The sequence below is a fragment of the Microtus pennsylvanicus genome, chromosome 3, assembly GCF_037038515.1.
Source record: "Microtus pennsylvanicus isolate mMicPen1 chromosome 3, mMicPen1.hap1, whole genome shotgun sequence".
NCBI lineage: Eukaryota > Metazoa > Chordata > Mammalia > Rodentia > Cricetidae > Microtus > Microtus pennsylvanicus.
In genome coordinates, this window is record NC_134581.1 from 42,148,631 (window position 1) to 42,292,809 (window position 144,179).

General features: G+C 42.8%; 1 protein-coding gene across 1 annotated transcript; it reads right to left on the reverse strand.

The window, feature by feature from the left end:
* Window positions 1-7,634: 7,634 nt before the first annotated feature.
* On the reverse strand, window positions 7,635-120,176 carry Cd109 (CD109 molecule). Its single transcript, XM_075965138.1, has 33 exons — window positions 119,729-120,176; window positions 118,548-118,720; window positions 93,640-93,668; window positions 91,652-91,882; window positions 86,675-86,800; window positions 70,339-70,378; window positions 67,449-67,533; window positions 65,508-65,604; window positions 64,847-64,988; window positions 64,227-64,336; window positions 63,116-63,340; window positions 61,612-61,713; window positions 61,461-61,523; window positions 59,786-59,962; window positions 57,181-57,333; window positions 53,288-53,362; window positions 52,547-52,607; window positions 48,233-48,374; window positions 47,450-47,567; window positions 43,811-43,924; window positions 39,965-40,183; window positions 38,938-39,082; window positions 37,622-37,798; window positions 29,252-29,333; window positions 26,769-26,997; window positions 25,738-25,903; window positions 20,256-20,443; window positions 19,720-19,875; window positions 18,733-18,798; window positions 14,492-14,634; window positions 11,804-11,951; window positions 9,594-9,696; window positions 7,635-8,138 (listed from the first exon to the last, which is right to left on the reverse strand). Exons 1-33 carry the CDS (start codon window positions 119,797-119,799, stop codon window positions 7,972-7,974), a joined length of 4,323 nt encoding a protein of 1,440 aa, XP_075821253.1. The 5' UTR covers window positions 119,800-120,176; the 3' UTR covers window positions 7,635-7,971.
* Between the last annotated feature and the right edge of the window lie 24,003 nt (window positions 120,177-144,179).

Genomic DNA, 144,179 nt, shown 5'->3' on the forward strand with positions numbered 1-144,179 from the left:
GACCCTCACATTCAAATTCCTGCCACCCCACCTGACAAATGCCCTGATTCCACACGGTGCCACACGGATGGACGAATGGCTCGCTCCTGATGCCTTCAGCTGTTCTTTATATCCATCCCATGACTGAGAGAGGCCTAAACCTGGGAAATCACTAACAGGGAAAGGCATGGGTAGTTAGATCACAGATTTGGATCTTCAGCTCCCCAGGGCTTTTCTCTATGACTCAGAGGTCATCTTAACACACCTACAACACACACAAGAGCACACACACAAACACACACACACTGGCAGCACAGATATATTCCCAGAGAACGGCAAGCAGCTCTCTCATCTCCTGACTTCTGCTGTCCTAAGGACCCACAACTTCTTGACACAAGAGTGAATTTCCCTCCACCCTAGTGCCTTCTGTCTCACACCAGGAAAATCATATCCCAAAAATTTGTCTGAAGGAAGTAGGGAGGGCTGTGGAGAAGAGAACCCTTTCACAGAGTGTTGGACCCAAAAATGCTCTTTCCTCTCAGAGATCTTAGACAATCCTCCTGAATGACAGGAGGAGTGTCCTCTCATGTCTACACACATAAATTAGTTCCAAATGAAGATGAGCATCGTGGGGCCAAAGCTATACGAGGAAGACAGACCTTGGGAGGGCTGACAGCCATCAAACCGCCACCAACAGACTCTATTTTCTGAGTTTATTCTTCCTCTAGCTGTGGTTATGAACGTGTGGAGGGGGTTGTTAAGGCTCAAAGCAAAAGTAGGTAGGAGAAGACAGCAATAAATATTTGTCAAATGATTAATCCGGACTCTTTGATTCCATGAGAGGATTAAAATTCCGCAAATTCTGGGTCAAGCTTTTCTTGCCGTAACTTATTCCCTAATCAAAACAGGCTAGAAGAATGATAGCGGAGTTTGGCAGTCATAACCCTTTCTAAACTGTCCAAAGGTTAACGATCATCAGGGCTTTAAACACCGGCATTTGTTTTTATAAAAATCAAAACGCACCCCCTACTCTGGCAGGATTTTTCCTCTAAGAATAACAAATTAATATACATGAGTTACATGCCAAAGATAAGAATGCATCCTAAAGTGTGTGGTAACCTGAGCAAGCAGGCTTCTAATAACCAGGATATCTGTTTGCACAGAAATGGCGGGGAGGGGGGCTTCAGATCTCATTTTATTTTTAGTTCACGAGAGGAATTTGGCTTTGGAATTTGAATTGGGGATGAACTTTCTTTCCTTATCCCTCCTCTGCCCTCTAGTGGCAGCATATTTTCATGCAATCGGATGATTCCAGTCGTTCTATTGTATTTTATACACATTTTAAACTTCTAAATCAGCTTAGTAAACACATTTCACTGTGTTATAAAGTTCCATGCCACTAGGTTAAAGCTCCATACTTTAAGGTTGTATATTATCTTAAAGTAACATTATCAATGTCATTGGAAAACTTCCAGAGAGAAATATTCTGAAGAAAATGCAATGTGTGTGTCAACCAAAAGGTGTGGGAGGATGAGAATATCATTTCCATCATTCCCATTGCTTAACTCTGAGATCTACATTATCATCTCCACGCAGAGTTCCACATCGGTGACAGTATCTGCAGCTGGTCAGTAACGGGGCAGACTCGGATCTCTCTGAGCACACCTGTAGATATCCCCTAAAGGATGTCTTGGAGAGTGTGATAGAGACCTTGTTCTCAGGCCCCTGTGGCTGGGAGGTTCCTTCTTTGAGAGCCCTCGTACCCTGTTCTATCTGTTATAGTCTGTTGTCTCTTCTTGTAATTACCGCATCTGGGGTCGGGATCAGCAGTAGCCGTAACATAATGTAAAATACATTCAGTTCAACTAGAAAAGACCCATACATAGTCTATCACAGTCTCTGTTTTAAAGCCCAAAGTTCAAATTCTCTTCTGAGATTCACACAATCTCGTAACTGGAATTCCATATAAAATCAAAATCAAAAAGCAGATCACTTACTTTCAACATATAGGCACAGGATACGCATTACCATTCCAAAACACAGGGAAGGGAGCAGTGAGGAAGTGCTGGACCAAAGCAAGACTGAAAACCCACTGGACAAACTCCAAATTCAGCATCTCCATGTCTGATGTGAAAACCCTCTTCAGATCTCCGTCTCCATTCAGCTTGGTTGACGGCAACACACTTCTTTCTCTTGGGCTGGTTCCATCCATTAACATCTCTGTTCCACAGGTATCCAACATTTTGTGGTCTTTGTTATGGTCGCATCCCAAGACTCCCAAACAAGCCCACCACAGAGCCAGTATCCAATGCAAACACATTGAGGTTTATTGATAACAAGTTAGCTAACTCGAACTGAAATCCAACACACCACCTCATCAGGTGATGGTGGGGGTGGAATGGTCCCAAGCTTTCAGGGGAATGAGTTTTTGAAGGGAAAAACTGCAAGCAGGGTGGTTCACAATCCTTGGCGTTTCAGGGGTGGGAGAAAGTGTGCAACTTTTGAATGCTTTGGCTGTGGGATACAAGAATTTCAAAACAGTCAAAACAGTGGTTAATTGAGTACCTACAAGGACGTTTGAAGCAAGCAAATGTTGTTTGAACACCCTGGTAGGTCACTTTGACCAGGTCAAGCACAGTTTCTTGGGAATGTTTATGACTTTGCTGGGTTTCCATTCACACACACACACACACACACACACACACACACACACACACACACACACTCACTCTGTCCCCACCAGTTAGGTCCTGTCTAAAATGAAGTTCTTTCTCGAAATGGAGTTTGTTCTTCTCCTTCAGTCTCCAAGGCAATCTAGGCTTCATCTTCCCAGCTTCATGAAAGAGCCTCTCTAGGTCTCTAGTCAGGGACACCCCTAACAAATGCCTGCCCTCAGAAGCTTTCCTTAGTCGAGGAGGGAGATTCCATAACCCATTTCTTGTATCCTTGACTCTAAAGTCAGAACCAAGTGGCCTAACCTGTTTTCTGTGGCTAGAGCATGCTCCCCATCACTCAACTACATCTTCACCAGCGTTCTGGTTTTGATGGTTTCCGTCATTGCCTAAACTTAGCTGACCTAAAATTTATTCTGTAGACTGGGCTGGCATCGAACTCAGAGATCCTGCTATCTCTTCCTCCAGAGTGCTGGGATTAAAAGTGTGCACCAGCACACGAGGTTCTAAGTTTTTCTTTTCTCTTCTTTTTTTTTATAAATTTTATTTAATGAGGAATAGATTTTTATGTAAAACTGCTTTGCCTCAGTGTTTGCACAGCAAGAGAGAGAGGGAATTCTGAAACAACACCGTACAGCGATAAGCTTTATAAGGAACGGAAGAGCACGTTTTCCCACATTGTCTTCAGTCCAGTAGAGCCCAGGTTCTGGTGCTCTTGCTCACAGTCCTCAGTGGAGACACTTCAGGCTTTGCTCAGCACATTCTCCAGGGCTCTGGTTCCCTCATCAGCACTCAGGTTGTTCAGAGACACATTCTTCTCTTGGCCAAAAGCTTAGCGGGCCCGGAGCTTGGGTTGCACCTCCAAACAGTCGCGGATTAGAATAGGCAGGCTGGAGTGCGCCTTCTTCAGCTCCACGTAGTACCGTTGCTGGATAAAATCCCTCACACCCTGGCTACCCGGAGAAAGCTGTCGTAAGTGGATGCGAATCTCACGCAGCCCCAGCTTGCTCCCGCCGTGGCGGCCACCATCTTTGCTAACCTTCTTTTCTTTTTTTATGTGTGTTAGTGTTTTGCCTACGTGTAAGTCTGTGTGAGGATGCCAGATCCCCTGGAACTGGAGTTACAGACGGTTGTGAGCTGATTTTTGGGTGCTGGGAATTGAACTGGGATCCTCTAGAAGAATAGTCAGTGCTCTCAAGCATTAAGCCATCTCTCCAGATCCTCTAAGCTTTTATTCAATTCCTTTTCACAATTTGGAAGATTATCTGGGAGGGATCTTGCCCTGGGGTCGCCACTCGCTTTATTACATTTAACATTAGGATTTTCTTTAATCTGTTTCTCTCCTCGAGCACAGGATTTAGGTCCATTCCACTTCCTGGTGCCTCTTTTTTCTTCACTGTACATTTCGTAACTTTCCTTACTTAGCCTGCTCCTTTTCATTATAGATCTGCAAAACTGTGGCTACTAATCACCATACAACACAGTCTACACGAGGCTGTTTTAAAATCTCTGCAAATACAATTAATCCAAAACTCTTCAATTTATCTGCAGGCAAATTTTTTGGACAAGGGCAGAAAGCAGTCACATTCTTCACAAAAATATCTTCGGAACAGTCTCTAGGCCACATACTTATATTCTTCTCCTCTGAAACCTCTTGAGCCAGGCGCCCACAGTTCCCATCACCCTCAGCACCACTGCCTTCTCTGTTCCTACCAGGATGGCCTGTTAAGTCCCACGTAAAGCATTCAACTGTTTTCTAATCCGAAGTCCACATTACTTGAAACAAAAGCACAGTCAGGTCTATCACAGCAATACCCTAGTCCCTGGGACCAACTTCTGTCTTAGTTAGGGTTTCTTTTTTTTTTCCGGTATTTATTCATTTATTTATTTATTTATTTATTAAAGATTTCTGTCTCTTCCCCGCCACCGCCTCCCATTTTCCTCCCCCTCCCCCAACCAAGTCCCCCTCCCTCATCAGTCCAAAGAGCAATCAGGGTTCCCTGCCCTGTGGGTTAGTTAGGGTTTCTATTGCTATGAAGAGAAACCATGGCCATGGCAACTCTTACAAAGGAAAATATTTAATTGGGGTGGTTTACAGCTCAGAGATGTAGTCCATTATCATCATGGCAGAAAGCATGGTGGCATGCAGACAGACACAGTACTAGAGAAGGAGCTAACAGTTCTATATTCAGATAGGCAGACAGCAGGAAGAGAATGTCAGACTGGGCCTGGCTTGAGCATCTAAGACCTCAAAGCCTGCCCCTGGTGACATACTTCCTCCAACAATACCACACCTACTCCAACATGGCCATACCTCCTAATAATGCCACTCCCTGTAAGCCGATGGGGGCCATTTTCTTTCAAGCCAATGCATCTGTGAAGTACATAATTGAATAAAATTAACAATAACATATTCCTTTGTAACAATTGTGTAGCTTGGACTACATGTGGGACTCCTAACAATGGGAGCAGGGCTATCCCTAACACTTTGACTGGCTCTTGGGAACCTATTCCTCATACTGGGTTGCCTTGCCTAGCCTTCACACAAGGGGAGATGCTTAGTCTTACCACAACTTGATAGGCCACACTTGTTGATACCCATGGGAGGCCAGCGCCTTTCTGAACAGAAACAGAGGAGCAGATTGAGAGGGGTGGAGGAGAAGCGGAGGGAGGAAAAGGGGAAAATGCAGTCAGGATGTAAAATTATTAATTATGTTGAAATGTGTTGTTTTTAATGAACTCATTAATCATAAGTAATTATTTAATTAAGAAATAACATTTCAACATTTGATATTAAAACTTTCAGTTACTTGGATCAACATATAAAGTGCCAGTTCTTAGGGAAAATGTTATAGGTCAACAATACTCTTCTCATATACAAAGTAAATTCTAAAAGAATTTGCTGAGTGAAATTTTATAATTCTTTCTGCATATAGGTGAGCTCTATTCACCATATCAACTATATCCAACTAAAAATCCAAGACACAAAGGCTCAAAGGACCAAAATCAAGACACAGTCTACTGAAGCAAACTGTATTAGTTCTGGAGGAACAGAACTGATACAATCTATACATGTTATAAAGGAGGTTTATAAGACTGGTTTTCTCAATAGGGGCACAGTCTGTCCAGCAAGCCCAACTCCGACAACCATCTCTCTGTCCACCTCCATCCACGGTGTTCCCAGCCCATGAACAGTCCCCACGGGTCCCCGTCTCCTATCCCACAGCCAGGAGGGACTGTGCCTACCTGTGTCACAGCTAACCTCACTGCAGGTTGATATCAATGAGCAGTCACTCTTGACTGCTTCTGGGCAGAAGATTTTATGTGTTTCCTGTAGTCAGAATTTTCTTTGGGCCGCCAGCTCACAAGTACTAACATGGAGACTTATTATTTATGAAGCTTGGCCTTAGCTTAGACTTTTTCCCAACTAGCTCTTATAACTTAAATTAACCAATTTATATTGATATATGTTCTGCCACATGGTTCATTTACCCTTCCTTTGTACCATATGTCCTTTACTGTCTCGCTGGCATGAGACACTCCCATGCCTAGATTCATCCCGAGTTCCTCTCCTTGCCAGGAAGTCCCACCTCTTCTCTCCTGCCTAGCTATTGGTTATTCAGCTCTTTATTAAACCAATCCCAATGACACATCTTCGCACAATGTAAACAAATATTCCACAAGAGTCTCCCCTCAGCTTCTTTATTTTTCCTTCGGCTCTTTCTGTCATACAAAGAGTCAATTCTTTTTACCCTGACCCTTCTTTACCTCTGTGGTCACACAGAGGCAGCTTCTAATCCACCATCAACAGAAAGTTCTACTAGCTGAAAATACTATAAAGCAAGCTCTTTGAGGTCCATGCGATTATTTTTACAGATCCACCTGAGAGGAAAGTCATAGAGTTAAGGAACAAAACTAAACCACTTCTTAGATTAATTTTTTAATCTTCAGTTGTTTTAACATAGCTAACCTATTTTAGTAGACTCAGATGGGAAAGTTGAAAGAAACAGGAGGGAAAAGGTGAGGAAAGAATTTTTCTTTAAGCACTCACACAGATAAATAAATTTCATTTCTTAGTATAAGTATAAACTCAAAATTCAGGAATCTCCTTTGTTGTGGGATAATCCTTTTGTACACTGTGAAGATGTGTCTCTGTCTAAGGTACCTTATGACTGGTTTAATAAAGAGCTAAGTGGACAATAGCTAGGCAGGAGAGAATAGGAAGGGCTTCCGGGGGGGAAAGGCAGAATATAGATTAATTAATGTAAGTTCATTTAAGTTGTCACAGATTCTGGGGAACAAGCCTAAGCTAAGGCCAAGCATTCATGATTAATAAGTCTCCATGTCATTATCTGGGAAGCAGCAGTGCAAAGAAAGCCCAGCTATACTTTTTACTGGTTCACAGCATCATTGGACACCTGACAGCCCAGAGCGCAGACCTTGTGGCTGGAAGAGACTGAACAGAAGCCAGGACTAGCACTACAGTTCTTCGGGGCAGCAATGATACCCAGACTCTCTGAGACCTTCAACCTCAGCTGCCATCCCAGGGAGATGGGTTGCCTGTGACACGGGCAATACTTCTTGTCTCCTTGGTCCATAGTGGCTCCTGGACTGAGCTCTTCCAGTCCAAGTCACACAGGCACACGTTACAGGGCTCTTCATCTCTCGCCCCTGAAGTAGAGCCAGGGTGAGGCTGCCAACATGACAGAAGAGAGCACCCCAGCACCCCTAAAGGCAGTATTCAGTGTCTTGTCACCTCTGAACAGCACAACGCAGGAAAAGACTCTGTCTTTCTATAAAGAAGTTGGGATGGACCCAAGGTAGCGTCAGGCCAGTTATGGGAAGGAATAGAGAGGAAGCATCTTCTGCTGCTTCTTTAACACCAAACCAAATACTAAAGGATGAGACGCCTGAGAACCTCACACACACACACACACACACACACACACACACACACACCTTTTACAAAACAGGAACAAATAATGGGAAATAACATTTTTATTCTGGGGGACATAAATGCATCTTTGAAAAATCCTTCTGAGGAGGGGAAATAAAGAGACACGAGTGTCATCATTCTAATCGTCTTCCACACAAAGATCAGGTGGGGAAGTTTACACGCCTACACAAGCTAGAGATTTACACACTGACACCAACTCCCGCCTGCGGCAGACATTCCCCCAGAACCCCCCCCCCCCCAGAAAGGGAAACAATTGATTTTCAAAATCATCAGAGGCAATCATCAGCTGTAGAGTGAAAACAGTCACACTTGGGTTTCTGGAAAGGCTAGTTTTAGATGAAGTCTTTGAAAAATAAATCATAATCAATGTTCCACCAAGCACAGAAGGATGAGACAAAAAGTGAAAAGGACTGAAGAGTGTCGAAGGGAGCCCAGGGCTCCGTTCTCACAGTGATGGCAGCTGGTGTCTCCGCAGAGGTCACAAGAGGACAGCTTCACCTTGGAGTTGTAGCTTCTCACTGCCTGTCTCCCTGTTTAAAGAGGCAGACACCCAGGTTACATGTCTCCTTTGTCGGGAAACGGTGGTTTTGCTAAGCATAAATCATGAGAGGACCATGCTTCACAACGTTAACTTTTCTTTCTCAGAAACAAATGAGATGCTCAGGAGGCACAGATGGTAAACAAATGCTGAGAAACAGTGTGTTCAGCCCGTTCTATCTACAATCAGTGGGCCAGCTTTAGAAGACAGCAAATTGGCTGCAGCCCTCCGCTGCAAACACGACCTTAACTGGAAAGGAAAGACTTTAAATTTTGAGTCATTTAATCTTCTCAAGAGTTTATTTGGGGACGATATTTTCTATGCCAGTAGACCTCCTGAGAAGTGTCTGACCTAGACTTTACTAAGCGAATCAAAGGATGATGGAAATATATCTGTATCTGTTGTTAGACAGGGGCATACTGTCAAACTCTATTCATTCCAGGTACAATTCATAGCACAAATGGATAGTGTTTAGCTGCATAAACAACCAATCACAAAATAATAAACTCACCAAAACAAAAACAACTACACTTCAGTGTTTTAAAACAGAGCGCATACTAACTAATAACTACTCAGTTGGGGGTACAAGTTATAGTACAGATAATACTTTAAAAACTATGTAAAGTACATATCACCCTATAAAAATCTCAGTGCAAAACAAAACATTTCATTTTATAATTTTAATTAAATTCTATTTTTAATTTTTCATGATTTTTTGAAGATTTTTTCCAACATCACAAATGTATCTCCAGCTACTTAAAAAAAATAGTAGGTTTAATTTTTCTTATCTTTTCCCCAATCTCACCAAAAAAAATGATAGCAAGGGACTGTCATTAGATCCCCACAATACAGTCTATCACTTCACCTCAGGAAAAAGGTCCTATGCCTATGTTCTTAAATATCCCATAAGACCCTGGGTGTATCCGCATCATCGACAGAGGCTGAAAGCAAGGAACAAGAGGGGCTGGCTTTTGTCCTTGGAGACAGAACTACCTGGAACCATACTTTGTCTTGAATGATCTAACAAGCATTACCAAAACTGCGAGCTGGTTCACTTTATCTCAATGAAATTCTCTCAGCCCGTCTCATGCACTCCAACGTCTCTGAACACCATGGGTGCTCATTCAGAAAGGACTGCACACTCAGAAAGCTTCACTCTAAGGGTCATTTTTTATAAAGAATTTGGGAGTCCGCCAGGACGGCTGGCTGCTTTCATGTTTTACATCATTCCTAGTTTATAAAATGTTACCAGTCATATCAAAGAAGTTCAAATTATCATTCCAAGAACTCAGTTTTTCTTGATACCAAAAATAATGCATCTCCTCCATCCACACTTTTCCCTTCCAACCAACTGTCCTACAAAACCAAACAGTGAGATGGTCACTTCTCAATGAGCAGAGGACCTGGCTTGACTTCTAAAGTCTTAGGAAACCCAGACCCCACTTACTTGGTTCATAGTAATCCACTATAGATACTGAAGCCTCTTGAGTATTTGAAACTTTGAAGTTTCTCTCAGCAGGAATATCAACACAAAACTGGGTTCCATTTACCTTGAAAAATACAAAAGATTAGAAGGGGTTGTCACACTATAGTTCATGGGAAAAGTCAGAGACTTTTTCTTTCATTTTAGGCTTTCTGCCTGTCAGGTACTATAGTTAAACTAATCTTATTTAAATCCAAAACAATCCTTATAAGATAGGAATGCCTCTTAGTCTTATTTAGTCCCTAAAGGGATTGTCGAGATTTAGAATTATTTAGTAAACATCCAGCCTGTTTCCAGGGCAACCCAAATCCCTCTCAGGCAGAGCATCTCAATTCTAGCTGCTGCTAATGACTGGAAGAGGCCCAGCTCTGCAGACAGTGGTCCGCCTATAGGAGCATTACAGATAGACCTCAGGTAAAGGGGCGCATACCACAATTAATAAGGGACTGATATTTATATGTGTAAATGACCATGATTTACTCCTGGTGAAACATAAACTGGTCCAGCTATCATGGAAAATCAGTGTAGATGTTTCTATATGCATGTACAAAACACGTATATACATACACATATCCATTATATGTATACATACACACACATGACCCCATGACAAAGATATACCACTATCGCGTATGTACTGAAGGGACTCTAAGTAGACAATACAGAGATACCTGCCTATCTGTGTTTCTTCCTGCACTTTTCATAAGTCAGGAAATGGAACCAGCCTAGAAGGCCATCAACAAGTGAACAAATAAAGAAAATGTGTATTATATATATGCAATGGAAGGCCAATTTAGCCATAAAGAAAATTAAAATAAAGGCATTTGCAGAAAAAGAGATGGAGTTGGAAACTATTGTATTAAGCAAAGCCAGGCCCAGAGTGATCAATGTGTTTTCTGTCATCTGCAGACACTAATGTTTCCGCACCAGAGGAGGAGGTGTGAGACATCAAACTAGAAAGGGGGCCACCAGGGAAAAGAGGACAAGGAGCCTGATGTGAGGAAAGGGCAATGGAATTTCTGTGAACTGAAAGCAGAAACTGGGTACTGGGAGAGGTAAGAGGCACTAGTTAGAGTGAGCAGAGTAGAGAAAAAAAATCACAAAACCGTGGACATATGTAGGTGCCATGATGAAGCTCATTGCTTTGTGTGTCCATTTATGAAAATAATTTTTAAAAATGATTTTTAAAAGCTGCTTATTGGGGGAGGGGAGATGGCTCAGTCAGTAAAGTGTCTGTTGTGTAAGCACAATTCACGTCCTGAATTCACACCCAAAAAGCCAAGCACGACAGCATGAGCCTGGAATCCAGCACTCAGGAGGTGAAGATAGGCAAATCCCTGGAGCTTGTTGGCTGGCCAGCCTACGTGAATCAGAAGCCCCAAGGTCAACGAGAGAGCCTGACTCAAAACAATAAGGTAGAGAGTAACTGGGAAGACAGCCAATGTCAATCAACTTCTGGTCCCCACATACACATATATACCAAACATACAAACGAAAAAAATAATCTTCCAAATGATTGTATAATATTATACATATATATGTGTGTATGCAAAATGCAAATGCATGATAGTTCAATAAACAATTACTAAGCTTTTTAAAAAGACCTTCCTTGGCTCATCACTAATAGTAACTTTCATTAATTTCATAGCAAACTTTTTTAAGTTTGTAAGTGTATGTGGTTTGTGTATGTCTGTGTGGTGTGTGTGCATTTGTGTGGAGGGGATACATTCGCCTATCCATATGGAAGCCATAAGGATAAGGAAATGGGCATCAAGCATCCTACTCTACCAATTTTCAATTTATTCTTATGACCCAGAGTCTCTCACTGAACCTGGAGCTAGAGTGACAGCCAGTAAGCCCCAGCAATACTCCTGTTTCTGCCCTCCAAAGTGCTGGGGTTGCAAGCTTGCGTGGTCACACCCAGCTTTTTACATGGATCCTGAGGATTGGGACTCAGGTCATCACCTGTGTACAGACAATTCTCTTACCCACTGAGCCATCTCCCCCGCCCCAATGATGATTTTTTTTTCATAGAAGAAAACATATAGTTAACATATCAAAATCATTCAAAGACAAAAAGCTTACAGAAAGCATACTTAATGGGTGGCAGGCTTCTAAACACAACACATCAGACATTTACCAAAATTAGCTTGATGAAACCTCTTCCTACTTACAGAATCTAAATAAAGGTTGAGTTTTCCGTGATCATATTCTACTTTCTTCACCATCTCACTCAGAGGAATTGCATCTGAAGGGACAGTGAAGCCACTGAGCAGGTTAACCTCCATAAGGGCCATGCCACTCCTCTTCGAGCCCAAAAACCTACACCAAAGTGATGAAGAAGAAAGAAAAACAAGTGTTCTTTATGCAAAAGTTAAAACTACCAAATATTATTCTAAATACCGTTCAAGCACAAGTAAAATTCACTGTAGGAAATTTTTAAACAACGTGTTCTGTTCTTACAGCTGTGGCAGTCTTCCAGCTCTCAGTGACAAGTAGAAGGACAGCTGACTTGGTCCCTTAAATAGGACAGAGTGCCTGCAGTGAAGCAGATGTGTGCTTGCGGGTTGGAGCGGGTACAACGCACAACCATCCAATAGATTCTAGTGGTGTTTTATACTGCTCCTAAAGTAAATATACCTCAAAACATTGGCATTCTCTCAGAAGTTGACAGCACCTACCTTTCCAGCTTAAATCAACAAATGAAAAAAAAAGGGGTATCCCTTGGCCACTCGGTGCAAATCCCAGTCTGAGACACAGAGGATTCTCAACCACCATTTTCTGAATGAATGAATGAATCAACCAATCAATCAATCAGAGAGAAAAGTGGGCATATTACTGACTGGAAAGAACTACTCTAGTAAGACCTAAATGAGATGTATGTAAAGATTTTGTTCAATATCTGGCATATAGGTTTGGGATACATATAAATTCCTCCTGTTGATAGTAAATAGTAATTGCATGATGTTTTTATTATTTAATAGAGACCTGGTTAAGAAAGAACAAAGGAAGTCCTATTTCCTTCCCCGCTGAGAAGGAAGGCGCTATAGAAATGGTACTAGTGCCGGCTGCTGGTCAAAATGCACTAGGGGAGGAATGGGGCGAACACATGGAGATGACGCTCATGAAGCATCAGGGGTTTCCAGCCAAACAACATATTGAGTTCAACCACAGTGCCTTGGGATATTTGAAAAGAGCAGACACCAGGTCCTCACAGCCAGGGCCTTCTAACAGCCTCTCACTGAATACCAACCAATGCTGCGGTGAGAAGACAGACCGATAGAACTGAAATTGTAAATTCTCTTGATTCAACAACTTTCTCATAGTTGTTCTCAAAATCATGGGCACAAGATAACTGAGAAGCTGGGGAGGACAATTTCGCATCTCTACTGCAAAGCCAGCATGTCTGGGGAAAGGAGATCCTCGGGTGCTTTGGATGCAGGCCAATTTTAGAACCACTCTGGGAACTTAAGTTACCAGGACACAATTACCCAAGACCAGAATCTTCTAAACTGAAGTGCTGTCACTACCTAAAACAACTATTCCTCTTGCTAGATTTGCATCCTGTTATAAATTTGGGGCCAAAAGTATAAAAGTTAAAGATAAATCTTAACCCTAAATGAAACTATTTCAACAACCAAAAAATAACATTTGTAGCATTAAATATGATTGAATATTTTACAGTTTTCCTAAACTAGGCTTGAGTTTTATTAGCTTTAATTTGTATCCCCACTCATCCCTGGATTTTTACTAGATTTAAAGCAAGAGGTGTATACCCCCTCACTTGGAGTGGACCTCAAATATAATCATAAAGTGGCTAGTTATCCCCCAAATCCTTGGTCCATTATTGTGCCAATGGGCAAATCTTGCCTGTTGGGTTAGAATTGTAACACACATGACCTACATCAGGGAGAGACCACTGAGGAGTTTTCTCCGCCTACAGCCTACATGGCACCTACATAGCACAACTTAGGAAAAGCACTGAAAACTAGCCAGGAGGGAGAGAGCTTCCAGTTCATCCCACCTGGATCTATATGTCCTGTGACCAGAATGTGTAGTGTAGTGCCTTCATCAACGGGGTCTTTACCATATGGTTCTGATGCACCACCAAGAACAATGGCAAAGCCTGCGTACTTGGGGGTCCTCTGAGACCTCTCCAGGCAACAGTTCCCAGGAAAGTGTCCCACCGCTGGTGCTGAAGTTCTTATTTACAAGTTTATGACAAGATGGCTTGGCTGGTAAAGATGTCTGCCATACAAGCTTGGTAGTTAAGAGTTCGAGTCATAGGTGGAAAACCAGAACCAACTCTATACAGTTGTTCTCCAACTTCTTAAGAATCTCAGTCCTTGTATCACACACAGCACAGGATCATGAGTGAGCTCATCTCAGCAGAAGGTGCAGCCATCTTGGAGGAGGAAGCTGCTGTTGCTCATTTTTGCACACACTGCCAACACATACTAAAAACATAAGGAGACTTTGTCATCCCCCTGAGCCTCACCCCAGGGAAAGAAAGGCTTACCACTTCCATGGGTTGAGACATCAGGCAGCTGACATGGCAGTGCCCATGTCAACAATGTGTTCACTCAGGGCTTTCTCACATTCCCTCAATAAAATTAAGAATTAAATAATTTAATGTTTTTCTACCTAAATTTATTATAAATACAAAGAAAACTTATGACCAATTTTAGCATGACTAAAAAGGGTTTAAACTTTCTTACTGTGCTTCTGGTGTGTAATCTGTGGAGTGGTGGGAGGAATAATGAAGTCTCTTAAAAGTGACTCCTTAATGATCTCATTTGATAACCATACAAATTAAGCCTGCAAATCTATTTTCTTGAAGGCACTGTTAGGCAGGTACCTACCTTGTGCACACATTCAAATTCATGTGATTGACATCATCTTCTTCATCATTCACATCAATCTCTAAATCAAAAGCTTCTTTATTTTCAATAGATCCCCAACTTCTAAAAGAATCTGAACTGTTCACATTATAAACAACATTAAGCTGCAATAAATAAAAAAAAAAAACGGCATAAGTGAAGTCATGGATCTCGGAGGAAAACCAACAACTACCACTTTATTAAAGCACCAAATGTCCTAACTACATTCTAAATATTTGTCCTTATAGCCACAGATTTCCTTCCCCATCAGAAACACTATTTTTGAAAATTAACATCTGGGATAAACTAGCAGTAAGGTGTTTGCTATAGTCTAAGTAGTAGGTAATAATTCTTTCTGTAATGAAGTCAATTAGATTTATAGCCAAACTAAAAATAAACAGCTAAAAAAAGCATCATTATCCAATGCTTTTATAAATGTTTGTCATTTTTATTGAGAAAACTATTAGACAATATTGCAAAGTAAATGGCAGAATACCAGAGATGATGCTTATGGATTATTTTCTCAAGGAATGGAAGACATTTTCTTGAGGATAAAAGGGAAAGCTACAAACAACTTTCTTGAAAGTATTTACTGATATATAATTAATTTCCTAATTTCTAAGTTTTGTTACCCAAATGGAACCTTGGAAACTCCCAGTAAGACAAATCAAACTAAAACACCACCTGTCCAACTGCCGAGGATTCTTTCTCATCATAAAACATTTTTCAAAGATGATAAAGCAAGTGACAGACTTCAGTCCACTGAGTCTTCTTCAGCACCTCTGCTGTGCCTGTCTCTGATGTGAAAGGTGCCATGGGAACACTGGAGCAGTACAAGGACCAGTGTCTGTCTCAAAGCCACGCTAAATCTGAAGCCTGGCAATGCACACACATTTTCCTAGCTTGCCTGAGCCTAAACAAACAGAACTTTTAAATATTTAATGCACCCATTTATTTTGGAACCAAGTTTATAAATTTTAATATTACTATGTTATACTGAATTTCCCTTTAATTCTACTGGAATAGTAGGCATAAAAACACACACACCTCAGAAGCAAACATCTAGAACCCTTCTCAGATGTATACACCTTAAATTATCTCTTGCTAAGCCTTCTCTCCTCAAACCTAAGAGCTCTAACCCTTTTTTTGCCACAACAGTAATTTGCGTCATCTTTCTGATTGAGGTACTCTGGACATTTTCCAACTCTTTTTTAAACTACAGCAATTAATGCTGAGTATAATATAACTGGGACGACTCCTAGAGCAGCTCTCTGACCTCTAATCGCTGTGTGTTACCTGCAGTCTTTACATGGCGCGTGACTGTCCCTTTAGGGACTAGTGTCATGAAGCAAGAGGATTAGGCTTGTCATTACGGCAATGATTAATATCTATCTCTAAGTATTGAAGGTGATAGGCGGCTGGCGGGAAAGCTCAGCTAGCCACTCACAGAACTTCAAAAGAAGCCATTCATCATTGCTTAGAGTTTTAGAACCCAAGTAAGTGAACACCTACTACACGCCTGAGCACTCTCATTTCAGGGCACTGATAAAAATAGTAACAATGACTATCTCAATTCTCATTTCTGCATGATTAATATTTTTATATTTTTCCCTCTTTCATGAGAAAAGGCTATCAGTCCCTCTCTCTTCTGAATTTTGATACAGACACTGGCTAGCGAACATTCTGACCAGAAGGTCTGCATTTGCCACTGCCCTTCAAACCTCAAGCAACAGTCATTTAATTCAATGATTTGTCTACACATCATTGATCAAGAACAGCTTCCAACAACGCTGTAATTCCAACAAATGTGATGATTAAAGAATACTAAGTTCCCAGGACTTCTGGATTGACTTTTTACACTTAACGGCAGTTTGGGGACGAAGAGTTTCCTATGGTCTTCAATAAAGATCCACAAAAATTATCCTGTTTTTCTTTCCTTCTCACGGAAAAACATTCCGCTTCCCTTTAATTATTCTTCCTTGGTGTTTTTAAAAGATGCTTTCTGTGCCTTGAGTATCAGGCAAAATGATCTTAGAGGGCCAGAGAGGTGCTTCAGCCAATCAACATGCTTACTGCACAAGCCTGAGCATCTTAGTTCTTCCTTCAGAACCCACAGTGCAGGGAGAAAGCAGACCCCCACACATGCACAACGGTACATATGCACCAACACACACACATGCATGCATGCCAAAAATAAATAAATAAATTATTCCTTCCAAAAATCTTAGAAATTATTTGGCAGCTTCCAAATTATATGTGTTTGATAAAGTGTGTCTTTTCTATTGGATGGTATATGCAGCTGTGTTAGTTAGCTTTCTTCAGCTTGACACAAATGTAGACATCCAGAAAGAGGAAATTTCAGTGGAGAAATTACCTCCATTCGATTGACCTGCGGCCATGTCTGAGGGACAGGCATATTTTGATTAATGTTTGATCTGAGAGGGCTGAGGAACCCTGGGCAAGTGGCCCTGTGCTGTATAAGAAAACAAGCCGAGCAAGCCAAAGGAGAAAGCCGGTGAGCCGAACTCCTCCATGGCCTCGGCTTCAGTGCCTGCCTCCCGGGCCCTGCCCTGACTTTCCTCGGTCATGGTCTGTAACTGGAATGAGTAAGCAAATGAACCCCTACCTTCCCAGTCACTTTTGACCACTGTTTTTCACAGCAAGAGAAAGCAAAGAAGATGCTGCCCTCTCAACAGAAATAACCGTACCAGTATTTTTAAAGTGACTTTTTGAACTATTTTTAAAAAGAGAGAAAACTGGGAAAGACAATGGACAGGATAAGTGTGTATAACTAAGAACATGAATATGATCAAAATAGGTTATATATATTTATGAAAATGTCATACTAAAACCTATTTAATATAATTAATAGTTTTTAAAAATACCTTTTATCTCTAGTAGACATTTTATTACCTTCTAAGTGGTTGTTTGGTTTGTTTCCCCCAAGTCATAATCACTTTTGGCCTTATCGTTTATTCTCTTGTGTTTCCATTAGTACTATTTTAAAGACTCTATGCTATGTTTTCAGGGTAATCACTCCAGTCAGTACTTTCCATACTATCTCCTTTTTAATTCCAGCACTTATTATGCCTTCAAAAGCAGGTTTGTTGGCATTTTCATCCTATATCATGACTCCAAACATAATAATGCTTGAATTTTTAAATTTGTTATTTTATGAGGTTTTACCATAAGGAAACGCATTGTCATTCAACTTACAAACCATACTGACCTCATATTCTTAGATAAATATTAAGAATTTATAAGCAAAATACATATTTGTTATCAGGTAAACACAACATGAATTCTATCAACTATCAACATTGTAATTTTTTAGATTCATTTTAAATTTTATTGATGTATGTGTGCATGTGTATGTGTTTGCATGTGTGTGTATGCACATGTGTGTGTGAGCCCATACACAGAGGTTAGAGGTGCAGGATCCTTTGAGAGTTGAAGGTATAGGCAGTTGTGAGCACCTCCCACGGGTCCTTTCGAAAAGCAGTATTTGCCCCTAACCACTAAACCATCTCTATAGCCCGTTAACATCATAATTTCTGAACTGTTTTTCAAATACGACAAAAATGTAAAAACCAGGCAAGGTGGCACATGCCTGAAATCCCAGCACGTGGGAGACTGAGGCAGGAGGACCACAGGTTTGAGAGCAGTTTGGATTATAATTTGAGTATATTACTAACTGTGTCTGCATAGCAAGACTGTGCCTCCAAAAAGGAAAAAGGTTTCCCAGCTGTTCACATAAATCACACTGGAGGATTTCAACACTACCTTCAAAAAGCAAGTAATCTCCAAGAGATGTTTTTCAAGCAGATTGTCAACACAAGTAAGTATTGTCTATGCACTAGTTAGTAACATCTCCAATACTTATTAAAGAAAAAAATATATCATGCCGAAGTCACAGAAACAAATTGTTAAAAATTCTATTCTCTTTTTATTATATTTTCACTTATTTATTGTGAGTAAATCAAATGCTTGGCATGTCATCTGTGTATATGTCAAAGGACAACTTGAGGTAGTAGGTTTCCTCCTCCCACCACATGGGTCCCAAGGATCAAAGTCAAGCTTGAGAGCAAGCGCCTTTATTGACTGCGCCATCTTGCCAGCCATCAACAAGAATTCCACACAAGCTATCTAAGTTAAAGTTTTAGCAAAGAATTGTTACCAAAGGTCACATTTAACTGCAAAAATAGGCCATCATATATACATACCTGGCAAATAGCAAATCCCGAACCACGAGCAGAAATATTAACTTCTGTGGGCTCCAGCGCAGCAAGCTAAAGGAGAGAGAGAGAGAGAGAGAGAGAGAGAGAGAGAGAGAGAGAGAGAGAGAGAGAGAGAGAGAGAGAGATATGAAGTTTCCATAGACATCTCCTACCCAGGAGCATGCAAGTTTGGTGCTATGTCCCACGCTAGAAGCAGAGGCACTCCTGGAGAATGCTGGCTCCTCTGCCTGGTCCTAAATATCAAAGGCTCAACCAATTGACCTGGGTGAAGTATACTCTCCAAGCTCTCCAAGCTCTCTCACCTCAAACCTTTGGGAAGGTACATGGATGCCCCTAACTAGACTGCCCTCCTATTGGGGTTGAAGCAGGTCTCCCCTGACCTCCCTTCATCGGGGCTGACCATGAACACAATGATACGTACTCCCTGTGTCCAGCTTTAGCCTTTTGTCCTGTGCCATGGCCCCTCTCCTTCACTTAGCTCTCAGCATAATCTTTATTGCATTTTGAAGTAAGAATTTGAGTCAGGTGTGGTAGCACATGCCTGTACTCCCAGCACCCAGGAGGCAGAAGAATTCTGAGACCAGCTCTACTACTGTCAACACGGTCCCTCGGCCAGCTTTCTCATTGTCAAATGGGGGCACACACGTAGAACAAACGTAGGAGCATGCCAACTCTAAGCTACCACGGGGACTATGCAAAGCTGGGACTCAGTGACTGTCACTCCTCCCCAGTGTAATCGTGCCCATATTATCTTCTTTTCTCCCCATCGTTCTTCCCAAGTTCCCATCCCTTCCGTCCTTCCTGAGTTCAAAAATTGGAACCTGGAACCAAAACAAGACAACCCATCAATCTCCATGTCTCTATGGGGCTCTGAAAACAATTCTTTGCTGAAGTCAGAAGACCAAAATCAAAGTAGTATTCCAGAATAATGAACCATCTACACAGGGTTTTAAATGGCCATCCCATCTACACCTCTGCCGTCTGAAGGAGAAAACGGTTCTGTGTGTCAATCCGAAAGTGTACAGGTCTCGGTGCGCTGGGCCCTGTGACAGTCACTTGGATATCTGTATTTTCCGTGTGCATTAGGGCTGAAAACTCAGAGAGGGCCTTCAGGGCCACAACAGTATCCTGTTGAGAGAAGAAAAATGATTGTACATTTTGAGAAATAGCCAGCAAGCTCTCTAAAGAAAACATTCGGCAGTATTTGGGAAGCTCCAGCCTTGTGAGAAGACTGCTTCCTGGGGCCTCTGTGGCTCTCGTGCTGGAAGCACGTGACCTGAGAGACTGATCTGAGCAATGGGTTCCAGCCGGTCGCCACGGACACAGAACAGCGGATACAGACGTGGCACTGGTGTATTCAATTAACATACCATGAGGCTCAAATGGGATAATCATTAAAATTACCATCTTATGCCTTTCATTTAACTCACTGAACTTGTAATCATACGACTCTATGAAGAAACAGATATGTTCTTCGTTGATATTTTTAAAATACAATCGCCTCTCACCTGAGTGGATACAAAGCCTCCGAGGCTATTCCTCTGCCTGCTGAGCCACCTCATGACGGGGATGCCCTCAGAAACATGGTGCTGCAGGTAGGAGAGCAGCGCATAGGCCGCAACTTCAATATCCAGGGAGAGCGGCTGCCAGGACTCCGAAAGTGCGGGTGCTGATGAGAGCCAGAACTGTGTGTCTCCTGAGAGGAAAAGAGAACCAAAAGCTGACGTCTTCGACAATTAAATATTTCTGTACCAGTCCAGTCTATCTGACTAGCAGAAAAAGCAGGTTTTATAGATACATATAATATATATGCAAGTATATGCATATACAAGCATACATAAACATTCATTATATGTTGCATTTTAAACTATTACAATGTATAAATGTCCATCCTTTCCTTGTTGCCTGCATTGGAGAATGTTTTAAAATATTTTCCCAAGGGAAGTTCCATATGTTTAGTATAAGACTAAACAGTTATAAATAAGAAAGATAGATATGTGGTGTGTGTGTGTGTGTGTGTGTGTGTGTGTGTGTGTGTGTGTAATTTTCCTCCCCCAAATAGTTTAAGGTACTTGGGGAAAAATTCTGTTCCATTATTCATGTTCTGAAAACCTCTCCCTTTTTAATCTCTTCTCAAAGTTTATGGTATAAATTCAAAATTCCAGTCCCAAGAAAAACTGAGCGACCCCAGCCAGGCCAGCAACCTTCTTGCAATAATCCTGTTCTAGCTCGCTAGAGCATCCCGGGCGGTGGCCCTCTGCTTTCTCCCATCTACAAGGACTGAAGTGATCCCATCACGGTGGAATGTGGAAGACGGACTGTGGCCCAAAACAGAACAAATGTCACGTCCCACTTCAGCCTCCGTACAACAGTCAACTCCTCAACCCCGGAGCAAGGAATAAGGACTGAATCTGAATTATTAACATTAATGTTTCTACAACTATTTTTTGAGAATTATCACCATGCATTTGCGTGTGTGTGCATGTGCACACACATGTGTTTGTGTGTTTGTGTATGCTAATGGAGGCCAGAAAAGAACAGTGGTTCCCTTGAGTTGGGGTTATGGGCCTTCGCCAGCTGCCCAGCTCGGGTGCTAAGATGGAAACTTTAGTCCTCATGACAGAGTGGCAAGTGCTCTTAACCGCTCAGCATCTCTCCAGCCCCGTGTTATCCTTTGTGAATAAACACAACTTTGAATTTAAATTTACTTACATACAGCAACTCAACCTAAGACACACTTTGACCTCTGACTACTTTATAGGGACTTTTGGATAAATAACATCAGAAACTCAAAGAGAAATTCAAGGGAGAACCTCTCTAAAATAAGATGCCTGGTGATCAAGTAGGTTTCATCCCAGAGATGCAGAGATGGTTCAACATACGAAAATCTGTCAATGTAATCTACCATATAAACAAACTGAAAAAAAAACACATGGTCATCTCATGAGATGCTGAAAAAGTCTTTGACAAAACCCAATACCCCTTCATGTAAAGGTTCTGGAGAGATCAGGGATACAAGAAACATACTTAGGCATAATAAAAGCAATACAGCCAACATCAAATTAAATCAAGAGAAACTCAAAGCAATCCCACTAAAATCAGTAACAAGACAAGGCTGTCCATTCTCTCCATATCTATTCAATATAGTACTCAAAAAGTTCTAGCTAGAGTGATGGAGGAAGGTCATTGGCTAATAAAGGAACTGCCTTGGCCCATTCTATTGGTTAGGACATAGGTAGATGGAGTAAACAGAACAGAATGCCGGGAGAAAAAGGAAGTGAGGTCAGACTCCACAGCTCTCCGCTCAGGAGCAGACGCCTCAAGAGAGACGCCATGCTCCCGGCTCCTGGGCAGACACACGCGATGAAGCTCTGAGCTAGAATCTTCCCGGTAAGCGCACCTAGCTGTGCTACATAGAATATTAGAAATGGGCTAGTCCAGGTGCGAGAGTTAGCCTAGAAGAGGCTAGATAGAAATGAGCCAAGCAGTGATTAAAAGAATACAGTGTCCGTGTAATTATTTTGGGTAAAGCTAGCCAGGCAGGCGGCTGGGGTGTTGGGGATGCAGCCCTGCCGCCCATATTACTACACTATAGCAATAAGACAACAAGGGGATACAAATTGCGAAGGAAGAAGTCAAACTTTTACGGTTTGCAGATGATATGATAGTATACATAAGTGACCCCAAAAATTCTATGAGGGAACTCCTGTTGGCGGAGACTGCTCGCTCATTTCCTGGCCATCCATACCCAAAATAATCAAACAGAAACATATTAATTGCAATATTGTTTGACCAATAGCTTAAGCATATTTCTAGCTAGCTCTTACATTTTAAAATAACCCATTTCTATTATTTTATATTTTGCCATGGTACAAGTGCATGGGCATCTTTCTCCTCCTGTGACTACATGTCTCCCTGACTCCACCTTCTTTCCCCTCTATCTGCTTAGAATACCTGCCTTACTCAATTCTGCCCTGCTGTAGGCCAAAGCAGCTTTATTCATTCACCAATGGTATTCACAGCATACAGAGGGGGATCCCACATCAAACTACTAAATAAACATCTTTAGTAATATGGTTGGATACAAGATTAACTCAAAAAACATCAGTAGCCCTCCTATACACAAATAACAAATGGGCTGAGAATGAAATCAGAGAAACAAGACCTTTTACAAATAATATATCTTAGGGTAATTCTAACCAAGCAAGTAAAAGACCTGTGTGGCAAGAACTTTAAGTCTTTGAAGAAAGAGATTGGAGACAACATCAGAAAATGGAAAGATCTCCCATGCTCGTAGATCGGTAGGCTTAGCATAGTACAAGTGGCAATCTTACCAAAAGCTATCTATAGATTAAATGCAATCCCCATCAGAATCCTAACACAACTCTTCATAGACCTTGAAAGAACAATACTCAATCATTTGGAAAAACAAAACACCCAGGATAGCTAAAACAATCCTGTATGCTAAAGGAACTTCCGGAGGCATCAACATTTCTGACCTCAAGTTCTGCTATAGAGCCATAGTAATAAAAAAAAACCAGAAGCATGGCATTGGCATAAAAACAGACAGGAGGATCAATGGAATCAAATCAAAGACCCTGATATCCACACATCTATGAACACCTGATTTTTGACAAAGAAGCCAAAATCATACAATAGAAAAAGAAAACGTCTTCAATAAATGGTGCTGGCATAACTGGATGCTCACATGTAGAAGAATGCAAATAGATCCATATCTATCACCCTGCACAAAACTCAAGCTCAAATGGATCAAAGACCTCAACATAAATCCAGTTACACTGGACCTGATAGAAAAGAAAGTAGGAAGTAGCCTTGAATGAGTTGACACAGGAGACAACTTCCTGAATATAACACCAGTAGCACAAACACAGATTTACAATTAATAAATGGGACTCCTTAAACTGAGAAGCTTCTGTAAGGCAAAAGGCACTGTCAATAATACAAAACGGCAGCCTACTGAATATGAAAATATCTTACCAACCCCCACATCTAACAGAGATCTCCAAAATACATAAATAACTCAAGAAACTAGACATCAAAATACCAAATAATCAAATTAAGAAATGGTGTACTGATTTAAACAGAATTCTCAACAGAAGAATCCCAAATGGCCAAGAAACACTTAAAGAATTGTTCAACATCCTTAGTTATCAAGGAAATGCAAATCAAAACAATTCTGAAATACCATCACACCTGTCAGACCAAAGACTACTCATGACAACCTATGCTAGAGAGAATGTGGGGTAAAGGGAACACACCTCCACTGCTGGTGGGAGTGCAAACTTGTACAGCTACTTTAGAAATCAGTATGATGGTTTCTCAGAAAATTGGGAATCAATCTACCTTAAGACCCAGCTATACCAATCTTGGGCCTATACCCAAAGGATGCTCAATCCTAACACAAGGATACTTGCTCAACTATGTTCATAGCAGCAATATTCATAATAGCCAGAACCTGGAAACAAACTAGATGCCTCTCAACCAAAGAATGGATAAAAAAAAATGTGGTACATTTACACAATGGAGTATTACTCAGGAGTGAAAAACAATGACATGAAATTTGCAGGCAGATGGAAGGAACTAGAAAAAAAAAAAACACCCTGAGTTAAGTAACCCAAACCCAGAAAGACAAACATGGTACGGATATTAGTTGTAAAGCAAAGGATAACCAGGCTACCATCCACAACCCCGGAGAAGGACCCTAAAAGGGATGCATGGATTTCCCTGGGAAGGGGAAATATATGAGATCTCCTGGGTAAACTGGGGGTGGGGGCCATGTGGAGGGGAGGGAATGGGGGTACAGGAACATGAGGAATCAGGTTGGTTGAATTGGAGGTGGGATGGAAAGGGAGAGTAATGGGAATAAGTATTTTCATAGAGGGGGCCATGTAGGGGTTAGGGAGACACCTGGTGCTAGGGAAACTCCCAGGAATCCACAAAGATGTCCCCAGCTAAGACTCCTAGCAATAGTGGAGAGGGTACCTGAACTGGTCTTCTCCTCTAATCAAATTGGCGACTACCCTAACTGTCACCAGAGAGCCTTCATCCAGCAACTGATGGAAGCAGATGGAGCGACCTACAGCCAAGCACTGGGCTGAGCTCCTCGAGTCCACCTGAAGAGAGGGAGGAAGGTATGAACAGAGAGGGTCAAGCTCATGCTGGGGGAACCCGCAGAGACAGCTGATCTGGGCTATTGGGAGCTCCCAGACACTGGGCCGACAGCTAGGGAGCCTGCAAAGGACCTACCTAGGCCCTCCACATGGGGGTGACAGTTGTGTAGCGTGGTCTGTTTGTGGGACCCCAGGCAGTGGGATTAGGATCTATCCCTGGTGCATGAGCTGGATTTTTGAAACCTATTCCCCATGCTGGGATGCCTCACCCGGCCTTGATGCAGGGAGAGGAACCTGGTCCTGCCTCAACTTATTATGCCTTGCTCTGTTGACTCCCATGGGAGACCTGCCCCTTTGTGAATGGAAGAGGCATGAATGGGTGGGAGGGGCTTTAGACAGGAGGTGGGGGAGGGAAAATGAAAAGAGGAGGGAGGGGAAACTGTGGTTGGTATGCAAAATAAATGAAAAAAAATAATAAAAAGAAAAGGAAGATGCATGGTTTCTCGCAACTAGCAATCAATCAGCTTAACTCCAGTTCCAGGGAGTACACTGCCCTCTTCTGGATTCTGTGGGTACTGCAAGCACACAGTGCGCAGACACATATGCAGGCAAAACACCCATACAAAATTGATAGACAGACTGATTTTTAAAAAAAATGTCCAAGTCCAATGTCTAAAGTTCTATAAACAACTCCTGGAGAGGCAAGACACAATAAAATACCCATGCTGGCATTGCCCTGCTTTGTGTTTTTTATATCATTCTAAAGACAGGTGTTACCAATGTCATCGTTAACACACGCTTTTTTCACATCTATTCCACGAAGCCCGGCATTCTTCTCAGCCTCTGTCCCAGACATTACCTTCCTTCTCAGCTTGCTGAGTCAGCAGGTGCAAAGCATCTTCCGCTTTAGGACTCCCCACTGAAGACAAGGCATAGGTTACAAGGGCTAAAGTGAAATTGTCGGAAATTCCTCTGTTCAATTCAGACTCCAAAAACTTGATAGAGGCTTGTACATCAACACCAGGCTTGGAAGAATAATACACATATATCACTACTCCTCATATGTAAATAAAAAGTACATTCAAACATTCACTCAAATAATGATTCCAGGCCTGGTAAGCATTTGACCTCGGTGTGGGCAATAGGAATCAACAACGCCCACTGACATTTAAGCACCTGCCATATAGTCTGAATAACAGTTCTGTTCGTTAGCTATAATTAAGTAGACACTATTCTTTAAAGGGGATTTAAAAAGAACTTCTGCAAACTTTTTATCCTGCTGAGTACTATAAGTCCAAATAGCAGAAGAAAATATAGCTTCAGAAAAACGCTTCTTGTACGTATTACTAAGTATGCTAAGCTCAGAGAAAAGTGTGCCTTCCACTGGCCTCATCCTGAGCTAGAAAAGTAGTCAGAGCTTCATTATTACTCCATAAAAGCTTAAAGATCCGAACAAAGAAAAAAAATCATTCAAAATTCCTGAGACCATAGCTCAGCAGGGTGCATGCCTCCATAAGCAACACCCTGGGCTCAGTTCTTAGCACTGTAAAAGAAAACAGAAAATCCTTCCCCTCAGCTTGCTAGAACACAGTCCCAAATTCTAAAGTACAAGCTTTCTCCTTACAATAAAATATAAATATTACTGACTTCTATTACCAATAGCAAGCACAATGCATATATTTAAGAACTTTGTACATTCCCCTAAGCTACTCTAAAAGCTTTGGTTATTATTTTTCTCCAGATTTTGGAACGTGGCCCCAAGTGCAAAGCGCAGGGCTATGCGAATGCAGATTTCAAATGCAATGTAAAATTACAAAGCACTTTCCATTCCAAGACACATATTTGACCCGGGAGCATGCACACTCCTGGGATTTGCAGAAGATTGCATACCTGGTATCTTCTGTAGCCCAGGAGAGAAGTCACAATATAGGCTGTAAGTGTCACAGGGCTTTTGTTGCCTCCTTGAAGTTCACTGTGGATCACTCTTCCTGGCTCCCAAAATTCACCATTGGATTTCTGATGCTCCTTGAGCCAATTATATGTTCTTTGTAGCACATTCGGATCAATATGTATGTAGGAGTCAGCTTCCGTGAAACATTTTAAAACAAATGCTGACAGCCTTGGAGAAAGGAGGGGAAAGCACAGAAAATACATTTAAGTCCTGACCTCTCACGCTGAGCACACAAAACAAAAACACCATCCCTCCAGAAAAATTCACCAGATGTAGCATCTCAAAGGAAAAACCGGAAGACTGCAAAGAGACAACCTGATCAACTTGTCATAGCAGGTGGACCTGGCTCTCATCTGAACACAGCTCAGAAATTTTAGATCAACTCACAAAATATCCCATTTGGAAATAAATTTAGGAATCACCTAATTGCTACTTGGAAATAATTTTGTCCCAGCATTTTACAGGTTGAGAATCCATCCTTTCATGATAGTTGAATTGCCCAACAATACACTTCTGACTGTGCTAGGCAAGCACCACAAAAACCCTCACGCATGTGTAGCCCAAGGCTGTCGATAAAATTTGTGGAGTTCACAAGCAGACTTCACACTTTAAGTGAGAGTAATGGGGGTTGGGGGGGTCAGTGCCATAGGATGGTAGAATAAGGGTCAAATCGGCGTGAGCAACGTGTGTATGACTACCACCTGCCACCAATACCTAGGAATGATGAGTGTGTGTGTGGTGTGTGTGTGTGTGTGTGTGTGTGTCTGTGTCTGTGTGACGCACGCTGCCACCTGTGTGAGTAGGGAGGTGTGCCTGTGTGCACCTGTGTTAGCAGCCCAAAGGCAACACTGAAAGTCTTCCCTCTTTCGCTCTTACCTTTATTCTTTGAGACAGGGTATCTCACTGAACATGCATTTTACCAGGTGTGCCAAACTGGGTGGCCAAGGAGCCATCTCCACACACACCAGTTAATCCTAATCCCTTCCACCGCAAACCTGGGGTAACAGGCACATGTCACCCATCCTCAGCGTTTTACACGGGTTCTAGAATCCAAACTCAGTTCTCATGCTCGCATGATAGGAACGGTACTAAGTACCATCTCCACCAACCTAGAAATGATGTCTAAAGAGAGGAAGAAAGGAAATTTAAAAAAAAAAGAATAGCATAGAAGCAAGAAGTGTGAAGGGGGAAAGAAGATATACAGATATGGATATGCACACACATACACACACACACACACACACACGAGAGGAGATACGTATGAGGAGAAAAAAGGCAGAAAAGTTGGTAGGTAGGTTTTGTAAAAGCGGAAGGCAGAAAGGGAGATTATACAACAGAGACCCCTCATGACAAAAATGCCTAGTATGTATTGTACTAGGTGACACTGTACAGAATCATGACACACAACACTATATGTGTAGGGAAGGGTACAAACGTGAGACGGGCTCTCAGTCTGTAGCTCCTGCTGGCCTCGGTTCTCACACCCACACATCCCAAGGGCTGGAATCCCATGCACAAGCCACTGTGCCCAGCAAGAAGAGCATAGTAATGTGTGGACACCACCAAGTGGCACAGTAAAGAGACGTGTGTACAGACTGACACCCTGACTCCAGGACAAGGGAAAACCCAGAGAGATCTGTCTCGTCGTGGCTTAGCGTGGTGAACATGTGCAGTAACATCCAGGTCTCTCCCACTGTAGGCTGAGACCTCCTCAGCCCTGAGGTCAGCCACCACCACGGAACAAGGTGTCAGGTCAACTGTTCCAAACCAACCACAAGCATTCCGTGCAAGAGGAAAGTTGAGCTACTCATTACTTAATCCCATCATCGTTTCTTTTTCAAGAAATATGATCTTTTGGTTTGGTTGGTTTTGTTTTTTGTTTTTCTCTGTAGCTTTGGTGCCTATCCTGGAACTAGCTCTTGTAGACCTGGCTGGCCTCGAACTCACAGAAATCCTCCTGCCTCAGCCTCCCAAGTGCTGGAATTAAAGGCATGTGCTACCATTGCCAAGTTAAGAAATATGATCTTAAAAACAAAACCACAACAATTGTTTTAACAAAGCCTTGTACTAATAAATCAAATATGGCAAGGCCAACATCACACAGCATTTTTTTCCTTGTTATTTGTACCATTATCTTAAACGATTTTTGTCTCTGCTTTTTCCCTCAAAAAAAAAAAAAGAAAAAGAAAGAAAGAAAGGAGTTATGGGTTTTTTTGTTTTGTTTTCTGAATAGAACGCACTTGACTTGCAAATGCTTTAGAATCATGTTGTTGTTTTTTTTTTAAGAAACCTCTTTTAAAGGCAGGTTCTGTAACAAGCAGCTGCAGCATCCACACAGACAGGAATGTCCACAGCCACTGTGACCTAGTATACACATGTTCCATGATGCAGATTTGTTTAATTTAAAAAAAAAGTCACTTACCAAGTACTCCCAGAAGGGTCGCTATCCCCAAAAGCACTGAAGGAGCCGTCTTTCCTCTGATAGAGAAGTTCCCTTTGATAACCTGAAGACACAAAAGTCCATGTTTAATCAATCCATTGGCTATGGCTTCTTGTTGGGGCCACTGGAGTAATATCGAATGATTATTAGTAATATCAAACACCCTTCTAGCCACCCGAAAGCAAGCAAAGTCAAGGTCGAGCTTTATCCACTTCTAGTATTCCCCAAAAGGTTTTCTCTGCTTGACTATCTAAACTGTCTACTCTCTTCAGCGTCAGAATTAAAGCTTAGGGCCAAACAGAAAGGACAGGTGATTTCTGTCCCTTAGGCTGGTGAGAGAGAGGGAAAATAATGATCGAAGGCAGAGTCTCTTAAATGACTTGGTCATGAACCCCTGAGGGAAATGATGAAACCAACTGTCTGCTTCCACGCCAATTCCACACTTCATATTTATACACACACATATGCACACACACGCAGTGGTTGTAATGAAGTATTACTGTATAAGTAAATGAGGATTACTGTGGAGACCACTCAGCCATAGAATGCTCACCAGGCAAGCATGAAGACCTGAGTTCAGATCCCAGTCACCTACCCCAAAAGCTGGGCACAGAGCCATGCACCTGTAACCCCAGAACCGGGGAGCAGACACAGGAAATACCTGGAATTTGCTGGTCAGTCAATGAACTTCAGGGGAAAAAAAAGTGGAGAAATGATTGAGAAGACCTGATGTCAGCTCTGGACTCCACATGTGAACATGCACACATGCACACAGCGTGCGTGCACAAATATGCACACTGAAATCAAGCAAACTGGGGAGTAGTTAAGGCTCATGTATCTGTTTTAACCAGCAGAAGCTTCGTACTTCCAAGTAAATGATTTCAAATAAAGGGAGGTTGGTTCGTGATTGCAAAGACTTCGAAGTCCAGGGTTAGAACTCATGTGACTTGCCCACTGCCTCTCCCGCCTGCCTCTTTGGCCTGCCTCTCCCATATCTACCACTCCTGTGTCTGCCTCTCCCATATCTACCTCTCCTGTGTCTGCCTCTCCCGTATCTACCTCTCCTGTGTCTGCCTCTCCCATATCTACCTCTCCTGTGTCTGCCTCTCCCGTTTCTACCTCTCCTGTGTCTGCCTCTCCCATATCTACCTCTCCTGTGTCTGCCTCTCCCATATCTACCTCTCCTGTGTCTGCCTCTCCCGTATCTACCTCTCCTGTGTCTGCCTCTCCCGTATCTACCTCTCCTGTGTCTGCCTCTCCTGTGTCTGCCTCTCCTGTGTCTGCCTCTCCCGTATCTACCTCTCCTGTGTCTGCCTCTCCCGTATCTACCTCTCCTGTGTCTGCCTCTCCCGTATCTACCTCTCCTGTGTCTGCCTCTCCCGTATCTACCTCTCCTGTGTCTGCCTCTCCCGTATCTACCGCTCCTGTGTCTGCCTCTCCCGTATCTACCTCTCCTGTGTCTGCCTCTCCCGTATCTACCTCTCCTGTGTCTGCCTCTCCCATGAAGACTCAAGCTTTTCTCCCTCGGTTGTCCACTACAAATCCTGATCTGAGCATCTGGAGTAAGGTATAAGACAGAACAGTATGTTTCACAGTGATATTTGAAGCCAAAAAAAAAAGAAATATATACACATTTAAAATTAAAGACACTTTTTCTTAATTTTAAGAAGAAAAACTTCAGGTTGTAATCTTCATGTTTATACCTGAAATACTACTGTTGTATAATTAAATAGCAAATCTTCATTTTGTGCTCACTAGGGATAAAGAACTGTGAGAAGACCCTTACAAGTACTAACTTGGGTGAGTCTAACACAGGTGGCCAGCCTCCAACACTCCCTATCATGGTCAAAAACCAAACTTATTCCCCACCAAGGGCATCCAGTCCCAAGGAAAATAGGAGCTGCAGCATCTTCAGTGGCAGAGTGGATTAATAAGCAGGTCCCAGACCTCCAGCTCTGTTCCCATGGAAACACAAAGGAAGAAGTGCCTGGGAGAAGAGCTGGTTTGACTCTCAGCTCTTTGGGTCTCTGTTGAGACTGCCTTTGTCACATTCTAAGCCAGCCAGGCACGCTTAGAGAAACTTTGGCTGCTTGTCCTCCCAAACAACTGCCTATATCAAGCCTAATTTCTACTCTATTAGCAGAAAAAGATACTGATGTCATAGCCATGGTGTTTATTGTTAATATAACAATGTACATACCACTGTAGATACCAAAGTTGGAGATTTTTCATCACTATAAATGAGCAAGTTAGAAGCTTGGTTTTTCTCCAAAAGTTTACCAAGAAATAAGAGCAACACTTTCAAGTTCACATAGCTCTTTGGTTTGGAAAATAATAATATAATCAGAATTATCAGACATTTCTTAAAATTAAAATATACAAGTTGGGATAACAACCTATAAACTGTTGTTTACAATGGGCTGGATAAGATGCAAATTTTCCCGGGTCATGAGTTTTCTTTGGAGTAATTATGGATGTAAAGTAGCTACAACTTATCAGGCTAAAGATGAAAGTACTGTTTGCAGAAACAAATAAAAAAGAACACCCCAGGGCTGGCGTGTAGCTCAGCAGTATAACACGTTCCCAGGCTGAGGGCTCAGTTCTGAGAGGAAGGCAGAGAATGTTATAATAAAGGAAAACATATGTTTTCAACTAGACTCTGTCTGAGTCTCACATGGGAAAACAAACAGCAAGAGTTTTTAATTTAAATATCTGAAGACAAGGATCCTCGAGCAGATTCAACAGATAGAGGCACTTGCTACCAATCCTGAGGACGTGAGTTCAATTCCCAATACCCACATCCGGAAGATGAGAACCAATTCCCAAAAGTCATTCTCTGAACTCTACACACACACACACATACACACACACACACACCTAGACACCCACATACACAAAATAAAAATAAATAAAATGCAATAAAAATAAGTTTCTGAGGGAAATAAGCAGTTTAACCCTTCAATTAACAAACAAGTTCGGAATTTCTAGTCCTTGTCAGAAACAGTTTTGTTTGACAGTTCTTTCTTTCCTTGACAGCAAAATGTATTGCACACAAAGATGCAGCTATTGGCTACAGGACCCCTGGGCCACCAGGACTTAAACAAGGCAATGTGCTGTTCCCAAGTGACATTGAAATGACCATAATTCACACAAAACTACATCAATGCCTTAAAAGATAAAAAACATATTTACAAGACTTAAAAGCTAGTCTGTGAAGTGAGACGCTGATGTCACAATGAAGAATGATGTTAGGAAACATTTCCCCCTCTGGTTCAGACAGAATCTGCGGGGCAAGACAGAAACCCTGGTTCCACTCGTTCCTGGCTGGTAAGGACGTGCCAGGACTAGGTAGAATGGTTAGTGTCTACAGGTAATCCCTGCGGTGAAGGACTGCAGAACTCTCCTACTCCTGGTCTCCATACTAGAAAGATGAACTTAAAAGAGTCCAAGCAGTTGGTGGTGATGGTTCATCCACATTCAGCACTCACTAGGGTGCCCACATGGTCATACCATAAGGAAGGGGCGAGTTAGACACAGGACTCACCACTGGAGTATTAATACAGATGATGATCGGGGTAGTTTTAAACAATGTTAAGGGAAGACTCTAAACCAGAGCAATACAGATGATACAATCTTAAAAAGAAAGCTGAGAAAAGTACCCAAAATGATACAGTCTAGGGGCCTTGATAGAGATCTTTTCCTCTGCCAGCTAAAGAATTAAGAGGCAGGGAAAATCTGAAGCACAGCAGGAAGCAGCAGAGAGATCTCAGATAGGAGCAAAAGTTGAAGAAGGATTTTCTTGGGGCCAGGAAACACACACACACACACACACACACACACTCAGCAGGCACACTGACAAAAAGACCCTCTGCGAGGAGGGACTGGGAAGCCGGAAACGCCAGTCTCTCCCTGAGGGTTGCGGTTTTAAAATCTCCTCTCCTCATTTAGGGCTGATCATTTAAAGACAGATAGCATGGCTGATTGGCCCAGAGGTGTGATATGGGCGGCTCTGCTGGTGGGAGACAAAAGCCTATACCGCCTTTGTTTTAAGCTGCTAGGCTTTTCTCTCAAGTCAGGAAGCTGAGATAGAAGCCCGCCATCTTGGAAATCTAGCACCTTTATTACCTAGACTTGGCCCCTCTTCCTATCTGTCTGCTTAACAGGGAGTCTAATTCTTGGTCTCTCAATACCAGGTAATTATTTTTATTATTTCATCTTATAGGTGGGAAACTGAGACTGAGAGGCTGAGGAAGCAGACCAAAGATAGGGCCCATGGCTAGTGTCTTAACCACTACATTCCTTTCCTCCCGTGACACCCATAAAGGTCAAAATGCTGTGCACTGGAGGACTGCTGGCACTTGGGGACCTAAGCTTTCTCTCCCTTTGGTTGATATGTACCTCTAGCAGCCAGGAAGCATCAGAGGAGAGTCCCAGAGGGCCTACTTGGAACCTTGTGTTTCCAGGATGGGGGTCAAACCCAGGGCCTCATTAATGATAAGCAAAAATAAATAAATAAATAAATAAATAAAAAAGAGCTCCATCCCTAGCTGGCTTTGAAAAGCTGGTTTGACAACAACCCAGCCAGAATTGAAGTGCAGGGCCAGTGTTATCTTTGGAAAAGAGCAAGGACTGGGGCCTGATCTGTCCTAACCCTGAGCAAAGTATCACCGGACAAGCCAAGTCACCTCCAAGGGGTCAATAGTTCTTAAAGTGGTTCAAGCCCTTCAAATTAGAATTTAAAGGGCTGGAACAATGGTCTCACAGTTAAGAGCACTTGCTGCTCTTGCAGAGGAACCAGGTTTGACTCCCCATTTGATAGGTTCCTACTATCTGTAATCCCAGGTCTAGGGGATCTGACATCTCCTGGGCTCTGCGAGCACCAGGCACACATGTGGTGCACAGACATACATGCGCACAAAACACTCATATGTGTATAATAAAAATTAATTAAAAGTTTAAGAGTTCAAACATTTGATCAGCAAAAACTAGTTCATAAATCATACATAAATATAGAATTATAGGCATTTATGAGTTATTTTGCTTTATTAAAATATAACAATGAATTCATATCAAATTATAAAATGCCAATCTAATCTGTATTCACTTTCTAGTTAAAACCAGACAAACTAATCTCAGTACAAACTGAAATCTTGTTTTCTAAAAGTACAGAGTTAAATTTTATTTTTTTTAATTAATTTATTTATTAAGGATTTCTGCCTCCTCCCCGCAACCGCCTCCCATTTCCCTCCCCCTCCCCCGATCAAGTCACCCTCCCTCATCTGCTCGAAGAGCAATCAGGGTTCCCTGACCTGTGGGAAGCCCAAGGACCGCCCACCTCTATCCAGAGTTAAATTTTAATAGTCCCTTACAGTTTTTACTTATCTCCTTACTATGACTATTAACTCAAGGTGTTAAGATCAGCATGTCACAGTTTACCACAGACAACACTTGATACCACTTCTTAAATATAATTATAATAGAATTTTCAAAAATAACAGTTCCTATATGTATATATTTAAAATATAAATTATCTATAAACATATATTAAAAGAATAGTCTTTTGGGTTTTTTTGGTTTGGTTTGATTTGGTTTGGTTTTTTGAGACAGGGTTTCTCTGGGTAGCTCTGACTGTCCTAGAACTTGCTCTGAAGACCAGATTGGCCTTGAGCTCACAGAGGTCCACCTGCTTCTGCCTCCAAATTGCTGGGATTAAAGATGTATGCCATCACCTCCCAGCTAAAAGAATAGCATTTTTGAATCAATACATCTATATAAAAAGTAGCAAATGCTAACTCACAGAACTTCCTGGGGGGGGGGGGCCTTATCGGCTCCTGGGCTGGACAGCCAGTCAGGATGTCATCGCCATGTGTGTTTCTAATGGAAGGAAAAATACACCCTATCTCCTCCTCACATGAGAACACAGGGCTGCACTCAGCTAGATCCCAAACTCTGGTGCCCCTTGCCTTTTCTTCCCACACACTGCCTTCTTGTGTGACCCTTGGCTGCCACTGTGTCCTGCCTGGATTGACACAGCTCGCATTGGTGCAGTCTGACTCTGCAGGTTGTAACCTCTACAGTTCCTCTCCCCAACAGTACCCCATGTTCACCCCTACTGCTTTATCGTAACCCCCACTGAGACAGTCTACATGTTGGTGTACTCGAGTTCCAACGCCAGGTCCTCATCTTTCTAACCCATTGCTTCTTTCTAAATGTCCAGGAAGTCTGTAGACATCCTGTGGATGCAGCATGGACTCTGTGGCCCATCTCTTGGGGTTTCCAAGGCTTATTTCCCTTCCCTGTGACTCGGTTTCCCTATCTATGATGTGGAAATAGTAGGTACACCTACCACCTGTGTTGTTGTGAAGATGAAGGAAACGTAAGGCTTTTCAATCGGATTAGCTGCCCTCTCTAGCACTGCTCAGAGTTTAGTTGAGGATAAACAGCTTTCTGTATAATAGAGAAGCTGAAAGAAAGGTTCATATCAAAATGTTCTCATTACTTGAGCTTTGCAATTTGTGGAAACATGGGCAAAACAGCTAGTGGTGGGTTTCTCTTTGCATTTAACCCATTCATCTAGAAAGAAAGAAAGAAAGAAAGAAAGAAACAAAGGAAGGAAGGAAGGAAGAAAACACATACACAAAAAAAATTGAATTTTACTTTCCCAGATTGTGCTGAGTAAGCACGTCCCAGTAATTTTGTGAAGTTCCTACCCATCTTCATGATTTCCTATACAGCGTACATCATATAAACAGGGCTGTCAAAAACAACCTGAGACTGTTATTTGAAGTTGACTTTTATAGTATTTCATGAACTCAAAATTTGCATTTTGATTACTATTAGAAATGGCTTAATAAATAAATTTAAAAAAAAGAAATGGCTTACCACTCTTCATCTTCTCTAGCTGAATGTAGCCATGGATGCTGAGAGCAAGGACTAAACACAATGTTGGGTCCAGATCCTAGGTTAGCTCGCCATATGGGCCTGGGCAAGCTATTTATCTTTCCTGCTTCTCAGCTTCCTTGAGCTGCTAGACGGAGAGTGCCAGCATGGGAGAGCTGGCCCTGAGGTCATGGGGGTGGGAGAGCTGGCCCTGAGGTCATGGGGGTGGGAGAGCTGGCCCTGAGGTCATGGGGGTGGGAGAGCTGGCCCTGAGGTCATGGGGGTGGGAGAGCTGGCCCTGCCCCTCGCCAGCTGCAGCACTCAGGAGAACAGACCCTGCACCTTTCCCAGACAACACAGCGGAGAGGCAGGTGGGCTGGCACTGAGGGCCCGAGAGCAGGAGAATGGGCCCACTCTTTACTGCCTGCTGCAGTGGGTGCGCCGACCAGTGCAATGCAGGAGCGCTCACCCTGTTGGCGTCGATGAGGGAAAGCTGGCAGGCTGACCAACCAAGCTACCACCCAAGCCCAGCACCACGGCTATGAGTTGGCCCAGCCCAACATCCATCTCATCTACGAATTGCTGCAGCACGTGAAGGAGCCAGACGTGCAGATCCAAAGCTGCAGGACCTCCATGACACAAGGCGACAACAGGATTGGGAGAGGCGTCCCAGTGAGGGCCCAGGATCAAGAATACAGGAGAAGTCAGAGGGCTTGAACCAGACTAACGACTCATGGCAAGGAACTCTTGCAAGTGAAGATGTATGGACTAAAGGGTGCTGTGTGACTCACTAGGCCACACACCAGCCTACAAGATGAGACTTCTTTTTCTTTATATATTAGTTTAGTCATTTTTTGTTGTTGTTCTTGTTTGTTTGGGGGGGGGTGTTTTTCTTTTGAGTTTTATTTTGTTCTGGGGGGAGGTTGCAAGGGCAGCGGGTAGATATGAAGGGATGGGTAGAAGGATGGGATCAGGATGTATGATGGGAAACCCACAAAGAATCGACAAAAATTAATAAAAGAAAATAATACTGCCTGACACAGGCAGCACTCGACCTGTGTTAACTTTGCTCTGAGCAGGTGGTCCCCACAGCTGAGCCGTTCCCACAGCTCAGAGAGTCACATTCGCCATTTTCAGAGGTGTAAGCATCCACTCCATACATGAAGTTCTACCCTGAAGCTAACCTGAGCTACATAAGACCATATCAAGAAAAACTAGTGAACAAAGGACCACAAATGAGCACTCATTCATTGCAGGTTTTTAAAGAGTTTACATTAGCAGCAGTTAAAGAACAGCTGCCTTCAGGAAGTCAAGTAGAACCTCCCATGGTCTGACCTTCAGCACATCAACACCATCTAGTCCCACCAATACATAGATACAACCCAATCTATTCTGAAACATGGCCCAGGGAGACCGTGACCTATAAAACACAAACTTTTTTATAACAAATAGAAGTATACATCTAATGCTTACCTTCCCTCATAAATGAAAGGGCTTTTTCCTTTAAATTATCTGTCAGCTGCCTCTGTTTAGTCAGATAATCCAAAACGTAAATATTTGGAGCAAAATTTATCATGTTCTGTTCACCACAACCGTAAGGCATCCGTATCAGCGAGGCCAAACCGTTGATGGAAGGACCCAGAATATCTCCTGAAAGCACAAAACATTCGGTTCAATGGATAACGCTCACTCACCCTTCCCTGCTGGCACGGGCAGTCTCAGCTCAGGACAGCCATCGATCATGGAAGCAAGTGAGGCAGAGAAGACACACCAGAGCAAGAGCAATGGTGTGGAACTCACGATCGTGATGTCAGGACACTTCTGCCTAAATAACGACGGGGTCAAAACTAAGTGTTCCTTTATATCAAAATGGCAGGAGTTGACATTTAGTTCTTCTGAAGGAGACGCAGGTGCATCGGAAAAAGCTGTGCTTAACGTAAAAGCAGTTTAGGCTAAGAAAACTAGAAGTAATGTTCCTACTTCAAAGAATCTTGCCCAGAAAATTGTTCTAAGCAAGGTTTCTCATGTCTTGCTTATGGGAAGTTTTCAAACCATACTTGTCCTGACCATAGACTAAGAAATTCTAATTTAGTAGGTTTAGAAAAAAACAAACCAGATATTTGTGTTTTAAAACATTTTACGTAAGATTGGGATCCTCAACAACAGCCAAGAAGCACAGAATCCAGGAGCTCTGTGCTACAGAACACTGGTCCCTCTAGCCACGGTGCTTGTAGCCTTGCTACCCGGTGTGCCCATACCCCAGAAGTACCACCATCACCTCAGAATTCAGAGAGTCCAGTCAGGCATGGGGACGCATGCCTAGATTATCAGCAAAGAAGCTGGGATGCAGGGATCTGGAATTCAAGGCCAGCCTGGGTTACGTAAAGATTTCAAGGCCAGCCTGGACTACATACCAAGACCTAATCTTCTAAAACAAAAAGCCAGTGAAATAGTTCAGGAGTAAGGGATTTGTATAGCATGCACAAAACCCCATGTTTCATCTTGAGAAAAAGGAAGAAAGTTTAAGTGAGACAGGAAGGAAGAAGGAAGGAGGGAAGAGGGCACAAGCTCTGACCCACTGCAGACATACGAAGCCAGGACTTCTTGTCAAGCAAGACCCCACGTGCGTGTTGATAAGCACTGGTCTAAAGCCTATCAGCTGAGGCCAACTAAAACCTTTCACAAGCTCTTCCCACGAGGTCTAAGTAAGACAATCTATCTGCAAATAGATGAAGAATAGATTATTGCATGCAAAACAGCCAGTGTGTGGTGACACGCAGTACCCTTACCAATTGCTGTGATCTGAACTCTTTCACTGCCGATGACTGTATTGGGAGGAAAGGAGAAACTCAAAGTTTTCTGGGTAGTTTGCACTTTGCTGTCGGTCAGATCCAGTAAGATAGACTGTGAATATGTCTTCTCTATGCCTTCAGCCTGTGGGGAAAGGAACACAGCATCGTGTCTGCTTATCCGTTAACTGAGAGTTGTGTGCAGATACGAAGACAAACATCTATGCTGTGGATGCAGCTATACAAGCTACCGTTTCTTGATCCTGATTTCAAATGTGGTAAGCGCTTGCTTTCTAGCTAAGTTGAGAAAGCATTTCCTAAAACTGGCACGGAAGTGGAAGTGGCGAGGGGAGAGGAGAGAATGTGGCAAACACTGGGGAGTAGATGCGTCTGTTGTTATCTAAACAGAGGCACTAAATGCCTTAGCTGAAATCACAGTTAACCAGAGATTCAAACCCAAAGTAATGCCACCCCAAAAGAGGAGTGGCCACCTACTATGCTGAGCTATGTTTTATACAAAATGCCCTCTCACAACGATAGTCTACAAAACCTATTTTGAGGAATTCCAAAATGCCCACTCTACGTTATCAACCTGACCATGATCCAACAGGCTCCCAATACAGTTGGTATTTAAAAATACTTGACCGTCCTAATAGTCATGCTTCTACTCAAATTTAAAAAGGAAAATGGAGCCAGGCATTGGTGATGCACACCTTTAATCCCAGCACTTGGGAGGCAGAGGCAGGTGGATCTCGAGGCCAGCCTGGTCTACAAGAGCTAGTTCCAGGACAGGCTCCAAAGCTACAGAGAAACACTGTCTTGGAAAAAAAAAAGGAAAATGGCAATATTTTGACAGTATGTGCATGTCATATTTTTACTGACAGATGAGAAAATAACTAGGCATTACCAAGACTGTGAAGGAGAAGACATTTTAGGTACCAACTGATTTGACACAAACACCATCTCTCATCTGCTTTTCAATTCCACGTTTGTTTCCACTGTATCCATCTAAACCCCAAATACTTACCTTTACTAAAACCTTTTGGGTGATGGCATCCGAAGCAGTAGGCGAGGTGACTTTCACTGTGATGGGAATTTCCCCCAACTGCGTTGGCTTGATAGGGAAAGAAAAAGTGACCCCATCCTCGCTGGGAACCAGAGCTGTCTGCTGGTGCACGGTGTCATTCATGTCTCTTGAAGACATTAAAATATCAAAGCTGTCACTTTCCTCAATGAGCGCTACAACCTGGGGGGGGGGGGGGGATAAAGCCAAAAAGTTTTATATTAAAAACATTCCTGTGTAGTGTTTCTATTGCTATTTTAAGTGCTGTTACGAGTATAAGACTCAAAACTGGAGAAAAATGAGACCAAGGTTAGGCCAAGAAAAGGGAAAAGCAGAAAGGAAATCAGAGAAAACTGGATGTATTATATGCATTCCCCTTCTATCTCAAGACACATCTGGGGAACGGCATTCTTTGGCTTCATTTCCAGGGCTTTCGCTAACACAGCCCTTGAGTGGCAGGATGGTACAAAAAGGCCATTTTGAATATTAGTTTCACCGCCTCTTGTTTTAACTGTGTCATCTTAAGAGACACAGGTCCTATTAGCGAAGCTGGGACAAATGGGTTGAAATTTTGCTCTATCTACTGATAGTTTCTACAAAAATCATTCAATGAAAAGTATGGTTAACACATAAGTCCTTTTTTTCCTATTTATTTATTTTGAGACAAGGTTTCTCTATGTAGCCCTCATTGTCCTGGAACTTGCTCTGTAGATCAAACTAGCCTTGAACTCAGAGATCCGCCTGCCTCTGCCTCCCAAGTGCTGGGAATCAAAGCCATGCACTACCACTGCCAGTTCGAAAGCATATCTGATTTGCAAACTTTTATTAAAATGCCAAAACTTTCTATTTTCCTTAAATACTATTCTTCCAGGCTTGAGGTTTTTGTTGTTTTGTTTTGTTTTTTGAGACAGGGTCTTATTGTGTAGTCCTAGCTGACCTGAAACTTGCTATGTAGATCAGGCTAGCTTTGAACTCACTGTAGATCAGGCTAGCTTTGAACTGCCTCTGCCACTGCCTCCAAGTTCTGGGATTAAAAGTGTACATCTCTGTACCCTGAGGTAGGGGAAGGTTTAGAGTCTTAATTTGTAAACCTAGCTGACCTGGAATTTATTATGTAGGCCAGGCTAGCCTCAAACTTGCAGCAATCCTCCTGACTCTGCCTCTCAGGTGGTTCCCACCACAACCAGCATGGGCCTTACATTTTACAAAGTATTTTCCAATTTATTTTCTCATTTTCTCATAACAATTTGTTCACATAATGATTATAATTCTCGTAGAATAGATAAGAAAAACTCTAATCATGTTATTAAGTTATCTGCTAATGAGCGACTGACTAGATATTGGGCCTTCTCTCAATCTGCTCATTATAATATAACACTCTGAGCACATGGAAAGCACAGTTAGAAAACAAAAAGCTGGAGCTGAGAGAATAGTTCAGTGGTTCACTTGTATCTACTCAATCGCAATACCTAAATATAATAAGTAAACATTTTGATTTACTATATAGATGTGCATACTTAAAAACAGCGTAGCATTTCAAACAATAAAGTTAGAAGCACATGCCTAATAACTCAAGGGCAGAAAACTAAACCATGAGACTAACGCAGCACCTTTGGGAAGTGCAGCACAAACAGTAGAGAAGTCATAGGCTCCGCTGTCCAGCTAATTGCCTGCCTATGGGGACACGGGACCATGGCTCACAACATAAACCCCTGAGAGCATAAGACACCGAATAGCCATGGAGACAACAAACATTGATGTGGGAGTCCCCTCTGTGTGCTCTGATTACCATTAATGAATAAAGAAGCTGCTTTGGACCTATAGCAAGGCAGAACTTAGGTAGGCAGGGAAAGCTAGGCTGAATGCTGGGAGAAAGAAGGGCAGAGTCAGGGAGAAGCCATGGAGCCGCCTGAGATAGATGCTGGGAACTTTAGTGGGTAAGACACAGCCACATAGCAGTACACAGATTAATAGAAATGGGTTAAATTCATATGTAAGAGTTAGCCAATAAGAAGCTAGAGCTAATGGGCCAAGCAGTGATTTAAATAATACAGTTTCTGTGTGGTTATTTTGGGGCTAAACAGCTAGGAATGAAACAAGCGATCTCCTTACTACAAAACGTAAGAGAGTGGGTGAAGTTTCTCAGGAAAGGAATCCTGGCTGCAGTCTGTCTCAGAGAGAAGAAATTCTTACCAACTGCAGCTGGTACGAAATGGTAATGAGAAGACACATTCTAGATAGAGAAGACAAGGAAGAAATGCAGGGAGGTAAGGCGAGATAGGGCATATATATCCTCAAGACCCAAAGGAAGTTCCCTGGCTGAATGGGAGGATCTATACAGGAAAACTCAAAGGATGTTCAGACATTCTAATGATATACTCAGACATTAATAACTAACAACATATGTATATTTTCAATCTCCCAGCAAAGTGTAAATTGCTTGGAAGAGTGTCAGGTATGTGATTCCTTCCTATGAGTTGCTGGTCAGGGAGGTCCCAAAGGACCCCAGAAGAAATACAGGTTATTGCCATTGTCTTGGTTGCCCACCAGAGGTGAGACCCTATTGCTGAAGATACCACACGCTTTAATTATACTACAAAGAAAACCATGCTATAATTGAGCCAGAAGTTTCCTCCTTGTTGGCTAACCCTCATAATGCCAAAAAGCTGCTATGTAGGTAACTATGCTATGTAGGTATGGAGAAAATTTATCAGTGGCATTACTGTGGTGGTTTGAAAAAAAATGACCTTCATGGGCCCACAGGGAGTGACTCTACTAGGAGACATGGCCTTGTTGGAGTAGGTGTGGCCTTGTTGAAGGAAATGTGTCGCTGTGGGGATGGGCTTTGAGGACTCATATTCTCAAGCTGCACCTGGTGTGGCCCACCATCTCCTTCGGCTGACTGTGGATCAAGATGTAGAACTCTCAGCTCCTTCTCCAGCACCATGTCTGCCTGCACACTGCCATAACGATAATGGACTAAACCTCTGAAACTGTAAGCCAGCCCCAATTAAATGTTTTCCTTTGCAAATGTTGCCATGGTCATGGTGTCTCTTCACAGCAATAGAAACCCTAACATGTGGATCATGGATGCTATTAGTACCAATCTGTCAAGCAAGATACGCCCATTGATACATTTAGTGGAATGATAGTTTTGGTTATACCAGCTGCCCTCTGATTCTAAGCCCTACTCTGTGTTTATAGCCATAGATGAGTACTGTTCTCAGTCTCAGTCAAAGCAATGAAGAGAGGTTCATGACAAGACTTGGCAGACAACACTCAGTTATGGCTGGAAAAGGCACTCACAGGGTGCACTCCATTCTTGAGGAGCTACTGAAAGTTCTAGTAAATGTGGAGGGAGAGTCGTTGCCTTCGCTGGTGTAGCCACCAGAAAGCTGTTTATACTTTGGTAAACAGCTCCACACACATGCTCATGTGGGCAGCCCTTGTTAAAGGCAAGTAGGCCACAACACAAAAACAAAGGAAAAAAATTAGAAGTTGGAAGAGAACTCTATTGGGAGAAGAAGGAGGAGGATAAGAGAGGTTGAAGTGAATGTAACTAGAATGTATTTACGGGTGTGAAATTCTCAAAGACTAAATTAAATTTTTCTTTAAAATGTAAATTACCAAGTTATAAGGATGAAACCAATAAAAACATATATAAGCCAAAAAAAGTTTAAGAAGGTCTTTTTAAAAAAAAAAAAAGATTGCTTGGAGACTCTGATGCTCAAGTAGCATGCAACCAATTGGTCCTCAATCCTCTATTTTGTCCCAAAGAGTAAATAATAAACAAAACCTTGAACACATTACCTCAGTGGTATCTTTCAAATAATTGAATATAGTTACTTCCAAAGCAAATTCTTCACCTCTGATAACAAAGGAGGGAAGATTCAAGTAGATGAAAAATGGCTGAAAGACTTGCAGCTGAAAAGAACAAAACGAACACGTGTTTTAATTCAGACAGAAGCGCTTCACATTATATACAAGTAAGAGCAATCTCCCCAGAACCTGTACAGCCTATAACACCTAGAGGTATCCATCCACTTGACTATCAACCAATACCAATGAACAATCTACATCAAATAAAGAGTGCCAAGCTGACTTGACTGTGATTTAGCATAGTAACCACTGCACTGCTTTAAGAGCCCAGTACAGACCAAGCCCTTCATAAATTTTTCATGCACTTATTATACCCCTATAAAGGTGTTTTACTTCTACCTATTAAAAAAGTGGTGTTTGGAAATCTGTGGATCTTCTACAAGCTTATACTACCTACAAGAGAAGATGCCAGAGCCAGATCCCATTCTCTCTGATACCAAAACCAGTTGCTGTTTTAAAAGTTAATCTCCCATCCAACAGTCCCTGAGACTCACTTGGAGAAATCTCGATGTGGCCAGCTCAGTAATGTTCTGCTAGCTGTTCTCACATGTACACGGACAGACACGTGTCTCCCTCTTGTTGACCCAACTCTGAAACTGTTGCCAAGACCTGCAAGACCTCAGGCCAAGCCACCTCCCCTACCTGAAGTTAAACCTGGTTACTTTAGGCCAGTGGCCTTAGTAACAGAAGCAAACCCCTCTAGCTGGTGTGTCCAACCCCTGCCCTTGGGGGCCACATTCATCCAAAATCAACACGAATGTGGACCAATACAAAATTAAACATGGAGGTGTTTTTTAGATATTTTTTAAAATTTGATTATTTATTTCTCAATTGTGAACTTTGTAGATGACAAGACCATCCCACGAATGTCAAAAGGTTTAACATCCTGCCAGGTTCTGTGGACAACTGTAGATTGGACACTCTAGGTTGTCACAGAGACTGAAGGGCACTAGTGGTTCTTTGTGGAATGAAGTTCGAGAACGCCTAGGATCATCCCAAACAATGAACAACTACTGTCTTGTTTTCCTCATGGTTCTTGACTTATCTACTGTTAGCATGTGGTTTGCTATTGGAACATAGAAATATGATTTGTTGCTTGGTGCATTTGACTCTACAGATCACATAATTTAAGGTCCCATGTAAACATCTATATAGATATTGAATATTTGGTTAGACATTGATATAAAGAAACCATCTGTTTAAAAGACCTAAGCTTCTACCATAATTCCATATACAAATCTAGAGCACTTTTATTTCTACAAATTTCACTTGGGAATGGTAAGGCAGCAACACAAGATGTCTGTGACAGAGGCTTTCGCGTATACGAGGAGCAATAGCTATTGTGTTACAGCCATCCATGATCCTCGTATTCCTGAGCACAGACCTGAAGGACTATCTGCTAGGAGGCACTTTGAGAAGCTGTGCTCATCTTTAAAGTGATCTGACCATTGCAAGTATTACATGAGGTCAATAATAAACGTTTTAACCAAATAAGGGCTGGAGAAAAAGATCAGAGGTTAAAAACAGCAGCTGCTCTTTTGGAAGACCCATGTCTGATTTCCCAGCACCCACAAGTCAACTTGCAACTCCAGTTCCAGAGGATCCAACACCATTTTCTAGCTTCCTTGGACCCCACACACACATACACACATAGTGCACATACATAGATGCAGGCAAAACACATACACACACACACATACACACACACACACACACACACACACACATATATATGAATTTAAAATGCTACACTTGATTGGCCAGTACCCAGGAATGAAGTATAGGCAGGGTGACCAGGCAGGAAGTAGAAGTAGGGTGACAAGAACAGGAGAATTCTGGGAAAAGGAAAGGCTCAGTCTGCAGTTGTGACCCAGCCGCAGAAGAAGCAAGATGAGACTGTCTCATTGATAAAAGGCACCAAGCCACGTGGCTAACACAGACAAGAATTATGGGCTAATATAAGTTATAATAATTAGTTAATAAGAAGCCTGAGCTAATAGGCTAACCAGTTTATAATTAATGTAGACCTCTATGTGTTTCTTTGGGACTGAACAACTGCGGGACCGGGCAGGACAGAAACCTCAGTCAACACTTGATATTAGCTAAAAGGTCTATTTTTGCTCTGTTACTACTACTGCAAGCTTTAAGGTAAGCTATCATATAAATTATACCTGATTGTTTCCAGCAACAAATAAGGAAATCCTGCCTATAGGAAAATTCATTTCATAGATAGTATTGCCTATCAACAAAGTCATATGTAATACACTAATGTTTGAGTTATCTTAAATTTATTACAATGTGGAACTTTATCTTAATGAAGATAGTGACAAATAATTGGTAATAAGATAAAAATTAATTCAACATTGAAATTTTAAAAAATAATAAATATGATAGTAATTACTTGAGTTGGACAATTAGGAAGAATTGTCTGCAAATCAGAGACAAAGTGAATTAAGGCTACAGTGTTGAAAAAGATAAACAAATCTTGGCACTTAAAATTTAATACAAAAACTTCTATAAAATTTATATATTTATCTGAATTTGAATATTTTAGATACATTTATGGTGTACTAAATTATTGACTGTAGTAATAGTGTGTGATGAATTTACCTTAATTAATTATAATTACATATATGTATATTATTCAGAAAATATTCACCACTTACAGAATATTCCATTTACTCTAGTATTTCCTTCTGTGTATGAGAAGTTGAACACTGACTACAGAAAAGGCAGAGGATGTGTGCACTGCTTGTGCACACCAGGCTCTTGGGTTAAGAGTTTATAAGTAGGCATTATTGCAACATGCTAGACCTCATTTTCATAAGAACCAACTTCCACAGTGTCTGCATTGTCTCATTGTACTCTAAGTCTTCTGCCTTAAAGAATGAAATAGAAACCTAGAATGTAAGAAAAGAAATATTTAATAATATTTTTAACTTTATGGCAAAATCTATCAATTTAATATAACTCAAATTCAAAAATTTAACACAGAGCCAACAAGATGGTTCAGTGGGAAATGGTACTTGCTAGAAAACTCTGGCAATCAGGGTTCAATTCCCGTCCCCAGCATTCATATAATGATAAATGGAGAAAACGGACTTCACAAAGTTGTCCTCTGACACACACACACACACACACACACACACACACACACACACCATCATCGTCATCAAGAACATCAATATAATCATCATCATCATCATCATTATCATCATAGGGCTGGAGAGATAGCTCAGCAGTTAACAGCATTGCCTGCTTTCCCAGAGGACCCAGGTTCAATTCCCAGCAACCACGTGGCAGCTCAAAACTGTCTATAACTTCATTTCTAAGGGATTAGACACCCTCACACTAACATATTTGCAGGCAAAACACCCATGCACATAAAATAAAAAAATAAATAATTTTTAATTAATATTATAGATAATATAATATTTCTTCCAAAGATGTTAACGAAGATGAAAGCAGAAAGGTAAAGGCACAGTAAACTGTGGGGGAAAAGCAATGGATAGTCAATCATTTTCTGAGCCTTGTTTCATTAGACTGGAGAGAAGCTCCTTCTGTAACTACCTCTGCTGGGTTCGTTGTTAGCCCAAGACCAAATTCTTCTGAGATCACAAAAGCAGAGGCCACCCAGGAAGTGATGGAATCAGGTGCAGTAACTTCAAAGTCTTGGTAAAACTTGGATCTGAAGTCAGGACAAATGCAGAAATTACAAAACCAAGATTTCACATAATTCCAAATAAGTCAACATAACTAACAAGTTTTAGAATTTTTTTAATTTTCATATTTACATCATTTACATATCTAAGTTTAAAACCGTGCAGTATTTCAGTTTCTCAAGAGATAACTGATAGCATCATACCTTGCATGCTCCAATGAAATCTTTCTACAAACTTCACACCTTTGCAATTGATTAAAATATTTTCAAACTTTTTAAATGTATTTTTAAGCTTTATCCCAATATTCCTCTCTCAATTTATCGATAACTTTGTGGATTTTTTTTGTTTGTTTCTTTGTTTCTTTATGTTTTTGCTTTTGTTTGAACCTTATCAGTTGTTATGGGTTTTCTTCCAACAAAAACCAGGAAACTTCAAGGAAGTTTAATTCACCCTTCATCCTACAAAGCCTCACACCCTCCTCCATGATACTTTATGGACAGGAATTGTATGTGGGTCAACCAAACACTACAGTTAGATTCAACCAGTACCATTCTTAACCCCAGACCCCTTAATCTACTTAGCTCATCAACACGTAACATTTATGCTTCAAACACACTAGAAAGTGGAAAGTATTACCCAAAATACACACTAAGCAAAACATAAATGGACAAAGAACTTCACAAGTCTTTACCCCATGTTGGAGTCCAGCCAAATCCATGTTTCTGGAAAATGCTTCCTGATATGTGGATTGCCAACCAAAGAAACATCTTGAAAATCCATCAACGTTGGCTCATTTTCCTCCATAAACGACTCAGCATATTCTGCGGTATCATCTGCAAGAAACATTGGTGAGGAAGGAAAGGGCACAGGAGAGAAAGTATTTCAAGTGTGGCTCCCAGAACCCTCGACTTCGCAGCAGAATGAGGGTTAGGATTTACCTTGTTTAATTAACACTTGTTTTCTGAAGAAGAAACCTGAGCAGCGGACAATGAATACAATTTACCAAAACTACATGGACAGTAACCCCAGAACTAAAAATATCTTTTCAATCTACTCTGTTCCAATGATCAATAATAACTGAAAACTTTAGAGTTTAGTTGCCTATTTAATTTAAATTATTAAAATACATCCCATTTTAAACCCATTTGACTTTTATGCTTTCCTTCTTTGAAAGCTCCTTGGTCAGCCTAAGACACTGTAGTCAGGTCATTTGTTCAATTTTACAATAAAAAATGCATGTGGATATATAGACTTTGGGTCATCTATCTGCTTTATCTAATTTTCTGTAAGTCTAAAATTATTTCAAAATATAAGCTGGGCGTAGTGGTGCACACCTTTAATGCCAGCACTCAGAAGGTATGGGCAGATCAATCTCTAAATAGTAATTTTCAGGACAGCCAATGCTTTGCAGACAGACCCTATCACCAAAAAAAATTAAATTTTAAATATAATGTAAAGAAAATTACACCACAGTGTGGTAGACACCATGGCTATAAAAGTGACTATGATGAAATCTCTTTATAGTCTGTAGAGAAGATAAAAAGTTGCAGTAAGCATGAAAGGATGGTAATATATAAAGTCTATTAAAGAGAAAATAGCTGTTTACAAAGAATCTGAATGATGAAAAGAATCTCAGTAGAAATCACTCCTTCTGCAGTAAGTTATCTGTGTTATGTTTTCTTTAATTAAGTCTTGAGATAAAAGGCAGCACATGAAGGGGAAAAGCTAAGGCAAGTACAAAACAGTCTCTAGAATGCAGCAGTGAGCTGGTAAAAATGGCCTCGGTGAGAAGAGAAGGCATGGCTGGGCTCAGATTTGGAGTGTGTAAATCATATTAAAGGCTTCGCACTGAATTTTATAAATAATGATCACTGAAGGTCTAAAATAAAGAAAAATGTAGGGTAAACATGCTTTGCTAAGTTAGCTCTGGCATCAGTACGAAAAGATGCTTTGGTGCTGTGGAAAACAATGTTAGAGGAGATGCACAAGGGCCGGGATGACAGCCGGAAGCCGGCAGAGATGAGAGAGGGTGAGATGGCCTGCGTGTTTTCCCGCATTTTTTTGCATATTAGGTTTGAATCTTTGGTGTATATGTTTCATTTGGAGCACCCACAGAGGTCAGGAAATTAGTAAGAGGGCACAGGGGGCACTTTCAAGGGACCAGAGAGAAGAAGAAACGGCATAAAGTTGTAAAGGAGACTAATGGAACAGGAAGGTTAAATTGTGGTGAGGTGTGAGAATAGGGAATACATAGACAGAGTAACACTAAAGATAGTTCAAAAAGTCAGATGGAAACCTGCACATTACTTTGGATGGGGGGGGGGGAGAGTGACAGAGGAGAGAGAGAGATAGAGAATTATAATAAGAGAATTAGAATTAAATCATAAAAGGAGCTAAAGCGATAACTCAGCAATTAGGAGCTCTTGCAGGGGACCCAAGTTTGATTCTCAGCACCCACGTAAGGCAGTTCACAACCATTTGGATGGAACTCAGGATCCAGCGTCTCCAGCTTCTCGGAACACCTGCACTCTTGTATACATACACTCATATACATAACTTAAAATGGGAATTAAAATGGGTTACCCTGTAACAGAGTGGCAACGTTCCTGCTGGACAACCTGCACTAAGACATAAAAAGTTCAGCTCCCAGAATGGGTTACTTCTTTTGGAGATTTTTGGCCACTAAATCGCCCCCATAGACCCCCAAATATTACAAGCCACTGCCCATATACTTGGTTACCCTCCAGAAGTTGGCGGGTTGTTAAGACGCTAATGCTGAAAACACCACAAACTTGAGCCATAAAACATGGAGATACCAAGCTGGTACTCACCTGGGATCTTCATCCATTCTGCCTAGGTTTTCATAGTGCTGGAGGGTACCTCTCACACAACCAGACGAGAAAGGTAACCATCAATCATGCCTACCTATGAGCCCTGCAAGCTACACTAATGATTGGCCTGGCAAGACATGCAAAAGTAGTAAAAATGGGTAGAACGACCCATTTTCTCATTGGATTTAGGGCCCACTCCATATGATGAAACCCATGCCTGCTAGCACTGTCAGGTTAAGAAACTGTGTCGGGTCCTAAGAAAGAACCAACTGCCATTATTCTGCTAAATGGACATAATATTAAACTGACTTCCAATGACTTATTATTATACCCATACATTAATATATCTCTCAACTCTCATCAAAGTTGCCTCTATTTGCAGTAGGTGGTGATTAACATAGAGACCCACAACTGGTCAAGGTGCAGAGAATAAGAGACTGTGGGGGTGCTCTGCCCTAAATAAGACCTCTATATCACAACCCCTCCTCCCTCAACTCAGAGACTGCTGTGTAATGAAATGTTCCCATCAGGGCTGACAATGCCTCCTCCAAAAGCCAAAGACCATCTAACAAAAGAGCCCCAGCATCCAGCATGCAAAGCCTTCTTTTGAGTTGTTGTTCAGGGTGATCCCAGAAACATTTTAGACAATTGCTATTCCCCTTGGTTGCCCGCCAATCCCAGATGTGGAAGGTAAGTCCCATTTCTGAGCTATCATGCACCTCAGACATGGGGTTCAGAGGTCCTGAGCAGGAACTGATCTGAATGCCTCCTCCCAGAAAACTTTCATGTTAACAGAGGGGAGCATGCACATCTCCTCCCTAGCTATGATGCCTATGAGCCACAATAATGACCAACAGGGCGGAACAGCCCTAAGGGTGCGGTAAGGGCACACAGCCTTGCAGCAACCAGCAGAAGCTCACAACAAGAGGGAAATCACACCCAGTAGTGGAAATCTAGCCAACAACTGAGGACTAGTGGGGTCATGGGTCTGGAGGAGAACCTACAACCACCCTTTGCTAAACCAGCATAACCCCTATTTGCATTTTTTTTCCCTATTTGCATTTTAAGTATTTATCCTTATACTCACAGATACTGCAGTCCTGCAGTAGCCTGGAACTTGAAAAGTAACCAAGAGCTGGTACCAGAAACAGGGAAATTTGAGAAAGCAACAAAGCCAGTGTCTCTCAAGAAGGTATTAATGGGGCTGGGGGGATGGTTCAGTGAGAAAGAGCACTGACTGCTCTTCCAGAGAACGTGAGTTCAATTCCCAGCACCCACATAGCAGTTCACACCTGTCTGTAACTCTAGTTCCAGGGCTTCTGAGACCCTCACACAGACATACATGCATGCAAAACATGAACATAAAGTAAAGATAAATTATTTTTTTAAAAAAGAAGATATTAGTATAATTTTACCTTTAAAAAAATAACTTCCACAGTTAACCATTATTATTTATTTCAGTCACTATTATTTCCTTCAGTCAAAACTTTTAATGACTTGTTCCTAAAGACACACTTGGAGAACTAATAGATACAACTATGCCTGCCAGATTGATAAGGGGTGTGTGTATGTGTCTCTGTGTGTTTCTGTGGGTGTTTGTATGTGTGTATGTGTGTAAGAGAGGTCTGGACAGCCGGGCGGTGGTGGTGCACGCCTTTAATCCCAGCACTTGGGAGGCAGAGGCAGGCAGATCTCTGTGAGTTTGAGGCCAGCCTGGTCTACAAGAGCTAGTTCCAGGACAGGAACCAAAAGCTACAGAGAAACCCTGTCTCGAAAAATAAAAAAAAAAATTTTAAAAAAAGAGAGGTCTGGACTATTTTTTAGGTAAACACCTAAAAGTTAGAGAACACTAATGCCTCAAAACTTGTTCCTTTCAATTAATTCCAAAATAGCTGCACAGTTTGCAATACAAATTAAAATCACAGGATCATTCAATATGTTCCAAACTATAATTCCACCTTTAAAAACTGCAGAAGGCAAATGGAAAGCACACATTTCAAAGACATAGTCAGGAGCCCAGAGAACATTCCTTGTCATCCTCACATATACTTCCAAAGTCCAAACACTTTAGCTGTAGGAACCAGGTTGAACCAGAAAGTACCTGTCCCATTAAGTAATATTCAATATATAAGGTAAAATATATCTAGTTAAGCATGTTATCAGGTTTTACTTACAAACACCATCAATGTTATCCTTTACAAGATTTGCATCTGTAAACACCCAAAGACCACATTCCTAGAAAAAAATTAATAAAAATGTTTAACTAAAATGAAATTTAAAAATCAAAGTTTAAATGTTTTTTACTCATAGAAATCGCCACACTCTCATTTGGGGGACTTAAGTATACAGGTGTGTGTGTGTGTGTGTGTCTGTGTGTCTGTGTGTCTGTGTGTTCCTGTCTTCCCTCCTCTCACACAAAACATACTTTTCAAAGTTAGATATAGTAATAGAAAAAAAATGTGTTTAATGACAATTCTACTCCCCTAACAGTGAATCAGTGAATTTTTCCATTTGTTTCTAAAACAAAAAGGATTCATCTCCCCACTCAGATTAGATTTATGGAACAGTGAACTTCAGTCACACTTCCCATAAAGGTTAGTCCTCATTATGATTATTAATTATGAAAGTGTTTATAATAGGAATGGACACTAATATCAGGGATGGAGAAAATGGCTCAGTGGTTAAGAACACTGGCTGCTCTTCCAGGGGTCCTGAGTTCAATTTCCAGCAGCCACATGATGGCTCACAACCATCTCTAGTGAGATATAATGCCCTCTTCTGGCATAAAGGCATATGTGCAGATAGAGCACTCATACATAGAAGAAATAAATAAATCTTTAAAAATAAATTAATATAAAAACTAAAAATAAAAAGATACTAATATCTTTTCAGATTATTTGGCCAACTATCCATACCTGAAAGACAGCGAAGGAATTCATGAACATGCCCAGATAGTACCCTGTGTTATAAAGCTCCAGTTCATGGACCACCTGCACAAAGATAAGACACAGAAGGAATTGGTTCTCATCAGTCTATCCTGTCCTCCACTCCTTCCTTAGAAGTAATTCAGTAGGAAACACAGTTTGCTCCAATACTGAAGGGACTTACGAAGTGAATGAATAGCCATGGCCGGACACCCCACTCTCTTAGGACCTCCACAGTGGGACAATACCCCAGGTCCCTCCTCCAACTCCCTAGGCTTTTCTAGCCAGCCAGCAGGGAATTTCCTATGGGTAGGCTCCCCAAAAACCCAAACCCATCCAGCGGCCCATCCAAACTACTAGCCATACCCATTTCCAAACTCGCCTACCTCCTGAAACCTTGCTGGAACTCTGAAACACAGCTTGCTCCAATACTGAGGACTTCAGAGGTGAGTGAACAGCCACACGGCAGGACACCCCACTCTCTAGGACCTCCACAGTGGGACAAAACCCCAGATCCTTCCCCCAACTTCCTTGGCTTTTCTAGCCAGCCAGCAGGGAGTTTCCTGCAGGTAGGCTCCCCCAAAACCCAACCCCATTCATTGAACCCCCCAAGCTACTAGTGACATGCCACCTAAGAGCTCAGAGCTTGCTACAACACTGAGGGGACCAAAAGAAAGTACCAAGAGAGCAAATCAGGAGAGAAGACCAAGAGAGCAGGCTTATAGAGACCTCAGATGATTTCTAAGACAGACATTCACAGTACAGAGCAGACCAAGAAAAGCTCCCAAACAGATGGCCACTTCAAGGATTGGACCAAGACACAAAGACACTGCCTGTCTCATTTGAAAGAAGAGATGGGTAGGCACCAATGCAAGAATTCCTCCAACAACCTAAAAAGCAGCATGGTACCACCAGAACCCAGTGGTCACACAATAGGAAGACTTGATCATCCTAACCCAGAAGAAGCAGAAGAAAACGGCTTTAAACATAACTTTATGAAAATGATGGAGACCTTTATTTAAAGAGGAAATGAAAAACTCCCTTAAAGAAATGGAGGAAAAGACAAACAAAAAATTAGAAGAAATTAATAAATCCCTCAAAGAAACCCAAGAAAACAAAAAAAGAACAATCAAACAGGTGATGCAAACAGTTCAAGACTTGGAAACTGAAATGGAGGCAATAAAGAAAACACAACTGAAGGAATTCTAGATATGGGAATTCTGAGTAAATGAGCAGAAACTACAGAGACAAGTACAACCAATAGAATACAAGAGATAGAAGAAAATCTCAGGCGCTGAAGATACTATAGAGGAAATAGACTCATTGATCAAAGAAAACATTAAATCCAACAAATTCTTGACACAAAACATTTAGGAAATCTGGGACACCATGAAAAGACCAAACATAAGAATAATAGGGGCAGAAGAGGGAGAAGAATTCCAGATGAAAGGCACAGAAGATATATTCAACAAAATCATAGAAGAAAACTTTCCCAACCTAAAGAAGGATATTCCTATGAAGGTGCAAGAAGCTTACAGAACACCAAATAGACTGGTTCAAAAAAAGTTCCCTCACCATATAATAATCAAAACACAAGAAACTCAGGACCGTGAGGGGTGCACCCACACACTGAGACAATGGGGATGTTCTATTGGGAACTCACCAAGGCCAGCTGGCCAGGGTCTGAAAAAGCCTGGGATAAAACCAGACTCGCTGAACATAGCCGACAATGAGGACTACTGAGAACTCAAGAACAATGGCAATGGGTTTTTGATCCTACTGCACGTACTGGCTTTGTGGGAGCCTAGGCAGTTTGGATGCTCACCTTACTAGACCTGAATGGAGGTGGGTGGTCCTTGGACTTCCCACAGGGCAGGGAACCCTGATTGCTCTTTGGGCTGATGAGGGAGGGGGACTTCTTTGGGGGAGGGGGAGGGAAATGGGAGGCGGTGGCGGGGAAGAAACAGAAATCTTTAATAAATAAATTAATTAATTAATTAAAAATAAAAATAAAGTAAAAAAATAAAAAAACACAAAACATGCAGGATAAAGAAAGAATATTAAGAGCTGCAAAGGAAAAAGGTCAAGTAACATATAAAGTTAAACCTATCAGAATTACACCCAACTTCTCAATGGAAACCATGAAAGCCAGAAGGTCCTGGATAGATGTGCTGCAAACACTAAGAGACCATGGATGCAAGCCCAGACTACTTTACCCAGTAAAGCACTACCAATGAAGAAAACAAGATATTCCATGACAAACACAGATTTAAACAATACGTATCACAAACCCAGTCCTACAGAAAGTACTAGAAGGAAAACCCCAACCCAAGGAAACTAACTGCACCTACAAAAACACAGGCAACTAGAGAAATTCCCAGGAATCCACAAGGCTGACTCTAGCTGAGACCATAGGCAATAGAGGAGAGGGGGCCTGATCTTGATTTGCCCTGTAGTCAGACTGATCTTAAATATCACCAACGAGCCTTCATCCAGCAACTGATGGAAACAGAGGAGGAGACCAACACTGGAGCACTGGACTAAGCTCCCAAAGTCCAGTTGAAGAGTGGGAGAAGTGAGAATATGAGCAAAGAGGTCAAGACCATGATGGGGACACCCACTGAAACAGTCTACCTGAGCTAATGGGAGCTCACCAACTCCAGCCAGACTGGGAAAGAACCATCATAGGACAAATTAGTCCCTCTGAGTGTGACTGACAGTTGCATGACTGGGGCAGACTGTGGGGCCACTGGCAGAGGCACCTGGACTTATCCCTGCTGCACGTACTGGCTTTTTGAGAACCTATTCTCTTTGGATGTATACCTTGCTCAGCCTAGATATAGTAGGGAGGGCCTTCCCCAAATCAATGTGCCTTACCCTCTCTGAGGATTGGAGGGAGGTGGGATAGGAGGGTATGTGGAAGGAATAGGAGGAGGGGAGGAAGTGGGAATTTGGATTGATATTTTTTAAAAATCTAATAAATAAGAAAAAAAGAAGTAATTCAGTATACAGTCCCCATGCTTAGTGAACTTGAAAATGGCACAAAACAAGGCACCATAAATATATAAGTGATCATTCATCATTTGATCAACCACAATTATACTTATTTAAAATTATGTTTGCTCTGCTCAGTTATACAGAGTTCCTTATAAATATAGGTGAGGAACTGAAGCGTCTCTGGTTGGTATGACCAACATGTAGAGGTCAGCATTAAAGTTTACCCATACTTTCAGCAGAGACAAACAGGCTAACGTGAGGGGGGTTGACACAGATTCTGTAAGAAGTCACAAATAGTGAGTATGTTATTAATATGCATAAAAATACTCAGCCCCGTTGGTAATGAAAGCATTAGAATAGCGCCAGGAGGAGGTTTTTTAATGAGACATTTTCATGCATCACTTTGTTAATACAATTGTTTTTAAGGATGCCGCTAGTCAGAATGGGTGAAACGGGCTAAAAGGATTGACAAAAATTCCTTCTCTTCTCCTCAGAGCATGGAATCGGAATCAGACCCAGACATTCTACACCTAGATACACACACCAAAGAACTAAAAGCAAAAGCTCGGGGGTACTTCCACACCACTGTTCACTTCAGCAACATTCACGAAGGCCAAAAGTTGGAAATCCAAGTAATAAGAACAAAAATTAAGATCCAAAAGGTAATAATAGGTATTAAAAGAATAATAGATAACAAAAGAAAAGTAAATGTAAAATACACGTCTTTCTGTCTCACATGCAGTGGAATGCATGTACTTTCTTCAAGGCTTTTCTGCTTCCCAGTTTACACATCTGGAGAGACTGATGAATTTCCTTTAAATATATAAGGTAACGCAATAGTTATTTTTTTCTTTTAACAAAAAAATTCACAAAAAAAATAAACTCACGTTTTCCATTGTAATATCATTTGAGGCATTCATCAGGTTCACACTTTTGTCAACAGCTACAATCCCAACTATGGACTCAGCCTCTGTCACTTTGATCCTGAGAGAGACCTTCTCAGATGGCTTGACTTGAGATTTACTCCAGAAGAGCTGTATCTAAGAAAAGAAGGAGGCAAAATTAATTTATTTCATTTCCCCAAGATCAATGGCTCAGAACCCACTGATTCTACTTTTGCCTTGGCCCAGGGATAATTCCAAAATCATATATGGCTTTTCTCTAAGAAATTCTTTTAAACTCCCAGATATTGCCAGGCAGTGGTGGCACATGCCTTTAATCCCAGCACTCAGGAGGCAGAGGCAGGAGGATCTTTGTGAGTTCGAGGCCAGCCTGGTCTACAAGAGCTAGCTCTAGGACAGACTCCAAAGCCACAGAGAAACCCTATCTCGAAAACAAAACAAAACAAAAAAACTCCCAGATATTTGCAATCCATGAAACATCTCCTTGTGGTATAAGCACCAATTATCCTTCAACTCTCCACTTGGCTTCTTTTTCCTTTTTCCATTTTCTATTTCTCAGTCCTCAGCTAATGCTGAATGCAGGACAGCAGTCTATAACATCTGTGCAGAAGGCCACCCTCGGAAGGAAGAGACAGGAAAGAGGAAAACTAGCGTAGGTCCCTAAGATCTTTACTTAGAAATGAGTGCCAAAACAGCTCTCTGGAACCTCACAGAACTCTCTACAGTGTAAGTGAAGAAAAGTTCCTTCCAGGAAAGGCATGGTCAGACCAGACCCTCAGCAGACTCCTCTATTCTGACTCCAGGGCTTCTTGAACTTCGTCTGTATGTTCCTCAAAGGATGGTCCAACTCATACTTCAAAAAGATCATGACTCCATCACGGTGTGGGAGGTCCTTCTATCTACATGTTGTTTTTATTGGTTAAATGAATAAAGGACTGTTTTGTGCTATGGCAGGGAAAAACAGAACTAGGTGGGGAAGTCTAGGCTGTATGCTGGGAGAAAGAAGGGTGGAGTCAGAGAGAAGCCATGGAACCACCGGAGATAGATGCTGGGAACTTTACCTAGGAAGCCACAGCTACGTGGTGATATACAGATTAATAGAAATGGGTTGAATTAATATAACAGCGAATAAAAAGCTAGAGCTAATGGGCCAAGCAGTGATTTAATTAATACAGTTTCTGTGTGATTATTTCGGGTCTAAGCTAGCTGGGCAGCCAGGAACTGACAAGCACCCTTCTGCCAACACCATCATGAGGCAAAGTCCCGTTCCTACTGAGAACCTCCGTGTCACCTAGCTCAGCCCTAACATCAAACTGTGCCCTTGATTACATTGCCCAACCATGACGTTCCCTCTAAGTCGCTGAACTATATGCTGGCTTCCTCCCAGGTGTGGCCCCTAACTGGGGCATTTCCTTTTCGACTGAAAACATGATCATTATTATCTAAAAAACCAAAGAAAGGATCTCTTTGAAAATGAAATTCAATTTTTCTATTTCATTTGTCCAAAAACATTTCTTAAAAAATATCCTTTAATATGCTCTGTCTTCCTCGGTGGTAATCTTCCACGCTGTTCTTAGCTTCATACCACCCATAGAGGTGTGTATCCTGATGTAAGCCTCCATAACGCCTTTCTAAAATTCACTTGTTTTAGGTGATTATTATAAAGTGAATATTTTTGCCTGAAATCAAGAAAATAGATTGCTACTTCTTTAAAATACTTTTCATAAAATAAAAAATAGTTTATATTATAGTTTTAAAAAGGGTAGGGTTGGTTACTCGGGGCTGGGGTGAGGCTCACACTAGCACATGAGCTAGCATGCACAAGGCCCTAGATTCACTCTCTGGCATCCAAAAAGTTAATACAGACTGTTTTAAATGAAAGCAAGTGTGACTAATTGATGCTACTTCTCAACGTTTTGCATTTTTTAAAGAAACTATTAAGAGAGCTGTGCTCTACAAATCATGACCCTGAAACTGATTCTTCCACTTAGGAAGACCAAGGCAGAAGTGTTCAGTGAGAACAACGGCACATTCCCGAGTCTGTGAGATGATTGCGCTGTGTTTCTTGTCAGAACTGGGGCTGAGGCGGTCCTGCACGAGCTAGCTCCTCAGGCTAAGTATCCCAGGACTAGTGCACAGGGGACCACACAGACCTCCAGAGGCAAAGCACTGAGCTCACTGACAGCCTGTCCTCCTTAGCTTACAGCTGATGGAGATAATCCAGAACCCAGCGCTGCCTCCACACACAACCCTGACGCCCTGCTCCCTCCTCACACCCACCTCACGGTCACACCAAGGTCAACACCATAGCCAGTCTGTGTTGCTGCTGGAGTTCCAGGCCAGAGCAAAATTGACTCAACTGGTTAAAAAGTACCGAAATGACTTTGATGACTTTAAGCTAAAGTCTTAAAGCCAGGAAGCACCGCTGACCAATAATAACTGCGGGGCTTACTATGAAGATACATGTCTTCTGAGTATAGGGAGAACAAGTTTCCAGACAGCATGGATGACTGATACACTTGCAAGGAAATACTGTGTTTCTCAGACTACACTAAAATCAAGTTTTAAACATTGCCACCCTAAATCTTACCTTATTTGTAAAAGCAAACTGAACAGGGATTTTCAGAACATCGTTTATAATTTCCCCATCATCTGCAACATAATACACAATTATGCAGGCCTTGGGAGCCCAGGAAGCTTCTGGTGTTAAAAAGAAAGTTCTCGAATTTTGTTTGCCCACAGCCACCAGCTGTCCCTTTGACACTACCTAAAAATAAAAAAGAAGAAGAGAGGGCAACTATTTGCTAAAGATTATCGTATTTCAACTGAGGTTGTGTTTATAATAATCTAATTATACAAATTCTTAAATTATCTTCACAACCTTTTAATCTTTTTACATGCGAAAATCTACATGATCAGTTTTGAGATGGGAGTTAAATTTCAACAGAAAGTAGATATTGTAACTGTTAAGACCAGCAATGAATCAATGAAGAATAAATAATAGCTGATAAAAACATATATATGAGTTAAAAAAGGAAAATGGTAACATTAAGAAAACACCAGATTGCAGTAACATGTCATCTTTTACAAATGTTATCTTTAATTTTCAATTTTTTACATTTTTAATTTTCAACTGATACATAATATCTGCAAAGGTTTATGGAATACAATGCAACATTTCAATATATGTATACAATGCATACAATGTATAACAACTATCATACATTGTATTTATTCATTAATTAACTAAGGTAACTGATTTATCTAGCCCTTCACTGGCCATGTCTTTCTTAAGTATCAGCAGTAACTTTTATTATTATTGCCCTTTGTCAAGTTGAGTAAATTCTCACCAGTAAAACAGTATTGAATATTTTTACCGTAAAAGTGTGGATGTCAAAACTTTTTCTGAGTCTATTGAGACAAGTGTTTTTTCTTCATGTAATACATTCCATTAATATTTTTAAAGTGCTTTTTAAATTATGCCTGCTAATCATTCTGTTTTTGCATCGGGGTTTGTGTGCATAAGTACAGGTGCCCAGAGAGGTCAGATGCCACACACGCCCTGGAGCTGAAGCTGTAGACAGTTGTGAGCTGCCCAATGTGTGTGCTCAGCATTGACCTCAGGTCTTTTGTAAGGCAGTTCATACTCTTAACCACTGAGCCATCTCTCCATTCCAGCACTGGATTAGGTATGTCAACTCAGTGACATTTCTGAGACAGCACTCACGTGCACTGACCATCTCTTTGTGTTGAAAACTATTATTTAATGGAAAGGAATACAGAGATCTAATGGGAAGGCTCGACTACCAAAACTACAAGGCCATGATGGCAAGTTTTATTTTCTTTCTTATATTTCACAATTTTCCACAATGGATCGATGTTGCCTATATACTAGAAATGTACATTTTATACTTGGTGCAAAATTTAGCTATCTACTTTAAATGAAAATGTAGATGTAGTTGAAGAAAGAAAAGTGATCATACAATAAGAAGAGCAAACTAATCTGTAACAGTTTTAGCACGTCTGGTGAGGACATGAGGCAACAATGCTCGAGATGGTTCTGTTACAGCTCGTGTTTGTGAGAAATTACCAGCCTTCAGTGACTGAAGGTGCTGGCAACATGAGCTTCAGAACTCCTGGCAGAAGGAAAGAACGGACTCTCCAAAGTGTTTCTGGCCTCCATAAACATGCCATGACACAAATGAGACAGCATGCATACATACACATAATAATAAATAAATAAAACCTTAAAATAAAGAAATTACCATATAGCTTAATCCTTTGAAAGGTTTGTTGCCACTAACCACCAATTCAAAAGGTGATCCCACCTAGAAAAGAAATACAAATTAATATGCATGCCCTAATTAAAAGGCCATCAAATCATGCTGTGATTATCAAGTGAGTCCTAAGCATTACCTTTACATGTTCCTCTCTGGTTTTAAGCTGGATGTAGGTCCGGCTGGGAGAGGTGAACATGCCGCGAACCGCCATATTGCCTACACTATCAAGGAAAGAAGCCTGCAGCAACAGAAACAAAGCTATAAATGTTCAGCTGCAGTAGCCTGAGAAAGAATGTGATCTGTTGAGTAAGTATGGACATGAAATCACTTTCAGTTTTGCTTTCAGGCAGAAATACATTCACCAGACATTAGTAGTCTAATTAAAGTCTAACACCTTTAATCCCAGCACTGCAGAGGCGGAGGCAGGTGAATCTCTGTGAGTTCAAAGCCACCCTGGTCTACAGAGTGAGTTCCCAGACAGCCAAGGCTACACATGGAAACCCTGTCTTGAAACCAAAAAAAGAAAAAGAAAGAAAGAAAAAAGGAAGGGAGGAAGGGACAAAGGGAGGAAGAGAGGAAGGTCTTTGCGCTCATAGCCCAGAAGTATAGCCCTCATTGACTTTGGAAGCAAGGTCGTCTTGTTAAGAAATGCAGGCAGAAGAGGGAATTGAACAGAAAATGGACCCCTTCCTTTCCACACAATGCTCAGACAGAAGCAAGAAACATCAACCCTGTTTGACCCACCAAAACAAAGAGTCAAAAACCAGCCAGAAGTGGTGGGGCACACTCATGAGGGGAAGGCAGGAGGATCACGGGTTTGAGGGCAGTCCAGACTGCACAGTGAGCCCCTGCCAGGCTGGGCTGTATAGTAGGACCCTATCTCAATGAAGAACAGCACAAAGAAAGCACTTCCAACAGGGCTGCTCCCTACCCAGTTAGGGCTCTGACTTGGGCAGGTCACGAGAATTATGGGGCATTCCCAGACAAGCCATGCTAGGAGAGAAAGCTCAGGAAAGGTGATTTCAAATAACTGGAACTCAACCAAGATGAGGGTGGGTTTGGGGAGCTTCTCCAATGGAATCTTTGCATTGCTATATTTTTCCGTGGTCCTTAAAATGAAATTACAAAGAAAAATCTAAAGTAGATCTTAGCCACTGTGGTAAATTGATGGAGGAAGGTCATTGGTTAATTAATAAAGAAACTGCTTGGCCCTGGTAGATTAGAACATAGGTGGGTGGAGTAAACAGAACAGAATGCTGGGAGGAAGAGGAAGTGATCTCAGACGCCATGCTCCCCTCTCCCGGGCAGTTGCGATGAAGCTCTGACCCAGGATGGACGTAGGCTAGAATCTTCCCAGTAAGCGCACCTTGGTGCTACACACATTAATAGAAATGGGCCAGGCAGTGTTTAAATGAACACAGTTTGTGTGTTGTTATTTCGGGGTATAAGCTAGCCAGGCGGCCAGGAGCCAGGCTGTGGGAAGAGGCCCGCAGCTCTTACTACAGTAAATGACATCTAAGCCTTTCTCTGTCTAAAGCAGACATGTGTCCACTTCCTGCCCTCTGGACTCTGAGAAGCTGTCTCCCACAAAATGACAATGACAATAACGTCGCTGCTTGAGGCATGGGAAGACACGGCACCTGCAGTTGCAGCTCAGTGGAGTTGTGCAGGATCGGGAATTCAATCTTACAGATTCCATCTTGGGGGATGGTATAATTTATGATGCTGATGTTAGCCGTGTCCTGCTCTCCATCGCTCCACCTTCTCCAGATGTTGGTGTTTTCCCTCTGGGTCACTACTAGGATTAAAGGATCTCTTCTTTCTTCATGAGTTAGTTCATTGCCATCAGAGCGGCTGACCTTCACCTAATGGTTAAAACAAAATATTTTAAGACAGGCAACAGGGATAGCAAAAGAGTTGAGCCTAGTTGAATGTAGTTTCCATCTGTGCTATTCCTCAACGCTAAACCCACAGTGTTACAGTTATTGGAGGCACCCCAATCCATGTTCGGTAACCCTTCTCCAGGAAGCCTCTGACACCATGGTCACTGCCCCTTACTCACATGGTTTCCTTCCCTTCCAAGACCCTTGCTTCATGTCTCTTTATGCTCTATTGTCATTGGCCTGACAAGAGTGAAGATACTTGAAAAAGACACTTGTATCCTGCCCTTTGGTTATCAGATAACAAAAATATGAAACATACGACATTAGAATTTCCCCAGAACTCTCATGCTGCGAGATGAGAAAGGCCTGGATCAGCCAGAGGGGAAACCTTTCTCCTAAAGTTCCAGTCTGTTAGGTACCTTACAGGAGAGACAAGATGGGCCATCGGTTGGTGGGACCGTGCCTTGCCATGCCTTCTGACTGCTTAGCTATGCCAGCTCTGGCCTCGACTCCAGCCTTGGGTCCATGACTCCAAAGATGGACTTGTAGGGATGAGGTCGCTGGGTCTCTTTGTACCTCATCCCACTCTGACCTCAGCGAATAGATCTCCTTTTGTTTGTTTTTCACCACTAATTTGTCTGCCTTAATTAGTTTCTCAAGGTAAACATGGCTTACTGGGTCCCTAACTATGACCCCAAGTCTGTGTCCCCTTTGGCTCCTTATTCTTTTCCTTTCTCCGTGTTCATATATCTAAAGAGGAAAGGTAAGAAACCTCCTTTTGGCTTAGTTTTAAAGACACTGAGCACATGATTTCCCATGGTTTCATTTCACTGAGACTCATGCTTAGGTAATAAATACACCCACTTACAGAGGCTGTGAAGTTGAGAGATGGCTTCAAGACAGTCGCATAATCAAAAAACTCAATGATGTAATCATGTTGCTTGAAAAACACATTGGTACTTGCATTTCTTGAGATACCTGTATTGAGGATTGCACCATTTAGAATGTAAAAGCAGTATGTCACCAAAGGCTTGTGTCTGCCTAAGCATCTTACTGGAGGAGCTGACGATACCAGGACACATAAGCCTACTTCCATGACTGAGCATGGTCCAAGAGAAGCTCAGAATGCTAGCAGGATAGTCTGCCTCAGTAGTTTGTACACCAAATACAGACCAAATACCTTTTGTTTGTTGGGTCAATCAAACAATCTGTTAAACTAGTAATAATAGGTTCCAAACAATTAACTTTTATGTTCTTAAAATAACAAACTGTCTAGGAACAGGTGACATTTTGGAGTGAGCGGCAAAGGAGAAAAGAGAGAAGAAGCCAGTCTGCTGAAAATGTAGGCCTCCTGTGTGTTTTTCTTATGAAACACTCTACACGTTAAAGCTTTCAACACTAAATAGCCTCCCTAGAAGCGATGAGAGAGCTAGCACAGCGGACAGCTAACAGACAGCACAGGATTTTATCGTCGTCGTGGCCACAAACCTGTGAGCGATTCCGTCACGGTAGCTACAATCTCTATGGGCCCAGGGATGACCATGTCCATGTGCACAGAGTGCTCATCCGAGAAATCCAGAACCTCCTTCATCTCTTTATCAGAGAAAGAGAAGTTGGCGAATCCATTTATCTGTTTTGTTTAAAAATTCCAGTTTACTTTTCGCTTTAGGAATTTAAACTCTAGAAATAAAACTCAAGCTGAGTCACATTCGAGAGTCGCGCCCCACTTTGTCCGCTAGTCCAGTGTTAGAAAGTTCAAGTCTTTTCTTAGGGTCTCATTTTGGTAATTCTGTACAAAACTTTATTTTTAGGGAAAAAAAGTTAAATTTTCCATACTATGATCTAATTCATAATTATTCCATCTATCATGCATTATGTTGAAAATGGGTGTAATCTTTCAATAAGGGCTACATTTTCCTGTGGTTCCTATAATTAATCTCTGTTGTTTGCTCATTTTTACTTGTGAGACAGAGTCTGACAGCTGGTCTGCTTTGCTAGAGGCAGAGGCTGGTCTAGAACTACTGCTCCCCCTCCTCCACCTCAAGGGTGGAGATAACAGGTGTGCGCCACCACAACCAGCCAAGTTCTATTTTTTAATCAAGATTAAAATATCTCCGTTGTAAAAGAGAAAAATATCTGCAAAAGTTACCTCAAAGATTTTTGTGATATTTTTCTTCTCTCTCCAAACAGATAAAGATAAAAATGTAAGTGTTACATGTCCCTTCACCGGCTTCCCATATGTATACCTGGAAAACAATTTTTAAAAAAAAATGTTATATTATTACATTTTCAACGTGTTGGTGTCAGAGGAAGACAGCAAAAATATCACTTTCAATAAGCAGACACTAGCAATTTAATTCAACAGAAAAGAATTACATTAAAAACACACCTCTCCTACAATTAAAAAAAAATGGCCCAAGTCAGTCACATTAGCACTGTAATTCCAGCAGTCAGAAAGCTGAGACAGGACAAATTCAAGGCTGGGCTGGGCTACTTCTCAACCCGCCGTCTCATGCAAACATAAAACAGCAAGGAAAACACTAAGAACGAGGAATGTTCTTGGCAAATGGTGATTCTTCAGATTAGTTCTCCAAATGGAACTCAGAACTAGAGCATCTATAATCAGTTCAAGCGATGTCTGTCCATCGTCTTCTCCCACTTAGAGGACATGGAAGAAGCGCCAGAATTACTGAAAAGCACAGTGAGCTCTAAAGACTATGAAAAATCTTACAGCACTGGGCTGGCCACCACCTGCATGTCTACAAACTTCACAGTCTGTAAAACTGTTTAAATGTTAGTTGAAGTTATAATCATTATAGCTAATTGTCACATGTCCCAGGACTCACCAGAAAGGGATTATCAGATCTTAGACTATAGAGTACCAAATGAACACATATATAGCTACCAAAAAACTTGACAAGTTTTTTTGCAAGGAAACTTTAAATAATATTTTTAACCATCACTTCAAACTCATCTTCTTGTGTCAAATTCACTGCCTGCCACTTCACAGTCTTAATTCCCTTAATTATTCCCTCTCGTAGTAGAGACCATTCTTCATGTAAAAGAAAGGCAATCTTCAATAAATCACTTTACAGCCAGAAAATCTTTTTAAAATGTGTTTGCTGGGTTCCTCCAATCTCTATTTAAAAACACTGGGCTTTTTGTTTTGCATTTTATGAATTGAAATGGTAAATTCATGTTTCCTGAATCTGTTAGTTAGATACCGAAATAATCTCTCCTGTGAGCAAACTCCAAAGCAAATACAGAAGCTTCCAAATGATGAGGAAGGAAAAAAAAATCCACCGTCAAATATACCATCCTTCCAAACAAAAGCAGCGATATTAGTAGGGACCTGGCTGGGAACCACAGTGCCAAAATCACTCACCCGAGGCCTCGGCATCTGACGTGCTCTGTGTCAGTACAGGCAGAGCCAGAATGCCAGGATGTTATATTTTAAAATGGTCATATCATATGAGAGCTCAGAGTATTTTAAAATAATAACTTAATATATGCTTAAACACAATTTATTTTCTTTTAATTCTGGTTTAAATCTAAAGCCATGTCTACAGAAATGACTCCATGGTTAAGAATTTTTTTCCCGTTCTAAGACATCTCCCCAGCCCCTAAATACACAAGGTTTCAGAAACCTGACAATGCATGCTATAAGCCCCTTCGTCACTAGTCCTTGGGAAACATTTTAAGAGTGGCAACTTGAAGCAGAGTTATGGATGCAAAGACTTGGAGATGTCTGGGCTAAATAAAGTATTGCAGGCATTTGCTTACTGTGTATTAAGGTCTCTTTAAAAAGCAAAACCTTGCGCTAACATTCTTAAGTGAGTACAGAGCTTTTATTTATTTATTTATTTATTGTGGTTTTTTGAGACAGGGTTTCTATGTGTAGCTTTGGAGCCTGCCTGGAACTAGCTCTGTAGACCAGGCTGGCCTTGAACTCATGGAGATCTGCCTGCCTCTGCCTCCCGAGTGCTGGGATTAAAGGTGTGCGCCACCACTGCCCAGCTTGTGTACAGAGCTTTCTGCCATGCTGTTTGACAACAGTTTAGAGCCACTCCAAAAGAAAGATGCAACTTACTTTGCTGTGACGGTTCCACTTAATTTCTTAGCGTTCAAAGAACAATACAATGGGGTCTGCAAGGTAACTTCGAACTTCGGTAACACTGGAAAAGAAGAGCAATTTCTTGATTGTTTTACTAGCATCTTCAGTTCAACCATATAAAGAGTTGTTCTAACTAGTTGATAATTGGTATTTCTGGAACTTGGATTCATTCACACACACTGTTAAATTAAATTTAAAAGCCCTTTATGTAATTCAAAATTAGAAATACTTACTAGGTCAACTTTATATAATAATGAAATGGCTTTTGCTTGATTGCTTTACATTTATTGACTGTTTATTTACTTATCCATTTTGCCTGCACGTGTGAGCGCCAGAGTGTATGCGTGTGCACTACGCGTGTGCAGGAGGAGCCTGTGGAGAGGAGAGGACCCTGGCTTCCCTGGAACTGGAAGTTACGGGTGATTGTGAGCCATCGTGTGGGTTCCGGGAACCCAACCTTGTCCCTCTACAAGACAAGAAGCATTTTTAACCATTGAACCATCTCTATGCCTGCCATAAAATGTTTTACAATTAATATTATTTTAAATAAAGTACTCTACTGTTGGCACAGGCTGCTTGTTCATTTCCTTAGTCTAAAATCTTGTTTTACTATTTAGGCAAAACTTAAAATTTATTATTAATCAACTTTCTTTTTCTTACATGAAGTCTTAGAAATCTGATATGGATTTTACATATATAACACATATATTGGGACCAGATACATGTCAAGGACTATACACCTGTATATGGTAAGGACTTTGGGTGACACACACAGTCCCAGATCAGGGGTCAGAACAGTATGGCTGGCGTAAGCTAAGAGTAGATTTTACTAATTTTATTAATTGGTTGGAAAAAAATCAAAAAATAAATATGTGGTGATGTATAAGTTTAATACATGGCAGCAGCATTTACATGTATTCTCTGTATCTGCTGCATTCTACAGAGGCAAAGATGAGCAATTATAACAATTACCCAAGGCCTACAGAGACTGAAATGCTACTTTTAGTTCCATTACAGGAAAATACTTTGCTGGTCCCTGTTCCAGGCCATGACATACGGATGTGACAATACCATGGGAAACAGAGGATCTGGAGGCACGAAAATGTAACAACCTATGTCTCAGAATTCCTTTGCCTAAATTAAGAGTGACCATTAACTGTTATGTAACCAAGGTTAAAAGGTTCACCTACAAACTCAAAGCCACTATTTAATGTATCAGCTATTAGGGAGGCCCTGGACTTTGTCTCATGTCTACCTCCTCTCTGGCCACTGAATAAAACAGCTGAATCCACTACTTTGATCTGTGTGCTTATAATGCAATCTGGAAGAAATCTCAAGGTCCAAAGCAGGAGCAGAAAGAGACGGAGCACGAGCAAGGAACTCAGGACCACGAGGGGTGCACCCACACACTGAGACAATGGGGATGTTCTATCGGGAACTCACCAAGGCCAGCTGGCCTGGGTCTGAAAAAGCATGGGACAAATCTGGACTAGCTGAACATAGAGGACAATGAGGAATACTGAGAACTCAAGAACAATCGCAGTGGGTTTTTGATCCTACTGCACGTACTGGCTTTGGGGGAGCCTAGGCAGTTTGGATGCTCACCTTAGGAGACCTGGATAGAGGTGGGCGGTCCTTGGGCTTCCCACAGGTCAGGGAACCCTTATTGCTCTTAGAGCAGATGAGGGAGGGAGACGTGATCGGGGGAGGGGGAGGGAAATGGGAGGCGGTTGCGGGGAGGAGGCAGAAATCCTTAATAAATAAATAAATTAAAAAAAGAAAAAAAGAAAAACCAAAGGGAAAAAAAATATAATGCAATCTGGAGTCTGCAAGAAGATGACCTTCCTGAGTTAAAAGCCCTGTCTCCACCGTGTTGACCAAATCAAGATATAGAAAATGACCCACGTCAAACTGGTAATTATGTTTTTTGTGGTGCTAGGAACTGAACCCAAGCGTTGCCCATGCTCTCAACTGAACCATGTCCCCAACTCCAATGTCCAGTTTTCAAAGAATCAAAAAGTTTTACTATCTTATAAGTACAGCAGGATGGGGGGAGTCAGGTACTTGGGAGATGAGACAATAGCCACTCATTTGAGGCTAGCCTAATCTGTAAAGCAAGTTCCAAACAGTACTACAGAAAAAAATAAAAAATTTAAAAAAAAAAAGCAATCTGGCTTTGTGGGAGCCTAGGCAGTTTGGATGCTCACCTTACTAGACCTGGAAGGAGGTGGGAGGTCCTTAAACTCCCCACAGGGCAGGGAACCCGATGAGAGAGGGGGGAGTTGATTGGGGGAGGGGAAGGGATATGGGAGGCGGTGGCAGGGAAGAGACAGAAATCTTTAATAAATAATTAATTAATTAATTAATTTTAAAAAAGCAGTCTGGAGAGGTGGCTCAGCAGTTAAGAGCACTGATTACTCTTCCAGAGGACCCAGATTTTTATCCCAAGCATCCCCACGCGATGGCTAACAACCATCTGTATTCCAGTTCCAAGGGGATCCAACAGCCTCTCTGGCTTCCACAGGCTCTGCACCTATGTGGTACACAGACATACATAAAGACAAAACATTTCTACACATAAAATAAAAATAAATAAATCTCAAAAAACAAAAGAGAAAAAATAAAAACAGAGAAAGAAAAACTGTCATAAGAAAAAACTGACTTTGGAATGTTAGATACTTTACCTACTCTTTTCTTTATAAAAAAAATTTCAGAACATTTACAAAGAAATGTATATTTGATCCTACAAGGAATACTAAAGTTTTAACTTTATTGAAATTTTTATTTTAAGTAGCATGTCTCATGAAAATTTCTCATCTCTATAGAAAGTGTTTTCTTCCTTCAAAATACATTGAGGAACTCTTACCGTATTCCGAGACCTCGAATGACTGGTAATACTGCTGGTCCTATTGGGAAAACAAGATAAAAACCAAATGAGAGTTAGTTTATTTTGTTCTCTTATGTATATAAAATGTTTAGAAAATAATTTTTGAATTACATATAACAGTTTAAAGATCAAAACAATTCATCTTAATCTGTAGAAATTTATTTTTAGGCAACTTCAGTACCAAGCTTGTGAAACAGAGTTTTTCCTCCCAATTTGTTCACATAAAAAAGTTACCTCCCTAATTATAAGTCATTTAAACAAACTGTTTAATCTGACTTACATCATTTACAAAACAAAAATTAAGTTAAAGAGTTCATAAATTTATGAAGTCATGATAATACATTTCAATTTAACAAAAAAAATAACTTAAAGTTTGTTTTGGACGTGACTTTTTTAAAAAACATGGGAAAAATGGAATTACTCACAATTAAAATACAAATAATCAAGAAGGCAAGTTATTAAGAACCAGCATATCCTATCTTCTAACTCCTTGAATTATTTTCTACTGTAACATTTAAATCAATACGTCCTACCCTACTTTAACAGATTCATTAATTAATCTCTTTTCCAAGATTCACAAGAAAACAGATCTCCTATTATATCATTTTCTAACTTACAATACTAACTATGCAGTCTGAATAGCAAAAGCCACGGTCAGAGAGCTACGTGATTTGACTGGGAACCTGCGCTCTAAAGCTGATCCTTCTGTGCTTATCACAGCAAACAGAGCAGCGATGATACAAGAGTAGCTTCCCGAGAAATCACAGCTAATCTAAAGCATCTGTGTTAAGAATATTTTGAGGCATGGTCTTTCTCCTCTCCTCTCTCTCTCTCTCTCTCTCTCTCTCTCTCTCTCTCTCTCTCTCTCTCTCTCTCTCTCGCCTAGGACAACCTGGAACAGGTTATGTAGTTCAGGTTAAGCTATAATTAATGATAATCCTCCTGCCTCAGCCTCCCATAGACCCACACCTAGTTCATTTTATTTAACCTTAAGAAAAGATACAGTTCACTTCAAAATATAAAACAAATCTTCACATGCTGACAAAATAGCTGTCTAGGTCTGGAATGTAGATCAGTGGCAGAGGACATGAAAAGGACTTATCAATCTCTGGGGCTTAATTGCCAATGCTGAAAGGAATAGAGCTGTTTAAAGTTTATCATCATTTAAAGGTTACACTAAATAGGGGGTGGAGAGATGGCTCAGTGTTTAAGATCATTTACTGCTCTCCCAAAGGACTTGTTTGTTTTCTGTATCTATAGTCAGGTGACTCACAATCTCCTGTAATTGTAGCTTCACTTCTGATGCCCTCTTCTGGCCTCTGTGGGAAACTGCACACTCACATATGCATACCTCCTTCTACATGTACAGATGGGTGCACACATACACACATGCATAGTGACATAATTTGAAACAAATCTTTTTAAAATATATAGATATAGATATTTACCCATCCTAAAAATATGTGCTATTTGGATCAGCCTTAAGAATCTCCATCTTGATGATCCCTACTTCAATTGTTGGCATGTCATATATAGAAATATTATAAGCTGCATGATTCTAATTCACTATACTTTGTTATCTTCAAAAATAAAATCAAGAAGGTATTTGTTGCCTAACTTATCCAGGAAGATATAAAATTAACATCTGTCACCAAACTGATATGGCAACAACAGGCCACAAACTGCCCCAAACAAGGTCATGATGAGTAAAATCAGTTTATCATTTTAATAATTTATTTAATAAATAAATATTTAATAATTTATTTGTTATATTTTATCAGTGTTGCCTGCATGTATGTCTGTGTAAAGGTGTCAGATCTTTGAGTCACAGCCAGTTGTGAGTTGAACCCTGTCAAATGCTCTTAACCGCTGAGCCATCTCTCCAGCCCTCATAAAATGAGTTTATTAGAGCTTACATAGCGGATAACTAGAGAGAACTCCATTTTTCAAAAATTTCCTCCAATACCACCACTAAGCTCCTATACTACAGGACTCTAAGATCACAGTAGAATTGATACAAATCTGCGCACAGAGCCCTATGTAGCGTTAAAAACAAATTGCAAGCTCAGACAACAGAGAGATACCCAATTTAAAAAAGTAGAAATGACAGTTGGGCGGTGGTGGCACACACCTTTAATCCCAGCACTCAGGAGGCAGAGGCAGGTGGATCTCTGTGAGTTCGAGGCCAGCCTGGTCTACAAGAGCTAGTTCCAGGACAGGCTCCAAAGCTACAGAGAAACCCTGTCTCGAAAAAAAAACAAAAGTAGAAATGAACCAGACATGGTGGTGCACATTTTAGTCCCAGTGTTCAGGAGAAAGAAGCAGGTAGATCTCTTGAGTTCGAGACCAGCCTGACCTACAGGGAGGGCTACTACATGGGGAAAGTCACTTCTTTTGTTGCAGTCTGGCACACAGAAGAGCTGACTGGTGGCTTGCTACAAGGGGGCGGTGGGTCACTGAATAGGATCCAGAGAAGTAGTCTCTTTTCAGTAATTCAGCTATGTTGCCCCATTTGCTGATGAACAATTCTAGTCTTTAGAATAGTTTCTTTACTACTGAGGCCAAGACAAATAAGCCTGGGGGGAAGAGGGGCTCAGCTTTTGGAACACTTGTTCTTCCAGAGGACCTGGATTCAATTCCCAGCACCCACATGGAGGCTCACAACCACCTATAACTCTGGTTCCACCAGTTCCAGTGTCCTCTACTGACTTCCAAGGGCACCAGACATGTTCTTGGTACACATGCCTATAAACAGGTAGGACATTTTATACATCATATAAATCTTTAAAGGTTTAAATTTAAACGTTAGTTAGCATGGGGAATGAGATGTTCTCTGTTGAGTTAATCCTATCCCACAAACATTAACTAGTACATGAAAAACAACACATGAGTTCTGTAGTTTTTGTTTTCCTTTTTTTTTAACTGTTGTTTCTATAGTAATGGCTCCTAAATCATTACCTCTAGCCCCAGTCTCAGCTGAGAGATTCAGGTTCAAATCCCCTTGCTGTTATGTTCTCCCAAATGTCCTGGGTTTGTTTATCCGAATGGAGCTTCTTCCCTGTCAACACCCCCCCCACACCCCAGTCATTCAGCATGCCCCTTCTCTCCTACAGCATCCTGTGCCCTGTTTAACATAATATGCATAATCATTGGCTGTGCTCCACCCTCTTCAAGAAACTGAAATCCTTGGGGCACAGCAGCCAGTTTAGCATGCTGTTGATGTCTGTTGAATGAATGCATGTATAAACATGACCTACTTGACTCTTGTCCCCAGGCCAATTGCCACAGTTCTTTTTTTTTTTTTTTTCGAGACAGGGTTTCTCTGTAGCTTTTGGTTCCTGTCCTGGAACTAGCTCTTGTAGACCAGGCTGGCCTCGAACTCACAGAGATCCGCCTGCCTCTGCCTCCCGAGTGCTGGGATTAAAGGCGTGCGCCACCACCGCCCGGCTTGCCACAGTTCTTGAGGAGCCCCAGTTATCAGACAGTATCTCTTCTGAGATCTTAAAATAACTTTTTCCTGTAAAGAGTTGGGCTGCCTTGAGGAGGCAAGCAACAGAAAAGGAACCATGACTGTGTTCTCAGTTTCCAGGGAACCAGTGCCACAGATAGGAAGAAGCCATGCCAAAGGAAGCTGAAGAAAAAGAAGCCAAGTCCTTCCCTCTTTTATCCCTTTAATCATGATAGTAAACGAAGAAATCATTTCATAAATGCACTTTATGTCACACATTTTCCCAAGGTGTTTACAAGTGGCAAAATAAATTATTCTACTGACCAAAGGATCTGGGGGAAATGAATTTTCCAACATATTGTCCATTGGATAGTCAAGAAGCTAGATCAATTTTTTCAACGAGTTTAGTTATTTTCGTAAAACTCTTTTACAAAATAGATATTCAAAAGTGGAAGAAGAGAGCCAAGCACGGTGACACACAACTGAAACCTCACCACTGCGGGGCTGAGATAGAGTAATCACAAGTTTGAAGTAGACCAGCCTAGGCAATAAAAGAATTCCAGGCCAGTCTGGGTTGCACAGGAAGGCCTTGTAACAAAAGGGAAATGGTAGAAAAGACTGAAACAGCTAAAGTTAATAACAACTTTGACAATTTGTACCATATATACCATTTGTACCATATATAATCACAAAAAACAAAGTATGTGTACTAGGTACTTCTGATGGTCTAACACAGGGATCCACATATTTTTTTTTCTGGTAAAGAATCAGACAGGCCAGACACTAAACACTTTAAACGTGGAGGCCAGATGGTCCCTGTCCCAGCTATATGACAGTGTCAACATACTGAAAACATATATCCTGAGATCTGGAATGGCAATCCTCCAGCATCGTTCTTTTTGCTCAGAATCGCTTTGACTATCTGGGGTCTTTTGTAGTTCTGTGAATTTTAGGATTGTGTGTGTGTGTGTGTGTGTGTGTGTGTGTGTGTGTGTGTGTGTTCTGTTTCTGGGTAGAATGTTGTGGAGATTTAGGGGATTGCATTGAATCTATAAGTTGTGGGAAATGGGAAGCCCTCGCTTGCTATTAGTGGAATTGCAAACTGGTGCAGCCTCTCTGGGAATCAGTGTGAAGTCTCAAAACTCTAAAGAGAAATCTACCATAAGACCCAGCTGTTCATCACTTCTTGTGATACACTCAAAGGACTTGACATCCTGCTCTACCGTAGCTAGAAAGTGGCAACAACCTAAAACGTCCTTCAGCTGATGAATGGAGAATGAAATGTTATATACACTGTGGAATTCTATTCAGCTTTAAAGAAAATGAAATTTAAGGTAAACAATAAATCTAGAAAAGATTATATTAGCCAGATGTTGTGGTTTATGACTTTAATCCCAGCACTTGGGAAACAGAGATCTCTTAGTTGAAGTCAACCTGATGTACAAATTCAGTTCTAGGGCAGCTCAGGTTACACAAAGAAACCCTGTCTTGAAAAACATAAACAAAAGAAGAAAGAGAGAGAGAAGATGATACTGAGTGGGGTAACGCAGACCTAGCAAGATAAATGTTGTGTGTGTGTGTGTGTGTGTGTGTGTGTGTTAAATGAGCTTAAGACACTTGAGTTGACACTGCTCCACCTGAGAGTCATAGACCTCCTAACAAGAGCCCTGCACTAGACATGAGAAATCCTTTTGAGCTCTTGGTCAGGAAAGTGCAAGAGTCTCAAGATAACACAGGCTACGGCTGTTGCCCTGGGCTGTCTCCCTAGTAGGTAAATCCCTATTGCTGGAGACACCATGTACTTCAGACACAGGATTCAAAAAAAAAAAAAAAAAGTCAAGCTGAATGTGATCAGAAAACCTCCTCTTCCTCAAGTTAGTCTTGGTAGCACCAAATAGTGCTATGCAAACTGCCAAAGCGGGAAAATCCATAGTCCTACCCAACTGTGAATCACATGCCTATGAACCGCAACAGTGATCAGGATGACAAGATACACCTAAAAGTGCAGTCATGCCTCTTAGGCCTTGGCAGGAACCACAGCTGTCTAATTGGACTCAAGGCCCACTTTGCAAGAGGGAAATCCTGGAAGGCTAGGAAGGTCATAGATCCTAGAGGAGAATCTATTCCTGCCACTATACTAGACCAGCATGACACCCCAATGGCACCCTAAATTCTTGTCCTTGTGCTGGCAGGAGGCAGAGGCAAGCTACAGAAAGACACTCTGTCACAAGGAAGAGGAGAGAGAGAGAGAGAGAGAGAGAGAGAGAGAGAGAGAGAGAGAGAGAAGAAAGAAAGGAAGGAAGAAAGAAAGGAAGGAAGGAAAGAAGGAAGGAAGGAAGGAAGGAAGGAAGGAAGGAAGGAAGGAAGGAAGGAAGGAAGGAAGGAAGGAAGAAAGAAAGAAAACTATTTTATAAAATAGATTTTAGGATGGATTTACTCTTCAGCATGCTGACTTACACTCTAAGAAAGGAATTAATTCAATTCATTTCCAAATTATTCTGTATTAGTTCTAGCAAATTAAACTAAGCTTGACTAAACAAAAAACAATGACAAAACACAAGTAATTAATAACCTCATCTTTTGTGGGACATACAAATTTCTTTTAATAATTTTCATAAAATTGAGAAGAATTTAATATACTTCAAAACGAGTTCTCAAGCTAAGTATAATTAAACAAATGAAGTCACATTCACTCTGTCAGACACTGGAGGGAAGGGCTGACCTGGGACACTTGAGTCTTCCAAGCAGACACTTTCCAGTCAAGAGAACACTTAGCTCATCGGTTTCCTCTGAGCTCCTCTTTCCCCAGATGGACGCTGACTCACAGTTCCCATGGAAAGAAAGCACATACATTCACTCACAGTGTATGGATTAGATCTTCTAAAGGTCTAAGTCAAAAACAGGGAGAAAAAAAAAAGATCCAGGAGATATTCTCAGCAATTTCTGTAGTCTATCTAGACTCCTGTCCCAGAATAAACAGCACATGGTAAGAGTGTATATTGTAGGAATGGGGCAATTGAAGGAGATGAAGACCTTAGTTCACTACCCCTCTTCAAAACCAAAAAACAGATGCCAGACTAGACTACAGACTGGAAGCACAGAAACTGTTGAAACCATCTCAGGCTACTGAAAAGTCTCTCTACTAATGAGACTCTCCCCGCTTCTTCCTCTCTCCCTCCTCCCCCTTTCTCTGTCCCCATCTCTCTCCCTGTATGGAAGTCAAAGGGCAATTTGTAAAAGTTGGTTCCCAGACAATATCAGGAGTATTCAGAGTGTGAGGGCCATAGACAGGACTTGGTTCCCTCCTCCACGGTGTGGGTTCCATGAATCAAAGCCAAGCAGCTAAGCTTGGCAACATGCGTCTTGAACACTGAGCCATCTAGTCAACCCTCCAACTACTTTCCATATAAAGATTAAAGACAAACTGAATTTTTCACATGATTGTACATAAAGGGGTATTAAAATGGAACTATTTCAGACTAGGTTTTGGTCTCTGCCCCAAGACAATGGATGCAACTACATCCACATTGGAAAACAAAGTGCAAGACTCTCTGTGGGACTTGTAAAGGGTTACAGAACCTGACCTTACAAGTCTCACCCCTTCATCTGTGTAAAGGACATGAAAGGGTCAAGAGGAAGATAAACTATGGAGAATTTTAGGAGAATGGTCCCAGAGAATCAGTTCTGACATACATCTCCTCCCCCCAACTCAGCAGGGAGTCACTCACCCCTACTTCAAACCTAGAGAAAGGTTCTTTGGTAAAACAATGCAGCGAGTTGGATGTGTCCTTGGGAGCTTCTTCAAACTACCACTCATATGCTCTTGGAACACTTGAAAAGCTAAAGAGAATTTACTCGCTGGCCCGCTACAAGGAACAGCAGGGCCAAGAGTATATGCTATGTCTGGCAGTGGTGCTGCATGCTTGTAATTCCAGCACATGGGAGGCAGAGATCGGTGCATCTCTCAGTTCAAGACCAGTTTGGTCTACAGAGCAAATTCCAGGACAGCCATGGTTACCCAGAGAAACCCTATCTCAAAAAACCAAAAAAAGAAAAAGAAAACAAAAAGAGTATATGCTGTGTTAGGGGTGGTCTGCACCACCCAAATGCTGATAGGCCAAGCAGTTTATAATTAATGTAGGCCTCTGTGTGTTTCTTTGGGACTAAACAGCTACAGGACCAGGTGGGACAGAAACCTCTGTCAACAGAAGGAGGAGGAAGAAAGGAAGGGAAAAGGAGGAAGAGGAGGAGGAGAAGGAGGAGGAGGAGGAGGAGGAGGAGGGGAGGAGGAGGAGGAAGGAGGAGGAGGAGGAGGAGGAAGGAGGAGGAGGAGGAGGAGGAGGAGGAGGAAGAAGAAGAAGAAGAAGAAGAAGAAGAAGAAGAAGAAGAAGAAGAAGAAGAAGAAGAAGAAGAAGAAGAAGAGGAGGAGGAAGAAGCTTTGTTTTAATGTCTAATAATAAGGAAGCTTGGGCGATTCCAGTGTCAGAAGACCACAGTAGCACAATGAACACAGTCAACTATATTTTAGCTTATTCTATGTGTCATCTTTATACATCAAGTAAGAATTTTTTAATCCTTCCCCTTCTTCCCTTCATCCAATTCAACCTGGTGGATATCCAATGTCTTCCACAGCTCCGCACAGAGACTGAATCTTCTTTTCAGCTACTACTGCCCCAAGCCTTTGACACAGCACATTGCTGCTCTCTTGTCTACAGCTCTGCCTGAGCTCAGAGCCTCACTGCACCTCCACCTGCCTTGCTGCCCTCAAGTCCTGAGGTCCCTTCTGGTCCATCTGCTTGCCACATACGCTTACAGAGCTGTGAAGAGTTTAAACATTCTCTAATAAAAGCCCTCTAGGTTTCAGCAGGGAAGCCTGAAATCCAGCATTGAAATGACTTGCCCATAGTCCCTCAGCTGGATCCCTAGGGCCCATCTCTGCAGCTCCCAACCGAGAGCTCCCTGAATCTGTTGCACGAGGCCTGGGGACTTAGAGCATCTTAGGACTCCTAGTTTATTGGTCTCTGTATTTGATGTAAGAAGCCAAGGACCTCTGGGGACCTCGTGACTCCCAATCCAGAGCTCTCTGTATTTGTCACCTAAAACCCACCTCAACTCCTTATTGTAAGGCCCTCTTTTGTCACCTTCATGTGTGGCCTTACTCATAAGAGAACAGTCCCATGCTACTGGCATCATTTAAATTCTTACCCACCTGGATATTTGAGCTTATTATCTATAAAGTATCAGGCAATCTTCTTCATCTTTGTTTTTTTTACCATGAAATTGGTTTTTAAAAAAGCATTAAAATGAACAAAAAAATCACAATGGAAGCATCATCATATAAAAGTGTACTGCATTTATGCTGGCTGACTTGGAGGAACGACAGTCAATAAAAGGACTCGCCCAGGGACTGAAAATGTTTATTAACATTTACATTGCCCTTTCCTTGCTGTGTTTAGAGCCCAAACATCTGTGCTCTAAACCGTAGTTAAGATGCATTTCTCTAGGGATGTCAACCCAAACTGAGCAGAGCCATCTATGGTGGGCTTGATAAATAAGAGAGGTCCAACTGCCACCCTGGAGCCACTAAATCACCGAGGCTAGCGCGCAAGTATAATGGAACATTCATCCATCCATCCATTTGGCCTTCCCTTCATCTACTCCTTCAACAGGAAATGGAAGTTGCCTTCTTTGTAAAGAGAGCCCGGCCTAGTGAAAAGACACTTACCAAATATATTTGTGTGTACTTATAAACTATAACAAACAGGATGAATCGAATTCGTGGAGGCTAAAACTGGAGATGAGGTGGAGATGTAGAATCAGATCAAGCAAAGTCTTGGGTAGGTAACAGTGATACACGAATTTTGCTCTGCACGCAATGAAAAGTGTTTGGAAAGCTTTAAGCTGGAGAATAACGTGATCCAAGCACTGTTTAGATTGCATTTCCTGCTGTGTAGAGAATGGGTTGCAAGTATGGAAATAAGCAAATTTGCAGAAGATGGCTAAGAGACATTGGTAATACCCAGGGAAACTGTGATGGCAGCTGTGAAAGGAGACGGAGAGCAGGGAAGAAAGAGAAACGAGTCCACCTGAAGTGTACATCAGAGGTGGAGGCTGGACGTGAGCGGTAAGCAAGCAGAAGATGTCAAGGAGAACGCCAAGGTCACCGGCTAACACAGTAAAGTGGAGAATGCTGGGGGACAACCAGAGACGGTGGGGACAATCGCAAGGACGATTCGGAGACCCAGATGTTCTCAGAGACAAACTTGAGAGTCATTGGTACACAGACAGAGGCTGAGAGCACGCCTATGAGTGGACTCGCCTAAATGAATTATGAAATGAACTGAAAAGCAAACTTCACAAAATGCCAATGTGTACACGATGACATAGGATAAAAACAGGAGAACAGGAACCCCAAGCCACAACTTGAGGGACTGGGGAAGTGAAGGCAGAGAGATTAGGTAACTGTTTTTCGCTTTGGAAGACGGACTAGAAAGAGGCAGTGCCATCACTGGAGGCAGAAGAGTCAAAAGCTCTTTTTAAAGATTCGTTCTGTTTTACGTGCCCCATTTGTGCTGCCTGGCAGCACAGACTTTCCTACCCCTGGCGTCTCATTTCTGTTTTTACCCCAAGATTCACTACTCTGCTTCTCTGATCTTTCAGCATTTACCCCTTTATCTGCCTCGGGGTTTTTATTAAGACCAATTAGGGTTCGTGCTACAGTATAGCCTGTTGTCCCAACCTCGTTAGACCCGTGTAATCCTCATCAGTCACGTGTCTCTACTCAGTGTGTGCCCCACTGAGGAGATGGAGCTAAGGGATCCGTGAGGTCTGGCACTAAAACCCGTAATTATGGTACTTTGAGACTTGTTACATAACAATGTGAAAAACCAGCATGTCTATGAACACATAGAAAACTCACTTAGACCCACAATCACCCTCATACTACACGTGGAAGACCTAGAAATGTTAGTCAATCAGAAGCAGCTGGGCCGGGGAGATGGCTCAGTTGTGAGATGCCGGCTACATAGGCGTGAGAATATGAGTCCAAGTCTCCAGCACCCACATAAAAGCTGGGTGTCGAGACACACATCTGTAACAGAGAGGGGCGGACAGACAAATACCAGGGACAGATCCTGTTCAAACCAAAACAAAACAAGATGGAGTTCTGTAGTTAAGTCTAAAGCTTTTTTTAAAAAAATTAAAATAAAACAGAGAACAAAAGAAGATGCTCTGGCCTCCACGAATGCATATACATGCACACCACACACCACAGTCACAAACACACATGTACATGCTACCACACACACACACACACACACACCACAGTCACAAACACACATGTACCTGCATACCACACACACACACACCACACACCACAGTCACAAACACACATGTACCTGCATACCACACACACACCACAGTCACAAACACATGTACATGCTAACACACACACACACACACACCACAGTCACAAACACACATGTACATGCTAGCACACACACACACCACAGTCACAAACACACATGTACCTGCTACCACACACACACACCACACACCACGGTCACAAACACACATGTACCTGCTCCCACACACACACACCACACACCACAGTCACAAACACATGTACATGCATACCACACACACACACCACACACACACCACAGTCACAAACACACATGTACATGCTAGCACACACACACACCACAGTCACAAACACACATGTACCTGCTACCACACACACACACCACACACCACGGTCACAAACACACATGTACCTGCTACCACACACACACACCACACACCACGGTCACAAACACACATGTACCTGCTACCACACACACACACCACACACCACAGTCACAAACACATGTACATGCATACCACACACACACACCACACACACACACCACAGTCACAAACACACATGTACATGCTACCACACACACCACACACACACACCACAGTCACAAACACACATGTACATGCTACCACACACACACACACACCACAGTCGCAAACACACATGTACATGCTACCACACACACACACACACACCACAGTCACAAACACACATGTACATGCTACCACACACACACACCACAGTCACAAACACACATGTACATGCTACCACACACACACACACACACCACAGTCACAAACACACATGTACATGCTACCACACACACACACCACACACACCACAAAAGTCATTACCCCAAAATCCTGAAAATGAAAGCAATGCTTGGATGGAATTGGGGTGGTTGATGTGAAACTCCCAAAGAGCCAATTTTTTAAATTATGTAATAAAAACGGAAGGGAGGGAGGGAGAGAGAGAGGGAAGGAGGGAAAGGGGAAGAAATACATAATGACCAAATACAATTTAAGTTATTCTAGAAAGGCTAGCAGCCAGAAACCACTGACTGTGTTATCCTGTAAATGAACACGTTGGAGTTGGATAGATGCTGAGGAACCCACAGACTGTCTCACTGAAGCATCCTTTCCTGCCCTGGGGGACCGTGTGACTAAAACACGCACTTTCTGGTTATCTACAGTCACTACACACGAGACCTCTGACAGTGTCTTCCCATAGTGATGTGGACATTATTTCACAGTTTTTCTACAAACAGAAGAAAATGAGGTTTCAAATTTCTCTCTTGAAAATCATTTCCCCCAGTATTGTAATGGGAATGATCACTGCCTCAAAAAATACAAACAAGGTATTTGATGGTGGCTTGTTCAGATAATGAGTCTGTCCCATCCATAGTCCTGATTCACTGCTAAAACAAGTAGGTGATAAAATATAAAGCCCCTAGACGCAAAGCAGGAGTTAAAGAAAGACAAAAACCAGAAGTGAGGGCACCGGCCAGAGCCAATTTCAAACATGCCTTTGAGTATACTGACCCCTGGTGGCCGGCAATTTTGTTAACAGGGATCTATCTTTTTTTCCTGTATGTCTCTTTTGGCATTTCATAAGCACTTAGTGTTTGTCTTGAAAAGGATACAGATACCTTCTAAAATGCGAAAATTGTAAAATCGCATTTATATCAAGACAAATAATAATTGTTATCATATATGCAAGCACTGTGCCTGGTCCAAGGTCTGGAATACACTCTCCTTATGTATTTGTAGATTACCTTTGCTGTTCATTGCTCTAGTGTGGATGACCTGAGGCTTACAGCAATACAGGAACTAAAGAGCTGCCATTGATTCTGGACTGAGCTATAGGTCAAATGGGAGGTCAAAACAGTTCCCCTTTCCCACATCAGTGGTCTTGAGAAGTTAATTTCTAGGTCGTGGTCTTCCTGTCTTAAAATGGACATAGCTGCGCCATTATCACAGAATTGTCGAAGAAGAATAAATGAGAACATATATACAAACTGTGTCTGTGCTTTCCCAGAGGAGATGTCAGCCTTCATAAAATTTACTACATTATATACTTGTTATATACTATAAATATATTTATTTTATTATAATAGCGTGTCAGTGCTTATACGGGGAGACTCTTGAAAATCAGCATTTCTCATGGTGACCAACAGTTCCTGCATCTTCTCCAATTTCATATTTTTCTAATGTCTAGATTTTTGTTTTAGTTATTACCATGCTAAGCTACGAATCAGGAAATAAGCAAACACGTCCACTACAAATCTTACATATAGTATTTAAACACGAATACTTAAGTATTATGAACACTCGCTGCATATATGAACCTCTTTTGCAACACTGCCTCCAATATAGTCTTCAGAGCCATGTCGTGCGTTCAGAAAGATCAGCTAAATTGACAAGGTTGAAGCTGGTAGCTGTACAAACATCTGCAGACAGCGCTGGCCACTGAGCAGATGTAAGAGTCTCATAGGACTCTAGCGCTGAGCCCTTAAGTCAGTCAGTCCCCGTGGCTTGCCCACAGGATTCCTTCCTTACTCTGCTGCGGGTAGGTGCTATTTCACGCATCTCACCTGACCCATCATCTCGCACCTCTTCCAGGATCTACATAAAAACTGATTAAATATTAACTCGTCTGCCTATCACAAACTATAGAGTAATGTAAGTATTATAAACTCAATGACCAACATATCTCATGAATAGGTGACACTGATTTTTTTACTAATTTTAATTTGAGTGGCATGAATTTGCCATATAGTCATCTCTGAGCGCTGTTCTGTGGTGTTGTTGCCCACATTGTTGGCAACAGATCTCTGGAATTTCCTCTTGCAGAACAGAAACTACACCATCAGAACAACTCCACCTCCTTGTCCCACCCCTCCCTGGCATTCACCATTCCACTTTGTATTTCTCTGATATTCTATATCCTGAATATTGCATTTACTTGAGATCACACAGCAGTTGCCCTTTTGAGGCTGATTTCACTCAGAATAAAATCAAGGGTCACTTGAGTTGCAACTCACGTCTGAATAACGTTTTTCTCTAAGGTGAGAACCCCTTTACTTTTTTGAAGCATGAACAGATAAATAATTTTTGCCAATAATGAATTATACCTGTGAATATTGCAACTCATATCAGATAGACCAGACAAATGCACTTAATAGTTACACCAAGTATGACTCTTTCACCCGAACCTATAAAGGAGCACCGCAAGACTGAGGTGTGGCAGGCACACTGACCCATCGCCTGGTCACGTTACTTTTAAATAGAGCAAGTCATGTGCAGTGGTCCGTGCCTGTGATCCCAGAACCCCGGAGACAGAGGCAGACATAATGAGACCCTCTCTAAAAAAATAAAGAAAAAGAAAAGGTACCAACTAGAAAGATCCAAGAAGTTAAATGTCTTAATAGTTCAAAAACAGAACTAAATTATTCCTCTGGGTTCCTCCCTTGTGGAAAGACAGTTCTAAGAGGTCACAAAAACTGTATTTTATGTGCTTGCCAAAGGTCCTCTTATCAATAAGTCATGTTTGAATCAAGAATATTGTATTGTAGAAAAGGGAACATAGAGGAGCAGGGGAACAATACAACTAACACTCTGAAAAGACCATATACAAAACTACTACCATACAGAAAACTACTACTTTAGAAGCTTCCCAAAATATATACATGTAAACATAAAAGAAATTAAAATGGAGTTTTCCTATAATGGGATGGGGGAATGGGGAGGATGCTACTTCCAGATACCAGAAACTAACAAATAAAAAGCTCAGGTCTTGTTATGAGTTTCTTTTCTTTGTGTGACCCCATAGCTCCCCCAAACATCACCGGCTATTACCATTGATCCTGGTTGTCCTCCAGACCCTGTTACTGAAGACACCACATATTGAATTATAAGACATGGAAAAATCAAACTAGTACCAATCTAGAAGTTTGTTCCCTACTCTCTGGAAGGTCCTAGATGTGCCACTAGGGGAGGAAATTAACCAAGTCTTACTCAGTTGTGACCGTGTATCTATCTACAGTAGTAAGTTGCCTAGCAAGACATACCCATGTGTGCAAATACATAGTTGCACAAATGTTATCTGAGCAACCAACCACTTGGTATTAGGTAACCAACTACTTGGATTTAAAATCCACTCCTCAAGACAGAACTCATGTTAGGTACTATTAATTAGGCCAGAAGCCCACAGCTGGCTAGGTCACAAGCCCTAGAAGAGAACCTAGTGCCATTATTCTGCTAAGTGGACGCAGAACTAAATTGTCTTCTAAGTTCCTATCTTGAAACCCATAGATTAATGCATGTCTCAGCCCTTATCAACAAAGCTTCTTTTTATAGTAGACAGTAACTAACACGGTGGCCCACAATTGGTCAACATATAGAAAATAAGAGATTATGAAGTGATTAACTTCAAATGGAACATCTATGTCACACCCCCTCACCCTCAAGGCTCAGGTATCACGGAAGAGAGGGTGGAAAAATTACAATTTTTACAATTACAAAGAGCCAACAGCAGCAGCCATGACAGGGCCACAGAACACATCAACTCAAAAGTGGCTGTAACGGCGTAAGCAATACAAGACAAGCCAAACAAAATCCCATCACAGATGAGGGCGGGGCTTCTAAAGTCCCACCCCTAGCTGGACAACTGTTGGCAATTGATGGCTGCTGGGGTTGGCCATATGTAGTCCTGGGTACCATAGGAAAGCAGGATGAGCAAGCTATGGAGAGAGCAAGCCAGTCAGCAGCTCCCCTCCATGACCTCGGCATCTGCTCTGAATCCAGCTTCCTGCCCTACTTGAATTCCTGCTCTGACTTCTTCCAATGGCAGACTATGATGCTGAAGCAGAAGGGAAATAAACCCTTTCCTCTCCAAAGTGCTTACAGTCATGGTGTTTCATTGCAGCAATATAAATCCTAACTTAAAAAAATTAATGTATCTGAGGGAAGTTGAGGCAGAGAGCAACAGAGGGCACACTCTACTGCTCCTGCCTGTCCTTTTAGGTCACAGATGTGTACTTGAGGGAAGTAGATGGAGGAGGCAGGCAGGAACTCTGAGGAGAAAGGCCTGAGGAACAGCATCAATGTGACTGTAAAGCCACGATTTCTTATAGCAAGAACAACGCAGGTTGGCCCAGTTACTCATTTGAATCATTCTTGTGAAAGATAAAATGTGCCAGTTGGAGAATTTTGTGTTCAGTACTCAATCTTAGAAGAGTCAGCACATGCAATTAATAAGCACACATTTATTCTGTTTTAGAACAAAATGACAAAATGTTTAAACCTTCAAACAGGCTATGATGAAAAAAAGCAATGATTGTAATGAAACCCACCCTATTGAGAAATATAGCAAATTAACAATAAGTCACTGAAATTGTCTAGATGGCCATGTAATTTATTTCTGTTCATAGAATGACTTCGAAACTTTAACACGTGAACAATTTAAACAATGTTTATATTCTCCCCAAAAAGTATATTTATACTCACATTCACTTGAACCTGAATGGACCAGTCCCCCAGCATTGGATGAGAAGATAATTGAAAAGTTTTGGAGATGACCCCGAGATCACCTTGCTGAGAAAACCACTGTTGAATCATGTTAGACTTTGGATCCTAAAACAAAAACCAAACCATTAGTGTTAGCTGTGGAAGGCTACCCAAGAGAAAGTGGATCCTACTTGGGAATGATGCCTGGCAGTACCCACCTTCCCTAGGCAGTCCAGAACTTTCCCCCAAAACATGGCACTAAGATAATATGATGGTTAAACTTCATTGTCAACTGGAGGAGAGTTTGAAGTCACCTAGGAGACACACCCCTGGCGGGGTGGGGGAATCTGTGAAGGTATACTGAGGACAGAAGACCCGCCATGAAGGTGGGCTCAAGGCCGAGCAGTGGTGGTGCACGCTTTTAATCCCAGCACTCGGGAGGCCGATGCAAGTGGATCTCTGTGAGTTTGAGGCCAGCCTGATCTACAAGAGCTAGTTCCAGGATAAGCACCAAAGCTGTACGGAAAAACCCTGTCTCAAAAAAGAAAGAAAGAAAAAAGAAGGAAGGAAGGAAGGAAGGAAGGAAGGAAGGAAGGAAGGAAGGAAGGAAGGAAGGAAGGAAGGAAGAAAGAAAGGAAGGAAGGGGCTCGACTCAGAGTGAATCGGGGGAGAAAAGAGAAGGGGAGCCTGAAGACAGGCGGCTTTCATCTCCCTCTGCATCCTGAACACAGATGTCATGCGACCAGCTACCTCATGCTCGTGCTACCATAGCAACACTGCATTTTACCACCACCATGGTCCCTGCCATGATGGACTGCACCCTCAAACTATGAGCCAACACTGACCCTTCTTTGAGGTGCTCCCACGGGCATTTTGTCACAGCCCTGAGAAAGGAAACAACACAGGGAGTTTTTGGAAAATGGCAGATCTATATCGCTAAGGAAAAGAAATCAAACTGTCTTCCTTTCCCATGACTTCTCCTGAGACCATGCAGATTCTGAGCCACCTTTTAATTCCTGATGCTATAGTTCCCTCTATAGAGGACATGCAGTGTGCACTCCAGCAAACCTACATCAGTGACTTAAAGAAACCCCCCTAATATACAAACCAGTGAAATATGAAAACCAGAACAGAGGGTCCTCAAGAAACAAAGCTAGAGTTACCACTTGGTCTGAGTCTGTCACTCCTCGGCAAACATCTGATGGAATCTAGGTCAACATACTTGCACGTCCATGTTTATTGAGCACTAGTCACAATAGCCAAGATATGAAAGCAGACTAAATGGCCATCTACACGGAAATGGATAAAGAAAATGTGGTATGTGTGCATGGTAAAGGAAGAAGCTCTGCCATCTGTGCCACTGGCAGGAAAGTGGACCAACTGGAGACAACGCGTTAAATGAAATGAGCTAGACTAACAAAGATAAGTACCTCATTCCCTCTCATACATGGAGTCTACATTTCAGTATAGCGGGATTGGTGTGTGTGTGTGTCTGTCTGTCGGAAGGTCTGTCTGGGTCTCTGTGTGTGTTCTATGTAGAAATGGTACTACGTGGGGGGAGAAAGAACTCTAAAGGACAGAGAAATGAGAGGGAAAAGAACAAGTACCACTTTGGCCACTGTGCGCAGATATATATTCATCTCATATACGTATAACATGAAAGCCTCTTTGGGGAAGGGGAGGGAACCAGGGGGAAAAGGGAAAAGGATGGATGATGGATGGTAACTATTAGCAGAATACAATGATATACATGCATGAAAATGTCATGTGACTGTGTTTACTGGAAAAGAGGGAGGGAGGAAATGAGCTCTCACTGTGGAGTTATCACCCTCATTCATTAAAGGCCCACTGTGCTGGGTTCTCCAGCTTACCTGTAATGATAATTCTTCAGTGACTAAGCCAGACTCGGAAAGACAAATAGCACATTTTCTCTCATACACAGAATCTACATTTCAGTATAGCAGGGCTGGGGTGTGTGTGTGTGTGTGTGTGTGTGTATGCATATGTGTGTGCATGTGTGTGTGTCTGTGTGTGCATGTGTGTGTGTGTCTGTGTGTGTCTGTGTATACATGTGTGTGTGCATATGTGTGTGCATGTGTGTGTCTGTGTGTGTCTGTGTGTGCATGTGTGTGCATGTCTGAGTGTGCATGTCTGTGTGTGCATGTGTGTGTATGTGTGTGTGCGCGCACGTGCCTGTGCATAATCTGATTTGAAAGTTGAAATGACACTATGAGGAGGGCGGGAAAAGGAGCAGAATTAACTCTTTCCTTACAGTTGAAAAGCTGACTGCTGCAGAGACTGAGTACACACCCGACTGTGATTGACTGGCCTGGCCATACGCTAGCAGCAACACATGACGGGACTCGGGATTCAAACCCACGTCCACTCTCCACTCAGCAAAATATGTCAGAGAGCCTTTTAAGCAAGGGTCCACTTCCCATAACCTCATAGACAAGAACAGCTCCACGCAGCAACCACACAAAGCGTTCTCCTCCCACACTCCCAGCCCTGCCGACTCTATCCCATTCTCCTTCCGGTTTGTTTCCCACCACACCCCTCTCTCTAACTAAGGCCCCCAATTCCACCCTTCCACTCCTGCCCACTCTCATCCGGAACAACTGATCCGACAATGAAGCATAGGGTTGAAATGCTTGACACAGACCCAGGCAAGCACACGGTGTCTGTTAGAATCGTAGCAGGACCCGAGGTGAAGATGGATTCACTGCCCGGAGTGGAGCCTACACACTCGCAGGCCCATCTCTACCTTTAGGTTCGTCTTCTTCCCAATGTACAGATTCACTTGTCATGCACCACGAAAGTCTAGCCCTCTGCACCTCTGTTGCATGGAATGTCCTCCCTCTCCTGTCTACCGGCAGTGTAAGCTCAGCTTCCTGTTTGCCTCTGGCAGCAGTGGCCTCTTTGAGGATAGCATCTGCACTGGCGTTTACTTTGAGGAGAGCCTCTGCTGGAGTTTATACTTCCTGACTTACAGTAAAAGGGAGCAAAATCCTTCTTTATGTATTTCATTTTTTAGAAAAAAAGTTACAACAATGTGGACACTAAGAGAGATTTACAAATATCTAATCTACATGGGAAGTAGAAAAAGACAAGATCTCCTGAGTAAATTGGGAGCATGGAGACCTTGGGGGAGGATTGAAAGGGGAGGGGAGAGGCAGGGAGGGGAGTAGAGAAAAATGTAGAGCTCAATAAATACCAATAAAAAAAATTTAAAAATCTTTGTTTCCAGCTACCCTATGAGCTCTTGAGAACAAGGATCACACACTTTTTCTTATTCTCTATCCTTTGTCTAGACACAATGAGCTGGTCCAGTTATGAGAAACCAGAAAAAAAAAATCTCCTGGAGAAGGGGCATGAAAGTTGGAAATAAATATGGTGCTGAGAACTAAGTGGGTAGTGTCAGCCAGAAACTTAAAATCTGTGACCGAAAACAGGTCACTGTCTTGTGGGCAAAGTCCTGGGTCAGCCATTGTAACCAGCAGTTGGCTGAGCGGTACCTGCCGCAGCAGGATACACGGGGGAGCTGGGGAGTGAAAAGACTCGGGAAGAAATACAAATAGCTATAAATATGTGCTGTCTAGTGATTAAGGAAATAAAAACAATGGGTTATTGGGTTTCCTCAATCGACTGGACAGAGATTTAAGAAATGCTGAAACATTAATTCTCAGGGTTGCCTAAGGAAAGAGGAACACAAAAACGCTGCTGGTGATTATGGTGGCGGGGGCGGAGTTTTCTCCTAGATGGCATCAGGGAGGCAAAAGGAGGCGGAACTAATACTTCTGCTTCAAGAAGTTGCTCTTGGGGCTGGAGGGACAGAGTGGCAGAGCACAGCCATGGGATGCAGCCTCCTCATCTTAAATAGCTGCGCCCACTCATGTTTGCCGGCACTCACGCTCGGACAGGACACGCCGGCCAAGTCAGAAACAGCTGTATCCACACAAGGTGATTCACCTCCACTCAGAGCAAATTTTACAGCAGAATGTCCAGGGCAGAAGCCAGCTGTGCCAGCTGCCACCACAGTGTCTGATCCACTAAACTGATCCTCTGCCTATAGAGGAGAATTGGGGGCAACATAGAACATGCTTTCCCCACTGCTAAATGGCTTCTGAGGCCCCTGACCTTCCTGAGGCCCGTTACTAAGGCAGGAAAGATGGATAGATAAAGGTCAGTGACCTCACAAAAACACTGAACACCCTCAACATGCCGCAATGATAAATATTGCACCCTACCTATGATAGCTTCGCATATCAGCATCTTAATCACAGCCATTTTTTTTTCTAGACAAAGTTTCCTCTAACCAGCACCTACGGTTAACCTCACCTCTTAATGCTCATCCCTTCACTCCCTGAGCTCCTGTGCCATGGCCTATTGTTTCCTCTGAATGCTTCAGGCCTTGGGATGCTCTGCCTCCTCTGATTTTATTTACTCATTCTTGTATTTCCCTCCAGGCTGTGCTCACACAGCTCTTCCCTGGCAACTCTAGGGAAAGCACTAAGGACTAACACACTCTCTGCCCTGTCTCTGGCTCTCCCTGCCATGCACTGTCACACGTACAGATACACAAATATCTATCCCCTCATATGTGCTTTTCTATGTTAACCATCAGCCTTCTTGCTACCTGCTGAAAACCAAATTCAGCATGAACAGGGACTTGGTCTGTTCAATGCCTGTTTCAGTTCCTGGAGTACAAAAATTCAGTGAGTAGCTGATGAATGGACAGACAGATCAGTAATGGAGCCAGCACTAGACACGAGCAGACAGACTCCACAGCCTGAACCCTTAGCCCAGCTTCTCCCACCTCCCTCCCCATTCAGAGGACCGCCGCCGTGCCGTCGTGTCGAGAAGGAAGCCCGTCTGAGGTGAAATCCTAAGGAATGACTGTGCTAATAACATGAGCAGAGCTCTCCAGACAGCTTGAGTGGAGTGGCTGGAAATCCTCCGTCTCTGTCTGCCACTTACCTTGATGAAAATGTTCACCGGCGTCTTATAAGGCTTGAAGTCTGATAAAAGTGTGAGCACACGAAACTTCACCTCCTGCTTGGGCTTATAGAATGCTTTGTCTGTCTGAATGAGGACAGACATTCTCTTGGTGTTAAATGATAAGCGTGTGCTGTTGGAGAACAAAAGCCCATCCTGGGAATGTCCAGTTATGTGTAGTTCATAAGTCTCGTCCGCACTGTCCAGAGGGAGCTGGGTGGGGAAAGAGCAGACATAGCGAAGGCTCACCATTTCACCTTTAAAATATTTTAATTACAGGTTAGAATAGAAAATTTAAGCACATGGTATTATCAAAAGGAACCGTAGTGTTGGGGAAGCTTCTTCTTCATAGGCACTGAAGCTGAGCAATTGGTTTCCTCTTCTTTAAAATCCTACTCTGGCCGGGTGGTGGTGGCGCATGCCTTTAAACCCAGCACTCAGGAGACAGAGGCAGGCGAATCTCTGTGAGTTCGAAGCCAACCTGGTCTACAAGAGCTAGTTCTAGGACAGGCACCAAAGTTACAGAGAAACCTTGTCTCGAAAACACAAAACAAAACAAAAAATCCAGAGGGTCTGGAACGAGGGACGCACGCCCCACAGCTGGCCCCTCAGCAGTATTACATCACCTTGCCATCTCCTGCGTTATCACTCACACTCGTCCCTGTTGAAGCTGGGTACCTAACTCCCTAGCAAATTTTCCCATCCTCTCTGTGTGAGGCACTCAGCCTGTGGAGGCTAAAATTTGTTTCCTCGCTGCTGAAATCACTCAAGCCCTCCTCTGTGATGCTTTCTTTTCCTGAACCCTGTCCACCATGTGTCTTGCGGGCTGTGCCACCATCTTTTTTAAATTAATAACAGCAGACATCCTACCATCCACTATGAACAGACCAGAAGCCGTAGTGAGCAGTTCACAGGTTCTACATCATTTGACCTCAAGGTAATCCCTCAACCCGATACCACACCCACCCTTCAACTGGATTCTCCTGCTAAAACCATTTCACCAAGAAAAAGGCTTAGAGAGCTGTGACAGGTACTCCAGGCCACCAGCTCACAGCCCAACCCTGCAAGCACTAGACTAATCTAGTAGCAACTTGGAGCAGTGGTTTTAAATATGTCCAGAAAGTCTCCAAACCACCTCTCTTCAAAAAATGGAGTCTGCACTGGGTCACCAAACAAGACATGGAAATAAAAGGAAAACTAATTGAGAACAGGAAGGGATAGGAGGGGGACAAGAAAGGGTAATGGATGATCAAAATACATATATATAAATGTATGAAAATATCATAGTGAAAACTACTATGTGTAATTTTGGAATGTTAATTTTTAAAAAATTAAAAATCCACTGGGTCTGGTGGTATAAGCCTTTAAACCCAGCACTAAGGAAGCAGAAGCAGACAGATCTCGATAAATTCATGGCCAGCCAGGAATACATGGTTACATAGTGAGAACCTGTCTTTAAAAGTGCAGACAAAGGAAGAAAAAAACTCATTAAAACATGAGTAGGGCCAAACACTGAAGTGCTCTGATACTCGAGTTTATTGAAGAAAAATCCCTGCTAGGAGTTCTGAGGGTATAGCAGCCAATCTCTCTACAGAATGCTGCTCTTAAATATTTGAAAACTGCACCAAAAGCAAGCCAAACTTACAAGAGATGTAAATAAAGAGCCAATAAAAAGGTCCATATGCCATAGTTACGATGTATTTCTTTTCGTTGTGGTTCTTTTGAGGATTTTGTTTTGTTTAGTTGTTTGTTTGTTTTCAAGACAGGGTTTCCCTGTGTAGCCTTGATAATCCTTGAACTCACTCTATAGACCAGACTGGCTTCGAACTCAGGTTCCATCTTCCTCTGCCTCCTGAATGCTGGGATTATAGAAATACACCACTATATCCGACTTGAAATGTATTTCTAAAACCAATTTTTTAACTTATTTATTTATTTATTGAAACCAAATAAATTAAATAGATACTTACTGATGGAAGAGTAAGAGTCTTGAAAAAGCCTATAAAGAAAAATGAGAAAGAAAAGATATTTGTCAAAATTTAACTATAATGTTACAGCACAAAACTTAAAAAAACTCTAAGCACTCTGAGATATGGATAGAACCATAAACTTACTTGACCAAACCAAAACAGCTTTATTTTTTTTATTTACAAAATAAAAATTCATTTTAAATACCAACCTCAGTTCCCCCTCCCTCCCTTTCTCCTATCCCACCGCCATCCACTCCTCTGAGGGGGTAAGGCCACTTTTGGGGAGTCAACAAAGTCTGGCACACCAAGTTATGGCAATACCAAGCCCCTCCCCTGTATATCAAGGCTGAGCAAGGTATCCCACCATAGGGAATTCCATAGGGAATGGGCTCCAAAAAGCCAGTTCATGCACCGGGGATAAGTCCTGGTTCCCCTGCCAGCAGCCTACACACACATACACAGATTAAGCCACACAACTGTCACCCACATTCAGAGGGCCTACTTTGGTCCCAGGAACATTCCCCAGCTGTCAGTCCAGAGTCCATGAGCTCCCACAGCTGTCTCTGTTGTTTTCCCAACCATGATCCTGACCCCTCCCCTTGCTCATATAATCCTTCCTCCCTCTCTTCAACTGAACTCCAGGAGCTCAGCCCAGCACTTGGCTCAAAACAGCTTTTTTTATTTTAACTTTTTGTTCAGTTTTTATTGAGCTCTACATTTTTCTCTGCTCCCCTCGCTGCCTCTCCCCTCCCTTTCAACCCTCTCCCAAGGTCCCCATGCTCCCAATTTACTCAGGAGATCTTGTCTTTTTATACTTTCTACTTCCCATGTAGATTAGATCTATGTAAGTCTCTCTTAGTGTCCTGGTTGTTGTCTAAGTTATCTGGGATTGTGGTTTGTAGGCTGGCTTTCTTTGCTTTATGTTTTAAAACCACCTATAAGTGAGTACATGTGATAATTATCTTTCTGTGTTTGGGTTACCTCACTCAAAATGATGTTTCCTAGCTCCATCCCTTTTCCTGCACAATTCGAGCTGTCATTTTTTTTCTGCTGTGTAGTACTCCACTGTGTAAATGTACCACATTTTCCTTATCCATTCTTTGGTCAAGGAGCATTTAGGTTATTTCCAGGTTCTGGCTATGACAAACAAAGCTGCTATAAACAGAGTTGAGCACATGTCCTTGTGGCACGATTGAGCATCCTTTGGATATATACCCAAAAGTGGTATTACTGGGTCTTGAGGAATGTTGTTTCCTAATTTTTTGAGAAATCACCACACAGACATCCAGAGGGGCTGTATCATGTTGCATTCCCACGAGCAATGCAGAAGTGTTCCCTTTACCCTACAACCTCTCCAGCATAAGTTGTCATCAGTGTTAAAACAGCTTTATTAATGCCCAAAATAACCAAAAAGTTGTAACCTATCCTTGTGGCAAAGGTCATCAGTCAGTGGTCAAATCCCAGCAAGCCTTGTCCCCATCGTCATCACTCACTGTCCCCAGGCTCTAACACTCTCGTGGTTACACATGTTCGAGGGACCCTTCAGAGAAGACACAGAGAAAACCTGAGGCTCGGAGCTTATTGTTCTGTTTTACCTGGAGGTCGTAGTACAGGGAATAGAGCCCAGGGCTTCACGTCGTGTAGCATGTGCTCTGTACTGGGCTCCACCCCCAGTGAGGCTCACTTTTAATGTTCTCACATACTCATGATAAAGGAAGGTATTAGTCATGTCAGGGATGAGCTGGGACTCATCCGTGACTCATGAGGACCAGGGTGGTACAGACTATTTTTCACGTACAGTTTCTAAAAGTAGACCTGATAGTTTACCACATGCCAGTTTCTCATCAGAGCCATTTATTTCAAGGAAAAAAAATGGTTTCAAGTTCATTGACGAAGTACTTCTTCAAAGTTCCCATCGGATGTGATAATAGGCCCTTGGTTCTTTCATTGAAGACCTATTTATTAAAGGAACCACAGTGTCCCTCTCCTCCCAGAAGTCATGTGTGTCTACCACGTGAGAGCAGGAAGATAACAGAACACGGCAGAATTAACTCTGTGCTGTGAAATCAGTCTCTGAAATCAGACCACATTCAAGGTTCTATCGTGAATTTGTGCTTTTCCTGCCCTCTCCTTGGGCTTGATTCTCCAGCTCAGTATTTTCATCCATAAAACAAAAATGCTAATATTTGTTCCAAACTCATATAGTGGTTTGTGGAAAGGCTGTTGTTGCCTGCAATATACAGAATGGTCCAGGACACACAGGAAGCAACTGGTACTCATCAGGGTATCAGAGAGCTTGGGGAGGCGTCCATCACGATATCAGTTTGCCTCTACAGCAGAGTTCTCCAGGTGTTTCTGAGGAAGCACGCCATCAATAAACACGTGGCATTTGTTACCAATACCAATCTACATTTATAAAGTGGGATGCGTATTCCATCTCATTCAAGGTTTTAAATATCAAAAGCCTAAATTTCTTAGTCTTGCTCAAAAATCGTAACAGAAGTGGCTGAGTGTGGCGGTCCAGCCCCTGGGATGCTCAGGTGGAAAGATCACCTTGAGTCCGAGGTTAGCCTGGATTACATAGCACATTCAACACCAGCGTGGGTTGCATACCAAAAACCTGCCTCAAAAATAAAATAAGTAAAACTTAGTATATTTTCTACCTTCACCACTATGAACAATCTTGCATATTCTCAAATGTGCACACATCCACTTCAAACACCACTCTTCCAGGAAACTCAAGAGAATATGAATAGGTTTGCAGGAGCCACGCGACAATTCACCACCATGACCACCCAGCGTAGATCAGCTTATGTGATGGTTGTAAGCTCTCCGGCAAAGAGCAGGCGTCTGGCACAATAGGACATTGGACAAAATCTGGACAAAGTGATACAGAGAGACTGAGGGCCAGGAGTGCTTTGAAGGGGTACCTACCTCAAGGAAAAAACACTGACCTCTCGTGCCTGGGATAGGAGTCAGTCGGATGAAGAAGGAGAAGAGGCAGAGAAGAGAATGCCCAGTAGGGTGGGGCACTGGGACTCCACCAAAGCCAGGAACTATCTGGGCTGAGCTCAGAGCTGGGAAACGGCAATTGTGAGATGGGTCCAACTTGACTATCACCTCTTGGTGGTTTTATTATCTTATTTAACAGAAAGAAATTAAGTTTATGATGTTCTGATACATATGTAACCTGTGGGGTGACTGATTCAAGATGCGCTGCCTCACGGGGGACCATATTTGCGGTTAGAACAGCTACCTCTTACTCTCACGGCAGTTTTCAAGTGTATGAAAATGCCACTGGGGATCATAGCCATGATGCACACTAAAACTTATTCCTCTTGTCTAACTGGAATCTTCTGTCCTTTGACCAACATCTCCCCTGAAGCTCCTTGCTGGATAGCCGCCATTTTACTTACTGGATAACCACCATTTTAACTTGCTGGATAGCTGCCATTTTACTTGCTGGATAACCACCATTTTGCTTACTGGATAACCGCCATTTTACTTGCTGGATAGCCACCATTTTACTCTCCATTTAAGCTCAACATTTTAAGACCTTGTGTCTTAAATAACTCTATGTCCTCAGATTCACCCACATTGTTGCAAACGGCAGGCTCTCTTTCTCAGAGCTAAACGGTATTCCACTGTGAAGGGGAATAAAACAGACACTATCCTTCTTTACCCATTTATCTGTTATTTGACACTTAGATTGTTACCTCCCCTAGCTATAGAGTTGTGAGGCAATAACAGGAAATGCAGGTGATGTCTTTTTGACAGGCTGATTTCATACCTGTTGGGGCTGAACACAGTTTATGCAGGAATAATCTATGTTCATTAAGCTTTTGCTTCTCATGGGATACATATATTCCTTGCTGAATTAAAGGGAAAATGAGAGGCTGTATCGGCAACTTGATTAAAAAAAACTTTTAAAGCTATATAAATACAACTTCCTTCACAAACTTCTTTTAAGTTGTTGAAATACACTAACAGGAATGCTCTACACATACTTAGGAATGAGGAGGTAGTCCTCCCGGGCATGAATTTGGGAACCGACTAATTTTAACAGATTAAAAGAGCCTATTAACCATGAATGTAGCTGGAGAGAGGATATACAAAGAGAACATAAGAGGGCAGAAAGTTAAATCTTAACAGACAATCACACAGGATCCATCAAAAGAGAAAAAAAAGGGTACATGGAAAGTGATGGAGGGAAGAAAGGGAAGAAGGAAATGATATAATTACATTTTAATTTCAAACATTATATATATATGCACATATGTGTGTGCGTGCGTGCGTGCGTGCGTGTGTGTGTGTGTGTGTGTGTGTTCGGTTGGAACCTCCAGCTGGGCACCTGCATGATCCAGAAAGCCCTACTACCGTCTATCTCTCCAAACCCTTCCCACTCAGAATCTCCGAACAAAGGGAAGGCACCAAAAAGCCCAGTTCCACATTCTTGGTGTCTACTGCAGCTTCCTCCCCTGAAGTTGCCAGCTGCCCAAGTCCCCACCTAAAACATACAGTTTTTGACTATACTTGAGCATAAACCCAGTTTGTGGTGATTGCGTCATCATCCACACCCCCTTCCCCGCACCTGCAGGCTATATAAGCTCCCTGCTTTAGATAGGACATGTGACTTCTCCAGCCCCATCTCTGGGACTGGAAAACCTACCCAGGAGTTGCTTTGCTCAAATATACCTGTGCCATCACCTAAAGGGGTACCAGGTGCCTCTTTCTGGGTCAAGTACCCCGGGGTCCCCTGCCAAGCTGAGGCCGCAGCAGGGCAAGCCCGATCTGTTTCCAGAGCAGAGACATGCTCTGTTCTCGGGGACCTTTGTGTTAGGAGATGTCCTTCCCAAAGACTATCCCCACCCCATCATTCGACCCTAGGATATCTCAGGGGACAGCTTATCCTAGTCTTTGGTGTCTGGCACAGGCTCAGAAATGGACAAGAGCTGAGTCTAAACCCAATCCTCATTCACCCCTGGGGTGTCTTCTGCAAAATTTATCCAAACTGGGGCGGTCTCACACCGTACGCCCAAAACAAACGGTTTGAGCTCCCTTATCCAGGGTTTGTGAGTTCTGCACTTCCACACCTCCCTTTGCAGCCAGTGCTCAGCAGCCCAGGTTTTGTTGGCCAAGGTCGTGGCAACTCCAGGGGCCCTTTCACCCAGGGACTGACCCTGAGTTCTGCACCCCGACTAGGCAGCCTGAGTCCCTGGCACCTTCACCTGTCTTCTTCCTCTTGTCTCTTCCCTGTTCTGTTTGTCTGTTTACCTGTCTCATCTCCATCCAAGATGGCTTTTCGCTCTCTCACTCTCCCCATTCCCCAGTAAACCTCCACTAACTCTGTTGTTAGCGGTGTTTTCTTGGCAGGGCTCGCCGAAAGGTATCCAATTTGCCGTTTTTTACTCACTAGACTCTCCCAGCATTTGGTCTGGCCACACTGGGATGCTAAAGGCCCACTCTACCCACAACCAACAGCTCCTATCTCCCTGTTTGTTTCTGTCTGCTCTTCCACCCAACCATGCTGGGATCCTACCCACCTGCTCTACGCCTCCCCAGCAGGAGCCTCGGTCTGGCTCCTCATTTCATTTCTCAGTCATCACCAGATTATTAGAAAGAAAAAAAATGGCTGAGAATGGTCCCCAAAGCCCTGTGCAGGAATTGGTGAAAATAGCTTTTAAGGTTTTTAACGCCTGAGAAGAGGAAGCAGAGTCTTCCCGGCAGACTTGACTGCAGCAGAAGGCTATGCTGCAAGCTCACACCTTGGCAGCTGCCCTGTGGCCATTGGCACTACAGGGAAGTCCACAAGACTCCATCCTGCTGGAGACTAGCCAAAGTCAACTCCGCTGGGGGCCTGCTTTAAATGCATCCAGGAAGGTCACCGGTCCTGATGCTGCCCCAACCCTGGGCTGCCAGCAAGTCCATGTCCTGTCTGCCAGCAGACTGGCCACTGGAAGTCAGAATGTGCCCGTGTAATCATGACCTCTATGCCACACCACGGAGGCCCAGCCTCACCAGCACAGGCATCTGAGACTCTTCCAACTTTTGAGCTCCCTAGCCTGGTGAAGGCTGATAGCACCCAGACTCGGAGATACCACCACCCTCGCGGAGCCTAGGGTAACACACCAGGTAGTGGGTAAGTCTGTCACCTTCTGATGGGCCCTTTTAATGGCCCATATCCATTCTGTCCTCTGGAAGGAATGGGGCTTCCTCATTACCAAGGGTGATGGAGGAAGGTCATTGGCTAATAAAGGAACTGCCTTGGCTCATCTTATTGGTTAGGACATAGGTAGGTGGAGTATTTGTAGTAATAGGAGCGGCGGCGGGGCTGCGTCCCCAACACCCCAGCCGCCTGCCCGGCTAGCTTATGCCCCGAAATAATTACATGGACACTGTATTCTTTTAAACACTGCTTTGGCCCATTTCTACCTAGCCTCTTCTAGGCTAACTCTCGCACCTGGACTAGCCCATTTTTTATCATCTGTATAGCACCGGTCTTATCAGGAAGATTCTAGCCTAAGTCCATCCTGGGTCGGAGCTTCATCACGTGCGTCTGCCTGGGAGCTGGGCATGGCGTCTCTCTGAGGTGTGTGCTCCCGAGAGGAGAGCTGTCGAGTCTGACCTCACTTCCTCTTCCTCCCAGCGTTTTGTTCTGGTTACTCCACCTACCTATGTCCTAACCAATAAGATGAGCCAAGGCAGTTCCTTTATTAGCCAATGACCTTCCTCCATCACAAGGGCACTCCCATAGTCAATGGACCCCTTATAGCCAAGCTCTTGGAGGTCCTCAGCTCCATGCTGAGGTAGCCATAATTCACTATTGGGGGCCCTCCAAGGACCCCAGCGGCCTTAAGCAATGCCAGGGCTGACTCAGTAGCTTAGGGACTAAGTCTCCAGCTTCACTGGATCTACAGGACATATTTTGTTTTTGACACCCTTCTATCAGCCCTGTTATTAACCAGAGGAGAGGGTCAAACTCCTGAATAAAGGGGCCACACAGACAAAAGACAGCTGGTTCTACTTTAATAACCACCTCATCCTCCCCCAGGATCAGAAACTCTCCATCATCCACCAAACCTTACATATAGACCCCAAGGCTTTGTTCCACTTATTAGAGCCCCTATTTGATGTGGTGGCTCAGGTACTCCTGGACCACATCATCCCTGGTTCAGCATTCCACAGACCATCCAAACAGACAGTGAGCCAGCTTTAACTTCCACGGTCATCGAACTCATCTCTGAAGCCCTCAACATCTCCTGGAAACTCCACATCCCCTACCACCACAATTCTTGGGAAAGGTTGAGAGGGCCAATAGACTCAACAACAACTCACCAATCCTATTGAACTCAGATTATCTTGGCCCGTCCTGCTTCCCATTGCCCACACCCACTTCCTGGTCACCCCACACTCTCCTACAAGCCTAAGCCCTTTTGAGCTCCTTTATGGAAGGCCATTCCTTCTCAACACCACCTCCCAGCCTATATCCCTCCATTCGCAGGGTACCTACCCCATCTTTCCCTCCTATGGTCCCCTCCTACGGTCCCTTCGTTGTTCACATGCTGACAGATACCTCCCTGCCCACACGCAGACACACCCAACTGCTCCTGAGCCCACCTCACTTCTTCCCAGGGGACTCCTCAAGCAGTTATCTTCTAAATCTCTAGAGCCCCAATGTTTAGGACCCTACACTGTGATCCTCACCACAGTTACCAAGCTCCTGGGATGTCAGAGCTGATACCACCTCTATAGGCTCAACACCCACCCAGGATAAACTGTCTTCCCAGCACCTGGACCCTGAACCCTCCAGTTTTCCAGAATGTCTCAATGAGTGGCCGGGGTGATCAAGCCCTTGTGTCTTGCTCATTCACCTTTGTCTCTTCTGTCTTCTGGGCTATATTTTTTCCCTCAAAGTGTCCATGCCTTTTAACCCAAAGCTATAACCTTTGCTGTGACACCAAGGTGTAAGTCTGTTCCAGCTGTTTTGCAGACATTTGCATGTTCTTGGGGACAGGGTGCTGCTACTGTATCAGTGAATCTGGTCTGGTGGAAACTAATATTGAGTCATTCCACAAATCACCTGAAGAACTTTGCCAATACAACCAGGGCACATCTCCCTTCCATTCTTTCTGGGAGTCCTCACTCTTCCCATAGCTAACCCCACTCACAGGGCCAGCGGTGATCTGTCTATTTTTTTTCTCCTAGCAACCTGCCTGTTCCTCCTGGAATGGATTCATGAGGTCTCCAGGGTGGCAGTTAACCAAATGCTTCTTCACCCATACCTCCCGCTGAGCATGAGCCCACCAACTCCTGACTCCCCCTCTCCATGTTGTCCCTTGCCAACAGCAAGTAGCCAGATTTGAACCGGTGCCTATATACCAAAAAAGGTAGGGATGTTCAGTAGGAATCTCCAGCTCACCCCTGCATGACTCAGAAAGCCCCATTCCTCTCTCTCTAGACCCTGCCCACTCAGAGAATCTCTGCATAAAGGAAAGACACCAAAAAGCCCAGTTCCGCATTCTTGGCAGCTACTAGTTTCCTCCCCTGAAGATGCCGGCTGCCCAAGTCCCTGCCTAAAGCATTCAGCTTTTGACCTAGGCATAAACTTAGCTTGTGTCTGACATGTCATCACCCCTCACCTACAGGCTACATAATCTTGGTTTAGTTCAGGCGTGACTTCTCCAGCCTCAATCTCTGGAACTGGAGAACCCACCCAGGAGTTGCTTTGCTCAAGTAAACTTGTTTTTACTTTTTCAGTTTGGTTTGATCTGGCTTACTGTTTCAGTGGAGAAACCTATTATTGAGTTACAGAAAACCTAGGGAGTGTTGTGGGGCAGGGTGTTAAAAGGCTACAATGTTTCTGAGCTGGTAGAGAAATGTGACAAGTAAAGTCTGTCTTTCAGAAATATGTGGTGGCTACAACTGTAACTCAGTGGTAAAAAGCGCTTGCCCAGCATCCTGAGACCCTGAGTTTCAACCCAAAAAAAGGGGGTGGTTGCTTGTTTTTTCTTTTTCTCCCTTGTTTGTTTGTTTGCTTGCTTGCTGGTTGGCTTGTTTGTTTAAGATAAAGTCTCACTATGCAGCCCTAGCTAGCCTGGAACTCACTAAGTAGATTCTCTATACACACTCAAGAAGTAAATCTGGCTTTCCTTCCACTTGAGGCGATCTTCCCGCCTCCGTTCTCCCAAGCACTGAGATTACAACCATGAGCCACCATGTCTGATTGTCTTTCTTTTGTGGAAGAAAGGCATAGTGCTTTGAAAAACCCTGCAAAGTACTATGCTGAAAGATTTTTTAACTACATGTTTATGTGTATGCATCTGTGCACATGAGTGCAGGTGCCTGCCAGAATAGGAAGCTGGACCCTCTGGAGCTAGAGTTACAGGCAGTGTAATTACTGGGAACCAAACTCAGATCCTTTGGAAGAACAGTACTCGATTTTAACTACTAAGCCATTTCCCCAGCCCCATGTTGTTAAATGTTCTATTACATCAGGAAAAAATGAAATTGAGACTAACATCTGTAGAGAAAACATTGCTGTGTAGACACTAACATCTACCTGTAGAGTAGACGTTGCTGTGTAGACAATATCGCACCAGATACCTCAGCACAAATGGAGGTTGTTTCTACAACTTAAAGTATTATGGGGTAGGTAATAAGAAGATGGCTCAGTGACTAAAGTGTTGCATGCACACGCATGTACGTACACATGCACACACATGAACACACACACACACGCACCTGCAAGAACCTGAATCCATAACCCAGAACCCATGTTGAAAGCCACATGCAGTGGTGTAATAATATTACAGTGCCTGTAATCCTGAGGCTCAGAAGGCAGAGGCAGGAGGCCACCCACAGGCCAGCCAGCCCAGATAAATCGGCTTGCTCAGGGTAGTGCAAGACTCTGTTTCAAAAAATAAGGTGGCCAGTGACTGAGAAAGATGACTTGCATGGAGCTCCAGAGCCAACGTGCGGAGACATGACCCCAGGCACACACACAAGAACATGCAGACACGCACATGCCATAAAAAAAAAAAGCATGACGACCAAACAGCTTAAACACTGAATAAACAGTGGATTATACCCCACCAAACAAAACGAAACTCAGTGAGTTCATGCTTCCATGTGTAATTAATACACAGCTAAGTGAGAGCAAAGGAACGCTTCAGACAGGAAGCACAGGCGAAACCTCAGGGCCCGAATTCTGAAATATGATCCTGAGTCTGGCGCATGCGAGCCAGGAGTCACCTGTGAGAAATCGTCAACAAACATTTAATTTGTGTTAAATTACTAAACTTTCAGATAGTTCATTCCCAGCAAGAAAAAACTTTGAAACAAACAAGATTACCTAGCAGCTGGGGGGTGGTGGTGGTGACAGCAGCAGCTTAGCACACCTTTAACCCCAGCACCCTGGAGGCAGAGGCGGGCAGATCTCTGTGAGTTCGAGGCCAGCTTGGTCTACAGAGTGAGTCTCAGGACGCCCAGGGCTTCATAAAGAAACCCTGTCTCAACACACACACACACACACACACACACACACACACATATTACCTCGCAAAGCTAAGCCTGGAGTGGAGAGCACAAGACAATCCAGCACCCGGGAGGCTGAAGCAGGAGGACCGCAAGTTCGAAGCCAGCCTGAGCGCGAAAATAACTAATATGAGAACAAATCACAAGCACGTGGGGATAAAAGGGAAAAGCTCCAGCAAGCCTCGCAAGCTATGCTGTCCCATAGAGCAGGCACCAGAGGCATGAGACACCTGTAAAAGGCCTCTGAGTCCTAAGACTTAGAAGAAGAGATAGAGACTTCCAGCAAGGGCTTTTATAAGGATTCTGTGCAATCACACTATCTGTAATTGCAAATAATACATCACCTAGCTCAAACAGAGTATGCTGCCAAAATTAATTGTATCTGCTTCATTTTCTTCTGTAATGCAGCCATGGGAGAATGTTCAACTATTTATATTGTTGAATTATATTTCTCTTCTACCGCTGTGTCCTGGAGGATGGGAATCTGAAAGTTTTCTTTAGAAAAAAAAATAAAACAGGAAACAGATCTGACAGAATTTTTTTCCATTTTTATGAACCAAAGCGATATATACGTTTCCACAGACCTACACTCCAACTATCTTCAAAAGACAGAAATGAAGTAAAGTGTCGGCCCGTGAGCTTATTCGGTAGCTTGCACCAAGTGTAAAAGCTGCGACACCTCGGGGTTGCCATTTCAGTTCGGTTCAGTGTAGTTTCCTTTCAAAGTAGGAGCTTCATGGAAAGAGGTGTTCTGGGTGAATGATCCAATAATCCTATTATTCTTATTTTACAAACGAGATCTGAAGCCCTGGATCACCCAAGTCTCAGTTGGCAGCCTGACTCTTGGGTCCCGGCATTAGACCCTGTTCTGGATGGTCTCGGTATGCTTAGCAGTTTACATCTCTTGTATTGATGGCTATTGTCAGAGTTTTGTTTGGTTGGTCTGTTTGTGAATAGCCCCAATTCCTTAATCATAGGGGTTTAACGAGTCCTTGCTTTCCTCAGCCCCTGAGTGGATCCTGGCACCTATACAAGCCATCCCCCAGGAGGGGGCAACCCTGAGCAAGTCGGGTTTCTAGCTAACAGGACCACAAAAGCAGGATGCTCGGGCACACTTCCTTTAATCTCAGCACCCGGAGGCAGAGGCAGGTGGATCTCTATGAGTTCAAGGCCATCGTGGTCTACAAAGGGAGTTACAGGACTGTTACACAAAGAAATCCTGTCTTTAAAAGAGAGAGAGCCCACAAAGCGGACCCACCCCGCGGTGTGGCTGAAAGAGCCTTTCTCCTACAGTGGATGTGGGCGTTATAAGACAGCAGCCACCACAGTGTGCCACACCAGAATCCAGAAGGAAAAGCTGAACTGTGGAGAGCCGTGCCCCAACACACCAGCCGGTTCCTGAGAGGTACTTAGATTCCATTGCTTTAGGATACATTTTCGGGGCTGGCTATTTTGTCAGACCAGGGAATGGCGGAAACAATGTACTTCCTTTCCACACTGGTCTGACACGCAGGCCACCTCTCGGGGCCACCAGCTTTACAAAGACTGAGGAGGGGTGGGCATGTGGGCTCTGATTTCTACCCAAGTGACATCAGGAGAGAGGAAAGCAGCTGGCGATCTACAGTGAATGACTCCCTTACGCTGGTTAACAGGAGGACGAGCGCTGGCAGTTCCACACGGGCTCGCTAGAAAGCTCATTTCTCAGTCGTACTTGTTTTGTTACTTTGGGGGGGGGGTAGCTTTTATTCAGCCCTCACCTTTGAAGGGTTTCCCATGAGAGCAAAGCGGGAGGAATTGCATGCTTGGGTCGCACATGGGTTCCAGACCCGGAACCAGGAAAGATACAGAAGCCAGCAGTGAGAGGAACAGAAGCAGAGATCTCTCAGCCCCTCTAGCTCCTACTGGATATGGGGAGTGCCTCAGGCACTGTGTAGAGAGACACACTCAAGGCCTGCCACTAATCTCATGAGTCCTTATTAAAAGGTCAGCTTTAAATGCTTAATGTCATTTATTGCTTTTGCTGTCTTCTCTTTAAATTTAAAAATACTTGGAATTTCCTAGGAACTTATTAAGTGCTAGCAAAAATACTTAGAAAAATACTTGGAATTTCCTAGGAATTTACTAAGTGCTAGCATCGGACTTATTTGAAAGTCAAAAGATTTTACAATAACTTGGGTCCCCCAACCAATAAAGGGAGGAGTGGGGCAGGGAAGCAGGAGAGATGGGAAATAATAGCCCCTTTCTCTGCCATTGCTAGGTTGAGAGTGAAGAGATGGTATTTGCAAACCTTTGGGAGCATTGCTTTCCTCTTTTGGCCAGGTTTCACTCAGACGTGGGAAATGACTACTGAATGGCGGTACACACTCACTACTGAATGGCGGTACACGGTACACACTCTCGCAGTCCTGAGGATGCGCTCTCTTATGTAAGGTCCTTTCTTACTCGTTCTTCCGGTCGCTTTCGCATCTGACCAGAGCGAGGCCATCTCAGAGCCTTCGGGACTGCTGCCTCTGCCCCACAGCAGCCAGCACCTCAAAAGAAGCCTTGTTTGCTGACTTCACACTTGGCATGGCCGGAAAAAAAAAAAAAGGAAAAAAAACGGCCATTTGATTTACAAATAGAGTCGAAGCTATTTTTAAGTTGTGTAATAAACATCCACAAGAACGAACCTTTCCTTAACTTTTGAAACATGCTCTGTAAGACATCTGCTGCCTGACGCCTGTCCTCACCAAGAGGCCCTGGAGAATCGTTGACCAGAACAAGCAGTGTACATTTGGAAATAAAACTAGGTCCAGAAATACTCTCTATGAGAAAAAAAAAGGATTTTTTTCCCTATATGTCTACACAACTTAATATCTTTGGCAGCCCTGCTAAGCAGTCATGTGCAAAAATAAACTTGGGTTTCGCCCCACTGTTAATATGTTTTGCCTCTTTACCAGTTTATTCAATATCCTCTATTTATGTAGAAATTATTCCATCTCCAGATGAACTGCAAAAGATAAACAACTATCCACCACAAATATGTGAAAAATAGAACTTTAAAACACGGTGTTTCTCTTTAACAGTTAACTGTCATTTTAGCAAAAAAAAAGAAAAGAAAAAAGAAAGAAAAAACTAATTAGTTGAGTCCATACAAAAAATACAAGTATTTCACAATCTCTTTTAAACCTTCCTTTGGACTCTTTCATATTCCTGTTGTTTTTTCCTGCCTCCCCTTGCTTATAAATATTTCGCTAAATATGGCATTCGAACATAATGCTTCATTCCATGTATATGGCTCAGCGAAATTAGGTTAAGCAGAAACTAAAGTAAGAAAACTTTAAACTAAGGCTCAACACAAACATAAAAGCAAGAGTCAGGCCAGGTTCTTGACTTTGAAATGTACAAGAGTGCTTGCCATGGCAAGGCAGGCAATCTACAGCCTGCAGACCAAACTTAGCCCACGCTTTTTATGTACTTTATGAACTAAGAATGGCTTTTCATTTATAAACAAATGGGGAAGAACAATTTTTCACTGTGCGTCAGCAGCATACAGACTCTAAAGTTCATTTCTCTCCAGCTGCTGCGAAGCTATAAGGTAGTGTCAAGTAAGGGCAGCAAAGACAAAAGTCTACAGCAAAACCTACATTTACCTCTGCAGGAAAAGTCTGTCCACCCCCCGCCCCCCATGGTGCGCTGTGGGGAGACTCCCTCCTCCTCCCTCAAGGAACAAGATTGAATGTCCACTAAAGCCAACAACAGAGAGGCCATGATTTTGCTCAGGAGTAGGGAGGAACCTCCATGTCTGCCAACTGGTAAATGCCAAAGGAAAGACAGCTAATGTCTTTGAAATGTTACTTTATACCAGGTATTGTGATCAGGGTTTGAAAGCAGTGTATTGGCAACAATAAAAAAGAAGTGAGTGGAATTAAGCTCAAAAACAAGTCTTATTTAACCCAAAATGTTCAAAATACTATCGTTAAACACATAAGAAAAGAATGAGCTTATTGCTTTTTTGGTACCAATATTCAAAATCCAGTGTGTACTTTATAGCCATAGCTCACCTAAAGTCATACAAGCCTCAATCCACATGCTCAAAAACTACACGTGAGATTAAGCCTCGTGGCACATGTTTTAATTCCAATTCCAGTACTCAGGAGGTAGAAGTACTTAAATCTCTGTGAATTCGAGGCCAAGCATGGTCTACATAGCAAGCAAACGAGGTCAGTTCCCTGGCCATCCCCTGTGGTCGGTTTGGTGACTACCCTGGTTGCCAGGGGAACCTTCATTCAGTGACTAATGGAGGCAGATTCAGAGACCCAAGGCCAAACGCTGAACTAAGCTCCAGGAGTTCTGCTGAGAGAGAAGGGACTATAGGAGCCAGGGAGTCAGAGACATGGGAGGAAAACCCACAGAAATGGCTAGCATGGCTCATGAGAACTCACAGAATCTGAACCAACAACCAGGGAGCCTGCATGGGACTGACTAATATATATGACAGTTGAATAGCTTGGTCTATTTGTGGGATTTCTGGCAAACGGGAGCAGGGACTGTCCCTGGGGCATCAGCTGGTTCTTGGGAACCTATGCCTCAGGCTGGATTGCCTTGCCCAGCCTGAGTACAGAGAGAGGTGCCTGGTCTCGTGGCAGCTTGATGTGCCAGGCTTTGCTGAAGCCCATGGGAGGCCTGCCCCTTCCTGAGCAAATATGAGGAGGGGTGGGTTGGGGATGAGGCAGAGGAGAGGTGGGAGGAGGGAGTGGGAGGAGAGGAAGGAGGGGAGCCTGCAGTAGGAATGTAAAAATTAACTAATTAAATTAAAAAGAAAAAGAAAAAAACAAATAAAAAGAGTTCTGTTTCAATACGGCTTTAGTACTCCCATTTTGACCCGCTGTGCCTAATAGGATAGCACAGACCCAAGTATTTCCGAAACAGTCGTTACAATATAATCTCATAGAGTTTGGCACACAATAAATATAAAGAATGCCTGCTTTCTAGTCCTTAAGATGATATTTAACACATTTCAACAGAGTAATGCTAAACGATTCTGCAGCTATACTTTCATAAACATAAATCCCTAACTGTGCTTGCTGCAAGGAAGCTACGGGGTATTCTTAGAAAACATTCCTCTTCGCTTATGCCTCCTTCTTCAACACTCAGTCTGGTTTTTAGACTTCAATTCATGAATCATTTCCTCCAAACCCAAAGCCCCACAGATCTGCCCACATGTTACCCATTGCTATTCCCCGACTAGATCTTCAAGCTAGTTCAGCCAGGGCCTTGGAGGCAAACCAAGGCAACACACAAATACAGGTCCTATGAGCTTTCCCTTCTATGTGGGATGCTCCATAGATGACATAAAAGAAGGAAACCAGTTAGAGAGAGGAGACAGAGACAACCAGGAGGGATGGGAACGAGGGAAGGGAGGGCAAACATGACAGATGCACATGAGAATGTCGTCATGAAATACATACTTTTGCACACACAACACACACTAATCATCTACAGAAAGTCGATTCCAAGAACTTTTCTATGAAAAGTAAAGGGTAGAAAAGAAAGCAAGACTGGGACCCACCACAATCCTCCACCGCAAGCCCCGTCATGCACCTTTGTAAGACTGCTTGACCTAGACCCAAAATATGGGGAGTCAGAACGCCACCTTATACACTAGCCACCATGGCGGGAATAAACTCAGCTCATCCCCTTACACCTGTAAGGACGCACACCTCCATCACAAACAGCGCTCTCGCGCTCTCTCTCTCTCTCTCTCTCTCTCTCTCTCTCTCTCTCTCTCTCTCTCTCTCTCTCTCTCTCTCTCTCTCTCTCTCTGAGACAGGGTTTCCCTGTGTAGCCCTGGCCATCCTGAAACTCACTCTGTAGACCAGGCTGGCCTCAAACTCACAGAGATCTGCCTGCCTCTTCCTCCTGACTGTTGGGATTAAAGGCATGTGCCACCACCGCCTGGTCAGCCCTCTCTATTTTGCTCTTGCATGCACACACACACATACACACAAGACCCAGACCTTTTGTTCCAACAATGGTCAACCACCAGGGTTCACCACTGTTTTTCTTTTTGACATTCCTCTCCTTTGCCCCACCTAGAAGAAGGTAGCCAGATCTACACAGTTTAGAGGAAGGTTATAGCTATGCCAAAGTCTTCCTCAAATTCCACGTTAATCTTACTCTTCGCTCTTACCCGTACTCTTGTCTTGTCTTTCATCACATGAGGAAGTGGCACTGGGGAGGGTCAGACACCTGTATGTCTCAATGCTCAGAAAAGAGAGACGGGAGAATCACAAGCTTGAGGCCAGTCTTGGCTACATAATGAGACTCCGTGTCAAAAAGAACAACAATAAACTTTGTGCCTAGAACTTTCCTTTCTCCCCTGGCTTTCTGAGGCTCACACCGTCTTCCACGTCCCCCACTCCTGTCTGCCTATGACTGCCATTGGCTTGTTTCCTCACCCAAGCTCCTGCCATCATCCGTATTCTTATAAATCGTCTCTCTTGTGCAGCTCAGGTAGTCTTGCCATCTTAAGTACTATCATTCCCTATGAAAACAAGGCCTTAAATTTTCCCTCAGCTATAATTTCAAAACCATCTGTCAGATGCCTCCACCTAGGTGCCTCCCCGGACTCCCTCTCGCAGACTCTCAGAGAAAAGCCGAAGCATGTATTCAGTAACCACAGAGCCGCTACCTGCCTCTCGAGACTGCCCTTCCCACTGCCGTCCTGGAAACCAGCTCATCACTCCTGCACAGCCTCCCTCCTCTAACGCACGCGTGGAATGATGACTCCCGCCAAACACCAAGCACCTCCTAGTCAAGGAGGGGGGTCATGAATGGGCGCCTGGAGCCCCTATAAAAGTAGAAGGTACCACATGGTGCCGAGTCAAAGAGGAGAAGCGCTGTTTGTAAACCGTGTGGAATTTCATCTGCATACACGGGAAGGAATGTATCTTCCTATCCGGGTACACACAGTGTGTGAGACTAGAACTGGCCCAATCTTTCAAGCCACACATTTTCTTTAACGTAATGGGTACATTAAAGTTATACACATTTGTGAAACGCAATGTGAAGTTTCAATGCATATATAGATTGTGTGAATTTTAAATCATAAATCACACATTTAACAATTCTTTATCATTTAAACTTTCAAAATTACCTTGTAGCTTTTTTTTTACAGTTTTTTGGGGGAGTTAGATTTCAAGACAAGGTTTCTCTGTGTAGCTCTGGTTATCCTAGAACTCACTCTGTAGACCAGGTTGACCTCAAACTCAGAGATTGGCCTGTCTGCCTCCCACGTGCTGCGATTAAAGGTGTGTGCCACCAGCACCCAAATATTTTTACATTTTTTAATTATGTGTGTGTGTGAGCGTGCGCGGGCATGCACGCATGCCATAGAACATGTATGAAGATCAGAAGACACCACTGTCGACACAGATCTTTCTTTCTCATGTGTGGGTGGGTCCTAGGGACTAAACTACGGATTTCAGGCTGGGTGGCAAGTGTTTCTACCTGCTCAACCATCTAACTGGCACCTCGAGTAGCTTTGTGATGTGCAATCCATTAAGCTACCTGTAGTCACTCCCTCTCCTAAGAAAGAACACCCAGGGCTTCTCCCTCCCACGTCTCTCAAATGTAGTACCCACGCACACCAATCTCTGCACTCTTTAGGGGAGGGGAGAGTTTGTGTTCTTTCTGTGATTGTGTTGCTTGGTTTGGCTTGTTTGTTTTGCTTTTTGGGTTTTCTGAGACAGGGTTTCTCTATGTAGCCCTGGCTGTCAGGAAACCTGATCTGTGCACCAGATGGCCTCAAACATTGAGATCCGCCTGTCTCTGCCTCCCAAGGGCTGGGATTAAAGGCCACCACTGCCTGGCCAGTTTGGTTTCTTGAAACCAAGTCTCACTCTGTAAGCCAGGCTGGACTCAAACTCATGGCAATCCCCCTGCCTCAGCCTCCCAAATTCTGGGATTATGGGTACGAGCCACCACACTCACTCCGCTTTACACTTTGAGTTTCAAGTATTATTCTTCTGGCTTCTCCAATGTTATCCTTCCTCTTATTGCTCACCCCTCATTCTTCCGTGGAATATTAGATTAATGAAGAGAAACGTCTTTGAGAACATGACAAGTTTTAGCATTACAAAGCCTACTTAAAAGAACATAAAGGCTCCACAGCAACCCATCCCAAATTCTTATAGGATCTGCCTTCTATTTCCACCACAGCCCTTCCGTGAGTCACGGGGACAGTGACTCATTTGGTGTTAGATGAGCAATGCATGTTTAACTTGAAGTTTAAAGAATTAGTATGTTTACTGTCAACTTCATTCAATCACTGATTCACAAATCCCAAACATATTATTTCACTGCTGAAAATTAACACCAATGCTTAAGGTTGGGGGATACTTGAAAAGCAAGCATAGAAATTCAGGAAGGGCCCTTCTCTCAGAGGGTGAGTCATCAAGCTTGCCAGGACTTGCCTCTCACTGGCAGACTTTCCAAAGTTTGGTCAAGTACAATTTGGGAGACACTAGCAGGTAGGTGTTCTCATTTAATGTCACTGAAAATCAACTGTGATGATGGTAGAAGAGACTGAGGCACCTGGACCTTAGCAATGTCTGAAAGGTGGCTTTCAGAAAATGAAAGTGCACTTTGTAAGTGCAGTTCGCCCCTTGAGAAACACGGCGATGGAATTTAGATCTCAGATGTGCCCTGACCGATTCCCCCGCTGTCTCTCCGCAGTCCGTCAAGAGCGACTCCACACTGAACCAGAACAGGACACTGCACAGCTCTCAGGGGTTTTTAAGATTCACTAGCCTTTTTTTCCCTCCCATATCAGAAGAATCAACATCTGTAAACATAGCCTAGTTCTCAGACACAGCTTCCGCACACGTTAGGAAAGTTTGCTAGAAGACAGCGGAAAGAACACTGGGCTGAAGATCTGGAGAAGGAGGATCCATTTCCAGCTTTGCCAGCAACAAGCAATTAGGCTTTGGGCAGGGCCCCAGACACCAGGCCCCTCCTTAGTCATAAATTAGGCAATTGAGTTGACTTAACTCCGACATCCTCTTCCAGGTCCAAACCTTTACAGTGGTCGATTGTAAATTCAGAGAGAAGGTGGCATTTCGTCTTACAATTCTTTTGTGATTGTTGTTGTCGTCGTTTTTGTTTTGTTTGGGGACAGAGTCTCCTGTATGTAGCCCAGGCTGGCCTCAAATTCCACCTTTCTGCTTCAGCCCCTTAAGTATTGGGATGGCAGGTGTGTAGCACCAGGCCTAATCCCCCTTGCAGTGCTTTAGAACCATGTTAGGCCTCTGTAAAGGTGAGTCTTGGGGCTGGAGAGATGGCTCAGCGGTTGAGAGCACTCACTGCTCTTCCAGAGGACCCAGGTTCAAATACATACCAGCACCCACATGACAGCTCACAACTGTCTATAACTCTAGGGTGTAACACCCTCACACAACATATACATGCAGGCAAAACACTGATACAAATAATAAATCACTTAAAAGCATTAAACTTGATTTTAAAAAGGTGAATCTTGTCCACTGCAAGCAAATCCGAAGAAGTTTTAGAGGAAAGCAGATACACAATGCACCCAGACAGAACTAACCTCAGATTCGGGCTTCATCATTCACTAAAGGACTTGTTTAAGTCAGGGAAACTAACTCTCTTAGCTTCAGTCTCCAACATTAACATAATAGTACCTGTTTCATTGGGTAGCAGAAATTAAATGCTTCATGCTCGGCATTAGAAGCAAATCCATGCGCTGTATACCTTCCCATTCCCATAACAAAGGTGCCTTTCATAGAGTTCCAAGGTCATCTCAAGAGGAGAGTAATAATCGCCTTGGACATGAATAATTGATACTCTTCCCTAATAACCATAGCTATTTCCTGCTAAGAGCTTTAAATCTTTCTTCATTTAATCCTCACAATAAGGCTATAATCATGTTAAGTCGGAAGTCACTATGAGGTGATGACACTGGAGCCCACTGCAGTCCTCATGCCCCACAGCCAAAAACAAACCACTCAACGGAATGGTCAGCACCTGCAACCATGCAGCCTGACTCCACAGGCACGCATGTCTAGGTCCTCTACCCTCCATATCTACCCCAACTAATATCTACCCCACACAATGGCGAAGATATATAAATGAAGAACCTACGCCCTTTAGAAGTAATTCTCATGTAACCACAGGTTTAGACTGAGTTCTGCTTGCAAAGTTGCCTGTATAAACCTGCCCGGGGATCCGCCTACACACTACACTAATTAATGTACTTTCATAAAAACCACGGGGCAGATCTTGATCTACACAGATGAAAGGTACCTCTGACAGCACTGTCCCCACCAAACGACCATTGTGCTAGGCTGCATCATTTCTTAGCTAATACCTTACATGAAAGGGAAATTTTAATATTTCAAATTCTGTATTTTAAATACTAAACACTTGCTCACAGAGTCCAGAAGAGGGTGTGAGGTGCCCTGGAACTAGAATTACAGACAATTATGAGCTACCCAATGTGGGCGGTACTGGGTACAGAACTCAGGTCCTCTGCAAAAGCAGCAAGTGCTCTTAACTGCTGAGCCATCTCTCCAGCCCCAGAGGTTTCCTTAGTAAAAATAAATAAATAAATAAACAGAGTCTATTAACTCACCAAGAGCTTAATACAAAATCAAAAACCAAGTTATCAGAGGACATAGATGTGGAGACTATTACATCTCATTATCTCAAAGGGAAGGCAACGAACCAAGCAACACAAAATATAAACAATGTAGAGGTGGTAGCACACCTTTAATCCCAGCACTCAGGAAGCAGAGGCAGGAGGATCTCCACGAGTTCAAGACAAGCCTGGTCTACATGTTGAGCTCCAGGCCAGCCAAGGATCCATAGTGAGACCCTGTCTCAAAGAGACCAAATAACTAAGCAAACAGTGCCTCCAGATAGGGAGAGACTCACTAGAGATGCCCGGGCAGGCATCATCAATTGACATCTCCAGTTCAGGCCTTTTTCTTAAACCAGGTGTATATAGAACCAGTGGCAATGAATTCTTTGACTAAGAGAAAGGTTGCTTTTTGTTATTTGAAGTAAATTTTGTTTGGGAAAAAAAAAAACAGTGAAAGCTCCCAAACAAACTGTTCAGATTGGAGAAGGGAAAAGGAAATGAAGGTTGATTTCAAAGACATCACAAGAGGAAAGAGGAAGGCTCACTAGAGGCGCCTGGCTTCTCTCCTCTGGCAAACACAACCCGCTGAGGTTCCTTTATCTTTTGTTAATTATGTTTGTGGAACCACCTCTTGCATAAGAGGGAAAGTGAGATTATGAACCCAGCTGTATTCGCTGCAGAGATGAGGGTGATAAAGGCAAGGAACTGGATCATGTACCGAAAAGGCAGAACCCCACACAGCTTAGCAGGAACATTTTCCCAAAAGACTGCTGTTCACACACGTTATCAGACCATCCCCGTAGACGTCAAACAAACACATCATCCGTGACAAAGAGCCGTACTCCTCTGCCTGTATTAGGGTATGTTCTTGTTATAGGGCTTGATGACGCCTGCCCAGAAGTCAAACACTTGGAAAGCTGAAGCAGGAGGATCAGAGTTCAATGCTAACCTCAGCTATATAATGAGTTCAAGGCCAGCCCAGGATAGATGGGACCTCTCTCAAAACACACACACACACAAATTAATTAATGTAAAACCCACCAAAAAAAATAAATAAAGTTAATCCCATTGTGCAATCTATCTGCGAATAATAGTAACGATAGTATTTGTGATGCAAATTAATCTATTCTTGTACTGTGGCCCACAGCCCTGGCCCAGGGAGTTTCCTAACCACTTGAAACATCGCTCTCCTTAGCTCTGCTGGATCATAACTCTCTACTAAAACCTTTCCGTGAGGAAACTGCTGAACTAATTAGACTGAAAATGACCTTGCTTGAATTGTGTAATGGGAAAAAATAAAATACCGATTCTATAACGATTCAGGCCCTGCAGAAGTCCTCGTCCGTCTGCATGCTATCTCAACTGCTGCAGGCAGATAACGCAAAGGATGTGAGAAGGAGGCAGGAATGTCTTCATCCTTAAGCCCTGCCTTTACAGGAAGCATCTGCTCTGAGAACAATTACCAGCTTCCCACTGTAGAGTGGGACTCTCCTTTCAAAGAGGGAGAGTGCCTCTAACAATGTGAGTTTCAATGGCCTCATAACCCAGCAAAAGCAAGGGGGGAAGCATTTTCCCACTTTCCTTTTTAAAGATCCATTCTGGTCTAGGGTCATTCATTCTAACCTTGAACATATGAGGAATGCTCCCAAAAAATAACAATAATAATTAATACAAACCAAGGAATAATATAAATCCCTAGTGTAGTTGCTATTTGTTAAAAAGGAGAAAGTAATAAAGAAAAGTGTGGGAAAAAACAGGATTCTAAACTAAGAGTAGGAGAGACAGCTCAGCCGTTAAGAGAACTAGCTGCTCTTCCAGAGGACCTGGGTTCAATTCCCAGCACCCACATGGTGGCTCATACCTGTCTATAACACTTCCAGGAGATCTGATGCCCCCTTCCGGCCCTCTCAGGCACTGCATATACATGGTGCACATACCGGCAAACATACAAGCAAACACTTAATACACAAAATAAAATATAACTAAATCTAAAAACTGAAATAAGAGCGTGTAAATGTCCAAGTGTAGCTCAAATATTTGTCAAAACCATTCACGTTCTGTACATTCCAGAGAAACTGCCCTCAAAATCATAAATTCTTAATGAATAAATACTGAAGGTGAAACTACTTAGGAATTATCTCCTTTGGTTTGATACTACTACCATAACCAAAGGTTTGTTCGTTTTCAGAAATGATAAGTCCAAGAGTAGAAATTAAGATCTGTCCCCACGTATGAAGGGACACGCTTTCTCTGTCTGTTTCTGTAGGGCTATTACTACTGACGCCAGGAGCTATTGTGCACCAAAAGCCTAGCAGGACCACATACGAAAAGATTTTAACTTGGTAACTGTACAAGACGCCGGTTGCATTACCTCTGTTGGCAGATGAGGAATCTGCTGCTCAGCCGTGAAGTGACCTTAGCATCATTAGAACCACAGCAGTTCTAAGAGCCAGGGTCAGCAGCAAGCTCCAGGCCTGCCACAGACCCTTTCTCAAAACAAGGTGGACAGCTCCTTAGCCATGACACATGGGTTGTCCTCTGGCCTCCACATGTGCATGCACACGTGTGAACTCACACACACATATAAAACAGTCCAGCCCCAGCACAGAGAACCCTCTTCTGAATTCCCAGCTTCAGTTCCCCTATTCAGCCTATCACTTTCTGTAGAGAGAGAGTCACAGATACGCAAACTTGTCTCTCACGTGGTGATGTCTTCCTATACTGGTAAAGAATACATCTTTATATAAAGAACTATGTGGAATCCCATCCACCCTGCATTATATATTCTTACATGATTTAAAAATAAACAAATAACTCCACAATAGAGGAACTTACATCTCAGTTTCTGATATACATACACTTTTAGTTAACAGTGTTTATATGTGGGTACCCGAGTATGGCTTAATAGAGCTCATTACCATTACTGACAATGCTTATGAATTTGCACTCACTGGGCACATAGTGCTCTTGCAACCAGGAAAAATATAATAAATACCCATTTTAAGGGAAGAAGGATGTTTTGTATGTTAATTAATAATCCCTAGATTTAATTTCCCCTTAATCCTGGGAGAAAAAAAAAAAGACACTCCTGGGCCCATTATAATCCTGGACCAGATTTGAATTCAAATCTGACACAAAAAATGTTGGCTCTTTTTATAAATAGTTGATACTTTTTTACATGGCCCCCTTCCCCTTCCCACACACTCACATCATTTTTAAGTTATTGGGGGTTTTTTGCTCAATAAAACTGGCTCTACTATTCCACAAAACGGGACTGTGATGTCCTTCTTTTCCTTCCCACTGGCCTGTTTAGTAAAATCCACCTCACCCACTAAGCTTGACATTCCGTGAGACAAGCGTTTAGCTCTGCCCATGGCTCTTGCGGCAAACTCTTGCCTACATTTCCCAGGCTCCTTGCAGTCTGTCTGTCCACGAGCAGCAGTAGCAAGCACCGTTTTCAGGCCTGGCCCACAAACACCATCCACGTGGAAAACTCCGGACGCTCTTCCTGCAGTCTCGGGAGAGATGTGACACAGCCACCCGTGGGAAGAACCCGGGTCTTTGTCCACTTGGTAGCACGAACACTCAGGGACAATTCAGACTTCGCGGGTTCGGGAATCAAAGGAGCACTCTGGAGGTCACTGAAAACCTGAGTTCTGCTACACTGCCTAACCCGCGGCTCTATTGCCATTGTCCAACTACAGCTGCTGCGAGACTGCGCAGTGCATCTTACCTCTTTCAAAGACTCCTTCTGCTTCCAGGACGGTGACCGTGGTGTTGAAAGCCTTCTTTAACACCTGAGCCTTTACAGTGGCCTGCAGGGGACCATTTTCCAGAAGCTCCACACCAACCGTCACATTTGCTCCAGGCCTGATGGTCCCTGGGGCTGTCACCAGAAAGCGAGACCTAAAGAGTTATCAACCAAAGGAAATCAAAGCTTTTTAAATTATTAAACCTATTCATTTATTTTACAGCCCGACCACAGTTTCCGGTCCCTCCTCTCCTCCCGCACACCTCCACCGTGCCCACTCCCTGGAAAGTGAGGTCTCCACACTACTCCTCTACAGTAAGTACAATTGAACCGGTGCCACTGCCTTTTAGTAATGCCAGGAAAAGCTACAAAAAACGTAATTCCTCAAACGGTTCAAATGCACAGGAGCCAAAGGAGAAGACAAAGCACGCAGAAGCCACTGCAGAATTCAAGTCTCCGAGTCTCCTCAGAAATGACTTCATCTTCACGTTATTAGGAAACACACACACCTGGGCATTTGCATTTTTACTGCTCAAATCGCGCTTGCCTAATCTACCCGAGAGAAGGGGAATGATTGAAATCACTCTCTGAAATTAATGCCAGCAATGGAACCTCCAGGTCAGGAAGCATCTAAGTCCCCCAAAGAGACCCGGTGTGGTTATGCACACCTGCCCTTCTAACACCCTGACACTCACGGGGCTACTGAGGCAGAACCGCCCAGGGTCCCTAGACCAGCCTGTGTTACAAATGAGCCCCAGGAATAATAATTAATAATAATAATAATAAATAGTAATTTTCTTTGCTGAAGGTAAAAAAAAACTTGAGAAATGGAGTACTTTATACTATCGAATTCTTGTTAATCTTCCTATAATCTCTGATATGGCACTCTCTGGTCACCTCAGTCACACTGACAGTGTCAAAGTAGAAACATCCTGTTTAGAAAAGAAAAAGAAAAAAAAGGTCTCTGGGGGGAAAAAAGAGACACATTATTTAGGAGCAACAAGTTGAGAGGTAAAAGGCAGAGCAACGTGGGCTAGAGCTAGGACGACTTTCTTCGGCAAGTTGTCGCAGCAGACGGACAGTTAAGAAAGCCCCCTGGTGGGTCCCGCAGGCCGCGCGCTCCCACGTCCCCTGCGCCCGCGCCCTCCGGCCCGCGCTCCTACCCCGGGGCGGCCAGTGCGGTCGCGCACACGCAGAGAAAGTGGGCAGCGCTCAGGAGGCTCCGGCAGCGCATCTCGGCTTCTGCCCGCGGGGTCTGCAGCCCACCAAATGTGAGCGCTGCGGGGTGTGGCTGGCCACCTCCTGCCTGCCTTTCTCCCCCACTGCGCACCAGGGTTTAGCAATCTGAAATGGGCGCGCCTAAAAGCAGAGAGATCTAAATTGAGACTTGATGGCTCCACCCATCCCGCTGCTTCACAATGGCGCTTCTGGCTTCTCCCGGGCTAACGCTGCCCGTCCGTGGCTGAAAAAAGCGGTCTCTGCACGCGGTGGCCACAACCTGGCCCCACCTTCCCTGCTCCCCTGGGAAAACAGAGGGCGCCCACTTCCTTGGCCACCGGGAACCAGGGACTTGTTTACTCTAGCGCTCTACCGCCGATGCACGGAGTGAATAAACAGGCCCATCCTTGTGAGCAGCAATCCAAAGCAGCTATGTGAAGTGGAAAAAAATCAATCATTGTCCCCCAGACGATGAGTCAGAAGTTTAGGGAAATGGCAAGCGCGCGCGTGCCTGGACACACACACACACACACACACACACACACACACACACCGGCGGGTATATATTGGTAGTTACTTATATGTATAAGAACAGAGTAAAACTTTTTTCTTAAGATAAAAATTAAGGTATACTTTTCTTTCTAAGAATATGTTATGGCTTCTCTGAGTTAAAAGAGGGCGCCTAGCCTTGAGTGTGACTCCAGCACCTAGTATTTATTTAAATAAATAAATAAATAAAAATAAAAAACATAGTGGGGGGAACATTTAGGTGATGCCACTTGAAACTCAGAAGCAGCTGCTTAGGAAGATGCTTGTGTATTTTGTAGCTGTTGAGAAACACGTTTTCTACGGGAAGTCCTCACTAGAATCCTGAGTTTGTAACAACTTGTCAGCATACAGTTGGGGTCTGGCCAGAAGGGCTGTGCTGAGAATGAAAGCGTCCAGGGGCGCCGGTCCCCCAGTAGTTACTGATCTCAGCCCAGGTTCTCTGACGCTGCTTCCCTGACACCCTATTTGGCACCATCCCTGACTTTAGATGACTCAGGTTTCACCATGGCTACCCCATAAAAGCGGGCAACTGCCAAAGACTAGGAAAACAGGCACACGCAGTGCCTGAAGACTTAAACTCTCTCATTCCAAAAAGGAACTTTAGAGGGTGACAGTTGCGTTTGGGTCAAAATGAAACCAGAGAAACTTCGACCAGAGCATGTGAGCACAGCTGTGTCCTAAAAGAAGGGAAGTGGCACCTGGACCGAGTGAGGGTTTGGAAACGCACGAACTGCTTTCCTCCCTTTCCTGTCCCGCCCTTGTTCGCCCTGCTGAATGTCTGAAGATGTTCCTGGTGCCCTGTCCTAAGGGCAGCCTATTGTTAGCGGTCGTCTCCCTGTGCAAGCAGGACTTGGGTACGGTGAGGAATGTCTGACTGTGCCCTGGGGTGCAGCTGGCTCTTGGCACAGCTGCTACTGCTGGACTGGTCTCCTCACCTCCCTAGTACAGGGAGGAGAAGCAGGTTCAAGTGTGGACAAACAGCCAAGTTCTAAACCTGTATTTATCACACTCAAGTGTATGTGAGAATCACATCAAGATGTGGAAGTCGATTCAGCAGGTCCTGGGTAGGAACTGCGATTTATCTTTCCGTCCACAGTGGTCCACAGAGAGATTCCAGAAGGGGCAACTAGGGGCACCGTGATGAGCAAAAGAAGCCAGAGTAACTCAATTACTTCCCAAATTTGATTTCGTAGTCGTGGACAAAAAAATGCAACCAGGGACTCCAGACTATAAGTGGATAATGTTGCATTCCAAGATTAATAGAACCAAAGGTTAGCCGGGCGGTGGTGGCGCACGCCTTTAATCCCAGCACTCGGGAGGCAGAGGCAGGCGGATCTCTGTGAGTTCGAGACCAGCCTGGTCTACAAGAGATAGTTCCAGGACAAGCTCCAAAACCACAGAGAAACACTGTCTCGAAAAACCAAAAAAAGAAAAAAAAGAAAAAATAGAACCAAAGGTTAATTCCAACTGGGCAGACTTAAGTTGCTATAAGTTCCAGGTTTTGGTCTTCATCCTCGCAATACACATTTGGTGACAGACTTAGACACATAGAAATGGAGGCATCAGGGCTGGAGAGACTGCCTGCTCCTCCAAAGGTCCTGAGTTCAATTCCCAGCAACCAAATGGTGACTCACAACCATCTGTAACAAGATCTGGTACCCTCTTCTGGCCTGCAGGCATACATGCAGACAGAATATTGTATATATAATAAATAAATATTTTTTTAAAAATCTTTAAAAAAGAAATTAAGGCATCAACTCTTTTTTTAATGAGTGCTCTTTTTTTAAAGCGGTATTCTTTTTTTAAAAAAGAAAATGGAAAAAGATTAGAAAAAGTTTCAGAAATTCAAAAACTTGGTGATAAAAAGCTGAAAAGTGAAAAAATAAAAATGTTAAAAGTTGCCAGAGCACCTACAGTCCGGCACATGAGAAGAAGAAGCCCCATCCCAAAGCCAACCAGCACAGCCCTGGTGAAAAGACTGGCTCCCCTAACCAAGAGAAGCTCACCTCAAAACCAGCTGCGGGTTTCAGGGAGACATCGTTCCCCAGGTAGTTGGGTCAGGAGGACAGAGGAAACTGCCCTGGACGGCTGTGGACCCAAGGACTGAAGAGCATCCTCCAGCGTGGGGATTAGCCCTCGGAAGGTCTTGAGAGCATGGGACAGGCCCTCCACCTGCACCAAACTCAGTGCTGTGTGGGTCAGTCCCACAGTCTGAACACACTTGGGAGACAAGTCCCGGTCACAACATTAGAGGATGAGAGGCCCTGCAGGGCGCACAGACTGGAACGCTAAAGAGGCCCTGATTCATAGAAGGGAAACCATGAAAGTGAACACAGCTCTGACCGACATTGGGAGTGTGTCCAACACAGATCTCACGGCAGCATAAGCCATAGGAAAGGCGAGGCCACAGGTTCAGCCACACTCCCCCACCCAGAGCACATAACAGTCTCCGTGTTCTGAGGACCAGGAGCCAGCCGTCTGGTCCAGGGTTTTCCCCATTTACTGCCTCTTGGCAAGGTTCTCACTTGACTACATTTTAAAAACCACATGTTGGGCTTTTGTTAATCCTCATCGTATATTTATATATGATGTGTATGCACATATTTTCATGACTGGAAAATCTGTTTTCTTTCTTTTCATTCTTCCTGTGTCTGCTTTGCACTCTTTCCTCCTCTACTGTTTTTTCACTCACATTTTGACTCTGTCTTACTCTTTTATAAAAATCCCTCTCAGTTGGGTAGAGCGGAGCACATCTTTCATCCCAGCACTTGGGAGGCAAAGGCAGGGGCATCTCTGGGTTTGAGGTAAGACTGGTTACAGAGAGAGTTCTAGAACAGCCAGACTACATTTAAAAAAAAAAAAAACCCGTCTCAAAAAAAATTCTTCTCATTTCTATTTTTTATTTCCCTTACATTTATTCAATTTGTCTTTCAAACTCCTGGGAAACTATGAGGTTTCCTTTTTCTTTTCTGTCTTTGTTAAAGACAGAAAATGTCTTCTACATTCCTCCTGCTCTTTTACATTTCATTGATTTAACCTCTCCTCACCTCCATTTCCTCCTCCCCTTACCTCCCTATATGTCATTCATTAATGATTTCCACATTTTCCCTAAGTAATTTTTTTCTTTTTTTTTTCTCTTGGAAGGATTTTACTCATATTCATTGGATCTCAGCTGGAAATTTTTCTTTGGTTCAGATAGTAGCATTACAATCACAATGCATTCTTTGCAACCAAATGATTTAAAAATGAAAAAGGTCTTCCCCGCCTTACACATAAGTTCTCAGTACCTCCTGAAAGTCATCCATGCCCGGGAAGACACTAGGCCCCTTAGTGACTCTTGCCCTATGGTGTTCTTTTCTTTTGATTTTCTTCAGCAAAATATGTCCATGACTAGTATTAAAACTTTTAATTTGCTATTCAGTACCTGGCAGGCTTCCTTTAGTCCTCTCTTTTTTCTCTGATTCTTTAGAAAATGATGACCGCAAAGATTCCTGAGATTGTCTGTAGTATTTCAGGTGACTGGAAAAGTCTTCTTCTTCCTCGTGGTTGTGGTTACCAAAGTTGTCATCTCTGTAGAAAACAGATTCCGCATATTCTTTACTGTTGAATTTTTTGTTATGTTGTCTCTTCTTTGATGTCATGTAACTTCCTCATATATGTCCATGATGCTTCTAGCGTTCAGCTTGTTCTTTTTTTTTTTGTCTTTTTTCCCTAAATAATTCTTAACTTTGTGACACATTCTTTGTTTATTTTGTAATTTTATTTTTACTTCATGAACATTGGTGATATATTAGTGGTTTTAACTAACTTTAAGTATATATCTGTATGTTATATCTTGGACAGTTTAATGCTGTTGATGTTACAGCAATTTGATTTCTCCTTTCTGAGTTGTACTGGGGAATTGAGCTGTCTAAAATAGGCTGTTCAATAAGACTTGAAATATAAACCCAGGAGAGCTCTAAACCAACAGGCGTCCAAATCACAGTGCAGGAACACAAGGAACATGGAAGAGCAAAGCAGCATGACTCCTCCAAAGATACTACAATTGATAGAATAATGGAAGGCAATGTCAAAAGCTGACTAGTAAAAAAAAAAAATTCACTTGGGATGTGAAAGTTTGAATGAAAATGTCCCTCACAGCCTCGGGTACTTAAACAGGCCCCTAGTTGGTGGTGGTGGTCGGGGAGGTGGTGCAGAAGCTTGCGGGAGTGCAGGTTTCAAGGGTTCACAGCCTCAGTCCCCTTCCAGGTCACCCTCTGCTTCATGTTTGTGGTTGAAGAGGTGATTTCTCGGCTTCCTGCTCCTGCAATCCTGCCCACCACTTGCTGCCAGGCCGCACCACCATGGTGGACTTTATCTATCTGGAACCATAAGCCAAAATAAACTCTTTCAAAGTCACTTTGGTCACGGTGTTTTATGACAACAGAAGAGTAACTAAACGTGGGGTCGTTGAGATGGTTCAGCAGGGAAAGGCACCTTCTGCCAAGCCTGAGTTTAATTCATGGTACTCACTTGGTAGAAAAAGAGAACTGACTCCCTCGGGCTGTCCTCTGACCTCTGTATGTGCGTCATGCTGCCTGTACATGTGTGTGCATACACCCAAGATAAATAAATATAATTTTGTAAAACGTTTTTTTTTAAAAAAATGCTTCAAAGAGGATACAAACAAGCAAATGAATCAAGTTAAAAAATTAAAAGTAAGCAGCAACATAGATGAAAGGTAAAATAGGCAAGAAATTCAGCCATACTGAGGAAGTCAGCAACATACTAGAAACGTTCCGCAAGAAAAATATGACTTTGGAAAACATTAAAATGTTGGAAATGAAGCACTGAACGAATCTAGTTCAAAAGACTGAAAAGCATTGCTGTGTTGGTTAATCTTCAAGACGGCTTGCCTGGGTTCGAAATCGCTTAGGAGACACTTCTCTGGGCATGTCGGTGCAGAATTCTGGACGGGTTTACCTGAAAGGGAAAACAATGAATGTGATCGGGGTCCTAGAGGGAAGGGAAGTGGACAAAGGAGGAAGCCACTCATGAAGATAATCTTCACCAGAGTCCCAGTAGTAACTCACCTCTAATGAGGGTGTCCCCAGAAATCTTTAACTGAGAAGGGAAGCTCTATCTTGGACATGGGCAACACCATCCCATGGGATGAGGTCTGCTTTATAAAGGAGAACTCAAGGTGAAGATGAGCAATGTGACCTGCTGCCACATCCTCCTGCCTTCATCCAATCCCCACTAAGATGAACTTTATCCCTTCTAAAACTATGAGATAAAAAAAGACCTTCCCCCATGAAGTTATCTGTATCAACTGTGTTATCACAACAGTAAGAAAAGTAACTTATCTAGCCACTTAGGCACCAGCATTCATATCTCTCTCCTTTTTTATTTTAGGATTTATTTATTTATTATGTATGCAGTGTTCTCCCTGCATGTGTGCCTACATGCCAGAAGAGGGGTCTAGATCTCATTACAGATGGTTGTGAGCCACCATGTGGTATGTGATTGCGGGGAATTGAACTCAGGACCTTTGGACCTGAGCCAATGAATGCTCTTAATCATCTCTGAGCCATCTTTCCAGCCCAACCTCTTTCTACTTTCTGGCTGGGAATTGACTGGGTTGCTGGGAATTGAACTCAGGACCTTTGGACCTCAGCCAGGGCTCTTAACCTCTAAGCCATCTTTCCAGCCCAACCTCTTTCTACTTTCTGACTGTGGATGCAAAGTGAGCCACAGACAAAGCCACTCTTACCACGTGCTTGCCCCACCACGATGAACCTAACGAAAAGCAGGTACAGTGGCACATAGCAATGTCCCTAACTCAAATCCATCCCATCAAATCTGGAGTAAGGGGTTGGAGACTGCTCAGTGGTTAAGAGTACCAGCTGCTCTTGCAGAGCGATTTCTGGCTCACAACTGTTTGTAATTCCAGTTCCAGCTGATCCAATGCCCTCTTCTGACCTCCTTAGACACCAGCCAAGCAGATGTTCAAATCCTAGTGAAGAAATAACCTGGAGTAACTGGAGGAAGCAAGGGGCCATGTGAGTAGGTGGGAATCATAAGATAGCAATGAGAGACAGCATCTTTCTACACAGTCCAAACTGCCTTCAGCCTGACCATTCTTCCTCCTCAGTCCCCAGAGTGCAGGGACTACAGGACAGAAACAATGGCTTTAAAGAGAGCTTCAAAAATAACTGATTTGTCTGGCATCTGTGGCACACAGCTTTGATCTCAAAAGGCAGAGTTTGTGAGTTTGTAGCCAGCCTGGTCTACTTAGGGAGTTCTAGGCCAGATGGTGCTACATACTAACATCATGGGTCAAGGGAATGTGGGGGCAGAATCTAGTAACAATATACAAACCTTATTTGGCTCCATTTACAAACATAAAAGGGGGCTTGGGTTTATTAAATTGGGAACTACTGCCAGGATGATAAATGATTTTTTTTTTTGAGACAAGGTATCTCTGTGTAACAAACCTAGCTGTCCTGGAACTCATTTTTGTAAACTAGGCTGGCCTTGAACTCACAGAGATCTGCCTGCTCTGCCTCCCTCCCAAGTGCTGGGATTAAAGGTGTGCGCCACCACCGCCTATTGTTAAATGTTTCTTTTATTTGTCTCAGATATGGTAAATTTTAAAGGGTTCTTGCCTTTTGTAAATGCATAATAAAAATAACTCTAGTCTTATTGACTATTAAAAAATTAAAAATAGCAAAACTATTAGGAAGGATATAGAGAAAATCAGGCTATTATATGTATCACCCGTGGGAACATTCAACGCTAGAGCTACTATGGGAGGCTGCTCAGAACATCAGTGTGCCTGAGATCCCACTTCTGAATCTATGCCCAGAGGAACTGAAATCACAGACTCACACAACTGTTTGCACACTCGTGTTCTTTTTTTTTTTAAATATTTATTTATTTATTTATTCATTTATTTATTTTTAATGCAATATTCTATGCAGGCCAGAAGAGGGCACCAGACCTCATTACAGATGGTTGTGAGCCACCATGTGGTTGCTGGGATTTGAACTCAGGACCTTTGGAAGAGCAGGCAACGCTCTTAACCGCTGAGCCATCTCTCCAGCCCAGCACACTCGTGTTCTTAAAGATATTGCTCACAATAGTCAAAAAGTAGAAGAGCCCAAGTATCTATGAATGAACAAATAAAATATATTAAATACAATGGAATACCACATAGCGTTCAAAAGGAGGGGAACTCTGATACACACTACAACAGGGGCTTTACACTCTATTTATTAAATAAGCAAGTCATAAAATGTCAATATTACGCTTCCAAGTATAGGAGCTTCCTAGAGTCAAGTTCACAGGAAGTAGAATGGTAGTTGACCTGAGCTATGGAGAGTGGGAATTGAGAGCTACTGTTTAATGGACAGGAAAGATAAAAGAGTATGGGCATTGAACAGCGATAGGTTGTCTGCACAATGATATGAACATGCTTAAAGTGGCTTAAGCTAACTGTTGTATTTAGTGGCCCTTACCGCAATAGAAAATAAGTGCACAGTACCGTGAGAGTAGGTGGGAAAGAGGGGACTATAGAGCCCTGAGTTAATGTCTGAAACTGGCTATAGGCACCTGGGAATTCACTGCCTTCTCTAGTTCCTATATCCTTAAAGTTTTCAATAATGATTCTTGTACTAAAACAAAATTGATACAAGGATATAAAGAATTCCAATTTAAAGTTTAAAAATGATCAACACTCAACAGCAAAAATGTTACCACAGAGGTCAAAATTGTAACCCAAATGGACATACTTTCAACAAGATTAAGACCTCAATGAAGAGAGGACAGTGTGGTAAAAAGAAAATATCAAATAATCTCGGACTGCCAAGGAAGAAACATCTGAGTTTAAGATACGTCCTTCCAGGAATAAAACACTGGAGAAGAGAACCACCAAGTTGTGTTTAGTTTTTGAACTGTCTGATAGAATTGCTTTCTTTAGGCTCTGCGCATATGCAATTTCATGTTTTGAAAAAGCATGGAAATTAATTTGTAATGTGTACTTGTCAAAGGAAGCAAAGGCAAGACTCTGGAACGTTTTAAGAACTAGGCCAACACCACCCAAGTATCGGAATCGTCGTATCAACACGAATACGAGGGGAATGTTTGGAGGTAGGAAGAGAGCGTGTGAGAGGCGGAGAGAGAAGAAGGTATTAGGGGGAGAATATAAGAAAGATACAATGACATACATGGATGGAAATGTCATAATGAGATCTATTATTCCACAGGCTATCTTTTTTAAAAGTGTGTGCTTGCTGTGGCGTATGTATGGAAGTCACAGGGGAACTTTCAGGAGTCAGTTCTCTCCTTCCTCCATGTGGGTCCCAGAGATTGAATGCGGGTCACCAAGACTGTCGTAGACACCTTTACTCACTGAGACAACTCACTGCTCCCCTCATTAGGGGGATGAGACAGGGTCTCTCTGTGTATTCTATGTAACCCTAGTTGTCTTGGAACTCACTGTTTAGACCAGGCTGGTCTCTAATTCACAGAGATCTGCCTACCTCTGCCTCCCAAGTGCTGGGATTAAAGACCTGTGCCACCACAGCCTACCGTTTTGTGATGTGAGACAGGATGGTTCCACCCTAAACTCATCGTCATCCTAAGTTCAGACACTGCAGACATGTGTCGGACACCCATCTACCTTCTAGAACCTTGGTATCAACTTACTTTTCATTTCATTGTTCACTTCCAATTTATAAACTCACATAAGACTACCAAATTGCCTTAGGAATGAGCAGATTGGCTACTGAAAAACTGTCCATTCCCACCTCTCTTCTCTTGTCTGTTTCTTTGCCAAAGAGGCTGGAAACTAAAATAGACAAATCTCGTAGTTCCCACGTGACATAGTTCTGGATGAGATGTAAATGGAAGACTCCGGGGAAAGCCAGGAAAAGAGGTAACGCCTCAACGGAGCCTTAACCTTTGGCCCTTTCAGTCATGGATGTCACACTGAAACTCAGAAGCCAAAAGTCACATGCCTAACAAGGAAGAAGAAAAAGAAAGACGGAAAGCACTTGATGGTTGAGTGGACAACCGAGCATCTCTGACGGCTACACCCTGTTCCAGACACCCCCTCCCCAACAGTGCATCCCTATTGAAAGGATCAGAGCCAGACTCTTAGGTGTGGACCTCGGCCACCCAGGGCTCTTCCATGGGTAAACTGGGAGCCCATCGTGTCAAAATCCAAGGCAGCCATTTCTCCTCTACCGCTTGCCCAGAGTGTGAAAGCTAATCTCTCCTGCTCTATCACTCCCCACAAAACACTATATATCCTTGAGGTCAGTGATTTACGCCACAGTGAAGCCTTCTTGGCACAGAAGCAGGTGCTCCACCCATCCCTAAGCACGCTTTATTTTAAGCATGGCTCACCCTTCCACAGCCATATTTTAGTCATAAGCATCACCCAATTATACTGCGGTGGCTGGTACAAGATTATATTTACTTCCTTCTACTAAAATGTGTTTGCCTGCTGTACTTCTAGAAAAACACACTTATTTTTCAAAAGGGAGTTCCATCAAGAAAAGAATAATAAAATTATATAAAGTGAATTACAACGTGTAGTGTATGTATGTAGATAGATAGACAGACAGACAGAGAGATAGAGAGATAGAGATAGAGATATCAGATAACCAATGTATAAAAAAATAGAATTAGCAGCTGGAGAAATGGCTCAGTCAGTAAAGAGCTTGCATTGCAAGCATGAGGACCTGAATTTGATCCCCAGAACCCACATAAAAATGCCAGGTATGGTGATATGCACCTTTTTTCTTAGATATTTTTGTTTGTTTGTTTGTTTGTTTGTTGGAGGTGGGTAGGAATGCATGCTAACTCGGTGCAAGTGTATAGACCAGAGAACAACTTGATAGAGTTGGGCCCCTCCTTCCAGCATGTGGGTACCGGGGATCAAACTCAGGTCCTCAGGTTTGGCAACAAATGCCCTTACCCTCTGAGCCATCTCACCAGACCCAGTGAGCAGCACTTTAAATCCTGGTGCTGGAGAAGCCAAATCAGGAGGATCCCTGAGGATCACTGTCCCGTGAGTCTAGCCTAATTGATGAGCTCTGAACCAACGCTGAAGAACTTTTTCTCAAAGGAGTTGAATACTGTTCCTGAAGAGGACACCCAGAGTCATCCTGACCTCCACACGTGTGCACTCAACTGTACCCGTACACACAAAAGAGTGCGTGCACCCATGCATAAAAATAAGAAGGAAAAACAAAGTAGGAATCAATCATGAAACCCCTCCGCTCCTTGAATTTATGGTCCCAGCTTCACTCCCTTTGTTATCTGAGTACAGAATGTAGGCTCAATTCACTTTCAACCGTATGTAGCTTTATTCTCTTCTAAAATAACGCTATCTTAAATGACCCATGCACAACACGGTTCATCAAGAACACAGCTAACAATGTCTACAATGTTCTTTTGGTTGCTTTCCTGAGTTGTATAAAACGCTGCCTTTCCCTGTATTTATTTGTTTTGTGGTAAGGGGCTTATTTCGGCATAGGGCTTGAGGTACGGTTCCTGATGGTAGTGACGGCATAGCAATAGAGGCCTAAGGAGGCTCGTCACACAGTATCCAGGACCAGGAAGCAGAGAGTGAAAAATACTTACAGTCAACTCACTTTCTCCTTTTCATCAGTCAAGGACCCCAGCATATGAAATGTACCACTCACATTTAAAGTGTATCTTCCAGCCTCTGTCACTAACTAACCTACCTAGAAAATCTATCTGACCACTAACCTGTCTAGAAAATTCTTCAAAAACATTTGTAAAGATTTGTCTCTAGGTGATTCTAGATCAAGTTGACAATCAACATTGACTGTTATGGGTCTGTCCACTCCTTATCAACTTAACATCAAACATATCACCTTTAAGACATACTCTTCCTCCAAAGAGGTTCATGGCCATCTCATTATGCAAGGTGAATTCAGTTCAACTTCAAAGGGTCTCATAGTATTTTTTAGCAGTTCCAGAACACTGTTCCAAAAGGTATAAGTTCAGAGTGTCTTCTGAGACTCCTATAAAATAAAAAATAAGTTATATGTTTCCAATATACAATGGCACCAAAAATAAAACATTTTCATTCCAAAAAGGAAGAGTAGGAGCATATCAAGGAATGATTAGACCAAAGTAAAATTGAAACCTTGTAGAGAAGTCTCCAAATCCTGATGCTCCATGTCTGATGTCTGTGGGCTCTTGATGGAATCATTTACACCCCAAAGTGCCTGGGTAGTTCCCTTCACCTTCACCCCAGCTCTGTTATCTGCGCCTCTGTTACCACCAGTTTATACATCTAAGGTTGGTCTCAAACTTGTTGTGCGGCCAAAGATGGTCTTGAACTTCTGACCCTGCTGTATCTGGAGTGCTGGAGTTACAGGATCACTGGCATGCACTGACATGCTTGGTTTTGTATAGTCCTGGACTCTGTACAAGATAAGCAAGCCAACTACCAAGAGAGCTTGGCCCAACCCCAACCCCATTCTGACTTCATCTCCCACAAATAAAATCTCTCATATGGTCTTTGTCTTATGAATTTTTAGAAAGTTTGTATATTCTAGATTTTTAAATGTTATTAATATATGTGATAAATGTCTTTTTCAGAATCTTGTTTTTGTTTATTCTGTGTCTTGTTGTAGGAATCCAGCAGTCACTGTATCAAGGGTAAATATTAGAACAGAATAGGTGTTTTTTCCCTGTATCTAAGTGAATAAGTAGCTATTCTCTAGAAGTATTTTGACCTTGAAGAAATCTTGGTGGAAATCAGTAATTGTTTTCTGTGGTTTATAGAGCTGTCTTTCTGAAGCACATTTAGTACTCTGGTCACAAGACTCCTGACACACCTGGAGCTCTTGGATTATTGGATACTGCCAAGAGTATGCAATAAAGACTGAAGTGGCGGGCTGTGAAGATTTCCTTCAGAAAAACATAAGATTAGATCGGGGACCTTGATATGAGGAACAACCAAAAGAATAACTTTGCCAATAAATGCACTTTGAACAGCTGCTACAGGTCCAGTCTGTCAGAGGTGGGACTTCTGCTGCCACACGCCTAAAGTTCACCTTGGAGTGACCTTTCTTCAACTGCACAGAGCCCCCAGCAGTCTCTTATGGTATGGAAATTTTAGATTATTACTTAAGCAAATTTATCAAAATTTAACTTAGTAAATTGTACTTTATATGACTTCTTGAAAAAACTGACAAATGCATTAAATTTTTTTCACATTTAGTTCTTTGTTGCTTTGTTTTGGGGTTTTGCATTTTGTTTTTTTGTTTTGTCTTTTTTTTTAATTTTTTTCTTTTTTGAGATGGGGGAGGTCTCATATATCCTTGGCTGGCCTAGAACTTATTATATACACCATCCCAGCCTCAAACTCACAGAGATCCTCCTGCCTCTGCCTCCTGAGTGATAGGCTTAAAGAGTAGTATCATACATGCCATAAGGAAATATACCCTAAATTGTGAGCACACACACATAGAGACACATAAATAAATACTTCTTAAAATAATAACAACAGAGCACGTCTAGGCCCCTGGCGTCCTCTGGGATTAAAGGTGAAAAACTAAGAACTCCTGAGCCACTGATTGCCGTCTTAAGTTTTCTATCGCTGAAGAAAGAAATACCATGATTTCCATGGTGCATTTATGCTAATTTCCTATGTAGGTGTCACCTTTGGTTGATCTGTCACCGAGACAAGCACCACATTCTTTAATTCAAATGAGTCAGTATTAAGTTTGGTGCCTAATTAGGGAATCCTCCTGCCAACTTTGTTTTGGTCACTTGGTTGGTAGGTTGATTTGAGCCATGGTCTCACTGTGTATCCCTGGCTGGCCTGAAACTCACTTTGAAGACCAGGCTAGCCTTGAACTCACAGAGATCCACCTACTTCTGCATCCCAAGTGCTGAGATCAAAGACAAGCTTGATCACACCTGGAACCCTACCAGTTCCTTTCCAGAATTGTTTTCAGAGTTAGAGAAATGGTTCAGTGGTTAAGAGTACTGGCTACTCTTGCAGAGGACCCAGGCTCAACCCTCACACAACAGAAATGGCATCTTGCAATGTCTGTAACTCTAGTTCCAGGGCATCTGACAAATGCCCTTTTCTGGTCTGTGAAATTTAGGCACAGAAATGGGGCACATACATAAAACATTCATACACATAAGTAAATCTAAAAATAATAAAAATAAACAAAGTAAGTAAAAAAAAAAAAGTAAGCAGTTAGCCAAGCATGGTGATACACTCCTTTAATCCTAGCACTCGGAAGGCAGAGACAGGTAGATCTCTGTGAATGTGAGGCCAGCCTGGTCTACAAAAGCCAGTTCCAGGACAGCCAAGACTGTTATACGGAGAAACCCTGTCTCGAAAAACAAAACAAAAGTAAGAAGTTTGGGGCTTAGGCGCTAATATCGGAGTCTAATGTATAACATAGCAACAACACTAACGACTTTAACAAGGATTCAACCTAGCGCAGGGTGGGGACAGGAGTGGAGAGGAGGAGGCTGGAGGAGACACACTGGGAAGCATCAAAGGCAGTAATTGAACAATATATCAGTCCTATGGGAGTCCTTTGGGGCAAAGCAGTTTGTACCAAATGGGACTTCTGGCCAGTCCAAAAGTCGTTTTGCTTTGGTTGAGATGCTGAACCTAACTGGTGGAGGTGACGCCATTCCAAAGCAGAAAAGAATAAAATAAAGAAGCCAAAAACTGGGTCTGAGTTCTTGGAAGCCAATTTGGGCTGAGCCCCTTTGACTTCTCAGAACAGGGAAAGGGGGTACCTTTGTTGGCTGCAGTATCTTTGGGGAGCTGTTGCTATCACATCCTTCTTTACAATTTTACTCACCGTTTTTAAAATCTTTGGCGGATTTGTTTGGTTAGGTGGGTTTTTTAACTCTCATCAGATGATCAAAGTTAGATTCCAGAGAGTATTCAAATCTTTATATTGTGGCCCCTCTAAGATCTAAACGTCAGTCTAGGGGCTTATGCAATAATGTTAAGGACAAAATAATTCTTTTATCTACAGACCTGTAGTCTGTATGTCTAAATGTCTGAATGTCTAAAATCAGAAATTGGAAAAAACTTAGAATATAGGCTCATGAAGCAACAAACACTTGAATTCACCCAAACCTTACATTCCAAATCCTGTGAAAGCTATGCAGATGGTTTCCAGCCAGCCAGTGCCCCAAAGCCCAAGGCCAATTTCCTCCCACAGTGGTTATTCTTCACCAGCCTGCCACCTAGTGCTCACAGGAGTTAATGCACCGTATTACCAAAGTCAGCCACAAACTGCCCTGCAGCCCCACCCTTTTCTACACCTGAGTCCGTGCCTACGGGGTAAAGTCAAGGAGGAGGAAGAATAGACATTCTATCACCATGTGTGTTAAACCATTCCGGATGTTGTAACAGACTGTGTGACGTATAAACCTGGAAATTTATTTCTCACAGTTCTGGATGTATGTGTGAGGTTGTGGGTTTCACCCTCAGAACTTTTCTCTTTATAAGTTGATTATTTCAGAAATGAAATTTGTTAGAGTAATGAAACTAGCTAACACCATACCTCTAAGTGAGGGCTGAGACTGTATTTTGGTTTCCAAAACATACTTCCTGAGCATTTGGTACTTTTAAATTAAAATATAAAGTTACCAATTTTGTTTTGTTTTGGTCAGTAGTGCGTGTGTGTGTACGTGTGTGTGTGTGTGTGTGTGTGTGTGTGTGTGTGTATACGTGCGCGTGTGTGTGCTAGTGTGGTCACAGAGACCAAAAGAGGGCTTGAGAGTCCTAGGCGCTAGAGTTAGAGGCTTTGCTGGGCACCAGAATTGTTACATGAGAGCTGAGATCCAAACACGGGTCCTCATGACCACACAGCAAGCACTCATAACTGCTGAGCTATCTCTCCAGCCCCAAAGAGCGTTCATCCTTCTGTTCTAGTATCTCATGTCCTCCACGCTTCTTTCTTGGGGTTCCCATTGAGTCGGCGCCAGCCCATTGGACTTAACAATACAATCTGCACTCCTCGGTTCTAGCCTGATACACTCTCTCGCACATCCCAAGTCCTCATCCTGAAACACCTCCCACTGATGATGACGTCAGGTGATGGACCAACAAACTCATCGACTCCTTAGCACTCCGTGCATGTGGATTCGTCGACTGGAACACAACGTGGAAAGAAGATGAGATTAGAAGTCAGAGAGACATGCATTTGGATCCTGGGCTTAAGCAATTTACCCTCAATGACTTTAGGTTTCCTCAGCTATGAAGCGAGAATGAGGGGCTAAAGCGATGGCTCAGAAGTTAGGAGTACATACTGCTCTTGCAGAGGACAGATTCAGTTCCCACCACCATGTCAGATAGCTCACAACTGCCTGTAACTCCAGCTTCAGGGGACACAACGCCCTCTTCTGGCCTCCACACGTACCGCACTCACATACACATGCACACATATAAATAATTTAAAAATAATAATAAAATTCTTTTAAAAATGAGTTAGGCAGTGATGGCACATGCCTCTAATCCTAGTACTTGGGAAACAGAGGCAGGTGGATCTCTGTGAGTTCGAGGCCATCCTGGTCTTCAGAGCAAGTTCGAAAACAGCCAAAGCTACACAGCAAAACCCTATCTTGAAAAAAAATAAATAATAAGATAATAAAAATTATATTGGGGCTGGAGAGATGGCTCAGAGGTTAAGAGCACTGACTGCTCTTCCAGAAGTCCTGAGTTCAATTCCCAGTAAGCACATGGTGGCTCACAACCATCTGTAATGAGATCTGGTACCTTCTTCTGGTCTGCAGCAAACATGCAGACAGAATACTGTATACATAACTAATAAATAATTTAAAAAATAAAAATGATATCTATGCCTATAAACATTTTGAAAAGTAAATAGTATGTGCATCACTATGTCTGACATATTACATGGGACAAAATCATGAGTACCCTTGAGTTATAGCTTACAAGCTATTGGTTCAGTTGCTTTAAAGAAATTGATAACAGCCAGGTGGTGGTGGCACACACCTTTAATCCCAGCACTCGGGAGGCAGAGACAAGTGAATCTCTGTGAATTCGAGGTCATCCAGGTCTACAGAGCTAGTTCCAGGACAAGCTTCAAAGATACACAGAGAAACCTTGTCTTAAAAAAACCAAAAAAAAAAAATAAAATAAAATAATAACATCAATTCTTAGCCTTACTATGATCATCTCTAATCCAGCAGGCAGATGGCCCATCCACAGTGCCTTTGCTAGGGAAAAACCTGCAGTGAACAGGGCCGGGCGATGGTGGCGCACGCCTTTAATCCCAGCACTCGGGAGGCAGAGCAGACAGATCTCTGTGAGTTCGAGACCAGCCTGGTCTACAGAGCTAGTTCCAGGACAGGCTCCAAAGCCACAGAGAAACCCTGTCTTGAAAAAAACCAAAAAAAAAAAAAAAAAACCTGCAGTGAACAAAAAGGAGCTGTTTTTCCCTATCATCTCACTGAGGCTCTGCACAAAAACATGCAGGGTGTATCTTTACTGACATCAATATGGCTAAAATGGGGGAAAATAGTATCACAATAAATCAATAGAACTGTTAGGTTAGTTTTCCAAATAAGCCCAAATCCATGTAGAAGAAAGTACAAATTCTAACAGATTAAATAACTTTGGTGCCGGGCAGTGGTGGCGCACGCCTTTAATCCCAGCACTAAGGAGGCAGATGCAGGCGGATCTCTGTGAGTTTGAGGCCAGCCTGGTCTACAAGAGCTAGTTCCAGGACAGTCAGGGTTGTTACACAGAGAAACCCTGTCTTGAAAAACAATAAATAAATAAATAAATAACTTTGGTTACTCTATCCTTCCTATTTTAAAACTATTTTTCTCCTAGAACATTCTCTAAACTACATTTTGGGTTTTGTTCTTTTTACATTTATTTTATTATTTATATTGATAGAGATTTGAGTCTGAAAGATTTTTTACGATAGAAAGAAGTGAGTTTTGGCTAGACGGTGGTGGCGCACGCCTTTAATCCCAGCACTTGGGAGGCAGAGCAGACAGATCTCTGTGAGTTCGAGACCAGCCTGGTCTACAAGAGCTAGTTCCAGGACAGACTCCAAAACCACAGAGAAACCCTGTCTCGAAAAACCAAAAAAAAAAGTGAATTTTAATATCTTGATTTAGTAGCAGTATAATTAGCATTATATTTATGATTGTAATTTTTATTCTTGAGAAGTGATATTAAAAGCATTCCTGTGGGTATAAAATTTCAACTAAACAAAATGAATAAGTTACTGTCTGGTTAGGAATAGTAAACTATCCACTTAAAAAAAAAAAAAGGTAGTCAGGTGGCAGTGGTGCACGCCTTTAATCCCAGCACTCGGGAGGCAGAGCAGACAGATCTCTGTGAGTTCGAGATCAGCCTGGTCTACAAGAGCTAGTTCCAGGACAGTCAGGGCTGTTACACAGAGAAACCCTGTCTTGAAAGACCAAAAAAGAAAAAAGATGGAAAGGTAGATCCCATGTTAAGTGTCCCAACCACAACAGGAGGTACAAACTTTCAGGTGTTACTTTGACTGTGGACAGTTTCATGAGTGCAGGCTATCCAATCCCATCAAACTGTATTCATTAAACATGTGTAGTTAGGGTACAACTCAGTGGTAGAGTGATGGACTGCTTGCCTAGCATGCCAAAGGTCACGGCTTCCATCCCAAGTACAAGAAAAAAAAAGAGAAAGGAAGGGGGACAGAGAGGGAGGACCAGAGGGAGGGCTAGGAGACAATGGGAGGACTAGAGGGTGGGAGACAGAAGGAGGGCTAGAGGGGGGGGAGACAGAAGGAGGGCTAGAGGGAGGGGAAGACAGAGGGGGGGCTAGAGGGAGGGGAAGGCAGAGGGAGGACCAGAGGGAGGGGGAGACAGAGGGAGGGCTAGAGGGAGGGGGAGACAATGGGAGGACTGGGGGGGGGAGACAGGAGGGCTAGAGGGAGGGGAAGACAGAGGGAGGGCTAGAGGGAAGGGGAGACACAAGGAGGGCTAGAGGGAGCATTTTTATGTGTGGACAGAGGGAGGGAGCATTTTTATGTGTGGACAGAGGGAGGGAGCATTTTTATGTGTGGACAGAGGGAGGGAGCATTTTTATGTGTGGACAGAGGGAGGGAGCATTTTTATGTGTGGATTTTTATGTGTGTGTGGGTTATGCCTCCCAGCACTGGTTTTCAGATTATGGTGGTTTTTTTCTTTCTATTATATAAGTAATAACAATTAATTTATGAGTCATTACACTTTTTTGTTTTTGTTGTTCTGAGACAGGGTTTCTCTATGTATCTCTGGCTACCCTGCAACTCACTCTGTAGAACAGGCTGACCTCAAACTCACAGAGATCCCCCTGCCTCTGCCTCCCTCCATTACACTTTTCATTAAAAGGAAAAATACAAACGTATATGCAGAAAGAATTCTGACCACCAAGAGGTGAGAGTGTGCCTTTAATCCCAGCACTCAAGAGGCAGGGGCAGGCGGGTCTCCTTGAGTTCGAGCCCAGCCTGGAGTACAGAGTGAGTTCCAGGACAGCCAAAGCTACACAGGGCAACCCTGTCTGGAAATGACCAAAAAGGAAAAGCTAACGCAACAGCACTCTGGTTTGATAACTTCTCAGGACAGACTTTACCCTTAATTTTCTTTTTGTCTGCCTGAGTCGCCCAATTTCGTGTTGTTACATGCGCACTTTTAGCTCACCTCATTCAATTGCCATATACTCACCCTCCCCTTTAAAATGGTTACTTAACGGGCTGGCAAGATGGTTCAGTGGGTGAAGGTGCCTGCCACCAAGTCTGATGACCCTGACCCTGACTGAGTTCAATCCCCAGGACCCACATGGTGAAGACAGACTAGTAACTCCTGGAAGTGGATTTTCTGACCTTCACCCACAAGCCATAGCACTCATGCACACACAAACACATGCACATGCATGCATGTATACATACATACACACATACACAAAATAAATAAAAATGTAATAAGATAGTTATTTGTAATATTCATGGGCTAGGGATGTAGCACAGAGGTAGGGGCTTTCCTAATACTAACAAGACTTGAAGTTCAATCCCCTGGTACCGAGAGAGAGAGAGAGAGAGAGAGAGAGAGAGAGAGAGAGAGAGAGAGAGAGAGAGAACCACCCCAATACAATATACGAATTTCCCAATGAAGTTGGACAACACTAAGGGAAGGGATTAACCCTCTGCTAATGAACACAAGCTGTCATACACATAGCTGGAAGCTGTGCATTTACCAACCTGGGTTTGTTTTTGTTTTAATCACTGTCAAAGGACACCTGACAGACAGTACAGCTTCCTGAAAGAAGCAGAACGTGGTGTGAGGTGTCAGGGTCCTCTAGAGGAACAGAACCGGTACAGAGAGTACACAAAAGGGTTTACGTGTGGTCTGAGCTGTCCCCACTGCCTTTACACTGGGGAAGCTAAGAACTGGTAGCTGCTCCGTTCACGAGGCTGGATGGCTCGGCAATCCCAATCGGTCTGTCGATGCTGAAAGCCCGGTAGATGGCTCGGCAATCCCAATCGGTCCGTAGATGCTGAAAGCCTGGTGAATGGTTCGGCAAACCAAATCAATCGATGCCGAAAGCCTGGTGGGTGGCTCGGCAATCCCAATTGATGCTTAAAGCCTGGAAGACTCCCTGGAGAGCTTCTTGTCTTCAGTGCACAATAGAAGGCTAAAGCATCTGAGCTCTGAAGTCAGTGAGAAATGGTGGCAGTGGCAACAAAGTAAATGAACCCACACACAGGGAAGGAAAACTCACCGATAAGACACCAGTAAGAAAGCAAAAAGCAAAAGCTTGTCCCTTGGACCTTATTATAACCGGTGCACCACTCGAAGGTGCTGCCCAGAATTAGTGTGGGTATTTCCATGCCTGTTAACAAGGAAATCCTTCACAGGTGTGCTCAGACTCCGTCTCTTAGTTTCCGATGCAGTCCAAGTTGACAGTCAAGTCTACCCATCACACGTGGGGAAGCATGTCCAGATTCGAAAACTCCTTCCTGAAAACACTGCCGTGTCTCCTCTGGGATGCATTGCTCACATGTCACTTGTGCTCCCAAATGTGGGAATGAAAATAGGTCCCCTAACTTTCATAACCATTGGGGAGATATTTTATATTTCCTTTAAACAATACGAAGGACTATTTCCTTCATGGAACATTTCTCATAGAAACCTCCTGGAGGCAGAAAGCTTGTTGGTCTATCCTGCATACACAGGTCCACAGCAAACAGGACAGTGCCTGATACTGTTATACCCAAATCTGCTAAGTCCCCCAAAAGCCAATAAGGAGACTGAATCCCATATGTAAAAGCAAAAAAAAGGGGGGGGGGGGCTTTATTTTATGCAAGTTTGCAAACTCGGTCTCTCTGCAATCCAACGTATTGAAATAAACGGAGAGCCCGAAGCTCAGTTAGAGTTGGGTTTTTATAGTAGTAAAGGTGGGGGTGAGGGGTTTCTGAGGTTCAGGGCCCCTGATTGGCTGACATTTCTCTAGGGGTGTCCTGGTGAGTGTGTGCTGGCAGGTGATCCTATCTACAGTGGTTGGAATGTTAGGAATTTCCTTTGGATGGTCTGTTCTTGGGTGGTGCTCAGGTAATCTTAGTTTATGGTCCTTCTTGCAACAAGGTATTGCTTCAGGGTAAACAACTGAGACTCTATCCATGGCTGAGTCCTACTCTGGCGGGTGATAATAGTTGGAAGTAAAGAACTTCCTTTGGGCAATCTGTTCATATTTATCTTATCACGGCTGATTCCTACAATACGTGATATGGGGCTTCATAAATATTTGTTCTCTGCTTAAAGCTACGAATGGAAACAAGTGAAGGCTTCGCTATTTAATACCTACACCACATTCTACTAAATTGTCTTCAGTAACTCTCAATCAATGCATTGTGATGGAAGCCTGCACAGCGTATGTAAGAGCATAGGATAAAGGAGAGATTGTGGAGCTAAATAAAAGGTGACATTTCAGCCAGTTGGTGGTGGCACACACCTTTAATCCTGGCCTTCAGGAGGCAGAGGCAGGTGGATCGCTGTGAGTTTGAGGTCAGCCTGGTGTGTGGAGCAAGTTCCAGGACATCCAGAGCTACACAGAGAAACTGTCTCCAAAAAAAAAAAAGAAAACAAAAAAAAGAAAAAAAGAAGTGACATTTCAGGGCTGGAGAGATGGCCAAGCAGTTAAGAGCACTATGTATTTTTTTTTTCAAGACAGGGTTTCTCTGCGGCTTTGGAGCCTGTCCTGGAACTAGCTCTGTAGACCAGGCTGGTCTCGAACTCACAGAGATCCGCCTGCCTCTGCCTCCCAAGTGCTGGGATTAAAGGCGTGCGCCACCAACGCCCTGCTGAGCACTATGTATTCTTACAGAGGAACCAGGTCTGGTTCCCAGGACCCTTATGGCAACCGACAATCATCTGTAACTCCAGTTCCAGGGTATCTGACTCCCGCTTCTGACTTCTGCAGGCACCAGGTGTGTATGTGACGCACTTACACACATGCAGGCAACATACTCATACATAAGATAAAAACAAATGTTGTTGTCAAAGGTGACATTTTAGCTTCAAAGAGCAAATAGCATCCCACCATACACAAAAGCAGCAAGTGGAGGAACGGCAGAAGGAAGGCAGGAACGACATCATACATAAGGCTCAATGCACAGCCTATGTATAAAGCGCATAGGCTATGGCGGAACGGAGGAAGAGGAACCGGAAGCATAACTGATATCGCGAGGGCTCTGTGCTGTTGCGGGAGCTCCTCCCACTCCTCCAGCCTATAGCCGCTGAGATACCAGCCCATTGGGGCGTGGTCTCTCTCCCTTTAAAAGAGCGGCCACTTCCCTCTCCTCTCTCTCTCTTCACTTCCTGCTCCGCTGGCGACTAGACTCCCTTCATGGTTGCGTAGAGGGCTGTTGGACGGTGATCTGTAAGTTTTTTTCCCCTTTAAATAAATACCACCCTATTAATCATAATTCCAAACTGGTGTGGCATTGTTTGTGACTTATACCTTCAGTTGGCACCCAATGTTTGGTGTTAGGACCTCTCCTTCCTCCGCTCGGCTGCCGGCCGCGAGCCTCCCTTCCTCAGCCGCAGCCTGGGCCTTGTGGCAGCGGCCACCTTGTGGCGGCGGCCTTGTTGGCAGCGGCCTTGTGGCCTGTGTCTTGTGCGTGGAGCCAGCAGCTTAATATAAATCATCACACATTGGCTTTTCTTGCTGCAGTTCTTTATATTTTCTCTTTAGACACCTCAGATTGACTTCCAGTCCCCACGCACCCTATCGTCTGCCTCCCCACGTGGATTTAAACTCCACAGGCCTGCGTAGTCTCTGCCTGCGTGGTTTGCTCTTTTCTGAGTCGTTTTTAAATCTCCCTTGCAAGCACAGCTCTTAAGTGGCGTGAACCAGAGCACGTGGTTGCTGAAAGCTGCAACCCCTCAGGGTGATTCTGTCACTCTGTCCCGTGGAGGCATAAGCAGCTTCCAGGTTGCTCTTCTCTACCCCTGGATTCTGGGTTTCTGGTTCCGTCTCTGGAATTGATTTAATTACATTTACTTTGTTGAGAAACTTGCATTTTCCAGTTTTTAACATCTACTAAGGCACTGAAACAGGACCCCGTTTTCATCGCGACTCAGCAACAGCACCACCTGCTGGATAATAGGTAACATGGCAGTTTTCATTTCTAACGCAAATTTTACTGCTTTGTTTTCACTAATACAATGGATTAGTAAATTTATATTTACTAATACAATGGATTACATCATACAAGGTTTATATGATTATGGGGATACCTTAATTTGCTTGTTACTAGGTTTCAGTTTTCTTTTCCATATTCTATCATTAAGGAAGAATATGGCACTCCTACAAACGATAGAATCTTTACGAACTAATAATGAACAACTAATTGACAGGATTAAAATTATTGAAAATCAGAGATTATCTGAACAAGTGGATACTGTGACAGACAAAATTGACTCCATATCCAAGGGTATTAGAAAGTTACCTGAAAGGGTTCAGGCTGTTGAATTTGACCTTCAGACTTTATCACAAAGTTTCGATAAGGTAACAGACAGAATGTACCTCCAAAATGGGAATCTACATGATATACAAGAAAAGTTTAAGGAGGACATGTTATCTTTGAAGGAAAAAATTAAAGCTTTGGAATCACAGGTGCAGAATGGAAACCAAAAAATTGATACCTCAGTGAAATCACTGGAAATATATACAGGTCAGGAGATTCAGGATTTAAGAGAGACATTGATAAAAAGATTTGGAATGATTGGAGAAATTATTGGAGCTGGTGAACAGAATAAGGAAGCACAAGGACAGGATACAATGCCACCACCAGCTATTAAAACTGGCTTACCCAGGGTTTTAGCGACATCCCCTGTAATTTGTTCTGACAAAGCGTCAACTTCTAAAGGCTCAAAGGGAGTCAGAGAAGCTAGATGGACGCCAGTAGAAATGAATGATCTAAAAGAAATTAAGCAAGCTGTCGTTAATTATGGCTTGCACTCTGCATTTGTTAAGGTAATGATAAGGACTTGGGCTTCTAATGTCAGAGCTACCCCTCATGATTTCTTTCAGTTAGTGTCTGCAGTTTTAGATGATGGACCTTCCTTGATGTTTGGAATTTATTTCAGAGAAGAATCCAAACATATGGAACAGCAAGGAAGAGCAAAAGGTATGGAGGTTTCCCAAGATCAAATTCTTGGTGTAGGAGCATATGCAGATCCACAGGTCCAAGCTCTTTATGACGAAGAAGTATTGTCATTATGTCACAAAGCAGCCTTAAATGCTTGGAATAAGATACAAGATCCAGCAAAAAGGGT

Bases quoted from the DNA above. Each gene is read 5' to 3' on its own strand.
- Cd109 (XM_075965138.1), bottom strand. From the start codon at position 119,799: ATGCGCTGCCGGAGCCTCCTGAGCGCTGCCCACTTTCTCTGCGTGTGC. The intron at 67,534-70,338 runs GTAAGAGTTCCT...CTTCTTTTCCAG, and splicing joins ATTCGAGGTCTCGGAATACG to TGTTACCGAAGTTCGAAGTT. The intron at 65,605-67,448 runs GTAAGTTGCATC...ATTGTTTTCCAG, and splicing joins AGTGGAACCGTCACAGCAAA to GTATACATATGGGAAGCCGG.